The 144,179-nt window shown below is 43.7% G+C and overlaps 1 long non-coding RNA gene across 2 annotated transcripts; it reads right to left on the reverse strand.

Annotated features, from left to right (window-relative positions):
- Window positions 1-5,603: 5,603 nt before the first annotated feature.
- On the reverse strand, window positions 5,604-77,693 carry LOC135185313 (uncharacterized). 2 transcript variants are annotated; one of them, XR_010306443.1, is made up of 6 exons: window positions 77,639-77,693; window positions 36,788-36,909; window positions 32,106-32,240; window positions 27,077-27,178; window positions 20,333-20,437; window positions 5,604-5,645 (listed from the first exon to the last, which is right to left on the reverse strand). It is a non-coding gene; the product is annotated as an uncharacterized LOC135185313 (long non-coding RNA). The 2 variants fall into 2 exon arrangements; XR_010306442.1 differs by lacking the exon at window positions 5,604-5,645 and adding an exon at window positions 8,535-8,624.
- Window positions 77,694-144,179: the final 66,486 nt, after the last annotated feature.

Below are 144,179 nucleotides of genomic sequence, written 5' to 3' on the forward strand. Positions count from 1 at the left end.
ATTCACTGCACTGCATAGATCCTTGGCTTAGACCTTCAATGGTAGCTAAAGCACTCTCTCCCAGCAAATAACCTGCACATATGTGCATTCACCAACACAATCAATAGACCAATGATGGAACACTGATTTTCCTAGTTGCTGAACATCCAAATGTGTCTCTCCAAACTCTTACCTCGTCCCTAGTTTCAGTTACACTCTCATACAGATACCTCCACAGTCATTAAATAGCATTAAATCCCCTTTTCTGCAGATTGGTGTCCCCTCCAGATTTTCAGCATTTACTTGCATTGCTCTCATACTACTCTCTCAGGCCTGGGTTCAGGCAGCACTTGGATCTGTGTATGCAGCAAACAATGACTATTCCAGCCCTGAACACAACTTAGAGTAGCGGACCTGATGTGCACAATGGATCTTTGATATATTTTCCCATCTTGAATTATCCACCAGCTATCTCATTCCAATGTTCTTTGCTTGCAGCATAAAGTATGAGAATATGAATCAAAGATATTTGGGGTTTCAGAACTTCTGAGGTGGTGGAGGCAAAATATTTCAGTTCACAAGAAAGGTAAGGGAATAAACGTGACATATAAAAATTCTCTATTCACTCCATGGCTTATATTTACAAAGTGCTGTGTTGGAATCTGTAAATTTTCCAGTGTGAAATTGCCCTGAACAGTTGCTTAATGGCATCTTAATTTGCCTTTAATTTATCATCTTTAGAATTTCTAGCTGTTTCTCCATTAAAATCCACATTTATCACACGTATAATCTTCATTCCTTTCTTCCAAAATTGCCCAAAGAAACCATCAAAGGATAAGGCTGCAACCCTTAAAATTCATCTCTACTCTATCTGCAGTAAGATGGTACAGGAATACACCCTCATCTTGAAACAACAAAGGTTCTGTTTGGGATTTTACAAGCAGTAATTCTGGCTGCCTCTCCCTTCTTAGTGCTGTTTGAGACATCTGAGGACATCTAAATCTGAAGTTTGGTTCCTGTCTCAGTAGCGAATTCTAATCCAAGCTCAAGAAAAACAACATCTTAATGCTCACTCAACAGTCTTGCTTCCAAAACTGCCTCTACAGACACCTAAATAACAGAAAACAACTCTGCAGTACGTCCTCCCCAGAGTCAAAGCTTGCACATGTGCTTAAAAAAAAAAGAAAAGCTTTGCAGACTATGTGTTAAAGCCCCATCTGGTGATGCCTGACATAACAGTATGTTTCCACCTAATTACAGTACACTTTAAAAATACACTGTGCATTATTGACACAGAAACAAGTGGGCATAGGTCTGTTTACTAATAAATTATGCTGGACAGAAGAAAAGGTTTCCAAGCCCTTTGGAGAGAGTCAATGAACTTCCTCCAGGAGTAAGAGAGGAAGGAGAAATGAACACCTAAAGTAGTTTTAGGATGGGGATTGGTACATTTGTGAGAGATGCACGAGCTGCTGGTTTGGAGACTAAAGTGACCTTTACCACTACAGAACAAGCAGAGACAAGACAAAAGCATCATCAGTTTCCTTGTATGGGTGGCCTTAGTGGCACATGCCCTTTCCTAACACAACCGAGACTTCATCTAGCAATTTTTGTGGGAGCATGGCTGTGGTATTGCCACCTTTAAAAGGTGAGGCTGTCAAACGTGGAAGCAAGAATCCCAGGCTAATACCTACAGCTGAGCTACACCAGCCCAGACAGAACAATATTTTAACCACAGCAATATAGAGCTGTATTTGAACACACATCTTCCAGACAAAAGCTTCTATATCCCATTACCATGACCTGTGCCAGCCAGGCTTCCCTCACAATCTGTTCCCTTTAAATTTACAAGGAAGGAAATAACAAGAAAGAAGGACATTCTTTTATTACATTTTTTCAAATAAAATGTCTGTGCTTTCTCTGGATGGTTCCAGCCCAATTTATACAAGGTGAATTTGACCTTCAAGAGGCAGAACATCTGGGAATGACAATTAAAGCCATCTGCACCCAAGGCAAGCAGGTTGCTCGCTATCCACTCCATTCTGTCGCCTTCGGAACATAGAAGGGGGGGTGTGTGTAATCTCAAGACAGCCATCCCTTTTTTATTGACTGTCTCCTGTGCTTTTAGAGATGTGAAAATACACAGAGCCTGACTGCACTCCTTCCCAAGGAGACTCACCAAGGATGGCATGAAAACTTTAGCAATGCTTTTGAAGATGTGTGACTCGGGTTCTATGGAGGTAGTATTATCTGGACCCGGATTTTCTTTCATATTTGACCTAACCTCTCTACACCTCACCAGTTGTGACTTTAGGCTTTTGCATCTTCATTATGTAGCCGATTTGCTCGTGCATTTTTTACCAGCCACCTGAGTCCCACAGGAGCCAAAGAAAGGTCACTGATCCCTCGGCTAGCTCTTCTTAGGAAGGCTGAAAACATTGATGATGCATTGAAACACTGGTGAAAAACCAAACGACCCTTATCTGCAGAACTTCAGGGCAAACTCACTAGAATTTACAATATCCTACAATTTGGTTTTGGAGTTGTTGGTTTTTTTTTCTCTTGCAATTTAAATTAAATACTATTAAGGCCTATCATGACAATTACCACTGTCTGATTTTTTCCCTGTACTCTTCCACTTGTCCTGTACCACCTGATTTATCATTTCATATTTTGCCCATGAGCTTTTTAGGACAGGAGGACTTTGCCAGCAGAATGGGATTTCAGTGCCTGTCCTGAGATGCTAAAGCAAAGCATGCAATGGAGAAGCACTTACTGCACCATTATGTCATGCAGTTATTTGCACAGAAGGATCATATTCACTTTTGGACAGGCAGTACAGTGTTAATGACTCATTTGGATAGCCAGGCCTGGTTGGAATTTCAAAAGCAAAGGAAAAATAAAAAGCTAGAGTATGGGAAAAACCCCAACCAACCCAGAACTGAAACATCTTCTGTGCTATTTGGCATATTATTATTTGCATTTTCTCTTTGTGTAATTTTTTGGGGCCTACTTCATATCTCCCTGCATGCCACCTGTTGGCCCAAGCCATGCTCAGTGCTTCTTCAGACAACAGAAGAGTTGCACAAGGCTAGAAAATAGGAGATGGGAGGCCAGAGATTACATATGGCAAGATCATCCAGAAAACAGGGAAAGGAAGTGTATTTTTCTAGGCAGGCTGAGCCAACTGCAGCCCAAAAGGCAGTCACACCCCCTGTTTCAAAGTAGGGGTGTGACTCAGATAAACCAGCAACACAAAATTACACCAGCAGAAAGACATTCTTGAAAATATTCCACACCATGGATGACATATTCAAGTCTTTTGCCTTTGGAGACTTAACCCTGCCTTCTTTGAGAGAGAAACCAGACACTTGGAGAATTAACCAAGATTATATTGACAGGTCTAGGTTTCACAATTCCCCTTGTATTTGCCCCATAAACACCTTTCTTTCCAGTGTCAGTCATCCATTCGTTTTCTACCACAATAATTCTCTGCTAAGATCCCATCCCCATAATAGAAAGAGAAAAAAAAAATGAGTGACACCTCAAACAATATTTGATAGTCTAACAACAGTTTCTAACTTCAAAGACTATCTACATAAAAGTTGAAGACTTTTGCTACAAACCCAAACCATTGGGAAATCATTTTCAATCTGACATCAATTCCCCAGCTACTAAAATGAAGGCTTCAACTAAAAGTATAACTTTTACTAGAGGTTCTTTAACATTTTAATCTATGCTATGAGAAAGTATGTACATAGGCAGGTTATATTGTGTCAGAATTCAAGAATGGGGTGTAAGACAGAGAACCACAGAAATCAAAGAAAGGGATGGCCTCTGAGGCCAGCTGATAACACTCAGGTACACGACTCAGTTTCAATGGCTTAACAGGTTAGGAGACAGAAATACTTTACTGATTAACCCTGAATTTTCAGGAACACAAAACCACAAGAGGTACAACCAAGAACATTCCCAACCCCCAAAATTATTATTGTCCTAAAAGAAGGGACTGAATTTTTCAGAGCTGAATCATTATTACTGCAAATCACTCTTTAATGTACTGAACCACTGAATGAATCAATGGATGCAGGTCTACAAATTATGTATTCGAGACTCAGCACTGGCAAGCAAAGATCTGTAAGCTTTGACAATAGGCCATTTTCCTATCCCAGAAATGCTGGCTAAACCCCACAAACTCCTCTGAAACAGCCCTTTTTTTTAAACCCAGCTTTCATTTCTAGCTGAAGAGGAGATTGCATGTCTAAGACATCAAGTTGTGACCTTGCGGTGAATTAAATGGCGAGCATGTTAAAAGGCTTGTAAATGTATCTGGACCTTTTTTTTCTCACCATCTGTTTCATACTTGATATCTTGATAGATAGTTCAGCTTATTACCCACCACTAACGTCATCCCTCTGCTGAAGCCTTGTTATTTGAAATATGGGGTCTCTCCTTTGTATTGCTGTGACTAAGTACATTGGAACCTGTAGAGATTTGTTTTAAATGCATTAAATTGGTAACATGCAGTGTTGTTGCATACCAGTTTCTAAGTTACATAGTAAAAGTTTAAATGATTAAAGCAATTTAATGTAAGAAGCAGGCACTCTGTATGGCTGAGAACAGTCAGGTTTTCCAGTGAAATGTTTGCCTGCTAGTTAGCATTGTGCAGAGGTATGCAGATGCTTTTGCCAGGAGAAAGTGAGATAATTGATGCAGCTGAAAATGACCTTGATCTTAAAGTCATTACCTCATTCCTTGAAATATCTGAAAATACAATGACAGAAGCAAGGGCCTGAATGACTACCATGACTTTTACTTTGTCCTGAGTATCAGTGTGACATGGGTACATGCCAACAATATATCATTTTCCTGCAGCATGAGACGGTAAAAAGTTGGGGTCATGTTTTCAAATTGGCTTTTCTTTATTCTTTGTGTGTGTGTCTGTTGGTTCTGTGTCTCTGCAGACTTTGTATGACGTCCTCCTGTCTGCCTACATCTATTTTATAGATTAATGGTACCTGTAACTACTCAGCTGAAAGGTAAAATAATGGCAAGGGTGATGAAACCACATGCTCCGTGACATAGGAGGGTGACTCATGGGGTCAGGAATGAATTCCTGCCTTTGGCCACTGACAGAGCTTTGTATTGCTACCAAAGCACTATGCATGGTGAACGGCGTACACCTGGAAATGTGCAGAAGTCTAAAAGGTCCACTGGGTTTTTCTGCCTCCCAGTGAGAAGGGTAAATTTCTCCAAGGTGCCACGGGACTGCTTGTGTCAAACCACAGCAAGTCTGTGGGGTGCTTCATGCCAACTGATCCAGAGCCCATCAGAGGAAAATAAAAACTTTCCAATTACCAGCTTTTCATCTGAGGTGCCCACATCTCTTGTACCTGTTGGAGATGCACTGTTGTGAGGGGCTGGCCAGGTCAGACTCACTCCTACAGCTGCCCAGAGCGGTAGGGCCACTCTGTCTAATGGAACAAGCACATTTCTGCAAGCTCTGATATTCTCTGACTTACCAAGAAAGGCAACTTGGGCATTATTGGTGTTAGAAAGCACTGGTTTCCCATTCAAAATGAGAGATAATGGTCATGCCTATGAACCATATTAGCTAAAGGGTTTTTTACCTTGTCTCATTGAGCAGGAGCTGGGAAGACGCTGGCCTAAAGAGAGAGAAGGCATTTTAAACACTGTGAACTAGAGGTTGTGCAACAAACATAGCTGCAGCCAAACACCACCTGCCAAGTGTTAAGAGACTTGATTCATTCAGCAAAATGTCACACCAAGTGGCTTTAATGCAGCCAGCTGTCACAGGTGAAGCACTCTGCATCTAAAGATGGCAGGTTACAGGAGGAGCTTATGGCTCGGGAGGAACCTGAGAATCACATGGATGACTTCACCTTTGAGAGAAGCTTCTTCAGAAACAGTGCAAGGAGGAGAGCTAAATTCAGGCTATTTGTACAACAAACACATATGCTTATTGCCTTAAGAAGTGGCAACTGGAAAGCTCCGGTGGTTTTGGTGGAATGTCACCACCTGCAAGACTGCCTGTGTCTCTGAGAAGCAAGGTGCTATCAGCATGTCATAGTTTTGTCTTTTCATCTGTGACCCTTTCATGTTTACCCTTTCCGTGGCCTGTCAGGGCTGATGCTGAGAAGGAAAGTGTCTGTGGCAGTAGACATGTAAGATTTTCAGAGCTGTCATTCTCCACCAATAGAGAAATGCATTTCCCTAAATTTAACAGTTAAATACACATCAAGGTGCTACAAACACTCACTTGCATTACAGAAGAGAGTTAAGTGTGGGTAGGATAGCTTCATCCTGTGCATGCTATGCAGTCAAAGAGGGTTTCTCACAAACCCTGCCTCAACATATATTCATTTAATTTTATATAATCAGTGCCTCTTACAGTGGCAGCAAGACCTCACCAAAGAACCAGAGGTTCTGTTTCTCAAACTAAACACAGTCCAGATCTTCCAGCTCAAGCTGAGCTGCGAGTGCAGATCTGGATTTACTCAGAGTTCAATTTGGAATCCAATCTTATAATCAATTCTTCATTGTTTAAATCAATGATGCTGATATACTGCACTAGAGAACCTGTCCCCCTGATGGAGAATTTTTAAAGCTGTATTTTATGGCTATGTCACCAGCAGGCAGTTGTGGCTTTAAAGCATTTGTGAAATAGGATTTTCTGGTAAAATCTTGTGTGGTCCATTAAACACACAGCAGAGGAAATACTTGATTATGCTTGCACACTTTCCTCTGTTTCTGGTAGTATTCCAAATGAATGCAGTTTTGCCACATGGTTATCACTTCCTAAGATGGCTTCTGAAGTTTGTAATTCTACTGTTCAGCCTTGCAGCTGACAAGTTACCTTGGACTACATTAGCTTAGAGCCAGCCCATGAAGGTATTTTGTATTTGTCCATGATAATACTATTAAAGTAAATTTCCCAACATACTGCATAGATGTATGCTTTTGCAGCACTCCCATATGTATATTATGTTTGCTTGTGTGCTGTATACAAAGCACATGTGGAATGTGTAAGCATAACAAACAGGGTCATTAACTGAAAAATTAATCATGCTCATGCAATTTGTGTGAATTTGCACTATTGGTTTGACTAGAACTCAGCACAGCATCTACATAATTTAATACTTCTCCTCAAGTCTCCATATGGGAATCCAACAGTTCTTAGCTGGCAGCACTAAAAGCATCCGTTTTCTGAGGATGTGTATAAATAAAATGAGGATGTCCAAAGTGAATGTATAAAGTGATACATGCAGTCTTGTACTCCATGCTGCATTATGATGCACAGCTCCTTAGCATATACCATTGTGCCAAAAGTATATCCTACAGAGCATCTGTAACTGCAATAAATGCAACTTGATACTAAAAGAATCCCATTTTTGCAGAGATATGCTTTAAAAAAAAATCCCAACACAATGACAGCACTCCACAAATGAAAATACCTCCATTTGAGCAGAATGAGTCTCCTGAAGTTTCCCTCCCAAGCTGACCTAGCCATTGCCTCGTGGATTTCCCACATTCTCTATTAGCAGCATTAGTAAGTATTAGGGATACTTTGCATGTGTTTGAATTAGAGTCCAGAGTTGTGCTAGTTTGAAGCTAGCTGAAATGTTTTGGTGAGAAGAAATAGATTATAGGCTGTGAAAGGGAAACAATGGATGTCTACTTCACTCATAGGCTTGCTGAGAGATATAAGAGCAAGAATCCAAACAGACAAGGGAGTCGCTCTCTGTCTGGGCTTTGAGCTGCATTTCTCTCTAACCTAACCTGATTAATCCGCCTGTTTCCTAATCCCCCTGGCTGATCCTGCATTCTGCCTTGGGCACAAGGCAACATCTGGGATAAGGTAGAGAGGAGTGGGAGAAGGTGGGAGGGCAGCTGGGAGCCCCGCCTGGAGACCCATGTTTCTAGGAGGAGTGTTTGATTCTGTATTACCTTTTAACTTGTGTATTTCTGTATAGAACTGTATATATTGTAAATATCTGCTTGTATGTTGTGCTAAGCTGGTAAATGTAAAGCTTCATTCAAATTTCCAGAGCTGTCTGAGTCTAGTCTGGGTGATTTACAAAGTGTGTGGTGGTGGGGGGGTGAGGGGGCAAGGTAACACTCAAACCATCACAAGAGTTTTTATCTGCCTGAAGTACTGAACAACAGGAAGCAGCAGTGTCTTGAAAGTTGGGAATAAAAACAAAGAGTTGAGTCATCTAGTGCAGTTTCTCAGGATAGCAAGGAAGCTCATTTTTTGAAGAGCTTCAAATAGCTAACCCATAATTATTTCCTCATCACAAAATTCACATCTGCAGGACCATGAAGGATCAGTAGTTTAGCTGAGCTTAAGAAGAGAGAAGGAGACAGCCCAAGCCCTACCAATATAAAGGCAATATCCTTCAAAGAACACTAGCTTGTATTGCCATTTTCACAAACTCAGAGGTATTCAACATTCTGGCCTTAAATTTTCATCAATGCTTCCAAAGTCCATATTTAGTCGAGAGAACTTTAATAGAACATTTAAAGAAGCTCCTTTTCTTAACATCCATCATAGGCAGACACACAGCAGTGTTTGGATCACACAGAGGAAACAAACACAAATATAGAATCTGGAAATTATGGGTCTGAAAGAGAGAAAATAAGATTCCAGCTTTCAAAGTAAAATTCATTCTAACACAATCACAGGTGAAAATCACCATTGGAAATGAGGAAATAGTAACATCAGCATTCTCAGAATTAAAAGTAAAAACTGTTGTTCTTGATTTTTTTTTTCCTGACAGTTCTCCCCATAAAATGACAAATGCAGTGAAATGCAATCTCCTACCCACACCAAAATAATGTTTGGCTGAGCTCTGGGTTTGTTGCAAATATGTCTCTATTGAGACAGCTTGCTCATATCGTCATTGGAGTCTTGGAATCACTTTTGGCTTTACTGCACATTCACTGTGTCACCATCAGTAAATCACACCATACGTACAGCACAGATTCACATCTGTAAAATTGGGGAAGTCACTTCCAGTTTAAAAAGTTGTTGTGAAGCTCAGTTAAACCACTAATTATTTGGTTTAAAGTGTTTGGTATTTAAGAAGTTTTCAGCTAAAGATGATTTTCCAGCTGGACTCAATAACCTTAGAGTTTTTTCTCCAATTCTATGATTTGGTGATTTCTGTGATCAGCAATGGGTGTCCACTACACAGATGATTAAAGATCTCAAATGTTTTAATCTAGTCTGAGGTAATCATAGTAAATATTGCAAAGATAAAGTTCTATCAGATTCCCATGGGAATGCAAAGAAGATTTTGCATTCAGAAGAAAGGAAATACAAATCTTCATTTGCCTTGACTCCATAACAAATGTTATCAAGGTTCTACATCTTCCAGATTATACTCTGTGTGTATCATATGACCATCTAGTGAAAAATTATACTATAACCCCGAACATGCAAAGAAAGCCAAAACTTTAAAACTATTATTAGAATTGTCTGGATTTACTAACACCGATGAGTTTAAATTCTCAGGGGATAGGTTTATATCATTAACAAAGAAGGTGAGGAAGGTAAAGGAGAGGCAATTACTCAATACTTCATAATAACCTGAACTAAAATTCCCTGAAGTACCTGTGTTTGTCTGACATAGCTCATAGGTCAATGCTTAGGATATAGAGACACACACATTTTCTTCTGCTTTACTTGGAGAATTCTGTGTTTGTGCAGATGCATGGAAGGCAGCAGTCACTGCCCTCACCTGAGCACCAGTACTAGTGGTGGAGAGAGCCCTCGAGCATGAAGTCAAGGTGCAAACAGTCTCATCAGCAGTGGGAAATCCACTCAGGAGCTGTTATGCCCAACAAGCTCAGTTTCCTGATGTTGATCAGGAAAATTTGTTACAGGTGTAAAACATATAACTTACTTCAAAGAGATTTGTCTCTTTAGGTTGCCACCATGATTAACAAGTAAGGTTACACTCATTTGTAGACAGTTTAGAACAAGAATCTTACTGAGGTAATATGACATGTCTTCCCAGAGAACTCTTACTTCTCCACCATCTGTAGAGTGAGAAGCCCCCTGACAGGTACTAAAACCTGGGATCATCTTCAGAAAAAAATATAGAATAAGAAACCAGACCCAAAGCTGCTTAATTTTCCATGGTGATGCCCCTTGGGTATGTGTGGAAGAGGGCAGATTGAGGGGCAGCCCTTGTGATGACTGTGAAGTCCTTATCAAGACCAGTTGAGTCATAATCATCAAGGAGTTCAGAAAGGCTTTCTCCTTTTTGTGTCCAGACATGTACAGGTCCTGGCATCTCTGCAGGCTCACAATAGGAGACCTATCTTATTCATGCTGCAAACGATCTGGAACCTGACACTTCTCTTGGGTACTCAGTCCTAACCAGCAAGATTTGTCTCTGACACTCTCCTTTCAAGATGAGTGTCAGCAGGTGATGAACTTTGTATTCTTTCACTCCCGCTGCTTCAGAGCCTGGGTCTCTGTTTCTGTAGAATTTATGAATGGTAAATGTCAAGCCCTTTGTTTTTTTCAGACCTGTAGTTCTGGTGTCAGAAAATGAAAGAGAGATGAATAATGTTCTTCTTTCCCTCATCCTCTATTTTGCAAGTTCTTACACTGAGGAAACAGAGCTGTGTTGCTTGGTGTACAGCAAGCACTAATCACAATATGCAGAAAGGAGGATTCCAGCATATCCTTGTGACACTTTTGGCCTTGCTTGCTGAGCTGTGTGCACTGGTGCACCTGACACTTACATGTGTGCTATTCTGACTGCACACCTTACAAGGTTTGATCGTGTTAGCTAACTATTGTTAACTTTCATTGTAATTTTTGTGTTTTGGTTAATTAGTTCCACCTAACGAGGCAAAGGTCTCATAATCACACTTTGCAGACTTTTTCAATTCAGGGCATCTCTAGCAAGGGCTCTGCAGTCACTGTATGAGGATGGTGACAATGGTAGAGATGATGAAAATGTAAGTCTGCCCTCACAGTGAACTAAGAGCTCACACTGGTCTAGCACGACTGGACAAAGCTGAGATTTAGAACGCTCTTGACTAAAGCCAAGCAAGTTATTTGTCATGAATGGCTTAGCCCTTACACCTGTTGCTGAATCATTCACATCTTGTTCTGCAGATTGATTCTGATAACAACTTTGTGCAAACAAATTTCAACTGGAGTGGCTGTGAACAATTTACTTTGACTCTGTCTTTGAATATTCTTTACACAGTCCCAGTTCAAGAGCACTCAACTCCAAACACACACCTACTCCTCAGTCGCTTCAAAGTCCAGGCAAAAACCCAAACCTGATCATCACAGGCTTTCAACAGAGCGTGAGCACATCCTTAAAGGTTTGACTGATTCTGGATCACCTCATTACCGAGGTTATACAGCACAGGCTTTTCCTTCCCTACTGAATTACTCACACTATGAATGATTGCACATGAGCACCCAGCACGCCTGAGCAACATCTTACATCCCTTCGGGGACCGCAGGCTCAACCCTCCTGCAGACTGTCCAAGACCAAGGCCAGCCTAAAATACTGGTTCTCTTCTCTCCTCATACAACAACAGGTTCTTCTGATCCTGTAGCAGCCATAAAGCAAACAAAAGCATCTAATTTGCAAAGAAGCTTGTTGGAAGAACAAGAAAGGAACAGAAATGTGATCTCTTATTCTTTTGAAGCAATGCTTCTCCTGGCACATAGCTACTCTAAGCAGCTGCCACACAGTCATTTTGTAAGCAATTTCTTTTTAAACTGAGAGGCTGAAGACCTCATAACTGATCATAGCCAGCATAGCTTGTATATTTTCCTGGAGACAATCAGACACCACTGTGCCTAAACCAGGGCATCATGATGGTAGAAACAGTATCCTTTTTCCAAGCTCTCCTTAATACTCCCTCTTAATAAAGAGTGATTCCTCAGGAAGTGCTCTACCTATTACCCACATGTGAATACCAGCTTAGGTTTCATTATGACTAATGTCATTATAAAGAATTCCAAAAGAATTATTCATGATTGGCTCCTTCTTTTAAGGCCCTTGGCATGTGACATGTTTTCCACATTGCCTGCAAAATGTCTGTGGTAGGAAAATGCTCATAGGTGTCCTTGGCAGCTGGAGGCTGCAAAATGTAACTGTTTTGCTTTGTATCCAATGAGAGAAGCTTAACATTTATTTTCAAGAGAGAAAGTCTTTTACTGCCCACAACTGGTCTCCTTAAAGTCAACATAAAGCAGACTGGATGGAGGCTGAGATGTCCATCTTCATTCTTCAGGTGAGATATGTAGCCTTACTTTAAAATAGAAGCAAATGCAATCTTCATTACACCACAACTACTGCTAAAGCAAAGGTCTCATGTTCCCTAAAAAATGAGAAAAATCCCCCCAATCCAATACTCCTTAAAATCAGTTTCTTTCCCTGGGCCTCAGACTGAAATTTCTAAAGCAAGGGAAAGGATCACATCTTTCCTCATCTCTTTCTTCATAGTATGGCTGCGTTTTCTAAGTAAGGAAACCTCTGGGGGACAGATGTGCTACTGAAGTAAACGGGACCTGACTTTAGTTGGAACCTGAAGGACTCTACCACAGCATGGCCACAGGATCAGAGCTAACAAGTAATTTAGCCAGGCTGCCACTCTCTCCTTTTCTTAGCACAGTCACCACATTTCTCCACTTGTGGCTCACACACACTACTGTTAGAGGCTTTTCTCAAGCAAGTAGACTTTTTCAGCCCAACAAATAACATCAGTGACAGGACTAGAGGAAGTGGTTACAAGCTGAACCAGGTGAGATTAGAAAACATTTCTTCACTGACAGGGTTCTCAAATATAGGAATAGTCTGCCCAGAGCAGTGATGGAGTCACCATCCCTGGAGGTGTTTAAATGGCTTGTGGATCTGAAGCTCAGGGACATGGTTTAATGTAGACCCTGGAGTTCTGGGTTGAAGGCTGGACAGGATGATCTCAAAGATCTCTTCCAACCAAATATATTCTATGATCCTCTAGTGTTCTCTTCCCACAGAGATGAGCTTAAAGGAAGTATCAGAGCCCAAGGTACTTGGCAGTTGGAGACTCCCAGGTTTCTTATATGCCTAAAAGGAGACTTTAATAAAAAAAAAAAAAAAAAAAAAAAAGACAAACAAAACTAGTCACACCTGAAAAAAACTATCCTTGTATCTAACCTGAGTGAAACCACTTGCTGCTCTCCCTGTGCTTGATGAGGTCTTGTGCTCCACAGGGAACACAGGGACACAGAAGAGAGGTTGGACCAGGCCATCTGGAGGATGTTCTTCCTCCATTAGGAGGAAGTTCTTCACAGAGAGAGTGAATGGGCTGCCCAGGGAGGTAGTGGAGGCACCGTCCCTGGAGGTGTTCAAGAAAAGACTGGATGAGGCAGTTAGTGCCATGGTCTAGTTGACTGGCTAGGGCTGGGTGCTAGGTTGGACTGGATGATCTTGGAGGTCTCTTCCAACCTGGTTGATTCTATGATTCTATGATCTCAAAGGTCTGTCAGATATAATATCCTATCTTTGGAAATCACAAGTAGTGGGTATTTAGGAGAAAGTGTATAAGTGATGCAAGTATGAAATTCTCCATTTCAAGCAATTTGTGGTTTAAGGACTTCCTGAGCTGTAGCCTACATCTGCGTCATCCGATTTAATAGCCCTTTAGAGACCTTTGCTTCCATTCACTTGCTTAGATGCTTCTTGAACTTCAGATATCTCAAACATCCTGTAGCAGTAAGTTCCACAATTTAATTATGCATTGTGTGAAAAGGCAGATTTTGTTTGTTTACAGCCTGTTGCACAATCATTTCATTTGGTACCATTTAGTGTTATGAGAAATAGCTAATAACCCTTCTCAGCAGGCATTTTTCCATATCGCTGCTTATTTTAGGCTGGCAATGGACAGATGATGCTGAAAGCACTGAAACTGCAAATTGCAAACAAATGTGCAAAGGTTTGCAAGAAAGATCAGACTTAGAGGGGAAAGCAAGTTGCTTTGCATATATATGGTAAATATATAAATGAACTATTAATATTTTCATATTTCTTAAAGCTGTATAAATATGAGAAAACTATTCACTCTTTTTATTTTCTATGACAGTATCTTAGGAATGCAGAAAAAAGTCACTTCAATATTATTGTCATTGAAACAAATGTCCTTATAATATATTCATATTGTACAAGCAGTAATATGTTAATTAAAGTTAAGGCATTCTCAGCTGCGTTTCCAGCCAAACACCATACTGAAGCATTCATGCTTATTCCCTAGCTGTAAGCATCAGGGCAATGTTATCTAAATAAAAAGGCAACAGTAAAAAAAAATTTTTTAAGAGTGACCTACTGTTTGATTACTAGCTGTTGCTACTTGATGTGAAATATCTAACTTAGAAAAGCACTTTGACGTGTTTTTTGGACAAGCTTTATCAATAGCTGTAAGGAGAAATGACTAACAAAGGACTTTCTGTACAAACAGCAAATGAGATGCTTGAAAACAGAAGGGAATTTATTCTGGAGGAAAAAGAATGAGGCCCAGTGTTCTCATTCACTGGCCCTTCACCTCAAGTTGTTTTATTGTTGTTCATGTGTGTTTCAAGTCCCATGAAGAACAGTATATGCTATTACAAGGATGCCTTATTTCATCTGACTTTTGTTCTCCATAACCAAGCACCATTGTGATTATCAGATGGCAAAAGTAAACGAGTGAAAAAACCCTAGCATCCATTTTCTTAGCCTCTAGAATACCCTCCTTGCCACATAAGTAAAAGCTGGAGACATAATATTGTCAGGACACACTTAGTTCCCAAAACAGCTAACTGTGGTAACTGAATGCACAGGTATACATCATTTCATCACTTAATTGTAACCTACAAATGCAGAAATCTGTGTTTCACTTTTTGAAGAGTCTCCTTTAGACAAGGTTAGAAAAAGACTCATGTCAGAGCTGGAGCAGCAACCACTGAGGAGTGACAGCTTGTTTGTCTGGAAGTAATGAGACTGAACTCCACTCACTGCTGAAGGACTGCCAGTAGCAGGCATGAGTCTGCCCTGAGCCCAGGCGGTCTGCTATAGTTCCTTCCCACATCACCACAAAGGACCTCCAAAACTCCACCTCATATTGCAAAAGCACAGAAGAAACAATAAGTTGAGCATGCTGATTCAAAGAGGATTAACACTTACTGAAAGATTCTCATAAACTCCACCTGACACTAAGGATCTGCTTTATCACAGTGGCACAATTCCTGCACTGGCCTTCAAAGGTATTCCAGTACTGGGGGAAACCTTGCTCACATTCTCTTCCCATTGACACTGGAAGAAGCTTCCTCTAACACATGGAATATTTAGAGTAGAAAAACTCATGCAGTTTACCTTCTTTCAACTAAAGTTTGGTGGTCTGCATAGAAACAGTTGTTGGCAATTTATGAATGATACTGTAACATTGTCAGACTGCTGCTTGCTTTCATTTCTACATGAAAGAGAAATAAGCAAGACCTAACAATGAACCTTCCAAATCCAGGCTCAGAGAGAGATGTGAAACCAATTAGCAGGCTAGCACCATACCTGTAAAGTTGATGTCTACACCACGAAATGTTATAAAAACAAAGCAGAACACAAAAGAAAAATCAAATCAATAAAGAACAGTCCAAGGCAAACAATAAGCCTCTAGGCGCTCGCAGGGTGCAAATTCAATAGGAACAGTGGCACTTTTACGACTGGGATGAAACTGAGCACAACAGAAAAGCAGAAGCAAGGGAGAATGCATTTTCAAAATATGTCAGGATTTATTCTGTTCCTAAGGGAAGCAGACAGTTAATCCACCCTGTTGGCAGGTGCATGATAGGAGGTGATTCCTTGCAACAACCTCCATAAGTATTTTCATTATGTTATTGTCCAGATGGGGATAACAGTGGAGTGAGCAGGGGCAGAGGAGAGAGCTGGAGAGCCCATTTGCCTAGCCTGCAAAGCAACTGATTGTGCAGAATCAAAGGGCCACTCACACAGATTTTCTTGAGTGGGGATGACATACAGCATTGGTTCAAGTGTTTCTGTTGACACCAGCTTCTACAACACATCTTTGGGAATTATGGACACTGGTTGCGGGGAGGGAGGGAAATGATGGCAAGCTTTGTTGCATTTGAGCAATTTTGACTCGAGTAGGAAATGGCTTAAGGCTGGAAGATGCAATTCTCAAAGAATTTATAATTAGGAGTTCAAAGTGTTGCTGTTTTCTAAGTAACTACACTCTTCCCTTGCCCCAAAATCTATTTTTCTGTAAAAGAAGTTTCTAAGGAAAAGCTAAAAGCAGCGTTTTTGGATTAATTAAAGCATTTCATTTGTGTTTCAATTGATTCAAAATCACTTCCCACAAAATACTAAGAAATTTAAGAGAAATTATGATTTAGAATAAGAAATAATTTTGGGGCTTTTAATTAATATCTCAACGTTAACATTGTTTGAATTTCTCCGCCCCTGTTTTCCCCCAAACCCAATATTGACTCATTTCAAGAAGGTGCAGCAGCACTGAGACGTGCAGAACCCTGGTCAAATAAGGTTTCTTCAACATTTCTCTTAGCCAGCTCTTGTCATCCACAGCAGGATGAGTTGATCACATCTGCTAACCTCCTAAAGAGTGGCTCCTGTGAGTAATTCTGGGTTTTCCCACACAGTGAATAATCCCTACAAAATGCCACCATCCAAAGACTGTTGTTACCACCTACCAAACTTGGAGGGAGGAGAAGTATAGAATAAGGCTGTTTTGTATGCTCAAATAATGGAAAAAACCAGCTATGCTAAACAGCAAAAAAAACCCCCATCTTCTACACTGACCTTGCAGAGCAGCCTCTGTGCTGCATGTTCTCGAGTGCTGGATCCCTGGAGACTGGAAAATTCATCCTTATTTATTTATTTAAATTAAAAATCCTAGTAGTGACCTCAGAGGTATATGTTTATTATCAGCCTCAATGCACTTGTCACAGCTTTGGCTGGAAGGGAAGCCAGGGGAGGATTTAAAAATAATAACAGTCCAAGAAATTTCTCCATTTCAAATGTCATTGGTTTTTGTTTCAGTTTTTTTTTCCCCCTAATAAGAATAGAGATTGTCTTTCAGATTCCAAAGCTTTTGGATTAGTGGTTTTAGGCATGATGTCATTTTCCTGTCTATATGACCACAGCTTAGCCTTACTTCAAGTGTTTGGTAACAACAGAAAAATAACTGTGGCAACCTCTGTGCAGTTCTGTGGGATGTGAATTAGTGCCACACCATTATCAGTCACAGCTGAAGAGCAGAGAGGCAGGACCTCTATAAGGGAAGATCTATTTACTCTGATCCTTTCCAGAAAGTGAGTCTTGGCCAAAAGAACCCTTCAAGTCCTACTCAGAGGCTTACACTGTTACCCATTTCAACTACCCATATTTCATGTGCATATATAAAGCAAACATAGTTGGTCTTTTAAAACAAAACAGGTAGAAAAAAGAATTAATGGATCAGATTTATTCCACTTAAAATTACATGATGTTATTCCAGAGCCAAATTTCATCCATATGTGAATTGCAGCCCTTTGATGACTTAAAGTATGAGCAATTTCTGGTTTACTATCTCCCTTTCTCTCCCAAATGCAATTCTGCTTCCCTTTCAAAGCAAACAAGACCACTAATATGTAGTATTTGTATTAGATTTAGCACTGCTAAAGTTTTCAGTGGCCTTAATGATCTGTTTAAACTTATTCAGAACAGTTATTATTAATTTTTTAAATGAACTCTTCTTATCTCTCAATTTCACTCTTGTCTAAGCACAGGAGAAGAGGATAAAAACTCAATCAGGATGGGAAGACAAATTATAACACAACAGCAAAAAGGTGATTGGCTTACAACACCAACTCAGCAGCAGGTCAACTCTCTTCCATGCTGCATGTAGGGGGCATAGGTTTGGGTTTTCCAAAGACTTGAGTGGTTTTGTGCATCTCATTATTGATGAAATTACTGCTGCTTGTGTCAACTACTGGCTTGGTGGCAGTGGTTCTATGGACACTTGGTTTTTGTATGGAGATTTCAACAAGCCTGTCAGGCTGCCTTGTCTTTGATATCATCTACTGTCGTAAGTCCTCAATAAAAATCCAGACTTTGTCATCTTTGCTGGTCCTGAGTAGGTGGCTATCCAGCATAAAGGTCATGTTGCATGTTCAGAACTCCAGTGAAAAAGCCACTTGGGGTGGGGCCCTGGGGTACTGCAAGCTGCTAAGGTAGTCATCGTTTATCTCCCCTTAGATTCACTGAACACAGGATTTGATGGACACCAGGTGAGAAAACAGGCAGGCTAGGCCCCTAGAAACATGAAACTATCACATGTCCCCCTTCCCAGAAGCCAAAGCACACATGCACACTGCATGTATAGCAGTACACATTTGAAAAGCATCCCAAAAAGCCATCTTGCTGACCCTCTCTCAAGTCTTTATGCTATACTTTATCATACTGGAGTGATAATAGTTGACAGGAATCAGTTTGGTTTGGCTGAAAAGGAGGCATCTTAAGGAAAAAAACATGGTTTTGGAGGCCCACCCAAAAATGCAAAGGCTGGACTCTGTCTGAGAGCAGAACTTGGCCTTCCTGTCTCCACTCCCACAAAAAATGCTTGTAAATGTTATGCTCCCTGGGCTGTATTTTTTTTCCCCTGCATTAAAAGCAGAGTGAATTTAGCACTTATAAAACTGAGGGGCTGATAGCAACTGGCTCGAACCAGATGTTGGGAGGACTGGAGCATATCGCACAGACAGATCATGCACATATAGCTGCTCAAAGTATGTCACTGCATTGCTTATTCTCAGGCAGGTTACAGGACAGACTGATTTCTGAGGCACTATAGAAACATTTTGCTGAAACTTCAGGGGTTGAAAAGAAATGGAAAGTATGTGTGGGGGGTAAAGGTAGAGACGTCTGTAGATATCCACATCTGTAGATTGGGAAAGGAGAAATACAGTCCCTCTCCCCCATCCTTTGCAGCTCTGTCCTTCCCTGCTGTCCCAACCAGCAGTGCATGGCGAGCCCAGCAGGGACAGATGTAATGCTCAGCTACATCTGTAACTCAGCAAGTTGCTCAGCCTTTGGAGGAGAATGAGTCTCCCAGCGTGGAGGACAAGATGACCTCCCAGAACATTCAGCCCCACATTCTCCTGATGTGGAGCCATATGGACTACTTCAGCCACCACCATTCGCACTGCACAGAGATCCAAACATTTTTAGGAGGACTTGTACCAGAAATAAATGCCTGAAGAGCCCATATCTCTTTCAACGAGGCACAGAAGGTAAATGGTGCAATCTGCCAGTAAGTCCTATGGAAGGACGAGCTTGTGTAGCTGGCTCCTTAAGGAATTTGAGCTGTTACTTTTAATGGCTTGAAGGGAGGGGGGGGTGGTGTTTGAACAAAAACTGGATCAGTTTTATTGACTCAGAGTGAAATGTTTCTGTTTATAGCTGTGACTCTTTGAGATTTCTGTTAAAATATTTAAACAACCTTAAAGTCTCCTCCTCAGATCCCACACCCCCAGCTTTATTCAGTGCATCCCCAGTTGGCTTTACTCAAACACCAAAGCCTCCTAAAGCTCAGTTTTGGTCTTTCAGGCTCCCCCTTAACACTTTCACCTTCCTTGATGCACAAATTTCCAGGCTATTTAGCTACCAGTGTGCTGTATTGGTGCTAACAAAGCCTTTCCCAAGCCTTTATCCACCTTGCTGCCAAACAGGCTCTACTGACCATCAAACAACTACATAAAAACCAACACACCTATAACTCAGCCTCTTGTTTGAATCAATGTTTCTTTTGATTTCCATCTCACAGACTTTAAGGCCAGAAGGGCTATCACTTAAGCTTTTAAACCCTATAAGACCCATGCCTCACACTGTAGTATGCCACCAATAATGTAATGTCCACCACTGGTGGATTGCGATTGCAACAGAAGATTGAGTTCCAGCCAACACCTTAAGCACAAATCAGGGCAGGGATCCAGTGGGCAAGACCTCCTTAGAAGATTTTATCTATGCATGCTACAACTCTAATGACATCAAGCCTGCTAACTTCGTTGGAGACAATTCCTTCCCAACCAGATCCAGGAATCACTGCAGTCTGTGCCGAACCTCAGAGTTTCTGCTCTCACAATACAGCAGTAGTAGCAGCACACCAGCAGACACCCTTCCTGAGTGCCATCCCTCACTCAGGTCCATACTCAGGATACCATCACAGTCATCATCTTTCTTTTCAGGTTATAACCACATGCCACAAGTCTTTTGTTACTTTGTAAGGTTTCACCTAAATTCATTTTGACAAGCATACCACTCACCTTATTTGCTGGCTTTGTCCAAATCAAGGGGAAAATGAGGTCTAAAAACTTCAGCCACCTCTGCAGCACAAACTGGGATCACAGGTTGCAATCATTAGGCAGAGCCTGGGAAGGGAGGAGAGGGGAAGTTAACAGTAATACTGATGAAGGTGGTGGTGGGTGCAATTTTAACCCAGTGACTCAAACTCAGCAAGCAGGGAAGTTGCAATGTATTAAACTGTGAAGAGTTTACAAGAGCTGAACATCTAAAATATAGCTCTGAGAAATTACTCCTTAAAGCAGGCAAGCAAGAGCATCTCAGACAGAACCAGGAGAATATTGTTTTCACAGGGAACACTCTGTGGGTGTGTTATAAGCTCTGTTCTTTGGCCTGTCACCACATTATTTCTGCTTTTGTATTTCTCTCTTTTCTCATACTCAGGCACTGTCCTGTGATACAGCAGAAGTGCATTTACAGGTAAAATTACAAAAGTGGTCCATTATGATTTTTAAGGCAGTAAAAGGGCTGCTGTTTGTCACAGCTGTCTAGAGCCCCAAACGCCTACAACTGGCAGAGCCGTGATCTCTTTTCCTCCCCCCTTACCCAGGCAGAACCCATGTGTGTGTGCACACAGATTAAAGCTGTGTACAAACAGCTCTTTTAATGTGCCCTCTGAAAAGAAAAAAAAAAGGGGGGGGGAGGGGAGGGGGGAAATGGTGCTTCAGCAAGGCAAGAGGTCAGAGCATTCCTAAGCGCTTATTTCAGAATAGCTCTGCCTCAGCTGCTGCTTCCTGGCTTCCCACAGTGGCCACACCAGCTTTCCTATCTCACCGGGCAGGGAGAGTGTGGTGAGTCATCTCAAGGGAACTCTTTCCAGAGGTGAAGAGTCTCAGCATAGCCAGCAGGAAAGTTGCAAAGAGATGGGAGAGAAGCAGCAGACCCTCATGGCAGAGCCAACTGTTACAGGGCCAAGCCAGAAGCCCAGGAAGACTCTCTGAAATCCAGCATGTGGACATGCTATCATCTTACCTCCTCTGCAGCTTCCCCAGGGAAAGGGGAATTTAGTGACAACAGGGATAAATGATTCCCAGGCTTACTCCCAACAGTCTGACTACATGCACTCATGCTTCTCTAGGCAGAAGAAAAGCTTCCCAGCCAAAGAAGCAAGGGGCACACCTTCCTTCTGCTCCTCTCCAGAGCTTTATAAGCTGAGGTCTCTCAGGTGCACAGCTCTCAGCCTCATTGGGCTTCTGTTGAAAAAAAAGTAAGGACACCCAGCCCAAGCCCTGCTTCAATTCATGGATTCACAGAACAATTAAGTTGGAAGGGACTTCAAAGATCATCTAGTTCCAACTTCCATACCATGGGCAGGGGCACCTTCTACTAGACCAAGTCACTCAAGGTCTTATCCAACCTGGTCTTGAACACCTCCAGGGAAGAGGCATCCATAACCTCTCTGGGAAACTTGTTTCAATGTCTCACCATCCCCACTGCAGAGAATTTCTTCCTAATATCCAGTCTGGATCTACCTTGTTTAAGCTTAAAGCCATTCCTTCTCATCCTGTCACTACAAGCTCTTGCTTTCCTGTAAGCCCTGTTCTAGTACTGGAAGGCCTTTGTAAGGTCTCCTGGGAGCCTCCTTTTCTCCAGGCTGAACAGCCCCAACTCTCTCATCCTGTCCCCAGAGGGGAGCTGCTCCAGCCCTCTGATCATCTTTGCAGCTCCTCTCTGGACCTGTTCCAGCACTTTCAAATCACTCTAATGTTGGGAGCATCAGAACTGGATGTAGCACTCTGCATGAGGGTCTCATGAGGACAGAGTTGAGGGGCAGAACCACCTCCCTTGTCCTACTTGTTCCTGTACAGCCCAAGACACAAGTGGCCTTCTGGGTTGCAAGTGACCATTGCCAGCTCACGTTCAGTTTTTCATCAACTGACACCCCCAAGTCCTTCTCCTCAAGCCACTCCTTGCCCAGCCTATACTTGTGCTTGGGATTGCCCTGGACCAGGTGTAGGACTTTGCATTTTGCCTTGTTGAACTTCATGAAGTTGGCTTGGGCCCACCTTCGAGCCTGTCCAAGTCCCTCTGGATGGACTCCTTCCCTCCAGTGTGTGAACCACACCACTCAACTTGGTGCCACCCACAAACTTGCCAAAGGTGCACTCAGTGCCACTGTCCATGTCGTTGACAAAGATGTTAACCAGCACTGGTCCCAGTACCGACCCCCGAGGGATGCCACTTGTCACTGGTCTCCATTTGGGCATTGAGCTGTTGATAGCAATTGTGTCCTCCCTTTGCCAGCTGTGTTGAGGAGTGCACAAGATGTGGGACAATAGGAAGGTTTATCCCAGGCATTGGTTGTTTCCTCATCAGAAACCATCAAGCCAAGGAGCCTGGAGGCAGTCTCTATGTGAAACAAAAGTCTCATGGCTGTTTTTCACTGTGGTCATACCTCTCCCCTTCAGAAACAGTTGCAGAAGGCTGACGTTATGGTCTGATGAGGCTCCCACAATTAAGATGTCAGAATCCCTCTTCCAAAACTGACTGGAAAAGACAGATCACAGGTCACCCAGCCACTGGAGTTAGGTTCAGCTGGTGGGACACTGCTAGAGAGCAAATTACTCTCTCTAAGGCCTTTCCAACCTCAGGTACAGCCCCACTTTTGCAGATTAGGCATTCACGTTGGCCTTAAAAAGTAGACACTTGTATGAGTGGGGAACCTACAATCTACTTCCTGCAGATGCTGGGCTGAGAGGAGGTCTGGTTTTAGGCTTGAATTTCAGTGTGATGCAGTATTAAATCATCCACATCAGCCTAATTAACACCTTTTACATTGCAAGGGAAGACAAAGCAGTTTAATGCTATTAACAGAGGCTAAATGGGTTACATTAGAGCCTGGGTAGATGAAGCTAAGGTTGCCACTGCTCATGTGGGCACAATTATAAAAGTTCTCACTTGTTTTAAGCTGCTTTCATTGAGCTAACAGCACTGAACAAAATATCTCTTTGCTGTGGAAGAGGTAAGGGTTTCATCTAATGGCTGATAGCATGGAATTTGCAGTCAGGCACTGCTGGGCATGGAGAAGCTTAGCACACCACAGCTGAATGTAAAAGCAAACAATGAACAAGCTCTTCAGAGCAGGGAGGGGTACTTCTGTGCTCTCTGTTAGGCCTTCACAAGCCTCAAGATGGAAGTGGACTCTCATCTGAGGCCTTTGGGTGCTTGTATAGTATAAATATTTACTAATAACATAGAGAGAGTGAGTGCAGGAGAATAGCCATTTTCCTCAGTGGCTTAGGGTTAAGTACAGGGCAATGGCATCTTAAATCCAGATGTTCTCCTGTTGGGATTTGCCCACGAGGCATATTCTCATGAGATTTCTCTGGCGTTTTGACTTGGATAGTAGCAAGGCACGTTCAGCCCAATGATATCATGAGCAGATGACTCAAAATGCTCAAGGATTTTCTTTCTAAATTCCAGCAGTTTGTTTTCTGACTAATGCAGGGAAGAAACTTTTGTCAATTTCATCTTCTCATCCTTCTGTGTTTCTATTTTTGGTTAGCTTTAGAGGATACCGAACTCGGCCTGCTAGCAGAAGATTTATTTAAATGTATATATTATATGTAAATAAAAATACTGCATTCACACGAGTGTGTGTGTGGGAGCAGTTCCCAAGGCACTGGTAGAACGACTCATCATGATGAAGAGGTAGAGACAGTGCAGATGTTGGGGGCCAACCCTTTGAGAGGGTAAGATAAAATAATTACGGGAACCTCCTTCCCATTGCAATTGTAGCCAGATACAATATTTAATGCCATCTTATCACCTGTGCTTGAAAAGAATGGCTCAATAGTTATGGTTCTTGCACCTTTGGCCAAAACAGTAGGAGTGTCCAGATTCTTTATATAAATGTGACAGGGGAGGGTGGAAGCACATGAAGATGCAAATCATTTACCAGCTGTGAGAGCAGGAGTGAAGAGCATATTTAAAGACCAAGGAAACAGTAGACACCGGAACCAGAGCAAATAAATAGAGAAAATTCATTGGAGGTGAAACTGGGCTGACTTGGCCAATACAGTTTCACAACATCATCAATTCAAGGCTTGCACAGAGATGTTTTTTTCTCTCCATCCAATTCACTAAGGAGTTGCACACTACTTTGGTGGATTTTCTGCACAATTACAGATTATTGCCATGGTAACAGATGCATCACATGACAACTTTGTTACCTCAGAGACAAGAAACAGCTGCTTAAAGAAACAGGCATCCTCCAGGAATGGGGCTATTTATTTTCTTTTTCTTTTTTTATGTTGGTCTCATATTGTTTTAGGAGTCCTCACTGATTCTCTCATGGATGCAGCTTCCATCATTTTGATAGTTACAAATGTTTCAGTACACCACCTGAAAGTTATTTTGTCCCATGACAGATTTTTTTTCCCCTCATACTAAGAAACACAGCACATATTTGGAAAAAAAAAAAAAAAACAAACCAAAACACAATATAGAGTTCCTCTGATTTTGGCAAAAGCAACATGTCTTTTTTCCTCCCTCATCAGCATCTCTCTCTCTAGTGCTGACATTTTGTTTTTATTAAGTTAAAGAGTATTAAAACATTGCTAATAATATTATTTGACAGAAATCCCAGATGCCCTGAAGCCCAGGCTACTTTACCATTGCTTCAAAGGAGGCCAGAAGTTCTCTTTCAGGACATATTCTGAAGATAGAGCCAAGTCATTCTCAGTTTTTAGGCAATTTTACCTTAAGAAGCCTCTTTAAAAGTGAAGTAAGGTAGCCAGTTTGGATTTTTAATTCCAGCTGCCAAGTGACTCTTAATTCTTCAGTGCATAAGGTATAATAAAGAAAAATGGGGCAGGAGGTTACCCCTATTTTACAGCCTGTTCTCCCACTAAATGTCATCTCACACTCACTCTCGGGGAGACAAATGCAGCCCACTTGCAGGCTGCTCCAGACTTGGCACCAATGGCACGAACCACTCTCCCCAGCCCAACAGTCCACCCAGGCCCTGCAGCATCTTTCCTGCAACCCACCCTTCACAGGAGATCTGCAGCTGCCTCAAAGTCACCCTGCTCCCCTGCTGCTGGGAGCCAGCAGTGGTAATTAAGGACCTCCCAGCTCCCAAGCTGGTACTCAGACAGCCAGACCACTTCAGCCCACAGTGAATGTCTGATTAATTAAAGGCTTGTAATTAACCTTCATGGCTGGAATTTCCCAAAGACCTTCATGGGCTGAGGTGCACAAATCCCATTGACTTGAACAGGAGGCTGGAACCAAATCACTTTTGTCCCTCACTGGGAATCCTCCTGCACACCAGAACAGTAAAACCTCTCCCTTTCCCAGGTTTGGACATGTTTTCCCAGCCTCACAGAGCTTCCGAGGCCTCAGAGAAGGCTGGAGAATAAATTATGCACAGAGAACACTGTGAGCTGAATCCACCTATCCTACCACCATCACTGCCCATGCAATGGGTTTGCACATCTGGAGCTCAGAGACTGCACTGAGCTCTGCCTCACCCAAAGAAGCTGCTCCAGATTTACCCCAATGTAAGGAAGAGCATGAGTCTGGTCCACAGTTCTCACGCAAATAGCCCCAGTAATGAGGAATAGCAAAAAGAAATACACCAGATCTGAAAAAGGAACTCAGAGGTTTTGTCTTTCACCAGGTTTTCAGTTGCTTTCAGGAGTCAGAATTTTCCCCAAAAAAATGTTAACTGGGAAGCCACCTCTGCACAGGACATTTTTGTTAATGGGGTCACTGCCTTAATGTGGTTTCCTCCAGTTAAATGTTTCTGGTAAACGAAATTCTGTTGTACAGCTTAATTTAGATCTGTTATTTTTTAAGTTGTTTTTATTTGACCACATGGAGCTCAGTGACTTGTAACCCAGGCCTCAGCCTATTTTTAAATTCATGTGGACCTCTTTTTTTCAGACATTTGTGGTTTTTTTAGAAGCATGAGAATGGAAGGACTAAATAATGTTGCTTTATCATCGAAAGCTTTTGTTTCACATGCACACAGGATCACAAGTGAGATGAGCTTGTTTGGCTCTCAGCCCAGGCTCTGGTGAAGAGGAAGTCACAATTTACTAGTGAAGGCTCCTAATCCTGTAACTTCTGGTTCATGTTAACATTCTGTTGAAGATGTTGCACATTTACCCTATGGTTCATATCATGGTCCAAATTATCCAGAGGACAGCAGACAAAACTGGATAGTCCAGTTACTCCAGGCTGTTCACCATCCTGAGCAGCTGATGCACCCAGAACTTCAGGGTCTTATCCTGCTCCCTGTTTTCCCTGATTGCTCCCCTTCTCTGGCTTGTGAGAGCTGCCAAAGCCAGCAGCATGAGAAACCCTTAACTGAGGCAGTAGTGATGAAAGGCTGCAAGACAGAGCACAGGATCCCCTCAGCAGCTGCACTCCTGATTCTAGAGATCAAGCTGTATTAAACCAGCTTTGAAAATCTCAATGAGCTCTCACCTAGGTGCCACCTGGGGTTCTTTCTAGATCATACCACCTCCCACTTACTTGTGGAGTCCAACAAACTTTCCTGTTTCCACTGGGTGATAAAGGGGGTGTGGTGAAGGGGGAGAGGGATGCTCTTAGTCCCTTCACAAAGTAAAAGCAGAGAATCAGCCGATTGAAATACCCTGTGCTTAAACAGGGCATTAGACAGAAATAACAGACTAGACCTCCAAGCCATCAAAAATTCCCAGCTGAATAAAAGATTGATTTCAAAGATTCAAAGATACCTCAAGGCCAGCATTGCCAAAGAAGACAGGAGCTGATTGGAGCTGAAGCATTCCTCTTGTTCAGTGCATTTGAGTGAGCACTTTAAGTCTCCAAAGATTGAACTATAAAGAGAAATTAGTTTATTAATAATTCACAGGCTTCAAGAAGAAAAAAATGTCAAAAGCATATGCTCATGAACAAAGCTGATTTTATTTTCCCTGTTTAGAACTGAGCAACATGTAGAAAAGTGGAGGGTGTCAAGCTCAAAAATTTAATTCAGGGCTTTCTCTCTTCCTTCCCTTTAACCCAAGCAAGCATATATTCTGACTTCCTCAGGAGCGCTCCAAGTTCTTCAAATCCCAAATGGATTATGTGAAACATTAAAAGCACACTATCATCTTCAGCTCCTTAATAGTTTAGGACATTTTCATGGCATAGTTATTATCCAATAGCTCTTAATTGCAGCTTGTACATTTCAAGACAACACATTCACATTCTGGAATTACAGGGATTTTAGACTTCCCATCCAGGAACGTGCTTACTCACATGCTTACTGTTAAGCCCATGAGGTATCTCATTGAGTCATAGAATCATAGAATCAACCAGGTTGGAAGAGACCTCCAAGATCATCCAGTCCAACCTAGCACCCAGCCCTAGCCACTCAACTAGACCATGGCACCAAGTGCCTTAACTAGTCTTTTCTTGAACACCTCCAGGGACAGTGACTCCACCACCTCCCTGGGCAGCCCATTCCAATGCCAATCACTCTCTCTGTGAAGAACTTCCTCCTAACATCCAGCCTAGACCTGCCCCAGCACAACTTGAGACTGTGTCCCCTTGTTCTATCGCTGGTTGCCTGGGAGAAGAGGCCAACTCCCACCTGGCTACAGCCTCCCTTCAGGTAGTCTGGCCCCACTTCACCAGGTACATGAAGTATGTAATATTGATATGCTTGAAATCGTTCAGGTCATTCCCCCTCTATGATTTGCAAAATGGCACTATGATTGGCCCTTATAATTTCAGTAATTACTTGACTATAGGACACTATATGCAGGAACTGAAGACCATGCTGATTAAAATACATTAAAACACAGACCATAAGGAGGTTGCTAATTTAAGAGAAAATGTTTTCCACTGCCAAATGAAGGAATTACAGAGTAAGGTTGTCTTCACAATTTTTGTCCCCCTGTCTCCAGTCAAATATTGGTTCTTGTGAAGGTCCTTGTTTCCCTCTACTGGACAGATAAACATAGAATTTTAAAATAATAATTAAAAAAAAACACTTGCACTGACTCAGAATTGATTTTGAAGTTTTCCTTTACCATTGGAGAAAAGAAAACTGATTAAAACAAACAAACAAACCCAAACCAAAATCTTTCTTTCAACATTTTCCATGAGAAATATTTACTTCCTTCACACAGGCTTTTAAAGACCACATCATGCTGTCAGGTTTTGGCCCTTACCTACTGATTTCAAAATGGTTTTGCAGCCCCTATAAAATGAGGAGCTCTCACATCATCATTGGACCATAAGGTTCCTGCACCAGTGCAGGTTAAGTTTGTAGCAGTAAAGACCATACATAGACCACAGAAAGCCCAGCACGAAATCAGAGGATGCTTACAAAGCTCCCTAATACTGCCCTAGCTGATATGAAAGATGAAGGAATAGAAAACATCTGCCAGCTGCTCCAAGCTCCTGAGGAAGACAACTGCACATCTAAAGAAAGCACACTTTCCTTCTCTTAACTTCTCACTACTGCAGATGGGACCATTATGGAATATAATTAGCCTCAGTTTTACAGATTATTAGGCTTAGAAAGTTTGAGTCAAATAACACAAATTTGCAAATCAGGAGTGTAATTAAATTCAGGCTGTGGCTGTTGGGGAATCTTGCCTAGTTAAGCAGCAGTGGGTGATGGTGGCTCTGCAAATGTGGGATGTGATCCTGACTGCCAGCCTCCCTCCTATCTACAGGGCTGTAGAGTCTTACCTTGCAGCATGGGTTGGGGGGCAAGAAACCAAAGAATGAGCAGAAGCAGCAGCAATTTGTGGCACCTAGTCTGGGTACTTGGGACCTGATCCCTGCTGCTCATAAAAGCAATAAACTCTGAAAGTTTCAAAACCTGTAGAAGTGTTTGTCAGCAGCCCAGGCCTTGCAGGATGGCAGCCAAGGATGACTGTGTCCAGGCAGGAAGGTTCTGCATCGATGATCAACTGGCTGAATGAAGGCAGACTGCTCCCAAATGTGCTCTCTGAAGGCTAATCAAGGGCTTCTCCTTCCTCTGCTTTTCCAGAGGTATTTTAACCCCTTGTGGTAGTTTGAGGGATCCCAGGTCCCCCTTAACAAAACTATACCCTGTACTCAGCCATTGGAATGGGCTGCCCGGGGAGGTGGTGGAGGCACCGTCCCTGGAGGTCTTCAAGAAAAGCCTGGCTGAGGCACTTGGTGCCATGGTCTAGTTGACTGGTTAGGGCTGGGTGCTAGGTTGGCCTGGATGAGCTTGGAGGTCTCTTCCAACCTGGCTGGTTCTATGATTCCATAGGGACAGAGGCCCACCCCAGGGGGACAGAGCTGCTCAGCCCAGGATATCATAATGTTGTTATTCTATTCCACCTGCCCGTACCACAGCTTCAAAGATTGATCTCTCTCCCTTCTCTTCCCTGCCTTTCCTGCTTCCACTTCTCTTCAGATCAGCCCAGATTCTTACCTCAGAGCCTGCGGGGGAGATGGTGGGCAGGGGCCTGAGCTGCGCCATGCAGCCCACTGGAGCCTCGCAGGCCCCGGCTGGGGAGGGCAGGTGCGGCCTACCCTCGGGCTGGCTGAGGGCGGAAGGGATGGAGGATTCCAGAAGGCCCATTTGGGCTTAATGAGTTTTATACTTATTCTACCTGACTGCCTTTTGTGGATATGCCCCTGTAAACAGAAATGCTCTTTAGTCTTCCAATCAGTGTGCAGTATTCTCATGCTTGCTCCTGGAAAGGGCTCCCGTTCAACATCCTTGTTGGTGATCTGGTCCAGGGGGTTGAGACCAGCATCAGTGAGTTTGCAGATGACACCAAGCCAGGAGCAGCTGTGGAGCTGTTGGAGGGCAGAAGAGCCCTGCAGAGGAACCTGGACAGGCTGGATGGGTGGGCAGAGGCCAATGGGATGAGATTTAACAAAGCCAAGTGCAGGGTTCTGCACTTTGGCCACAACAATCCCAAGCAGGCTGGCAACAGAGTGGCTGAGAGCAGCCAAGCTGAGAGAGTCCTGAGGGTGCTGGTAGAGAGTAGCTGAAGATGAGCCAGCAGTGTGCCCAGGTGGGCAAGAGAGCCAATGGCATCCTGGCCTGGATCAGGAGCAGTGTGGCCAGCAGGACAAGGGAGGTTATTCTGCCCCTGTACTCAGCACTGCTCAGGCCACAGCCTGAGTGCTGTGTCCAGTTCTGGGATTCTTGGTTCAAGAGAGATGTTGAGATACTGGAATGTGTCCAGAGAAGGGCAACAAAGCTGATGAGGGGCCTGGAGCACAGCCCTGTGAGAAGAGGCTGAGGGAGCTGAGGGTGTGGAGCCTGGAGAAGAGGATGCTCAAGGGTGACTTCATTGCTGTCTACAACTACCTGAAGGGAGGCTGTAGCCAGGTGGGGTTGGGCTCTTCTCCCAGGTAGCCAGCAACAGAACAAGGGGACACAGTGTCAAATTGTGCCAGGGGAGGTCTAGGCTGGATGTTAGGAGGAAGTTGTTGGCAGAGAGAGTGATTGGCATTGGAATGAGCTGCCCAGGGAGGTGGTGGAGTCACCATCCCTGGAGATGTTGAAGAAAAGCCTGGATGAGGCACTTAGTGCCATGGTCTGGTTGATTGGATAGGGCTGGGGGCTAGATTGGACTGGATGGTTTTGGAGGTCTCTTCCAACCTGGTTGATTCTATGATTCTAAGAGTCATTTCTGTCCTCCTAGTCCCAGGTATGCTCTTCACCCCAACCTGAGACACGCCTAAACAATTAGCTACTGCTACTGGGCTTCTTTTCCATAACCTCAGAAAACTCTCAAACCATGACCCAAACCCCTCAAGGAAAACCAAGATTCTGAGTGAGAGTTACATTATTCATGTGTCAGTCCCACTTGTTTCTCAGTTTCCATTATTGAATCACAGAATTACTGCTTTTGGAAGGAATCTGATGATAAAGAAAGACACCTCCCAACAACTGATGAGAACAATAAAAGAAGCAGCCAACCATCATCATTCTAAAGAAAATCCACCAACACCAGGCCCCTGAAACAGCTGTGATTCCCACAGGATTCTGCTCTGACTCAGAACATGGACTGCAGCTGATGCTCATCCCCCAGATCATACTCACAGCCAACAAACTGTTGCTCTCTGAATATAATACTTTTAACCATGTGAGTTTTTTCCCCCAAAGATAATTTCTTATTTCACCTCTGAATGAACCAAAGACAAACCAGTTCCAGAGAAGTACTACAAGAATGTAAGAAAGCTTAGATAAACCCTTTGTGAGATTACTTTCCTTTTTTTCCCTTCTCTTTACAAGGAATGTGTGGCCCAGAGACAGAGATCATTGTTCTTTCTTCAGGTTCCTCACAAGACGAAGAGTTGATGGTGCACAAAGAGCAAAGCAAAGCAAGTTTAGTTGCTCTTGGCTGCTTTTAGCTGTTTCCTAATATTCTGCATCGCTCAAGCAAAGGATTAGGCTTTTGTTGCCGTGATAGGTGAACTGCAAGAGATGGAGGTTCAAATTCTAGAGTTACTATTTCATCCTCTCCTAGGCCAATTTCCTCTTGGCTCCAGCTGGAGTCCTTGAAGTCCAAGGAAGTTTTGCCTGACTATGGAGTGAGTAATGATTCCAGGAATCAACATTTGGAGATAATACCAAACTGAATATCTTTGCTAGATTAACTTTCCTCCTAAGGTCATCTCTGTAACACTCAAGCTCACAATGTGTTATTTTCAAAATGCTATATCTGTTTATCCTAAGGCCAATATATGAATTACTGCTCATTTTTCCACAAGGCACATTATGATCTGAGGCTATTAGGCAGTGCTTGTCCATACCTCCATCAGACAGATGTGTTCTTTGGGAGTGGTTGTCCAGGGTTTGCCGGTAATAACCCATTGCAGCAGCAAAATCAATCCCAACGAGTTTCAGAGGGACCCTTCCAAAGCTCCCTAGCATGTGACAGAGGGCTGCTAATGAGAGGGAGAGATCATATTCATTGCATGAGTGACAGGTGAAAGGGAAGATTAACGTTAGCATACACCTGCTCTTTGGTGCCCCAATTAAGACCTCCTACTGTCAGCAGTAACACAAGATGCAAATCAGCCTTCCCCCTCCTCCAGGAAGGCTACAGCAGGATTTGGAATAAAATACAGTGAGAAAAGAAAGGCAAAACCTTGAATGTCCTCCTTACTCTGTTCTTACTGGCTTTCTCCCTTTCCTCCCCACTCCTTGCCATTCTTCACCTTATTCTTCTCATCTAGAGAGGGAATGTGACCTGGTTTTGGAAGGAATGCCTGCCCTGGAGACAATCCTGGGGACACGCTGGAAATTGACAGTATTTATCCCTGCTTTAAATTCATTTGAACCAACCTTGCTCAAGCCACTGGCAACAGACAGAAGAAATGTTTGGAAATATCATTGAAGGAGATATGTAGACTGGAGAAGGAGGGGGTTGTTCATCAGCTTATCCTGCTCTGGGCCTAGAGAACTGCTTCTGAGGCAATATTTTAATGCAGCATTGGCAATCTGTGATGGACTATTGCAAATCCATGAGTAGCTTCTGTGAGTGCTTTTCCAATACGTCCATACTATTCCTTTTTGTCTCCTCCTACTGTCCAATATGAATCAAATATTGCTTATCTGATAGAATTCCAAGCTGCCAAGGTATTGCAGACTTCTGCTCAAAAGTAATTGTCCTTTCAGCTTCCTTGTATGTGTTGTGTGAGGGGAGAAGCCCAAGAAATGCAAACCCATCAAAAAAAACCCCAACCAACCAAAACCAAAACCCCAGAAATTTGATCAAAATTGCACTCTTTGTTGCGTGAAACAAACAAAAGTGGTTAGGGGAGGTTTGAAAACTTTTGTTTGTTTTGTTGTTTGGGTTTTTTTTTCTAAAATTCAATAAAATTGTGGGTAGGTCTGGTCCAGAAATCAGTCCTCCAGGACCTCTGCCTTCTTTTTTCCCCTGCCCTGCCCAATGGGCAGTGGTGACTGCGGCGCTGTGTAGCAGGCAGGCGGCCAGGGCACTTGGCCTTTCCTTCCTTCTCTCAGCTCTGCTGGCTGTTGAAAAACATGCATCAATTTGTTTTTCTCCCTTTAGGCAGAAAATAAAATTGGCAAAACTCTTGCCAGCAGGAAGCCCTGGTTTAAATTTTCCCAAGGGGGAAGGGGCAACTCAGCAAAGTCAGAATTTTCCTGCAGAAAATTTCAATTTGCGTAAAGACAAATTTTTATTAGAACAATTTCTTGACAGGAAACATCTAGAAAACCCATTCCAGAGCTTTATTGGCAGAGAAAGGAACTCCTGCATTTCACAACCTTGGACTCCTTTCCCCTTCAGCTAACTGCTGGCTTTTGACTGTGCAATTAAAAATACCTCAAATGCTTTAGGTTGTTGGCCTATTGCACTTTCTGTTTGGGGTGGCTTAGCCCAAATCATTTAAAACAATTACATATGCATAGAGTCCAAAAGCTCTACAAATGTATGTATAGGAAGAGGATACAATTCATGGGATACTCCCTAGTTCATTTATCTGGTCTTGTAATCTCTTGACAATACCCACAGACAGGAGCTAAGTGGAAAGCAATAATTCTGTGGCTCAGTTTCTCAAATTCCTATTTATACTGAAATTAGAGCTGTGAAATCCTCTTTCTTCCAGTAGTGTTGTGAGAATAAATTCTTCCGTGGCACTAAAAGACCCTCAGATGTTAATGCTGAGAGCTTGCAAGGGTACACAGAAAGATGGATGGTCTGTGTCCTTAGGCCCCAAAAATCATTAAGTTCCATTGCTCTGCAAACGTATCTGATCTGCTAGCTCCATTCTCCAAAGCTGTTTGCATCCAGTTTTCTTCTCTGCAGGCACCTTCAGTGGGGTGAAGTTGGTAAATTTAAAGTCAAAAGGGTGTTTTGGAGAAAATCTACCAGGAAGAGAAGACACTCCACAGACCTGGTCTATGGCAGAGGGCTACTTTGGACATTGGGGAAAAGTTTTTCACAGAGACAGTGGTCAGACACTGGAATGAGCTGCCCTGGGAGGTGGTGGAGTCACCTACCCTGGATGTGTTTAAGGGTCGCTTGGATGTGGTGCTTAGGGATATGGTTTAAGGTGAATCTTGTAGAGTAGGGTTACAGGTTGGACTTGGTGATCCCAAGGGGCTTTTCCAATCTGGATGTTCCTGTGAGTCTGTGCTACTGGTGAGCACCACAACTTATTCTCCCCAGCCAGCTCTCCCAAACCCTTTCTGCTGCTCTCAGCCACAGACTTGGGCAAGTACCAACAGATATCAGGCACAACTGTGCAGGTAACATCACAGCAAATATACATTATACATTTCTCCTCCTCCAGTTACTCAGCATCCTATTCTGTCCCCTTCCAGTCCTCCACAGCTGCACTGTATGTTGGCTCTTATTGAAGGACTCAAAAGTAATCAAATTTACGTCCACATTTTTCTTAGTAGGTTTGCATATATCGGATCATTGTGAGAGTACTGAATGACAAGGAGCTGGGATACAGTGTCTTCAGCCAGCCTGGCTTCTAGCCTGATCTTCTGCTTTATCTCAGCTGTCATTCCACTCTGGAGAGTTACTATCATAGAGTTAGATAGACAGAATCATAAAGTTAGACAGAGTTACTATCATAGAATCACAGAATCAACCAGGTTGGAAGAGATCTTCAAGATCATGCAGTCCAACCTATCACCCAGCCCTATCCAATCAACTAGACCATGGCACTAAGTGCCTCACTCAATCTTTTCTGAAGATGTACTGGTGGAAAGAGGGAGTGTGTGGTGCCTGCCTTGTGTGTAGTTTTTATGCAGAGACAGGGGGGAAAAAATCTGCATTTATGTATTAAGGGATGTTAATTTGCTCAGAGTAATTTTCCATAGATTTTATTGATTGACTTCAGGCTTTAAGGGTTTAACTGCCATGTCAGTTTGCCCACTTTAATTTAGCATGTGGATGACTTATAACAACAAGCTGGTTTTATCACTTGAAACCTTTTCTAATTAATGATAGACAAAAGAGGTATAGAGAAAACACTCTGGGTGAGCACATTCCTTTTCCTTCTCTTTCATACTGCAAAAGCTCTTAAAACATGTGAGCTTCAATAAGCTTCAATATTTGGAAAACTGTTAAATGCATAGGCATAGCAGCAGCAACAACTGTGCAAAGCTAATATATCTCACAGGATGGGGATTACTGCAATGAGGATTGTTCCAGACTTAGAAGAAGAAAAATAAGTATCACTATGAAATGCTTTTATCAGGGTCTTAAGCCTCATCATTTTATGCTTCTCTGATTCTGCTATTAGTGAGTACACATGCTAGGAAGGAAGTCAGATTCTCACAAAAGAAAAAAAAAAAGAAGAAGGATCAAACAGGGATACAATAATTCTGCCACTGGCTCAGCTTACAGTGATACATCGGACACCTCCCTCTTTCATTTGTCCATCTGTAAACTGTTACAACAATTCTCACCCCAGCATCCAGGAGAAATCAATCATCAAGACTGAACTGAACCAAACAGCAGTTAAGTTCTTGGATGGAAGACATAATAGAAACACAAATATTTTTACTTGAAGTGTTATACTGCCCTCCGTGTAGATTCTACTGGAGGGGATGCTAAATGCTGCACATTCTCCTTGCTTTCAGCACAGAATGTACTTTCAAACTTTTTTTTTTCCAGAGGATTAACAACAGCAATAACATTTTCTTTATCCTGAGACCCTTGTGAGGCTGCACCCAGTAACAGGCATTGCAAAACCCCAAAGTTTTCAATTCTGGGAGACAGCCCTGCTTGTCTTCTAGTGGCTGCTTTGCAAGCAGACCTTCAGGCATCTTATGGTGAACCACCTCAGAGTGATCCTCACAGTTTGCTGACCTTGTTCTGTCCCTTTATTTGCAGTTTGAAGCACTTGACATCATGGAGTCCAGCCTCTAAAGCAGTCATGATAATGCTTCACAGATGACCTTTGTGAGGCCGCACCTGGAGTACTGTGTCCAGTTCTGTGCCTTCCAGTTCAAGAGGGACATAGAACTGCTTGAGAGAGTCCAGTGCAGAGCCACAAAGATGATTAAGGGAATGGAACATCTCTCTTATGAGGAGAGCCTGAGGGAGCTGGGGCTCTTTAGCTTGGAAAAGAGGAGAGTGAGAGGTGACCTCATCAATACGTGCAGGGTGAGTGCTAGCAGAATGCAGCCAGGCTCTGCTGGGTGATGCCTGATGACAGGACAAGGGGCAGTGGGCAGAAGTCGAGACATAGGAAGTTTCATTTAAACATGAGGGGGAATTTTTTCACTGTGAGGGTGACAGAACACAGGAACAGGCTGCCCAGAGGGGTTATGCATCTCCTTCTCTGGAGATATTCAAAACCTGCCTGGACACATTCCTGTGTGATCTGGTATAGGTGATACTGCTCTAGCAGTGGGGTGGAATGGGTGATCTTTCAGGTCCCTTCCAGTCCCTGACATTCTGTGTCTCTGTGACTTTGAGATCTTTAAGAAGGAATAAACTTACATTATTTGGTTTTGGTCACACTTTGAATTCTTCCCTTGAAATCACTTGGAGTTGAGTTTTCCTCTAGATTTCCAAATGGCAGCAGAAACTCTTGGGCAACCCCATGTACCCAGCAGCTGGAGCTGTGATAAAGAAAGATGGTGAAGCACAAGATCAATTTAAAAGCAGACAACGCTACCAAGCTCACGAGAAAGCAAGCACAACCAACCACATTTGTTCATTTTGGAGGCAGCCATGAAACAGAGCGGGTACAGCCCACCTCTTGAGCGTGTGTTTCTCCAGCAATTCCACCACATCCTTCCAGTGACTGCCTGAAGAAACACAATGTGACAGCCAGCACAAGGGCTGAGCCACATCATCCATCACAACAGCAGGTGAATCTACCAAAGATTTTTAAAAAGGGCTTTACCACACACAAAAAGCTTTCTGCAAATCTAGGAATTCTTTTTCCTACTCCTTCTTTTTTTGGAACAAGCTTCTACTTGTTTTCAATAAATCATACAGAGAGAATAGTTTAATATGCAGCTAAAATTTGAGCTGCATGCTACAATAATGGTAGCACTGCCCAACTGTCCATCAATGTTGTCAAAGACCTAGAGGCTAAACAGATGGGGAAAGTGAAGTCCTGCCAGAAGTCAGCCCACCACCCAGTGTCCCTACTTCTCCTGGCTCCCACTGCAACGCCCTAGTCAGGCTCTCCCCAGACATAAACCTGAAGACCCCATACCTGGCTGTAATAAAGGATGCTTTCCTTTCATGTGCCCCCTCAACTACTCAACTTGCACAAACCCCTGTGTTGCCCAAGCTTAAAGCAGAGACAATGTACATGATAGTTTCCAATGCCTTGCCAGGAACTTTGGTTCAGAAATTGTCTTCCAAACTCCTAGGTCTGGCTGTTCTTCAGTGGTGGCCTTGGCACACTGAAAAGCCAGCACGTCATTTGCTGTGAGCTTCCCAGCTGTGCACATGGCAAAGTTGCTCGTGGAGCTCCCATTCGTCCTGATGATGCTTTCAGTTTAGCAAATGTTTATGTGACTCTTGGTTGGAAAAGGATGGAAAGAAGTCCAGGCACATCACTCTAAATAGATCTGTGGGTAACACTTTAGCTACACATTGAACTTAGATTTAGTAGCATCGTTATTGCATGTAATGTTTATTTTATTAGGTTTATTTTATTAGTGTGCCCACAGCAGAATGTAAGCCTTGTCTTTGTCAGCTCAAAAGGCACCCCACAAGAGGCTCTGAGTAGAAAAATATGGTGCACTTCATTTTTTCCTTTGGAAAAGCCAAACAGATGCCAATGAGTGGATAGTCACAATAAGTGTGTGTTTTGAATACAGTGCTAAGTTCTGAAGCTCAGCTGAGTTAGCTTGGTGGGAAGTTTGGTTTAATTCGATCCTGTCTCTGAGTGTTCATAAAATGATGCAATTCAGCTTTAACCAGATGAGTAGTATCATCAAAATACATTATTTAAATCCCACCCTCTCAACCATGTGGCCAAATTGGAAGAAGTGTCACTTAAGTATCTCCTTCCAGGCCAGGAAAAGATCAGTCACACTTTAAATTAAGTGTCTCAAGTAAGGATTTAATTTAGACTTAATAAGACAGCGATTGTACGTTAAATACCATTGGGTTATTAAAACCATATTCATTGAGGTTTTACAGCTATGTCAGGACAATATGCCATAAATGGAAAAACTGCTAACAAGGCACAGTTATTGATTCTGACAACATGTGCTAGATAGGATGCACTCATATGTTCAATAAAAACAAGATAAACGTAGAAGAAACACCCACAAACATGCTTTTCTGAGTGTCTCCATGGACCTCTCCTCCAAAGAGTCAGAGCACTCAGGAAAAAAAGAGTAAAGTTATCCTCATCACCTCCTTAAGAATGAGACTTGTTTGTCCTATTGTTGGAGAAGCTGAGGCACAGAGAGGCATTTCCTCAGGATTTGTTAAAAAGCATTTAGGAAGGCAGAGATTGGGACCTACCCTTATGCTTCTCCTCCTGTGCTTTAATCACAGGGCAAACCTGGTAAAGACAGGGCAGGTCTGAATGAAGAGGCTGCTGATCCCATCACACCAAGGACATGAATGTGCCCAGACACCAAAGAGGATATTCAGTGGGGTCTACCAGGGCAGATCTCTGCTGAAGAAAAAGTGAGAGGTCTGAGCAGACCTTTGTGCTCAGCATGAGCAAAGCATAGTAGATGCAAAATGCATTAGAATCTGTATGTGGGTAGCAGGCAATACTTCTGCCTGTGCAATGCTGGGAACAATACTGCATCTGTATATATTCATTTCCACACAACTATGCTATCTGTGTGTGAATGTGTACATATAATACACGTATATATGCAGAAGAGGACTTTAAGGAGGGACTTTCCCACCAGAGCAAAACTTGGAAAACAAGAATGTTTATACAAAAAAACATTTCCTTTGCCAAAAAGTTTCTGTATTCCTCTTACTGTTATTAGAGACATTTGTGTTTAGATCACAGCTCCCAGCCCTGCCTCTCCTTCCATCTGAGCCTACACAGATTGCATAATCCTCTGTTTGTGGCTTCATCATAAGTTGCTATAGAGATAGGGAAAACGTCTGTGATGATGATGATGTCAAATCACTCAGCCAGATAACTCCAATATCAAGACAGAGGAGGAGAGGGATGGTAAACAGAAGCAAAGCACCATCTCCAGTAGTCAGGAAAGAGGAATGGTAATATTATTTATAGACCTTTAAAGGTAAACAGATGTCAACTCCAAACAAGCACGACTTGAAAGCTTCCCCTAGTGTGAAAGTCCTCAGCTCTGCTCCCACTTTCAAAGACTTTGCTTCATCAACAGGACTTTTTCAATTGCTCTTTTATTCAATGGGATCTATAAATTTGGGAGTAGTTATGCTGCTAGTGCCTTGGGAATGCAGCAACTCCATGAATACTTTGTCTGTCTCATCTTGTGGCTATGTCTGAAGAGAGGCAAAGAGTGAAAATGTAGATCCACTACTCATAAGCAATATATATGGCTTCAGGACTTCAGCAGGGTTCAAACCTGGGTGCTCTGCTGTTCTGTCAGATAGGAGCACTCAAAATCCCTGCAGCAGGGAATTCAGAGAGATGGCAGGGAGGTAGAGGCAAGGCTGTCATGAGACCCCTTACTCCCGAGTCCACATAGATATTTCAGAGTTTTTCCTTAGAAATTTCTGTCTCTTGAAGGTGCAGTGATTGCCAAGCTTGGTTCAAAGCTCTCTCTCACTGGAAGTCCCCAAGGCTGCACAATGAGGCCATCCCAGACCACAGTTGAGAGCATCCTGCCCAAGTTGTCATGGAAAGGCAAGTCTGGTTCTTGCTCCTATAGTCTTGGTAGTCCAGGCATCAGAGAGACCAGCCCCTCACCATCGGCTGGATCCTGCAACTGGGAGAGGAGTTGCAGAGCTTGAGCCACTACCACTAAGGGAATGCAGGCTGCACGGATGGGTGCCTGCAGAGGTCAGGGGACTGGCATCCCCCTCTCTGCACCACACCATGTACAGCCAGCTCAGAGATACCACTTCAGAATGGCTTCAGGCTAGCAAGGGGTGGCTGTCTTCATGTAAGCCTTCACTAGGTCAGATCACAAATTAATTCAAGCCCTCTTCCTAGCAAGGGGTTTCAGCAGAGCAGCAGACAAACTGAGAGACCAGTGTAGGGCAGGTTGGCAGCCACCAGCACCAGCAGACACACATGGAGCTGTCACGGACTGTCTGTGTCCTGTGCCAGCCCTGCAGCCACCACCTTACCCGTTTGTGATCCCAGGCTTCTACCCTGATGCACAAACTTGGGAGACACTTTGATCTGCAAGTGCCAATGCTGGGGAAGCAGATCTGATCTCACATCTGTATTTCATCTCACATTTCTGCCTACACGCAAGTTTTCCTGCTAGCTTTTCAGCACAATCAAAACCCAGGTTTACATGACAGTTGAGGGAAGCTGATTTAAAAAAACCCAAACAATTATATTATACAGTTTCTCTGACCAGCAGAAAATAGTGGTTTAGTTTCTTTCCACCACAGACTGTTTAATTGCCAGGGTATGGTGGAATGCCTGCGTTGTAACAAAACTCCGGTGTGTATCCAGGTACCAGGGGATTTATTAACTTGCACTCAACACTGGCAATCAGCAGCCAGGGTCAGATGTGCCTGGTGATGATGACATCATCATTTTTGGCAGCTCTTTCCAACGAGCGTTGAGTGAGGTAATGTCCCCCAAATTAAAACTGACAGCAGGACTAATAATGATAGATTCTTTGAGCCTTTTCTTTGTGTTTGGAATTGGTGTTCTATTTCTTCCATCGGGGGCTGCCAAAAGATCATCATAACATTCACCCAGCATTTCAGCACACCACCACTAAGAGTGATAGGGGACACCAGTGACTGTTACTGGGTGAAGAAGTTACTTCAGGATGGTCTTGTCACATGCAGGCACTCACTGACTGTATTTTCTACTGGAAATGGGCAGGTCTCATGGCACCAGACCAGCTGCCACCTCACAAATGTGCCAACATCCGACTCTGGTAGTACAACTGGAAATAACTCACGGGGATGTGGCTGTTGGCAGCTAGATAGTGCTTTTTCCCTGCAGATCTACATTGATTTCAGGTGGAGAAAGGCTGCTTCAGACTGTGTCCTGCTCCAGACATATAAGGCATCTCCAGCTGCACACCATAATGCACCTGAAAGGTAGGATCACTAAGCCCAGAAAACCTTGCCCAGGTTTTCAGATTTCAAGTAAATTTTAAGGGGGGGGGGGGGGGGGGGCGTTAATTATTTCTGAGAGAGCAGTTTGCAGGTGATTTAGCCTGTCTGGCCCAGGAGGGTTTTGCATATTTGCAGGTTTTTTAATGGAAAGGAAGAGAAACTCAAGTTGTGGCTGCCACCCTGTGATCAAGCTCCCTCAGCCCAATATCTCAGCAGCCACAAAAACAAATGTTGTGAGCGTGAAGCGTACTCAGCAGTCAAACTGACCCAGTGCAAATGGGCCTGCTACCATCAGAGGACATCAACCTGCATCTATTTAAATGTCTGAACCTGGCCTTCTCTTTTGCACACCTGAATGTCATGGGGGAAGGTCTTCCTGGAACACCTCTGAAATCTGTTTCAGCAATAACCACCATTACGTCCCAGGCATACAACAGACTTTGGACTTTCTGTACAAAAGACACACAGCATCCAAGGTTTCACCTCCTGCACCTAGCCCTCTTTTTCTCCCCCTATCTGTTCATTTTTCTTCTTTGAATTCTGCTCAGATTCATCTCCTGTAATTTCTGGGTTGTTTTAACCTGTCTTTCTCCTTCCTCTCTCACCTGTACTCTCCACCAAGACTGACAAAACCAAACAATAAAGCCTGAATGCAAGCCTAAGCTTCAAAGTCAGTTTCCTTACTTGAGTTTGCCAAACTGTCCAGAAGGAGACCTGAAAGATTAACAAAGGTAAGTACCTGGGGTTTTCCCGTTAATTGTGTTCTGTCACAGCAGCAGATGGAGGTGGCTTGGGTATTTGTAGAGTCTATTGACAAATTAAATCCTCTGATGGCTGTTAGGCCCTAAACTGAAGAAATAGAAAAACTGGAACTGTTTGGATCTCAAATGGCTTATATTAAATAGCATTTACTACCCCTAATATCACCTAGCTCAGATAAAATCCATCTCAGTAATGCATTACTCTGCCTGAGCACAAGCTATAGACCTGAGCGCTCTTAAGCACTTAAAATGCCGTAAGAGCATTTTACTGTACTGTCTCGGTGTGTAGGTGGATGGCACAGTGCAGAGAGCAGTCCCTGAACACTCTCATGACAAAGGCAGACCCTGGTAAGCCCTACAGTCCTTGAGTTGTCCCCACCCCTTTCTCCATATCCAAGAGCAAAGGCACACTGTCTCTATATTGCTAAGTCATAATGAAGACATGGAAATCTGAAATAATTATGGAAGAAATGAGCAAAGTTTTGGTCATTGTTTAATTTCCTAAGAGAACAACTCCACCTAAGACTCATTCTGCCAACTCTGACAAAGTGGCCAAAGATAAAGACAAATATGCCTCAGAGATGGAACACAGCTGTTAAACTAACAGTGAAAGGGGGAAAAAAACCCACACAATAATATAATTAGTAGCTGTGCCCTTTCCATGTTTCTCCCTCCAATGCTATTGGTGAGAAACACACTTTGAGATTTTAATTTTTGCTATACAGATGTTGCCCTTAAAAAAAATCCACTAACAACCTTGCAGAACTCCATCTCTCTAATGATGATAAAGTGCTTTAGTTAATTAAACCTCACAGCATTTCTGAAAGTGTCAGACTAAAGAGTGCAGCAGCCTCACTGCAAAGTGCAGCACTTCCAAAAATGTGTTTGTGGCTTTTGCACAGCCACTCTCCCCCCTCCCGCCCTCGTCTTGCTATCAGTTGCAAAGGAACCTCAGGGGAAGTTTATACACAAATTGACAGAGAAATTGCATTGGAACTGCTTCTACTGAAAGGTTTGTTGGAGTTCTAAGCAAAATATCTGCCCTGTTACCACAGCTAAAATGCTTTGGCAAAAATGGTCTTGATTTTGCCTGAGATTTCAACGGAATGGTTTGTGAAGCTGAGAGAGGACTAACTTGTCTCTCTGAAGAAAAGGGAGAACATGCAGTCAGTCCAGACCCTGATCTCGAGGTCTGAGTCTTATATTGCAAAAACCTTGGAAAGATTGCTTCTCTTGTCAGCGCAAAAACATCTCAAAACTGCAAAATGTGGTCACCAGACACAACTGCAATTTTACACTCAGTTCTATCAACAGGCAAGTTTGGGTCTGCTTTCTATTTCCTCCAGGTAGTGGGGTTCATAGCACAAGCAATTACAATATTGTCTCCAGTCGGTACCTACTTGTAACAGCCACGTCTCGTGGCTGAGTACACATAGAGGCATGTGTACAGCCAAGCCCACTTCATGAAGAAGCAAGCATGAGGTTTGCTATTAAAGCTCTGCTCTACTCCCTATTGTTTTACTTTGAGTAGGAAAAGCAACAAAGGTTTCATAGAATCATAGAATCAAGTAGGTTGGAAGAGACCTCCAAGATCATCCAGTCCAACCTAGCGCCCAGCCCTAGCCAGTCAACCAGACCATGGCACCAAGTGATGAGACCTTTAACTGAGGTTACCTCACAGTGCTTTAGGCACTGCCTCGCTGCACAGTGCTGGTCCTGAGGATTCCAGAGAGGTTTGCAGTAGACAGGTCAGCCCATGGGTTTGTGCTTGGTTCATTCAGGCTCTGGCTCAGCAGATTAATTTAAGGACAGTGAGGTATGAAAGGAAAGAGGACATCACACCCACTTCCATGTTTGCTGAGAAACCAGACCCGCTCTGGCAAACTCCAGCCCCTGCATGGAATTTGACTGCTAGATTTAAAACTGCAGCAAGCAAGAGCTCATCTAGGATAAAGAGGCTGATGCAGAGCTGCTTACAAAAACACATATACTGGCAGCCAGGTTTCATACAATCTACCTGGGGACACAGCAAAGCAGCAAGACTTATCTTCACATCGGGTACCAGCTTCACTCTTATTAACATTGTGGGTCCTGCAGTGGTTTCCTTCACTCCAAAACCCACTAATTTAATGTACAGTACAGTCATTCTATGTGGGGGGAAGAGAAATTCTTTCTTCCTTCCTGTTGGAAAACTCTTTGGCAGCAACGCTTGGATTGTTTTCTTTGTAAATTATATTCATGCTGTTTTCAAGATGTTTTCCTGACTTTATTGAAATTTGACCAATTTAACGAGTAATGTAGAACTTGTTTCCATGTTAAAAAACTCTCAGAGCTGCTTGGGAATAATTATTAAAGCTTCCATGTGTGCAGCAAAGCCAGTCACTTTTGCAAAGAAGGGAAAAGAAAGAGTCCATAACAGAAGGACATTGCTCTAACAATAGGCAAGGCAGTACAGAACCCAAGGCCACCAACTTTTGGAGACCAGAGTCTCTGCTGGCTCTGTGCCAGAAATATAACCCTCACACCTGGTGTGCATGCCAAATTCCATTTCAAAAAAGTTTTAATCACAGATAAGGGACCAATACAAAGCCCTGAAAGTGATGGAGAGGCTCATATGGAGTCTAACACAGTGCAAAATAGGCTCTGAAGAGCTGATCTCATGTGCAGCATTTACTAGTGCTCCTGACTCCTTCAACTCCCCTTGAACCAGTGCTTTAGGGTATAAAGGCACTATGGTTTGCTGCAAGTCTTGCTTGATATATGACAGGTAAAGCAGACACATCATCTCTGTATGACCCACACAACCTCTGTGTCCAGTCCAGAACACTAGCAGGTATCTGCCCCAACACTTTTGGTTTTGTTAAGTAAGGATGGCTGTTAAACCTGGGGCTTGATAGGCCTGGTGCTCACAGTCACACACAGCTCCACAGCATTCATCTGTCTTCTTCTTCCTCATTTTTGCCCTCCCTTTGATACCCAAAGTGGACAATATTCACTCCATAAACTGAAGGGATTTGCTACCAGCAGACACACGCTGCTTTAGCAACAGATTTTAGATGGTCATCTTTTGAAACCACAGCTCTAACCTTGTTCCAAGCAAACCAGCAACTGCAGCAGCCTCCTGAAACACCCAACCCATTCTGCATGAGTAACAAGTGGTAGCAGCACGTTTTGTGCAGCTGCACCAGTACCATTAAAAACTCCAGCTAACTTTTTTCCATCGTGTCCTATTTTAAATTGATGGCAGTGGTGCAGCTGGCCACATATTCATGCCTCCAAACCCCTTTGAGCTTAGTTCCATCCAGAACTGGATGAGAGCAGCAATGCCAGAGAGATGTCAAGGTGGTGGGGGATGTCCATGCAGCTATTGAAGCAGAAAGCCACAGGCAGCCCTTGCTGGTTGTACAGGATGTGAGGAGAGCGCCGTGCACGTGTAGCTTACAGAACTGAAATACAGAAGCTGACATTTTTATGACTTCCATAATCTTTCCAGCAAGCAGCGTTGCAACGCGGCAGAGTCCAGCTCAGTGCCCATGAGAGGTATGTGGAGAGACAGGGGCGGCATGCTCGGGTGGCAGCTGGTGCAGCAACGCGCTCCTGACAGTCCTCTGGGGACTCTCCAACCTCTGCTGCTTCCTCCTCATGCCCCTTTGAGGACAGCTTTACAGAGGGTACTCCTCTGCAGCTGCTTCGAGGTCCTGCTTTCTCCACGTGGTTCCCTCTAACACGTACAGTCCTCATTGCAGAAACAAGGGAAATACAACGAGAGGTTTGGGCAACCAGAATAAAGGGGCAGACATCTAAATCAACGGCTAAACAAGCGCATTAGGGAATTTATGGGCGCTCCCTGCTTTTAGCTACTTCTGCACTGTTAGTTGGCTCAGCGGCTCTGAACAAAGCCCTTATAACACTTGCATTTCCTCAGCATCAATAATACATCTCATGGGGCTAGGCTGTGCCATGCTGCGGAGAATTGAGCCGCACCGGGTGTCACGCTGCTGCAAGCCAGTGCGAAGTAACAGGACTAGATGGGGCTGTTGCAGCTGTAATGCGATCCAACCTGGCAGAGCAGAAGCTCTGCTCCAAGGGAAGCACCGTGGCTTCAGCACTTCAGAAGCAAGGATGCATAAAGTGCCTTTTTTCCCCCCCCTTTCACTTAAGTCTTTCCTTTTTTCTTGACACCTAACACCAGGATTGCTGCATCTGCCTGGATGTTACTAATTCAGGATGCATTTAAGGTTATGTTCATTAAACATCTTTCAGTCAAAAGGATGAGAAGCCTCTATAACCATGAGTCATGCCAAGTGGCTCGCCCTTGCAGGATGAGCAATCAGACAATCTCCCCGGGAGGCACAAGATTACTTTTCAGTGCGTTATAAAGGTGAAGGAGGTGGAGCTAAAGGAGCAAAGAGTTGTGCCTCCTTTTCCCAACAAACAGGACTTGGGTGCTGTCAGGAGCTCAAAGATGTGGCAGATACCCACACGCTTCCAGAGGAACTTAGCTGCTTTGATGCCTTTGAAATCTGCCTGTCTTAATGCCAGCCAGATGTTGGCAATGCCTTCATCTTATCCACCATTTACAGTGCCTGTCCTTTAGAGGAGGCAACAACTCACTTTTTCCACGTATATGAAGCCCAAATAAAGCACTTAGGAACCCATTCCATCTTTGCAGCATTCAGCTCATGGGTTCACTTTAAAGCCTGAACAGAAGAGTAAAAACAGGTATAGGAGACAGCGTGAAATGAAAAAAAGATCCTTTTCAGAAGTAAACCAACAGCTGAATGTGCAGCATACAAGAGTAGGAGCATGTCAAGCACCAAAACCTAAAGTTACTCTCCTCTCAGGATTAAAGCAACACCCCAGATAGTTTATTTACTGAAATGCAGCACTGTCTCAATATTTATACATAAAATAAGGTGATTTATTTAGCCTCTTTTTCTCCAGGGACAGACGACAATGTGTGGGTTGGAGAACTTTGCCTGGTGCTTGCTTGTGCTTTTTGCTGATGAAACTGAAGTCGTCTGTGTCCAGATGTTTGTTCCCTGTGCTTGAATGGAAATGACATGTAGGGGACAAGCAAAGCTTAAACTAAGGAGTTATGGGAAAGTAAATATCCATTATGTCCATGCCTTGACATAAGAAGTCAAGGAGGGAGTAGGACAGCAGAACTCAGCCAAAACCAGCACATTCCACTGCCTACCATTCAGCATTATTCTGAATCAGTGAAATGCTGGTAAGTAACCTAGAGAATTGGTAGATTTGTCACCTAAGAAAAAAAACCACAACAAATTCTTCTGTGATTTTATGTTTCAGCACAAGTTTCCGCACACAGCTTTCTTTGTAGCTGCTCCTTGGTGGTGTCAAAGCTTGGGGACTCAAGGGTGAAGTTTATGAATGCCATAAGTAACATTGTCAGCAGTCATTCCTTTAGTGCAACGCAAGCCCTTGAGGAGCTGAGACCAGGATGACAGAAACTGACACATGCAAAACTTGCTTGGGTAGGAAAAAAACAAACAAGGCCCAAACCTAGCCCAGAAGAATATAGTTGCTTTAAATGTTTTTAGATTGAAAATGGTTTCACTTGCAAAAAGACTTTGAAAGCGTAGCTAGGAAACATCCCCTCTGCATGAGACAAGAAATCATAAAAATGAAGTCACAGGTGTCTGTGATTTTATATATATATATATATTTTAGTCAAAAAGGAAACTGGCAAGCTAGAGCTGAACGTGCCTTGGCATCTGCTCTTTGCTAAGGCTGCTGTTTGTTGAGGAACAGCCTGGCACACGATACAAGGACAGCAGTTATGCAAGAGGACTAGAAATGGTCTCAACACCTGAGGAAAGACAGCCCAGGCTCCACTCAACGGTCACCTGGTACAATTTTGCTACCTGCAAGACATTTCACAGACAGTCATCTCACAAAACCTGGCTTTTGACAGGTTCAGCAGTCTATGAAAGTTCTGGTAAACAGAAGAGTTAAACATCCGTTGCCAGGAACACCTATGGAAACGCTGAGGAAGTCAGAGCCAGAACCAAAGGCAGATTTCAGAGGAATTCTCTAAAATACCACCTACAAACGTTACAAAGTTCACCAGCACTTGCTGTCAAATCCAAGCTGCTTTTGGGCAAGGCAAGAAATCTTGCCTGTAAACCATTTGCAGCTGTAAAAAGCAATCTTGCTCGCTCCAGAAACTATTCTTCCTTCCAAAATCTAGACTTACTTACAAACATTACCATCAGAACTGAGTGAAAAGGAAATAAAGTGCCTGCAAGAAGGAGAACTTAAGTTTTGCAAAATCAGTCCCATTTGTGCAAATATTTACAACCAAGGTTAATATCATTGTACACACACTCCCACTCAAAGGTGATGAATGTACTCAACCATATAGTGCAGTGCATTTGCCTTCAGCATCTGAAACATTAGTGATAATTGGCAGGAGGAAAGTCCTGACGCTTATAAGCTTTTGGAACTGCTGATAACCTGATAAACAAAAATGTTAAGGCAACTTCAGGAGCTAATCAAAACCCTGGCAGGTTGGGGAAATGTCAATATTTACAGCAAGCAGCCTTTCAGCAGTTAATCACTTTTAACCTTCATAAACTAAGATAATATAGAGGACTCCAGGATAATGTATGAGCCCTCTATTCAATTAAGGTACTACAAAGGCAGTTACAAACAAGTAGGGCATCATGAAATGAAGTGCAGTTGGATTTATCAGGGAAGAAGCAAGCCAAACAGGAAACTGAGCCCCAGTTTCAGCATTTTAAAGGAAGAAAGGTTCTCTATAATCCTGAAGAACTCAGCATTGGGTCCAAACGTTTTGTTTCACACATAAAACATGGTACCAGTACCCATGCTAATAAAGAACAGACTTATGCCAACTCTGGTGCATGCTTTTGTTATTGCATTATAGCTCATGAGAAATAGAGAGCATAATTAAATAGAAAAAAAACCCTTGAACCTGAAATTATAAAACCATCACCACAGACCAACAACCCCACTAGATATGTATTAAGGCTTTACTTTTTCTCTTATTTTGTTTTAAAGGAAAGAAAGAGGGAATCAAGGAGGAGGAAAAGGGGGAGGGAGGGGAGAGAGAGAGAGGGAAAAAAAACTGCTTTTCCTTGTAAATCATTAAAAATGCATGAAGGTTTAAAGCACGCCAGGAACAGCCTGTGCATTCATTTAGGAGACTAGGCACGAGAAACCTCACTGCATTAAGAGCAAAAAAAGAGAGAGATTTTCTAAAAATCAGTATGGCAGGGAAGCTGAACAAGCTGTGGAGGAGACTGGTGGGGTGGAAATGCTCTAAGCAGGGAGTGGCTTCTTGTTCTCATCCCCTTTCCTGACAGAAAGCATTGGGGGCCTTGAGCGCTGTAGCATTGGTGATGCTCCAGCAGAGCGGTATAAGTTTTATCTTCCAGAGGAGCTGATCACAATAACAAACATATGGATTATTGTTCTTGCTGTTGAGTTCAGCTTCTACCATAGAGAAACCTCCTGGTATGAATGGTTAATTTATGGAGCTCTACGGATGTGAGCTTTCCCCTGCACGAAGAAGACAGTATGATATAAGAGTTAGACGACAGAGCCCGGGATCAGCAAGTGCAGGTTAAATATTTCTTTGCCACTTCCTACCTCCCGAAGATGCTTCAGCTCAGTGCTTTCCTGCCCTGGGAGAGGGAACACCTGCTCTAAAATGATGCCCTGCCACGAGAATCCTGGGGTTTATGTAGCTTACTGTTACAAAACAGCAGACATCACAGAGCATCAGGGGACGATTTCCAGCCCGTACAAAGCCGTGCTCCCGTGGGACAGGGTATCTGACCTTGATGTGTCACGCTGTGACTAGAGAGAGACGTCAGGAGAGAAGTGGCTTTTATTGTGTGGAGCTGGTTTGTTTGGGCTTTTTTAAGTTTTCTGCGTCATCCTCTTTAAATTTTTAGAGTGAATTTATTGCTCTTGAAATCCATATCCCAGGGGCCTGGGTCTGCTCAGCACAGATGAGAGCGCATGGGAAGCAGTGCTGCAGCTTTCTTCTCCAGTGTCTCAGTCCTGACTTGTAGTAAATGCTTAGAGATTGTGGTGCTGGTTGTTGGTTTTTCTTGGGAAAAAAAAAAAGTTAACTCCACCTCTCTTGGCAGCACAATGCCAGAAGATGCCAGTTCTGATGCTCTTCCTTTACACACAGCCAGCCTGAGAGCACCGTTCAGTAGCAGTGAGGCACCTAACAACTGAGAATGGCTGATCACCACCAGCACACTCAGCCCTACTTACTACTAAATGTCTGTAGAGGAAAGGCCCTGTGCAGGATGCTCAGCTCTCTGTCTCTTTGGAGATCTCCAGCAGTTCAAGGTGCTGTTCCATCCTGGTTCATGTTTGAGTTGCCTGGTCTGTTGCTACTGCCACCACTCACACGCTTAAATCAAAGGCAGCACATGAGATGGAATAGAAACACCACACTCTGCAACTTAACTAGCACAGTACTTGATGTAATTTGTCATGGGGAAACAAAATATCCCACCCACACTTACTGTAAGGCTCCTGCTGTTGGTCTATGTGGCACCTCTGGTAGCAAGCACCAGAGCCTGAGCTGCACAGGCCATAGGTATGATCCAGTTTGGGGACCATCATAGCCTGGGACTTTTCCAGGGCTGAAATGTCACAAGCCAGACAAAAGAGCCACCCCCTGGTTTTCTGTTGCTGCTGTGCCCTTCACTGCTCCTGACCAGGAGCTGCATAATACCAGCCCTATTGCATCCCTCCTAATGCTGGCATTTCCTATCATAGGCAAGAGGCAGTGAGGTTTTGCCTAATCAGCAATTTTTAAGCTTTTGATTCCCTCTCCTCCCCACCCCCTCTTTTAGTCAATATCCATTCTAAATGCTTGAAGTCAGGGTTCCTTTTTAGCTGACTGTGCTTTCTCTCCCTCACCCCTTCAGGTGGATAGCTGACAAGTGACCACTTCATGCACAAGGAAACTTTAAATGAATCCCCCAAAAAGAAAGTATTTGTGTAAGAATAAAAGATCCTTTCAGGCTTCTGCTGAGTAATGGATGTGATAATAATTGTAGGGGGAAAAAAGATCCAAACAGTTGGGTGTTGGCTTGTTGGTTTTGATTTTTTTCCTTTCTGCAGCCAGGCTCTTGATCAAAAGATGTAAAAAACCTGACAGTTGCTGGAGCAAGAGCTGCACTTTGATTCTGGGGCATGCAGGGAGGACAGTTGCCAACCTGAGAATCAAGAAACTTGCTAGTGCTCCTTTGAACTATATCAAAAGCTCATTGTATTTACCTCTTCCAATTAACAAGTGAATTTATTATGAGTGTAAAAAAAGGGCTGGTAGCCAAGACTGGGAAGAGATAGGAAAGGGAGCACTTTGCTGGTTAGAGATGCAGTAATGCATGGCAGTTCAACCACACAGCTGCCACCAGCCCCGGTCTCTGCCTGCTGCTCTCTCTGGGACCCAGAGAAGCCACTGCTAACCCAGCCGTGGGCCACTTTCCCCCAGAGACAGCCTCTTGTGCCTAACGGTCTGTCAGAGCTGACATGCAGAACAATAAAACTGCAATCAAATGCCTTCCTCCTGTGTGCAGGGCTGGGGATCAGGTTCCCCTTGTATCTCTTACCTTCCATCTACCACTTTGAAGGGGTTGTTCTTGAATTGTATCTGGGTATCTCAGAGTGGAATTTCATTCTTCTGAGACTTTTAAAAGTAGAACAACTACAGAATTAGCATGAAACAGAACGCATGGAGTAGTCTGCAGCTGACGGAGCTTTCTGTCACTGTTGTCAGCACTGTAGGTGCTGCCCAGAGAAGATGATGCTCTCCAGAAGGTAGGAATTACCCTGAGAGGCAATGGATGGCCTCTGTCTGCTTTCTACTCCTTGAAGAATGAGGGCAATCTTCCTTCTTAGCACAAGACAGGAAAAGGTGTACTAGCTGAGATCCATCAAGAATCTTTTCAACCAGTCTGGCCAAAAGCTGATGCCTTGTGAAAGGGTAAAAACCAGTATAGGAAGCACGGTGAAGTTTTTCAGTATGTTTGCTCCACGTGTGCTGTAAATATCCTCTGTGAAAGGGCAGACCAAAGCAGAGGCCATTCCTCAACTCTGAGGCACATTTGTGCAGCACTCAAGTCCCCTGGGATTTGTACTGGGTTTCTTGCAAAAGAAAATGCCCTAGAAGCAGAGTTAATGCATCCAGTAGTTAATAGGTTTTCATCTAGGACCCAGTGTATATCCTTGACCAAGTTACTCAGATTTGGAGCATACTCTAAAATGAATTCTGCAGTCTTCTGTTGCATCCTGGCAGGTACACCACCCTCGTGCTGCTCAGGGTGTTCCAAACACCAAAGGTGCTAGCATGCGTTCGTGAAGCCCACGTAAAATGTCTAGAGGAGTTGTTGCCCTGCACAGAGCAAAGACACTGTTTCCAGGATGCTATTAAAGAAAAAGCAGTGCCCTACACTTTGTCTGAGCTTTCTGAATGAGATGTCCTGGCTGCTTAGCTGAGAAGACTGTCAACATGACTGATCACCCCTCACTGCCTCAGGAAAGGGCCTTTGTTTATATTTCAGGTAGACAGTTTTACTGCATTATGTATGATCCTTGCAATTGTTACCACTATCTGCTTCTGCCCTAAATATAGTGTGAATGTTCCTTGCCCTTACCCTGGTGTCACTTCCATCCTTCATGCTCCCACTCCAGGTCTCTTACACCGGTTCCAGGAGTGACAAATCCATACAGATGCATCACTGCTCATCAGGGCTCAGCAGTGAGGCAGCAGCGTGTGCCTGGGACATGCATCTCCATTCGCAAACATGCCAGAGGTTGCTGTGTCTTGGAGCTGAACAGAAACTCTGATCCTGTGCAGTTCCTCTGAAAGCTTCCCATAAATATACAAGGCTTATGCTGACAAGCTCACACTGGATTTATACCCCTAGGACAGAGTCGTCGCTTGTTCAGTCATAGAGAATGTCCCCAAGTCCCTTGCAGATTTAGTGGTGGGTAACCTGGTAACAGGACAGAGCTTTGATTTTACTGCCTGTGGGATTTCATTGCCTTCCTGGGGATTTTGAGGAGGGAACAGAGAAAAGAGAGGAAGGAGATTACAGGAACAAGTTGAGAGACACACGCTTGCTTACTCGCTTCTGTTGAGATCCTGCTTAGAAACATCAAGGAGTGGGGCTTGAGGAGTGATTATGATCACACAGTGTCTCTCCACACCCATTCTCCCTGATGTCCTTTGCTGATGCTCCTCTAAAGCCAGCTTGCTCTGCAGGCCAGGAAAAGCTGCATCCACCAATTCCAGCTTTAAGTTCAGCTTGTGCATTTAAAGAAGGAACAGGACAAGCCCATATTGCTTTCCATGAGGAACTTAGGAAACAAACCATGATGCACCTCAGTGTGACAGGCTCAGCAAAAGGCAGCATATTCCTCTTCTCACTCTTTGCTCTGTGCTTCTGACAATACCATGGACTGCCACTCCAGTTTCAGTAACACCTCACATCCTATGTAGGTCCAACTCACAAGGCATCCTAAGAGGAAGAACTGTGAGCCACTGTAATAGAAATGCTGTTAGATCCAAAGGATGCCTCAGAGGAAAGAGAAAAGCAGAAGGGGCAGCAGGTCAGCCTTGCTGCAAAAGCAGGATCTCCATTTCCATTTCCTGCCCAGTTATGTACTCTGCAGTTTCTTACAGGGGCACTGGTCAGCTTTGAAGCAGCTTTTCAACTGGGTAGTCTTCTATTAAGTCAGTTCCTTCCCCAAGACCAGATGTGGAAACAAGATCCAACTTCTCAAGACCTGTGTGCTCATGGAATCATCCAGTTGTCTATACATTTATGGATCTGTTCAGCAATTATTTGACAGTGAAATGCAGTAAATTCTGGGGTGGAAGACAAAGAGGAGCTGTCTTCAGGAAAAAATAGCCATAGATCACTGAAAGTACAGCTTATCCACCTGAAATTACATGTTTCAGGCAGGGCAGGAGTTAAGGTTTAGATAGGGCATAGAAATTAACACCCTTGCTTTACTCACTGAATGTGGACAGAAATTCCACTATGCATGCATGGCAAACGTGCCCCTAAATAAGCAGGGCAGACATTCACTGGTAAGAACATGGCCTTACAATACCCTTGGTTCAACAGAAACTACTCTAGCACTTGAGTTTTCCTTCGGACACCTCCTAACCAGGCACTGACCTGGGCTAACTGGGATTGAGTGAATGGTCCACTGAAGTTGCAGCCTGAGTAAACTGGAAGTAGAGGAGGAAAACACTGACTGTGATGAATTCAGTGGGAAAGCAGGAAAGTGCAAATGCCGGCAAGTCATTTCCTCCCTGTAATTAAGGCTCCCTGCAGAGACACAGCAAATACAGGATGATCCAATACCTTACAGATTTCACATTTCCGATGGCATTAGTGCATCTGAGATGCCCTCAGATCATTTGCTGAAGCAGTTCAGTCTAGTCCAGATCTGGAAGGAAACTTCTTTCTTCAGGTGAGAGGATAACTGTTTCATACAGAACTTCCTAGCTGCTCTGCTGAATTGCCAATTGCTAATTGTTTTGATCAGTGGTTCTTGAGTGACATGCCTCTGCCAAGCTTGCTCAGGACCAGCCATTCCTTCCTACTTGCCAATGATGGGCTCTCACAGCTGGCTGTCTCTGGTGCTCTCTCCTCTTTTAGAGATGTCAACCTGATAGGCAACAATTTTGCTTAACTTTTTGAGCCACTCTGCTGGTGAGATTTTTCTTTTTGTTAACAGCCTAAACCCAAATAAAACAAGCTCCCAAAAAAAGCCCTTGACTGCGTGTCAGAAATAGCAAGCAGAGTTTTTTTAACAAATGACCCATAATGGCACATCAGTGCCTGTGCTCTGTACAAGATAAGGAGAATCCTGGCTGCAGCTTAGAAATGCAAGCATGCTGGTGAGGGAGTGATTTCCAGCCTACTCCAGGATACCATTAAATACAAGGTCGTACTTTCTTTAAGCTCCAGTAACAGGAAAGTGTTTCTATTTTCCCCAGTTTTCTTCAGGGTAGTTAGCTTCACTTTTCCATCACTTTTCACTCACCCAGGCAGCTTCACTGAATACACACATAGAAGCAACAGCAAATAAAAAAAGTGACTGCAAAATTGAGCAGTAGGATTTACCATCTAACAATACTTTAAACTTTTGAAAATAACTTGATCAAGTCTCAATGAGACTCCTTTGAAATAGCAAACCATCTCTTGCATGAAAATGTATTCACCAGAGTGTAGTTAATAGCCAGCTACGAGAGACCCTTTTTACTGCTGAAATTGCAGCTAATTCATCATATCTCAAGGGCTGGTTTTATTCACTGGTAACTTTCATTCCATCAATACACCGCAGCAACTCTTTGTACAAGACAGTCCTGATAAAGCAGAATAGAGCCAAGGCTTAACGAAATAAAGTGAGAACATGCACTCTGCGGGCCCAGAGCAAGACTGAAGAGCTGAATAACACACAGTACCGAGGAACTTACCCCCTCGCCCCCAACCCCCCAAAGAAGCAGCTGCAGAGCTCCCCCTGCTTTAGCTGCAGCTCATTAGCTTCCAAACCTCTGCAAACTTCTCCTGAAAAGCAGGTGAACTCTGGTGTCAAGATCACAGCTATAATTGCAGCTTTTCCCCAAGCAGGGGCTGCTCAGACTTGTCTGGCAGCAAACAGACACTGGGTGAAGCAGCTAGTGCCACAGACTCCTCCATTGCCAACACACATCCTGCATGCCACCGGGGGCAAGCGCTAGGGGCAATCCAGAAGTAACAGGGCAAGGCTATAGTGGCTTTTATTTGTCACTGCCTACCTTTTACAAACAATTTCTGCAGAGAATGCTAAGAGTGTGGAACACAGAAATATAATAAGGATAATTCTATTGGCCTGTGCCAGGGCACTTCTTACACTAAAACTGAATCATGGTTTTAAACTCTGGAAAAATATAAGTGTATACCTTTCAAAAAGCAACTCTACAGCAGGAGAAGAAAGAAAAAGGAGTTCTCTACTGTTGCATTGATTTATTGTCTCACACCACCGTGATTACAAAATTAAGAGTTTTATACCAATGTTTTAAATGGCCTGCGGTGGAGAGCAGGGAGAGGTCTGAGCTCCTGTGCTGACCTCCTTGTGCATCTCAACATATTCAGGTTTTGCCAGGCATCTTTGGCCCACTTGTGAAAATTTGCTAGCTTGACTAACTGGTTTTCACACAGATCATTTCCATGCTAACTGGCTGAAGACAAGAAATAGGTAAAGAAGGCAGAAAGGGAGACAGAGTGCTAAACTTCACAAAGACCCCAGCTCAGCAAAGCAAGTCCGAGCCTCAGCGCATGCCTGCTTGGTGAGGCTCTTCCATACCTACTGAAGCGATTAGAAATTCAAGGGAGGGGATGTATATTGAAATGCTAAGATCTTCAGCAATCCTAGCATCCACTGGGAAAAATCCATGGGATAAGACCAATAAAAAATAAACCAGGGCAAGAGAATTATTAATCTCTCTAAACCACAGCAAGGGCTCTCTTACTGGAACTGCACCCTCTGGAGGATGCATCCCAATAGATCTGCAGCGATGCTCAGCTCACATATTTATGTGTGTGTGTTTTATCACATGCTAACATGGGACTTTCTTTGATTTGTATATGGGATAAAAACCCCCAAAGTTGCCATCAAACTTACAGAAAACCTTAATGGTGATTTAATGCAGTGAATCCTGGCTTGCCACAAGACTGTGACAGGGCTGTATTTTTTTTCTGCCGGGGTTAGGTGCTCTCTGGTGAAGCAGCATTCTCTTTTGCTTTCTTTTTTTTTTTTTTTTTAAAGAAGAATATATTAATCATTTATGAAGCTGCAAAGCCTTGTCTGGACTCTGAATGCTGTTAAAGGCACAGGATAGGTGGTGTGTGGCAAGAGAGGGCAGGGAGGGAGGAGAGCTCCAGCCCAGAGCGGATGGACACGGTCAGGCTGAGAGCAACGTCACAGCCGTGCCTGGCAGGTTTCTGAAGAACACCTCAGCAGGTTGGCCTCCAGTCTGTGTTCATGAATAAATTTCACAACAAAATAAAGGCAACACCTCTGGCTGCATGGGGTAAAGCCACTCAGCTTTCAGCCCATGTGCTTAACGCCACCACCTAAGGCCGTGCTGTGAACACGCTGTCTGGGGAGACTTTCTGCTCATTTTTTTTCCCTCTGTCACATTTCATCATGCTTAATAAAATAGAATAATTGCCAGTGTGGAGATGAACCACATTCGCTGGGAACGGCACTGTAAAACCAGCAAGTGATCTGGCAAGGTGCTACCACAGAAAGCCAAAGGAACTGCCATTCCCTTGTGCCCTCTTTTGAGCAAGCCATATCCCCCCAACGCAGCCCATTTTACCTCGTCCTAGCAAAACGCCCCTGTCTGGGGAGAAAGAAACCGAAAGGCTCAGCCGCAGAGTATGCGACTGACATATAATCTAGATTGGCTTTCCCAGGCAGACCTTTGATTGAGGAGGAAGAAGAGCAGCTGGTCAAAGTAATCTGCTCAGAGCAATTTGCATAATTTTCTCCCCCGTTTCCTCTGGCATTGTGAGCATGTCTGGAGAGGAACACAAGCGGCAGATGCTGCGTCGCTCTGTCACAGGCTAGAGCAAAGTGGAGAACGTGGGTCAGAATTCATCTGTTAAATATCCCCAACAGGTTAAACAGTTCTGGAGAGCTTCAGTCACAGATCTCCTTTTGAAAAGCTTTTTCTTTTTATTCCCCCCCCCCTTTCTTTTTCCCTTCACCGAGTACAAATGATTCCATTTCTTCAGCAATTGCATGTTTCCTTTCACACTTGTGTGCTATTCAGAAAGATACTCTTTGTGTTTCTTTATGAAGCTGGCTTCCAGGACCAACTATTTCTTTCCCCTACTTGAATGAAGAACTAATTCCAAATTAAAAAGCAATGTGTGTTTAATATTAACCACAACATTTTTAATTGTGGCAAAAAGCAGTAAAAAAAACATCCTTCAGGGTTGCAGTTTCATGTTGGGTCTGGGACACTGGTGGAAGCTGCAAAATCTTGCAGCTGGCCCACCCACTTCCAAAATGGGTGCCTGCTATCAGGCATCTCAGTTGTGGTCCTGCTGAGATGAAGGAATCTCTGTAGGCAAAGGACTGCTTATCTACCCTGACTAGAGCTCAGACCCCACACTATGCTCCTCTGGCTTTTGAACCTGCTTCTTGCCATGGGCTGGGCTACAGACAGTGCCAACAGCATCACTCGCCAACAAGAGATGTGCCTGTAAATGCACCATCCATTGCTTAAACACAGTGTTCCAGTTCCAAACAAGAATTTACTTTTCAATCTTTTGGGGAATGAGTGAAGCACTATCTTAAGTCTTCAAAAAGCTACTTTCCCCCAAAATTTCTTTCCAAGTTGCTAGCAACAAATAATTCTGTCTCTTTTTAAACTGGCTGTGGCAGCCCAGTGCAGTGGATGTTACTACCTGCATTAGGTGCACAGCAGCCAATTTTCACACCCGGGAGGACATTGTCTGCAGGAAGGCACATAGAATCATACAGTCAACCAGGCTGGAAGAGACCTCCAAGATCATCCAGGCCAACCTAGCACCCAGCCCTAGCCAGTCAACTGGAGGCACTAAGTGCCTCAGCCAGGCTTTTCTTGAACACCACCAGGGATGGCGACTCCACCACCTCCCTGGGCAGCCCATTCCAATGCCAATCACTCTCTCCATGAAGAACTCCCTCCTAACATCCAGCCTACACTTCTCCTGGCACAGCTTGAGACTGTGTCCCCTTGTTCTATTGCTGGTTGCCTGGGAGAAGAGACCAACCTCCACCTGGCTACAACCTCCCTTCAGGTAGTTGAACCACCCCAGAGGCTTAAGCCTTCACTCTCTACCTTGGGCTTTCCCACCTCTGGTGTCAAATTTTGCCTTTTTAGGACGTGATGAACCTACCCTGCACTTGCCTGAGCCTCCAGCTGCTGCTGGGATCCAAACACCCACAGCAGCAGAGACACTTGCTGATTTCAAACAGTCAGGCTCATAAGAAGGCGACATTCTTTTTTCTTTGTGAGTGTTCCAGTAATCAGGTTTAAAAACCAGGTAGGATAAAACCTCACACATAATTATTGTTTCTAGTCTTCACTCCTTGGAAGGTCCCCCCACAAAAAAGCAGTCACTGACTAAGGCAGCAGGACCTCCTTAAAACAAGAGTGAAAAAGAGGGATTATGAAAAGGTAACCATGAGTTTAGCACTCTTAGAGCAGGGACAAGGGTGCCTACAATACAATACCAATACAGCTATCATCCAACATCCAAGGCCAAAGGGATGGTGAGGAATGTGGTTCACCCACTCTACAGTGCTACCAGACATCAGCTCCTTTTGCCACGGGAGCTCAGACTGTCTGAAGTGTTCCTCAAGTTGCCACTGTTGGCCTTCTGGGAAACCACTGTGCCAGCAGGGATACTGTGCTGTGCAGTCCCACTGCAGAGAGCAGCAGGCTGTTAGCCTGACATAAGGTGCTAGAACAGGGGCCAACTTCTATTTTAGGCTTCCCAGTAAGCAGTGATCACACAGTGGTGAAACTAAATGGAAGCACTCCACTACACATGGGGATTGCCAAACTCATAATTTCTCCAGCACAGGTCAGGAATGATTACATTTCTACAAAAATTAGGAAAGATTCCCTCCCCAGCTCCACCTCCCAGGCATCTGCTCAGTTGCCAGGCAGGGCTATTTCTTTTGGACACAGACTGCACTGTCCTCACCTCCAGCCCACCTCCTGGGTAACAGACAGTGATGGGGTAACTCTAAAACCCCATGAATCAGCTTCATCTGGGCAGAAACTTATCAAGTAAAGCTGTAAGTCTGTCTGAAAAAACACAGATAGAGACCTAGCTTCTGAATATTTTAAAGTTCAGGACAGTTTGTTATTGCTTGTACTCCATACATTGCAGCACAAGCTCTCAGCCTGACTGAATCAGTCATCTGTAGAGTGCTTTACTGCTACCCCTATCTGAAATCTGCTGGAGCAAGGTGGATTGTGCATCCTAAAGGCACCTGATCAATGAGTTTGTTGGGGAAAAGAGTTTGGGGCTTTCTCCCACCCTCAAAGACATGGTCATTCCCCTCTCAATTCTCTTTCCTCTGTTGATTTGGTTCAGAGCTTTGTAGTGGTTTTCTCAGGCTTTTAAAAATAAAAAAAAAACTGAGAAAAAAGTCACCAAAGAAATCCCAAGGACTTCCCACCTCTGCATCTGCCCTTATTCCACTAACTGAGCTTCATCCAGGTATGGCTAAACTCTGTCCTTGACACAGCACCTGGTTGTCCACACTCAATAACTGCTCTGTGTCTGGCATGATGCCACTGGTGCCCAGCCATGCCAATCTGTAAAGCTTCTTGACAAAAGGACACACACTAAAGACATCTCCACAGGCAGCCAGTGGCTCTCTGAGGGTTCCTTCTCAGAAAAGCAGCACAGAGCAAATCTCTCCCCCCATTTATGGGCTCTGGACAAAGTTCAGCTGGGAGATAAAAAAGCCAAGATCAAGATTTCCACCATATTTCCTCTTGGTTGCCTGGTGGTAAGAGACACAAACTTTGTAATAGTGGAATGAGAAAGATGGAGGCCTGATGTTACTGATTTGAGACAAGAGTGTCTTCTGCCTCGGGAAAAACATGGAACCTTTGGGGAAAGATGAAGAAAGGACAAAATTTTCTTTAGTTCCCCCTTTTTTTTTTTTTTTATCTTCAGTGTCCCTCCAAGTCTTACAACTTTAAGCCAAGCCTAGCAAAGCCAACTGCCAAACCACAGCTCCAGCCTTTGCTACCCGTCTTGGAAAGAGAACACTTCAGCTCAGGCCTTTGCCAGTGAAGCCAAGCCACCTGGCCCCACAGCCCCACGCAGGAGATGTGATTAATTTTTGCACAAGGAGTGATTTGTTGGCATGACAGTCATAAACAACAGACTCCATTAATTAACATGATACTGGAGTGACCGCATTGTTCCTCAGTTTTGCATCCAACAGCACCTACTCTGTCCTCGCTCATCTGGAGAGCATCCCAGAAACAAAAAAAAACCTCAAATACTTGACAAAACACTCCCTGAGTTTAAGGTAGTAAAAAAGCCTTCCTTTAACTCTGTATTAACATGCCCTGTGAAGCTTTTTCCTTCCTGAGGTAGGTAATTTCAGCGACTCGAAGAGTTAATTTATGCTGCAAAAGCCCCTTTCATTGTTCTGTTAGCACGTCTGCTAAAATCACAGTTTTCATTTAGCAATCCAACGTGTCCCGTATCCTCTCCCTCATCTCCTATTACTATTAGTGTCAGCCTTGTATTAACCCTCCATCTCTTCTCCCCCCACCCTCTTTTTTCTTCATTTTTTGTGTGTGGAAACTAACTACCTTTCAGTCACTGAAATGCTAATTTCAGAGACAGGCAGTAGGCAGCTAGAAGATAATGTTACATGTTTCCATCCTCCCACAGGGGAAAAAAGCTGGAGGAATCACAACATCTGAGATGCTTTTGCATTTTGGATAGGAAGACAAAGGGAAAACAGTTTGTGTGTATACACAGGCACAAACACATTTGGAGATCGGGTCTTACTAGAGATTAAAAAAGTAATTGATATTAGGTGCAGTTTCTCCTTACAGGGCAGGCAAGGGAGAGATCTGAGCTTTATCTTTTCAGGGAGAGGAGAAGCACAAGCGGCAACTCCCCGTTTAAAACAAATATCTTGATGGATATTTTTCTGCTCGGGAATACACACTGAGGAAGTGGCAGTACTCCGCACACGAGTGTGGAATATTTGTCATATTTTCTTGCCGTGTCACTTTTCCTGCACTGTTTCATTGAGCCCTGTTCATGAAGGAACAATTGCCTTATTGTCACTCTGAATGTCCCAGGAGCAATGCAACAAAGCCAAACAAAGAGGCAGGAGGGGGAAGAAAGAGAGAAGTAGAACAACTTTTCCAGCTTGCATCCCTAGTTCTTAAGCAGATGCTTAAGACACGGCAACTTGGTCTGCTGAAATCCTGCTCCTGCTTACTGGTTCAGTGTGTGTGGGCTCACTCCCTTGCTTCCTCTCTCCAGTTAGGCTATTTGGGTTTAGGACAGTCTCCTCACTCAGAAAAGGAAAAAACAAAAGCCCCAAGCTCATAAAATCTCTGATGTGGCTTTTGGGAGAACTCACAAATTTCCTGTCATCTTTACCTGACCAAAAACTGTTGATCCAGGGCACTGCAAAAAAAAGATAGCTTCATTTCAGTTTTGGTTTTAATCATAGAACATTAGGGGCTAGAAGGGACCTTGAAAGATCATCTAGTACAGCCCCCCTGCCAGAGCAGGATCACCTAGAGCAGCTCACGCTGGAATGCATCCAGATAGTTCTTGAATATCTGCAGAGAGGGAGACTCCACAGCCTCCCTGGGCAGCCTGTTCCAGTGCTCTCTCACCCTCATACCGAAAAAAATCTTCATCAGGTTCACAAGGCACCTCCTATGCCTCCACTTCCACCCACTGCCCCTTGTCCTGTCACTGGGCATCACTGAACAGCACTGCTATTTTGTGCCAGTTCTGACTTGGCCTGGAAGTGTTGAAATAATCCATGTGATAGCTGAGAGCCAGCAGTGACCAGGCTCTGGCAAGTAAAAAGCACCAGAAAAAGACAGGTTGCAGCTCAGGAACCTGACACACTAGAAATCAAAAGGCAGTTCCTCCAGATGGATACAAGCAGCTAGCAGCCATGGTGGGGTGTCTGTTCTACACTCTTCCTACAGAGACTGTGGGGATCTGCATTTAATCTTCAACAGGAATTAATCTACATATCTTCCACTGCAGGTGAACAAAAGAAGGAACACACCAAGTCAGGGTAGCCACCAAGGGGCTGAAGATAAGCATTCAGAGCCTATTTCTCAGTATCTACCCAATGGGCAACACATTTCCCACAATTACAAATGGACCCAGCCTGAAAAGTCAAACTCAGAAATCATTAAGATCTACCAATAGTAGTGGGGGAGAGAGTGTGATGTTGGGAGTAAAACCCCAAATTAAAACCAACAAAAGGAGAACATCCAAAGCCATTGATTACAGCGAGAGTCTGGTGGTTAGCTGAAATCTCAGGACCATGAACTGCAGCAACATTTCACAGCACACTTGAACTTGCAATACAGAGAGCTGCTGGCATGAGAGAGGGAGAAAAGAAAATACAAAGGACTCTATGCACTAGCATGGGGCCATTAGCAACTGAGTTCTGGTGGGGTTGGTTAACCAGGTTTAGAATACATAGGCTGTTACTCACCATTTCAGATTCTTTGCTCCTCTCTGGTAGTCAGCCCAGTTCCCCCAAGGCCTGATGTGTCATGAAAAGTAATCACTCCAGTGAAGCATTTCTATCAGTTTTGAACACATCATCTCTGAGTATCCACATCCTGGCTTTCACTGACAGCATTGCAAGTAATTCCATGAACATAACTTTAAAAGTTACCCTTCTCCAGCTGAGACACAGAGACCACCACACAAACACTATACTGAGAAACTTAAACTACTATCAAATGCCTCATCAGAGAGCCAGCAAAGCCCTGGACATAATTACCTTGCCTAATGCCCACCTCCATATTAGAAGTATTTCAGCCCACGATAAGGAGAAAAGGCTGAACCAAGCACCAAGATGTGATATCTACTCAACACTCATGAGATCATACCTTGAGTACTACGTCCAGTTTTGGTCATCACAGTATAGGAGGGACATTTTGGTGCTGGAGAGGGTGCAGAGAAGGGCAACAAGGCCTGGCAAACATGACCTATGAGGAGTGGCTGAGGGAACTGCAGTTGTTTAGTCTGGAGATGAGAAGGCTGAGAAGGGACCTTATTGCCCTCTACAACTACCTAAAAGGAGGTTGTAGTGAGGCTGGAGCTGGTCTCTTCTCCCAATTTACTAATGATAGGACAAGAGGAAATTGCCTCAAGGTGCATCAGAGGATGTTTAGGTTGGATGTTGAGAAGAAGTTCTTTCCAGTCAGGCACTGGAACAGGCTGCCCAGGGAGGTGGTGGAGTTGCCATCCCTGGAGGTGCTTAAAAGGAGAGTGGATGTGGTGCTTGAGGCTACGGACTGGTATTAAGGACGCTGGGATGAAGGTTGGACTGAATGATCCTGGTGGTCCTTTCCAACCCTAGCGATTCCTAGTGATTAGACGTTGTGCTGAGGGATTTGGTTTAGTCAAGGACTTGTCAGTGTGAAACTAATGATTGGGCTCGATGATCTTGAAGGTCTTTTCCAATCTAAGAACTTCTGTGATTCTGTGATCTATGCCCTCAAAACAGTGATTTGGAGACAGTTTGCTGAGTCTTCTATTTTCTTTTTGTATCAGGCTCTCAGTCAGATTCTGCACACACATTTAAGTGAATTACTATATAGCCCCTTTATTATTTCTTTCTATTTTTCCATTCCAGAGAACGTTCATTGTTACTGGGTTTGGAAGCTGAGGCTCAAGGATCACATTTGATTGCATAGGACAAACCATTTTAAGTGGTAAAGCTTAAGGATGGAAAAAATGAAAATGATGTAATTTAATCATGAACCGCAACAATGGAGCACAATCTTCCTGCATATTATTGACAGTGATCATCTCCGGCTGCCAGCGCTGCTGGCTGTGAGGATTCAAGATTTCCTCCACGCCAACACAGACCTCAGCCGTATTCCCAAGCTTTCCAAGTGCAAACAGAACACAGGCTGTTTGCATTACAGGGAGGCCTGCCCACTAGTTTTCTATGAAAGAGTTTCACAGACTTTTACAACCTGGTGTGTGCGTCCAGGCGTGCAGCATCTCTCCTGCAACACTTTGTTGCGCGATGCCCTAAGCACGTGGAACGAGATGGGGATTTGGCCACACAGAGGCCACCTTGTACACCTCGATAGGATCCTTCTATTTCCAGTGGAGGAGGGTCAGGACAAGCTGCAGCAAAGTGTTTCTGTTGGGCTGGGCATTTCTGCAGCTAACAGAAAGTCCCTTGCAATGAGGGCCAATTGCCCCTCTCACCGTCCAACTCCTCTGAGCAAATCCTGCCTTTTGCTTCCAACTTGCTCTGTTTCTTGTTCCCCGAGTTTGTGTTTTGAAGTTTCTGTATTTGAGCAAAGCCAAAATCTCAGTTGAAATCTGCCCCCATTCTGGCACTCTCTTCTGTACTCCCTGCCCATGCTAGATGGGCCCACATGTAGCATGTGTGGTTTCAAGCCCACTATCAGTCCACTATCACTTCAAGGCTGCAAGGAGGCCTGGAAGAAGCCTTGCAAGAGAGTTAAGCTGGCAGTTGTAACAAACCTATGAATTTTACCTGAACTGCTGTGTCAATATTTTGAGCTCTCTGACACTGTGGTATGGAGTTTGCTGTCCAGCAGACTGTTCCCTTGGATTAATACAGCAGAGTGACACACTAAGCTGCTCATAGCTAGCTGGTATTCAATGGTTAGGGCCTTATGAATAAGTCAGCTCCACACTTTGAAACTAATTAGGGAAAGGCTTCCAAGGTCTACCCAGGATGATAACGACAAAGCTGTTCATGATGTTATAAAGATTTTTGTATTGGAGGCAAGCTGCTATATCTCTCATTGCTTATGCAGTAAGATCAGGTTCTCGCTTTCAGATGGTCAGGGTAGTCTCAGGGAGAGGAAAGGAAGAGGATACGAAGGGATCAATTTTAATAAAATCAGTTGCAGCCCAAACCTCTGTCAGAAATTCCAAGAAAACAACCAGGAGACTTAAGTAAATCAGATTGCCTAAACTATAGATTAACTTCCTTCTTGTAAAATCTCTGTGGAGGTTTCTCACATCCTGGCCCTTCCACCCACTCCCACATTCCAGCACCCAACAAGTAAAAATGAGATCTGCTCTGAGGAGGTTGGCTAGCACAGCCGCTTGAGTGCCAGGTATGTGCAGCTGTAGGCTTGATTGCTAATCCATCTGCAAGTCTCGGCATGGGCCACTTTTGTTTGAGCCTCAAGGATGGGAAAATGGGTTGGAATAAATAATGTGAAAGCCCTTGGCCTTTTGCCTCTTTTAAAAGCTGAACTGGAAACAAAAGTTCCTTCCAGGTTCTCAAATGCTTGGTTAGTGCCACCCATTTGTTTATTATGCTGCTCTATGTTTGGACCCTGAATGGGTGAGCAAGCCCTGAAACACTCGGAGAGCAGCTTTTCTCCCAGTGCCCTCCCAGGCTGGTGGAAGCAGAATAAGCTTGCAGGAAACTTGCTTTGTAAAATCATTAAGCCAGTCTTGCATCAGAGAAGTTTTGTGAGAGTGAGTCAGTATGCAGCATTGGAGAACGTGAGGGAACAAGGTGTTTAATCTGGAGTTAAACTCTATTCTTGTAGAGAACTGGGGTGGTTTAGCCTGGAGAAGAGGAGGCTCAGGAGTGACCTCATTATGGTCTATGGCTCCCTGAAGGGAGACTGTAGCCACACGGGTTATTCTCTTCTCTCAGGCAACCAGCAACAGAACAAGGGGACACAGTCTCAAGTTGTGCCAGGGGAGGTATAAGCTGGGTATCAGGAGGAAGCTCTTCACAGAGAGAATGATTTGTCATTGGAATGGGCTGCCCAGGGAGATGGAGTCTTGTCCCTGGAGGTGCTCAAGAAAAGACTGGATGGGGCACTTAGTGCCATGGTCTAGTTGATTGGATAGGGCTGGATGCTAGGTAGGACTGGATGACCTTGGAGGTCTCTTCCAACCTAGCTGATTCTATAATTCTATGACTGGATGCACCAAGAGCAAATAAGCAGAGCAGATTCAACATAACAGACAAAAGAAACACAAGATTGAGTAAAAAGCCTTCCTTGTTTCTCACTGTTTTGTTTTCTTGCTTCTTGTTCTGGCTCTGCCTCATCATCTTCTCTCAGTGGGCTATGGGTGTTACCAAGCAACATGGTAATACATGGCCCAAATCCTAAACCATGGATTTTTGTAAACATCAGTTAAAAAATTATCTAACATCCTGCCTGAACATTGTCTTAAACCTCTGGGTACAAGTAGGGAACGCCAGCCCCACGCAACTTAACAAGCAAACAATAAGAAGGTTCCTTTCTGAGTTAAGTCACCCTTTCTTGCCAGATGAACATCTCTAAATCAGACCTTTGCAAAACTTCTTTGTTGGCACTGACACATAGTTAGAGATCCACCTGAGCTACTAGATCCCGAGTTTTGAGACTGCTTGAGCTGGATTGGAACCATGAATGAGCATTTCGCTTCCTAGAGTGACTCTCTAACTGATGGGATATCAATAAACAACCACTTCTCACACATTGAGACTTGGATTCAAAAACAGTCTCCCACCTCTGCAGCAGTGTTTCCCCTGCTGAGACTGCCCCTAACCCTATTGCTAAACCATGTGTATGAGCCTCATGCTATGTCTGAATAAGAGGCCCTCAAACACCAGTGTATCCTCCTTAAGAGTTGCTCCCAGCAGCCACCCCACAGCCCAGATCCCCATTCCTGAGATATGTTCCCTCACGGGTTTCCCAACTCAAAGATGGGATGGCTCTTGTAGAGAAGAAACCTGGGGGATCTGATCCAGGCTGTCTTGAGTTTATTTCCCACTGTCCCTTCACTGCCTAATTGCACATGGCAGCCAGGAATGCTTCCCAGTGAAAGCAGGACAGCAGGGGCCACAGTCCTGCCACCCTGCACCTTGTCCCTGGCTCCCGGGGAGAAAAGAGCTATTCCCAGCTGCCAAAAGGGCACCTTTACTCCAGAGAGCCAGCTTCAGTGCCTTTCCTGCCTCGCAGAAAAAGACACCTCCAGGAAGCAATGGATTCATCACAAGGTGCTTAGTGGGACGAGCAATCGCCTCTCAGATGCCAGGATTTGCAATTTGTGCTGCTTCGGGGCTGTGGGAGGGCACTGGGCTCACTCTCCCTTTCCATTTGACTCAGCCTTCTCATAGCAGGGATTATCCTCGTCTATCAAAGGCAAAGCTGCGGAGCAGACGTCCGCCTATTCTTCCTGGGCACTGAGCCTGACAGCCGGCTTTTCAGCCCCTCTCCCATTACCAGCTGCCCTACAATGAGGGAGCTAAACTCCACACAAGGCCCACATGGAGCTCCAGAAGGAGCTGGGGTGTTGAAGGGAGAGGGGAAAGCTGGGCTGAGCAGAGCAAGGGACAGAAACAACTCATGCAGATGAGGGAGAGTTAATCCTATTTAGCACATGTATATTATCAATGAGTGTGTGTGGTGGGGAAAGGCAAGGGGGAGAACCCCCCACTGCAAGCAGGCGGAGACAGACAAAAAGGTCATTCATGTGTGGCTCACAGAATTAAGAAGGTACCACAATCTGCTGCTGGTTTGGCTCCAAATGCTTCTTCGTATTCAAATCAAAGCCCCTTCCCCCAACCCAACCTGCAAAGCTCCCTTGCTTCCCATCCCAGCCTCGCTGTTCAAGTTTTACTTTCCATCTAGTGGCACAAGAGTGCTGAGGGACAGCAGCATTTCAGGATCAACTCAGCACCACGTCCCAGGCATTGAAACTTCAACTTACATTAAGAGCCAGGCTTAAAAAGTGTGGTCCAGTCTGCATCCCAAGCCTTCCCTAGGAATGGCTCAGGACCCACATGCCTAAAGCTCCAGGCCTACTGCAGAGAAGAGATTTTTAAATGCTGAGCCCTTCATAAATTTTGCCTACAGAGTCTATAACTGCAATTTCAGCCTGAGAGCTCAGGAACAGTTTGGTGGTATGGTTTGACCCTAGAACATCTGTGGCTTTGCAACAGGTCTTTAAATTTGCAAAGCTCCTCTTCACCCAAATTATAACCCAAGTGCACCACACCAAGTGACTTTCTATATCCTTTCACCTTGGCGGTACAGCATAACTCTACCTTCCCCTGGAAGAGTCTCTGCTGCCTTGAGAGCCAATTAGAAGCAATACAGAACTCAGGGCTATTTTAAATAACAGTGTGAGGATGAAAGACCAGGGCTGGAGTAAGTAATTTGAAATGCATAAGAAATCTCAGGCTTGAATCTATAGGCTGTCCCTTTAGTGGAAAAGTAAAATGTATTTTGGACAAACCACTTGGCTGCTTATGAACTGCAAACACAAACACTGCTCTCTAATTTGCATTCAGTGCCAGAGGAGACCTGCACTCCCTCTAATGAGCAATGCCAGCCACCCTTTTCTAGGGAGAACTCCCCAGCCACCCAAAAGGAACCAGTAATTCCTCTGAGGACCCTACAATGGCTAACTCCAGGCTTTGGATGGCTGCTTGTGCTGTGTTGCATGGCTCTCACTTCACCCGCCAGTAATCTCCTTGCCTTCTCCACAGGAATCAGGGATAGAGGAGCAATCTCCTCCCCTACTGTACATGCTCATAGGTTTTAATCCAATTAAACTGTTCTCTCCCCTTGACGGATTCTCTTTTTTCTTCATTTGCTTTCAATAAAGAAGCATCATTTGCTTGGGAGCATTCCAGGCTTGCGACAATAGGCCCTTTGCTTACATGTGTCGCTTACAAGTGGAAAACTGCAAACGAAGCTTGAGGTTTATTTTAGAAGGAGGGTGGAAATGGCCTTGTTATTTCTTCTTTTTTTTTTTAATGCTTTTAAAGCCTTATTAAGCAAATTAAATTTCGAGAGACATCTCACTCTTATGCTGGGAAGTCCCCTTCCTTGTCCCTTTCTTGCACCAAATTGGTATGTCAGCACAGGCGTGCCCATTGCCTGGCTGCCGCAGACCCATCAAGCATCGATTCTGACACTTAACAGAATTAGAAATGCCAGCCATCCAAACCTTGATGGCTTCTCACAGGGAACGAGCACTAACCTCCATTAGGAGGCTTCCTTTTATCACACAGATCCTCTTATAATTCAATTTGCAATGAAATTCTCCCCCGTCTCCCCAAACCCTGGCCAGCTGCTAGCCCCATTCCTGTACCGCCAACACATATTCCTCAGACAAATGGACCTATATGCAATCGCTTCTGCCACTGAAAAAAACCCTCAGCACTTACACCAGCTTCCCTCAGCTGGAAGGAGGCCACAGTCAATAGGTGAATCTAGCCTGTGCCTTGTACCCCTGAGTTAATCAAAGTTGAAAAGAGGTCCTCTGTAAATATCTTGTGCCAACCTAATAAATTTCATGTCACAATGGAGCACCCCTAAGTTCCTTGTAAAAACGTGCCTGAAACATGAAGATAGCAATGAGAAACTCCAATGAGTGTTGGTCTGCAAATCCTCCAGTCCTCAAGCAAATAACTATCTGTGCAGAAACAAAGTAAGGAAAATACAACTCCAAGATAAGTGGAACCGCTCTTAATGCGAGGCAGTGCACTACCTGGGTTGGATCCAAAACTTAGTCAAGTTCTTTATTTAACTACAGGGGGTGGTTGGATTAGGTCCCACTTGGCTGTCGTGCCAGGGGCAGGAACGTGCGTTTCTGTATCTTTCACCTCCTTTTAAATGCTCACAGACCCTTATGGTATTTTACAAATCATTCAAGGACTCGATGGGTTAGCAGGAAATTTCCTTTGTGCTGCTGTGCCAGAGACTAGGAGCAGAGCTGGTAGGCAGTTCTTCCCCATTTTGCTGTATGCAAGATCCCCATGCAGCTACAGCAGGCGAATGTATGCACAGGATTAAAAATTATCCATGATTACAATTTAGAGTGTTATAAACCACTCAGCACCTGGAGCCCTAGCGAGGCGATATTTAAAGATTAATAAAATAAGCATTTGAAAATCCACTTCCCCTTTGGTTATTTGCCAGGATCACAGTCCAGAATATAGCATTTTCCGTGCAAGAACTGGTAAGCTGATTAACAGCTAAAGAAGAGCTCTTTTCTGCACTTCCTTCAGCATGTACAGTACATACTGTGGCATCAGCATGAATAGGGGGAAGCCCATCCTCAACCTGTATCTTAATAAGCAGAAAGTCAGCCCAGAGATTGCATTTGAATAAATAGGTATTGAAGGAGTGACTGCTGCTCAGCTATTTGGCCAGCTGATTCTCTTGCAGGTTGAGATCAGTTAAGCTGAAATCTAAAGAGTTATTATTTGTCTGAGGATGAGTTTCATTAAATACAGGTATTCACTTTGAATATGTTCTTAAGCTTTGATTCCCAAGACTGAGCATATGCATTTAAGTCCTACCATACCAGTAGTCTGTTTTGGTCTGGTTCAAAACTCATTAAAATTAGTGTCTGCCTTTTCAATAGCCTCAGTGAACTATAGGTTGCATCTCAGTTCAGAAGATCTCTTCATTAAGTTTGACATCAAGGCCTCCTGAAGCAGAGCAAGCAATTCCAATTGACACTAGCCATCTCCAAACTATGCTTTTTTATCTCTGCCTTTATCTGGAAAGCATCAGAAGGAAATTAAATCAAAACTAGGGCACCTGAGCAAAGTAAGTGGCATTTAAATGGTAAAGGACTCCAACCTCTTAATCTGTTCAAGTTTGGATAACCTTTATAGAAATTAAGCACATTTCTCCCTTTTTTTTTCTTCAGGAGTCTACACTGCCATTTCCCCTGGAATGGGATTTGGCATTCAGTGAGATTTACCTGTATAACTTCTCCAAGTACAGGCAATTGTTGCAAATGATGCTACCCATTAACAGTAAATGCTTTCACTCTTCCCAGCTCTATAAATCCCTAAATATTGCAGAGAGCCACTCTTTAGTTCCTCCCATGAGAGATTAGAGATGGGACTTTTGTGGACATAACTAGTAAAAGGAAAGAAGGTTTTTTTTCTCTCTTCTCTTTTGAGTAACTGTTTATTGAATGGATAGGTGGGAAGGAAGGGGCACTCTGGTCTCAATAGTTAAATTCTTTACCATATAGTTTCCCCTTACACTCTATATTAGTTCCCTTGAAAGCAACTCGTTGAGGAAAATTTTGAACAGTTTACACTCTCTGTCATTGTTTTTCACATGATGCTTCCAAATAGTAAGACAATAAATATAAAGCTCAGGAGTTCCCTGCCTTCCAGACTTAGTTTTGAAGTGTTATTTGTATCAATGTCACGAAAGGAACATGTACACGAGGCATGAATAGCAGGGGCTGCAGTGGCTGGAGCAGGGCATATTGCTCCACCAGGAGGAATTTATCCAAATGCCACTCAGTGAAACCCCCAGAGAAAGGGGAAATGCTCCCCTCCTACACGCTGCTTCTCTCTGCACTCACAGGCCAGACCCTGCTCTCACTTTCCCTCCTGCCAACTCTCATCGCCTCCATTGGTTTTCTAGGAGGGATTAGAGATTAATGCCCACGTAGCAGAGCAGGTTTGAGAATAGCTTTATTTCAGTGGAAAGGCCTTGCTGTTACTCTAAAATATGTCCTACTCTTTTTGTCTGACATTGCGATTAATCAAGTCTCCCACCCACTCAGAGCCTGTCTTCAAAATTTCTCCATTTCTCACTTTCTTTTACAGATGAGGCTTCAGAGTCTGCCAGAATTTAAGGAGGGAAATAACGTGGATTCAGAAGTCAAAATCAGATATTCTTACAACACACCTCCTGCTTGCTCCCCATCCCAAGGCAGACCATCAGCCAGTCCCTCTCTCGGCATTGCATCAGCTCCTGCATCCCTAGGCTACAGGGTGTATTGTACAGTGCTGGGTCCAAGCCCTGCCAGAGAGGAAGACAATCTATTTAACATGGCAGGTTTGAGGAATCTCAGGGCTCCAACTAGCATAATTAACTTAGAGACTCTAACAAAGGGCGCTTTGCAACTTGATGCTTCCCAGCAAATCAGTCTCACAGGGTGTCTCCAGCCCTGAAACCTGAGGCTTCAAAGAAACCCAGAAGGACTCAGGTGGTTTTGGGGAGGGAGCCAGAACACAGGGAGAGGGGGAGTAGAAATCTCAAAGTTTTGTTCACCATGGATGTACTTTTCCATGAGCAGAAGTAATTTAGCCCTTTGTTTTTAACATTAGTGTATTTGGCTAAGAGTTTTGGACTCAGTCTGTCTCACACTATCCAATAGTCAGCTTCACTATCCAAGAGCCTAAGTCAAAACCTGGGTGCAGAGTTAATTACTCCCAGCTGCAGTGCTGTATTTGGACCCCGGGTCTGGGTCAGATTCATCACTGAACAGTTCTCTACAAGCACGAAGTCACTGCTAGCCACATGAGCAGGCTCATATATGCACAAAGCTGATCACAGAGAGAAACAGGGAGAAGTTTTGGCTGGTTTGTGCATGTGTTAGGAAAGAGAATCACTAAAGAACAATGTAAATGTTATACCTTCTAACTGCAGGCTTTGAAATAATAGGCCTGGTTATTTGTTTCTTTGGCAAAACATATCTGTTTCTCCTTTGTCAGTAGGTGCAAGTTGATTTCTGGAGCCAAAAACACCTCTTTTTGGCTAAATATCTGTTTCTTTTTTCCTTTAGTAGCACACCCTGGAGGAACATAACTGAACTGACATAAATTATTTGCAGAGGAACTGGGAGTTTAATGAATAGAAGACTCATGGAATTCACTTGATGTTGGCACATTAACACAGATTTTCCTCTGCACTGAAAGCAGGTTCTGTAGTTTTCCCACATAAAGTAAGAAGGAGAAGAGAAAAAGGAAAAAGAGAGAGAAAAGAAAACTTTTAAGATTCAGACCTTAGGGTTATACAAGCAGTTAGAGCATTTGGTTCAGTCCCTGTGAAATGACATTTGAATGAACCAAGACCAGACACAACAGGACAGCGTCAAGGTAGGCAGCAGAAATCTTCACATGCCTTATTTGGTGTAGGCTTAGCAAATGCTCATACAGAAATAATGCCATGAGAGCTTTCATTTGAAATAAAAACACAGTAGTGCCAATAAGCTGCCCCTCCTCATCATCTTTAAGATTACAAACTCAAATCCATAACTGACAGTTTGGAGTAAGTGAAGAATATAACAGACAGCAGGAGAGTAGAATCTGTGCCCTTAGTAACAGCACACATTTCTGCATTCCCCCAGGTTATTTAAATACAGGACACTGGTGACCAGAAGTCTTTGTAAGAAGAGAGCCTGGATGCATAAATAATTGTGTGCTGGCTTCTGTTGATCCTGTTCCAGCATTATAGGAAATACACTTATTTATCAGGTTTGATTAAGCTTACATGATCCAAGTTCTGCCAGAGTCAGAAGTGCATTGTACACATCTTTGATAAGAGAGAAGGATGAGTTATGTAAACACCTAGCAACATGTGAGGGAGAGTTACTCTAATTGTTTATGTGCCTTTGTGGGAAGATTATAATCATGTTGTTTCATTAAACAAAACACTTGTACAAGTTCTATAAGACAAATTGCTGTTTGCTCTATTCACTTGCAAAGGTCATCCTGTTACCACTGATTAGCACCAGACAGCCACTCATACTTTGGCAAAAGGAGAGTTCATTCATAACAGGAATGCAGTCTTTCTCAGAATAGGTTTCCCAGTGACTGACTTGGCAAAGACACAGAGTAGAAAACACTTCTGCCCAATATCAAACATTCACCTTCTGACAGCTCCAGAGGACATCTCTCCTTCACCGTGGTGCCAAGCACCATTGGCTCAAGCCTTTTACTGCATTAGAGCCACAAGTAAACATCCAGAGGTGAAAGAGAGATAAATCCTTTACAGATAAAGCTAACCAATGTAGTAGCCAACCTCTTCGTTAACTTATCCCCAATAGGACTGTTAAAGTTTGAACATACAGCAGCAGAAGCTGCTGAAGTTTAGCTCTGTCACAGTGTTGGAGAAAATCCTTCCCTTTTCCTCTGCCACACCCCCATCTCACTTTGTTATAGGCAGCCCAAGGAGCAACCATGGCCTCTCTTGACACATATACACACCACTCTCTAGAGCTTAGTAACCATCTTGCTTTGTCTCTGTGATAGGCACGCAGGAAACAAATGAGGAGAAGATGTCTGAAGAGTCCATTACATGGTTAGGTTGAACGTGTTGACAATAAACCAATTCTTTTTGACATGGCTGTCACAGTAATGAAAGTACATTTCTGGATAACTCTTCTTAATGTAAGAGGAGCCATGGAAGGCCCCTGCTTTTCTGACATGTGTCCAGCATATCAGACAGCAGCAGAAGAAAAGGTTGTTTTGTTGATAGGCTAATCAGAGCTACAGTTTAACGATGATGGGTGGGCTTGCCCATCATGATTTTTGGGAGCTCTAGGTCAAGCACTCCTGAAGATGGTAGAATTAGTGCCTTATCTCTGAAAAGAAAATGAACACCCAACAAGACCCATATTGAAAGGTTTCTCTTTCCTCTAGAGATGAAAAGAGGCAGTCAAAAGAAAAACATGCCTAAACTTGAATGTCACACCACATTTCTCCACCGTTTCTGAGGTTCTGGCATTTGAAGGGATCTTTCAAGGCTCTTTTCTTTGATACATGAAAGAAATTTCTAGTACAGTCAAGAAATGTATATCAGGGTCAAAGTGGCAAGAGAAGAGAAACAGACAAATAATTAGCAAGTACCAGGGGAAGGCTGTGGCCACTTCACATGGCAGGCAGTGCAAGCCATGTCCTAATCTACTTGCTGGCAGTCTGCGAAAGATTAGGTAGGCATAGGAAGATCTTCTTTTCCTACTTCTCAGTATACATGGGTCTATCACTCTTCACTTAGCATTCTGCTCTGGGGTCCTATTTGCTCTATGCATTATGATAAAGCTCAGGACTGTCCCAGATGGTGGCATCCAGACCAGCTTTAAGATCACCATCCTGGTTCTGCCAAGGGCAAGAGCAGCACTGGCTCCGGGACTCTGATACACCTGTCTTGGGCTGGTTGTAGGGATGCAAAGAGCAGTGTGTATCCCTTGGCAATGTCATGCCCTAGCTTGCCTCCATTTAAAGCCACTGTTAACTCTGGTATCTGCTCTAGCACACAAGCTTTAGCCTATCTTGTTTCTTAGGTGAGGTATTCACTGAATGTTTGGAGAGACCTCAAATCTGTGGAGAAAAGGCATTATTACCTTGAATCACTTTGAAGACAGGCATAATAGTATTGTTAGGATCAATAACAAAACCCTTGCTAGTAATTAAAAACAAAATAAAAATTCTGCTCCAGAGTATTGTTTCAGCTATGGAGAGAATTAACTTCTCATTACCTTGAGAATAAAGAAAGAAGCAAACAACAACTGCTTCCATTGCTTAGCTAAGCAATGAAGTCATGCAAAACATATTTTGACTGGAGATAGGTAAAAGCCAAAATCTTGAAGATTAACACTTCTGACTTTGGGGATAATTTCAAGCTTGGATCACAAGGTCTGAATTAGCCACTGGTGCTTTGGTTTTGCATCTGGCCTAAATGGGAAAAGGACCAACAGCTCATTAGAGGAGCTTGTTTTGTGATGCTCTTGCAAGTTGAGATAATAGAACAAAATGTTTGCTGCTGTGCAGCCAAAATCTACAGAATCAAAGTTTGCAACATTTCAGCCTTAAACTCCAAGCCTAGTCCAAAACTTGACACCCAAATAGCATCAATCTGTCTTTACCAAAGATCATTAAATCCTTCTGGAAATTCAGTTTCCTGTTCAAAAGGCTACATTTTGAAGCTTTTGACTCTAACACTTATGTTTCTAAGCTAACTTGATAGCACCAAAACTGATACAAACAAATAGAATGAGAAAAACTGTTTAAAAATACAATGACTTTTCCTCCCAAAACTTTTCACTTCAAAATATTTGATGCCACTTTTTAAAGCTTTTTCTTCTTTTTTTCTTGTACATTAGGCTTTGCTACTGTATACAATGGAAATCATTGGTACTTCCCCAATTATTCCACTCCTCTTTTACTCTCTTATTTTCTAGTTTTCTTTCTACTGATTTCCAGTTTGAACACAGTGAGACAATTGTAAAGCAAGCAAACAAACAAAAAAAACCCCAAGCCAAAACACAAATCCCACAACTTTAAGTTTCAGGGAGAAGGAAAACTGAGACAGATATATAGGGATCCATTCTGGAGAGATTAGGATGTTGCTGCTTTCTCTGGCTTCTTCACTTAAGTGGGGCATAGAGGGATAGAAAGGAGACAATTATGTGAAGTGCCAGTATGTAAGCTATTAATGTTTTGAAACTGCTGGCTTTAACCCAGAATACTCACTAGATGGATACTCACTTTGTTGTATGTTGCTAGATTAAAAAAATACACCTTTGTACAATTGAAACAAATCAGCATTTTCACCACAGAATCAACCAGGTTGTAAGATAATTCCAAGCTCATCCAGCCCAACCTAGCATACAGCCCTAAGGATTATTTAGTTCAATACAACTCTGACTCAGTAAGTAAGCAAATAGCAGCCCAGAAACACTTGGCTAAGGAGTTAAATATTCTGCTAGCAGTAACAAGCCTCTAAAGCCATTCAGCAAGGAACTTGTCTTACCTCTCAAAGCAGCCCATCCTGAAGGGTAGAATGGCAGAAAGTGAAGTGTGCTTTGAGAGAGGTGTAAAATGTGTCACCTGCAACTCATTTGCATCATTAGCAATAAGAGGCAGCTGTGCTTCTTTTTGCCCTCGTAGCTATGCTAGCTGCAGACCTGCCCCTTTGTGTCTCCTTTCTGACTGCTGACCCAATGAAGAATCCACATTTCCTTTTCTGCCTACTTCTTTTTCATAGATATATTTTTAAAATAAATAAGTAACTATCTTCAGGTGCAGGGAGAATATTCCTGTTGCTGGCTGCCCAGCAGAAGAGACCAACCCCACCTGGCTACAGCCTCCTTTCAGGTAGTTGTAGACAACAATGAGGTCACCCCTGAGCCTCCTCTTCTCCAGGCTGCACACCCCCAGCTCCCCCAGCCTCTCCTCACAGGGCTGTGCTCCAGGCCCCTCACCAGCTTTGTTGCCCTTCTCTGGACATGTTCCAGTACCTCAAAATCTCTCTTGAATTGAAGACCCAGAACTGGACACAGGACTCAAAGCGTGGTCTGACCAGTGCTGAGTACAGAATATCCTCCCCTGTCCTACTGGCCACACTGTTCCTGATCCAGGCCACGATGACTTTGGCTTTCCTGGCCACTGAAGATGAGCCACTGCTGGCTTATCTTCAGCTACTATCTACCAGCACTCCCAGGTCCCTTACTGCCTGGCCAAAATCATTTGGGGCTTGATCTCCTTACTCAAACATCCAATAGACACAAGTCCATCTTTCCACTCAGCTAAAACAGCATCCAATTCTGTTAACCTGTTTCCCCACTGACAGCTCACCAAGCCACACACCAGCAGGCACTTTCACACACTTCTACAGCAGCAACTGCCTTTTGCCCTGGTCCTACAGTAACCAGTTCCTGAACGTGGCTACTCCCTGCTCAGCTTTAAGGCTGGGGATTATTAGTTCAATACAACTCTGACTCAGTAAGTAAGCAAATAGCAGCCCAGAAACACTTGGCTAAGGAGTTAAATATTCTGCTAGCAGTAACAAGCCTCTAAAGCCATTCAGCAAGGAACTTGTCTTACCTCTCAAAGCAGCCCATCCTGAAGGGTAGAATGGCAGAAAGTGAAGTGTGCTTTGAGAGAGGTATAAAATGGGTCACCTGCAACCCATTTGCATCATTAGCAATAAGAGGCAGCTGTGCTTCTTTTTGCCCTCGTGGCTATGCTAGCTGCAGACCTGCCCCTTTGTGCCTCCTTTCTGACTGCTGACCCAATGAAGAATCCACATTTCCTCTTCTGCCTATTTTTTTTCATAGATATATATTTTAAATAAATAAGTTACTATCTTCAGGTGCAGGGAGAATATTCCTGGTTTCTGACTTTGAGACTGCAACAGGTGCTGCCTGCCTTTCTGCCTGCCATCAGGAGCACAGTTTCAAAAGCCCTGTGGTGCATTCTCCAGCAGATACATGCTGAGCTAAACAGCCCCAGCTGCTAAGCATGCCCAGCAACAGGGCCACCAGGACTATCTGCAGAGGCAGCCCTTCCACAGAGGTGAGATTAAACACAGAGTTAGTAACAAACTGAGGCCTAGGACCATAGGTGACATCTCTAAAAGCTCTGGCTTTGGTCTCACTGGAATCTAGCCTCACACCATGGAAGCAGGGGAGTATTAGCTTATTCAAACAGACTTTCAGTCAGGATACCACTCAGATTCAGCTGGAAGAAAAAGCCAAATTAGAAACTTACTTTTACTCTTCTGTTCCTTCCCATTTCAACCTCGGCCTGAAGCCACAGGGACAGGTTCTAGTCCAAGTGCTCCAAACCCAGGTACGGTATGGATGGTTTCCAATCCCACACTGAAACCCACTCCTGGTTTCTTCCCCTCTTCCCAGGGAGATGGAATTTCTCTGTGGATCCACTTCTCTGTCTGAGCTTGTAGATCATAGAACCAACGAGGCTGGAAGAGATCTTCAAGATCTTCCAGTCCAACCTAGCACCCAGCCCTGTCCAATCAACCAGACCATGGCACTAAGTGCCTCAGCCAGGCTTTTTTTGAACACCTCCACTACCTCCCTGGGCAGCCCATTCCAATGCCAATCACTCTCTCTGGCAACAACTTCCTCCTAACATCCAGCCTAGACCTTCCCGAGCACAACTTGAGACTGTGTCCAATTGTTCTGTTGCTGGTTGCCTGGCAGAAGAGACCAACCCCACCTGCCTGCAACCTCCTTTCAGGTAGTTGCAGACAGCAATGAGATCTGCCCTGAGCCTCCTCTTCTCCAGATGACAGTACTGATGCTTGAGATGGAGAACTGGGGCCACAAACTGACTTTCAAAATCAATGCTGAACAGATGAGCAAAATGAAATCATAGCTACCTGACCTCCTTATACAATAAAAGGCTTTGGAAAAACAAAACAAAACCAATTAATTGCTTTGTTTATGGAGGCAACTTAACAACAGGGAGCACACAGCACTGATTGCTCAGGTCTGTTAATAAACAAGGTGAATTACAATAGCTGCATCACCTGGGCTGTTGACCTTTGTTGAGAAGATTCATTTCCACTGGCCCTTCTCCCAGAGAAAGGATCACTGTTCCTTTGTGTCAAAGTAGTAACACATTGCAATTAAGAATCACCAAATTTTCCAAGCCTGGGCTAAATAGAATGGCTACTGTCTGCTACCTCCATGTTTTGTGATGGCACCTTTGGAGACAGTGCTTGTAAGATGCTAAAAGGCAAGTAACTGTAAACTCAACCATATTGGCAAATTAACTGTTTTGTGTAAAATAGTAGAAAGTAGTACTTCAAAATGCATGCAAAACAAAGGGAGACTTTCTAGAAGCTTTTAGGTAGTTGGCTGTTTCTAGTTTCATTCAATAATTTAAATCATGTTTTTAGAGAGATATTTAAAGCTTATGATGTGTAGCACATAGAATAATTAGACATTACAAGTAGTAGTGCATGTTACAGCCCATAACCTCTCGACGGGCAGAGGTTAGCCTCAGGGAAACTTGTGCATCCAGACACTCACACCCTGGAACATCTGGCTGTCAGTGTCACCACTGCTCCTGTCCCTGTTTTGTAAACCAAAGCCATCAGTTCCTTCCTTCTGCCACCTCTTCACAGATGCTGACATCTCACTTCCAGTCACCTTTGCAAGGCCTTTTCCCTACTGAAATGGTACTCTCAGAACGGCCACTTTGGAGATAGATGAAGACAACACTTGTAGGGATACTTGACATGGCAGCACTCTGGGAATGTGCTCTAGACACACCAACAGAGAAAGCATCTGTGGGATGTAAAGGCTGCAGACAATCCAAAGTGAGCATCTGTGGGATGTAGAGGCTGCAGACAACCCAAAGTGGGAGCTGGACATACAATCTATGTGAAGAGACCCTGCACAAGCTTTACACCTCATGTAAACCATATATTAGCCTTCAGATTTAAAAAGAGGGTTGAGGCTGAACAAAGGCTCTTTGACATCAGCAGAAGTGCTAGAGAAAGGAGAGTTGCCAATCAGTCCCAGGCACTGCTGCCAAAGGGCAGCTTGCAGGGACCAACAACATCATTAGGAGGCTCCAACCAATCCAGATGAGGACAGGAGCTGTTTGGTTTCTTTCTCTGCTCCCTCTCAAAAACTGGTGCATAATACACACATTTCATTTCTTCTTGTGGCCAAAAGAGGCTGCCCATGATTATAAATCGTCTTAGTGATTCCTTTAGAAACTTTCCCTCATTTATGCTCATGACCTCATAACCTCCTGATACCTTTACTTACATCAAGACTCCTTCCACAGCGCTGCTGTTTATTGTCATTCTCCTGAGACCAAAGGCCAAAGAGAAAGGAGCTACAGGCACTTACATCTGAGATACGAAAAACATGGTTTGGGGGAAAAAATATATAAAGAAAGGAGATGTTGGATGCTGGGAGAGCAGGATCACCCAGCACTCGGGTTCTACAGAGGCCCTTTTATTTGCTGAACATTTATGTGTATGTGAATACTCAGGCCTTGACACAGCAAAGAGCTGGTTTTGATACTAGCAGCAAAAATATTTGCTGTAAATGTCATGACACGCCTTGTCCATAAGATGATTTTTTCCAGATGGTTATATTTTTTTTCTTCTTCAAATTACTGAATGGAAAAATATGTCTTAAGACAAGTACACATAAAAATAATTCTTTTTCCTATTATTGCCTTTTTTTCCCCCCCCTTTCTGCGTTTGTATACACGCTGCTGCCTGCCATGGGATGATATGCTGGGAGAGCACACACATCCTGACATCTGATTAATCATGCAAAGTAGTGGATGTGTAATTCTTAACTGACAGGCTAGCTGACCAGGAACCATTTTATTACACAGAATGCAGAGGTGCACAATATTTGTGCCTTCCTCAAGATGGTTTCTAACATCAAAACACTCCACCAAGTGAGCAGTAGGCAGATATTCAAGCTGTAAACCCATACCTCTTTTGTTAGCTGGGACATGAACCTGCTTCCGGGTCCAAAATGATCTCAGCTGGCAGTCCCACCCAACACAGCATTTGGATGATTGTCTTGATCTTGCTCTTAATTTATTAAATCTGGTGTCCATGAGGTTGTACCAGATGTGGGGCACCTCTCCTGTAAAACAACATCCAACTTCTCAGTATGTTTGCTTCCCACGGAAAAGTGGAGTCAGTTGAGCTCTACCTACACCATCTGGTGCCTGGAAAGTGGCTTCTCCAAAACATAATTGTGGTGTGGCTGAGAAAGACAGGTTCCTGCATAAAGGTGGCACGAGCTTTCCACTCGCTAAGTCTTTCTCTTATTCACATTCCTGAGAAGCACAGTGACCTGCCAGGCTGATAAGGTGAAAGAACATCAGGACTGAGTATGGTGAAGAGTTGCATGCAGCAGGTAAAAGGCAGAAAGGCAGTAACCTAGCTGTGGGCTGCTCAGAAAGAAGATAAAAGCCAGATCTAAACCAGGAGGTTCTCCGTCCTGTTCACCACCCATCTTAGAATCATAGAATCAACCAGGTCAGAAGAGACCTCCAAGGTCATCCAGCCCAACCTAGCACCCAGCCCTATCCAGTCAACTAGACCATGGCACTAAGTGCCTCATCCAGTCTTTTCTTGAACACCTCCAGGGACAGCGACTCCACCACCTCCCTGGGCAGCCCATTCCAATGGCAAATCACTCTCTCTGGGAAGAACTTCCTCCTAACATCCAGCCTAGACCTCCCCTGGCACAACTTGAGACTGAGCTCAATAGCTTTTTGTTTAGAAGCCTCCACCATCAGATAGAAGATAAACTTACTCATTGCTTTCCTGCCCAGCACAGTACCTAGCAGGGCCCCACAAGCAGACCAACTGCTGCAGGTACAGCCTGTTCCCGTGTGTGAATCCCATGTGTCACACTGAATGACACTTTGCCCCAGCCAGGAGCAGGGATGTTGTTTGAAGAGATCAGTTAGCACGAAATGGGGTTTGATTTTCTAGTTTATGGTCCGAATTTTAATCTTATGCTTCAGCTTTCACAAGGTCCTGAGCAACTTGGGCAAGAGTCCTGGCTGGGGTGAGAGTGAGGAGCACTTGGCATTTTGCAGGACACAGCCCTTAATGCAAACCAGTTAGTGAAGTATGAGCCTAGCAGTTCCTCTTCTGTAAAAAAAAAAAAAAAAAAGAAAAGAAATTTGGAAAGGGGATAGAAGGGCAAAGTTCAGAGTGGTTTCAGATTCCCACAATAACAACGAAGCCCAGCTCGTTCCCAAACACTTGCACATTTCCTTAGAAACAGGTGACAGACATCTGCAAGGCTGAGTTCAGCGCTGGAACGGCCCTTCCTTGGTTGTGGGTGTTCTGCTCTTACAAGAGTGAGAGAGATTCAGCTTAAACATTTCCAGACAAGGCTGCAATTTCTTTAAGTGTAATAGGGGTCATTCTTCATTGCAATAACATAATAATTGTTCTGTGTGAAAGCAGAAGGACTGCGAGGAAGCAGTAGATAGTAAGACTTACACCCACTCAATACATGGTTAAACACTTTTCTCATGTCTCCGCATCCTGGGTATCACACCCACACCAGTAATCCCAGTGCTGGCTACAGAACAACACAGAATCCCTCCCTTCTGTTATTCCATATTCACTAGGGGGGTGGCTCTCAAGGATTCAGATGCTTTTCCTCATCCTGAACAAAGTATGGGTCTCATCAGCTACATTAGGAAAGAAAAGTGTGAAGAATAAAAGTGAAAATGACCATCCAGCAGCAATGTAAACATCCTGCTTTGCTGAGGCTCAGAGCAGATAACCAATCACTGCTTCTTCCCAGTTTCTTTTGGAGACCCTGAATCACCTCACATAGTACCTCATCTGGTGTTGTAACAGCAGCCTGGTTTCCTCCAGGCTAGGGAAAGGAAGAACAGGAAGAAGAGAGGGGTAGAGCCCACCCTGCACAAACCACTCATCACCATCCACCAAAGGGCAAAAATACAAGACTGGGAAAGCAACAACTGTCCTCAAGTGAACAGAAGCTTCTCCTAGCCGTGGAGAAAATAAGATTTACCCACTGGTTATGTCATCTTGTTGTTTCTGTCGTTTCACAGTGTAAAACATGGCAAATAGTATCTCTTTTGCAATGTGCAAGGCAAGATACTATATGTAGGAAGGGAATGTTAATGCAGAGAAGAGCTGCAGCACCTTTGGAGTACTCCCTGACCACCCTGAACTCTAGATCTGAAATCTGGTCTTTAAATCTTGACCAGCACCAAGGAAAATAAAATTAATTTCAAATCAAGTGGCAGAAAAGCTGACAGTTACAATATCTGCCTTCCAGTGAACAAGCTCTTCTGTCTATGAATCTGATCAACAGTTTCTAGTGCTTTGTATGGGAAATGTTTCAGTTGGAAAGCACAGTCACTTAGAAAAATAAAAATACCATAGATGGTTTTAAGCTCTACATCTGTGGAAATCTCATTAGGTAGTTTTAGATGTGCTGGCATCTGGAAAAAATCATCCCTCTAAACAGAAAAATATGTCATAAATGTCATAATGGGGTGTTGGAGAAGCACATGAAATTAGTTTGGTTCTTCAACTCGGCATCTCTGGCCAGGATCATTAAAAAGAAAACACTTGTAAAAAGCATTAGATGGTTTTTGTCAGGGTTTGGCTGTATGGACCAGCATGGAGTCTAAAGAGCACTGAATACCTGATTGAAACACGTAAAACTCTGGAGGGCTACAATAGGTTGGAGGTAACTCAAACATTCATAGAAGGTGAATACAAGTACAGTGAACCCCGCAGTGTGGATAGGCTCCTTCAGCAACACACAGGTGCTTTGCTCTGACTAATGAACTATTTAAAGTCTCTAAAGGACATCAACACAGAATCACAGAATGGTAGGGATTGGAAGGGACCTCTAAAGATCACCTAGTCCAACGTTCCTGCTACAGCAAGTTCACCTACAGTAAATCACAGAGGAACAGGTCTGAGGGTGGGATGGGTGTGGGAGAGGTTGAATGCCTCCAGAGACAGAGACTCCAGAGTCTCTCTGGGCAGACTGTTCCAGTGAAGAACTTTTTCCTTATGTTTATGTGGAACCACCTGTGTTCCAGCCTGTGTCCATTGCCTCTTGCCCTGTCACTGGACACCACTGTGAAGAGCCTGGCTCCACCCCCCTGACACACACCCTTTAGATATTTATAAGCATTAATGAGATCCTCCCTCAGTCCCCTCTTCTCCAGGCTAAACAGACCCTGCTGGATGGTCATTTTCATTGGATGTTTGAATCAGGCATCACTGATGAGCTCAGGCCAGCATCACCTCCAGAGGAGTCTACTCATGAGCTACCAGTCAGCTGCTGAAGGACCTCAGTCTCCCTTGAGGGGGACACAGGCAGGAAACACTTGTGAACTTCATAGGTTGGTACTGTCTTCAGTCCCTCAAGAATGCCCACATTTCTCTGCTGGGCACCACTGTTTCCCTGCACTGAGCAGACAGCTGCTGCCAGAAGGCAAGTGAGCAGCACAATGGGCTTAGGGTGTCCCCTGAGCACAGGGACAGCACAGGAAGGCTGCAGATATCAGCACATACCACACTTATCTCCAGCTTCTGGGCTAGTTGCTTATATTCCACACTCCTTTTAGGCTCTGTCCAAGTCAAACATCATTGCTCTAAATTTGGAGTGGGAATAAGCACTAGGCCTCCTTCTGCCGGGTCCACAGCACCATCTCTGCAGGTACTTTTCAGTGCCTCTAAAGGTCCCTCACCTGAGCTGACTCAGATACGCCGAACAAATGCCCTTGGAACATCCTGAGCCCATTCTCAAACAACTTTCAGTACTCTTAGGTATGTGGAGCTGCAGGTAATTTTTTTCAGAGCTGACCACAGCAACCAAACGCTGTTTTCTCTACTTCTGGGATGCACAAGCTGCAGTGATCAGCTAGCACTGATTGCTGCTTTGTTCCTGCAGAACAGCTCATCAAAATTAACGTGTTAGATAGCAGCCCTCCAGGCCTTTACAAGGTGCACATCAAGAGTGCACAAAGGCCTCCTTCTGCCAGGTGCACAGCACCATCTCTGCAGAAGCTGGGGATACAGGTTCCGTGGGTAATATGCAAAGTGCAGGCCACCATCACAAGTGGTCATTAAAAATCCTGTGGCAGTCTCTGCAATAGAATGTTCGATCCATTGTCCCAAATCTAATCATTACACTCTGCCCTCTGCCCATTTAGCATCCTTCTAGTGTTTCAATGGAGGATAGGATTGCAGTGCATTTCCTGACCTGAATAGCTTAACGGATCATAATTGTCTCATGGTTACTTCATGCTCCTGCACTCTGTTTGTTGTCCATCTGTTTTCTTTATCCTTCCCTGTGAACTGTAAGGTCTTTGGGCCCAATGACTGCTGCTGAGTTCAGTGTTAATACAGCACCAAGCACGGTGGGGGAGAGGTCTGGATTTTTAGGTTCAGCAGTAGAAAAACCCATAATTAATAAATGGCTGCTTGTCTGTTCTAAGCAGAAAAGCAGCACAGCAATCTGTCAGGGTATAGAGGAGGAGGGTGTGACCTCTCTCATCAGGCCTATGTCCCTTGGGATTCTCCTGATCATCCTCATTTTCTTTGGAAAAGTTATGGTGCCGATCAGGTTTTTTGTGCATTCAGTTTCACTGCAGCCCAGGAACAGATGGTGGCACAAAAGAGGAGTGACTTAAAATCACTCTGTCCTGCTCTCCCCCTCCACCTGCTCCTAATCACAATCCACCCATACATTTAAATAGCAAACAAGAGGGAGGAAAGAGCTTATGTGCAACAGAAATTCCAAACAATGTTTGCATTAGAGGGAAAAAAACCCAACAAAAAACCAACTTAGACATGCCTTTCAGCCTCTAGCAGCAGTCCCCATGGAAAATAATGTTAAAATAAACAAAAAGCTACAACTTCTTTCTGACTAATTATTTTATTCAATGGTTGGTGCCTCTAAAGGCACCCTCCCCTCCCACACTCCTGCTACCCACCCAGAACTGTCCCCCTGCTTTAATGGTGTCTCTTCACTCACTGACATGTGCACATGGATTCTCCTTCTTAATGATCTTTAAGCATTACTAAGAACAAAAGAAATCCTAATCATGATATAAGCCTATTAAAGGATGACAATGATAAATCATTAATAATGATGCAGCAGGAGCAGAAATGTGCTGTTAGCACTTCCAGTTCTGCATGTAGAAAGAAGCAGACTAATATGCTTTTAGTAAACGAGCATGATGAAGTATCCTCCCCTTTATTAGCCACCAAAGATGATGTCAAACAATACTTATCAGGAAGTTATCTCAATCTGCATACCTACAAAACATGAAGCTGAAGTCTTATAAGAGTTGGTCAAGTTCCTCTCTGACTTCCCAGTGTTTCTGTTGTTTAATAAAGCCTGAAAACAGCTTTATTTCCAGAGACTGGCACAGGATTTGTGCATCTCTTCACCTCAGCCTGGGTCCACCTTGTACATTCTGCTGTGCACTCCTGGGCTGGTCTAGAAACTGACTGGAAGGTCCTTATGTCACTCCTGGGAGAAAAGAAAAAAATGGTGCCTGTGAGGCTGTCTCTAAAATAGCAGAAGGATTATTCATCAGGTACCAAAACCAGCTGCAGCCACAGAGCCTACATCTACACTGTGAGAGGTGGCTACAACCACCACATGCACCACATATTCGCTTTAGCTCTGCACTGGCCAGGCACATGTCAGGATGAGCAGCAATTCTCTACAACTCTATGGAAAAATATTGTTCATGGCAGATCAGCTGGAGTTACCTGCAGGTACAGAGACTAACAGCTACTGCAGATGGCTAGTCCTGGCTCTCATGAATTTGCAAGCTGCAGCAAAAAGTTGCAGGTACAGAACTGAGCCCTGTCTTGCTTAAGCAAGACTTTGAAGCAACTTATCCTTGCAAAGTTACACTAGTATTGACTGTGCCCACCATCCTCCATCTGCCACCCACCATCTGCTGGGACTTGCAGGTTAGAAACAATCTCTGTATGTGTCATACTGGAAAGTGCTTTCATGCCACAATGACAAGGGCTCCCTCTGTCAATAATGCTTAACAAGGATTGGGGAAAGGGCATTGTCCATCTTTTAGAGTTCACCTATAGTCAGGCTTTGACTCAGGGAGGTAAAGCAGAGGCCATCCTACTTGTTACTCAGATTCAAGCCAGCATCAAAAATGGGAATTGCTGTTTACTGGAAGCTGCTTTTGTTTCTGGAGAACTGCCCAGCAGAAGCTTAGCTCTTCCCAATGAGCCAAGAGAACATGAACTGAGATCAGCTCTACTCTGATCCCACCTGGAGAGCCCAATAACCACCATCGCTCCAAGGAAGTTAATTTAATGTCCAGCTTTTAAACTTCCCCACTCTTGCCATCCATGTACAACAATGTTTCTCCTCTCTGTGCTGCTAGTGCTCCAGATCTCTTTGGAGAGGCTTCACAGAGGGTTGTTTGGATACCTGAAACAAGAAGCTGCCACACCATTGCGTTTGTGCAACTCAGTGGAAAACTGCCTTCATCAGCGACACTTTGATTCCTGAGCAGGGATGTAAGGAGCTGTAAATCAGCACAGTCCCACTGCTCCCAGACTTACAGGATTTGTGTCAGTACAGGAATTTGCCACTTCGTTACAGAGCTCCTTTAGCAACGACCTACCCTGAATGAGGCCCTGTGGCCATCTAGGAGAGGCAGCAATTTTCTCTTCACCGTGGCAAACAGCAAACTCACAGATATTATTTTAACCAGCAGTAAGTGCATAGGAAGGCTCTGTGCAGATAAGTGTGTATTAACAAGGAGCACACTCATATCAGGCTGCTAAGTATTTTTGGGTGGCCAGCCAAGCATAGCTGCCTTTCAAACTGCCTCAGAAGGAGAAATATTAATAAACTCCCTGCAGCATGCAGATTTGATTGAATTTCTCATGGATCATAGCTCGCCTGCAGCAGGGTGGCATACCTGTCAAGCTAAGACATTGTTCCATAATTGTTCCTGATGCATTGTGTGCTAATTACCATTGCTGAAAATAATCTCCAAAGATTATGGCAGGCATCATAAATAACAAGCCAGTGGTTCGACACTGCATTATGACAAGGCCTCAATCGCTCTTATCTTTTACTGGAGTGGAGCCTATGCATTAGCTTTACTAATGAATCTTTTTCATTTGTACAAGTGATGTTTCCATTTGACAATGACATGAACATAAAGTGGAGGTTAATTTACTCTATTCCAAGAGGTTCATTATTTAACCTGACGTTGAGGACAAAACAATGTAGCCTAATAGACGGCAAATAGAAATTAGTTGTGATGAATTTTGCCATTTAACACTCTGGCGCACGGAGGTTGCACGCTTAGCGAGAGGATGAGTTTGCTTCACCAGCAAAACCACTTTATTCTCATGGTTCTGGAGGGGGGGAAAAGAGGAAAAAAAGAAGGGAAAAGATTCCCAGAATCCCCTGTACCTTGTAAAACACGATGGATTTACACAGACATAAAAACTGCTGGTAACTAATGGCCCAACGTTGTCATTGTGTCAATTTTTATCAGATTAGTTGGCATTAACACTGTATCACCGATTGCCTTACAAGCCAAGCTGCTGTGAATTGAATTGGATTCAGGTAGCTATTAGAATTGCCAATTTAAACACTAGGGGCTTATCTCAGCTTTAAGCCATTGACAAAAAAGGTTTGGTCACTTCCCCAATGTTTTCTGACATGTGTGCTCTGGGCAAGCGTTGCAGCATCCGGTCGCTGGCTGCGCTCATCCCTCTAGGCCTTCGCAATGTATCTATTCAACATTAATTTAACATCATCCAATGTGGTTTGAATCAAGAAAATATTTCCCTTGTTTATTGCACACACTCATTGTGCTGTTTCAAGGAGGTTTATTAATAGTTTGCAATAAATTTGCTAAACAATTTGCAATAAATTATGCAGTCATATTTATAGCAGTGACACATTTTAGAGGACAAAAGTTGACCTTTCCCATGCCTCAAAAAGAGAAGGGACAGGGTGTATCCATTACAACCCAGCCTTTCGTAGGCTCATATCCTGGTTCCTTCAGCTCACAGAGAAGAGAAAATATATCTGCTCCAAAGTTGGTTTAATTTGTTTACAAACAATGAGACATTCTCTGGGATCCTGTGAATGCTGCTGGGCTGGGTTCCAATGTGCCACAGGAATCGAAACCTGTAGGGTCTACTCAGAGGGGTTTGTAGGGCAAGGAGCCCTTCTGGATTTGGGGGTTTGTTTGGTTGATTTTGGGAGAGTTTTTCTGTTCAGGGATTTTTTTTTTTTCATTCATAGCTTGACAAAAACCAACATCTTGAGAGGAAACACTCCAGTTCCAACAGTACTACATTTTCCAACAACAACACAAACATTCCTTTAATTACTTCCAAATCACATCTGATATGTAGTCAGTCAGAGATGTGGCGATGTGTCTGAAGGCTTGCTCCAATTCTACCCTGACCTCATCTCACCACCCCAGCTCCCAGCTGCTAGCTGGCTCACAATTGCAGCCACCTACACCCTTGCACTAATGGACCACCAAAAAACCAAAAAGGCCAGTTACAGTGATGGACAAATGCAAGCAAAAACTGCAGCCTCTTGCTGCTCCTGAGCACGGAGGTGGCACACAGCAAACCTTCACTGTGTCTGTGAGGTTTATACCCATCTGTCCTGAGGCCATCCTCCACATCTGTGGTCAGTTCACATGAAGTGAAAAGGGAAAAAAAAAATCCTCCAGATTTTTCTAGACATCAGGGCTGCTCCTGCCAGCCCTGTGTGGACAGGGAGCATCATGGGCTCCTCAGTGACCACATGCAGTCAGGAAACAGCTTTCAGATTTCCAAGAGGCAGCTTCTCCTGTCACAGCAGGAGAATTTTCTTGTGGGTGACTCAGAGCACACGGGCTGCCTCCTTGCCACCTACCACCCTGAAAACAGAGAGCAGCCCATAAAAGGTGCTGGTGAGGTAATGGTCTCACTTCTCAGAGTGAGAGAGCACAGTGGTGAGAAGGAGCAAGCATCGTTCTAGGAACGAACCGGGCAGCAGTTTGTCGATGCCTCTTTTTTACTGCATATTATTACAGCATTACATTCATAGTCAAGGGTCAGCTGCCATTTCCTGGGGTTTATAACTTGCCTGTTTTAATTAACATCAGGCTCAAACTTAGTAGGGAGGTAGGGTCAGCCCAGATGTTAATGTTATTCCAAAAGCGCCTTACATCGCCGGTGTTATTTAAAATATATTAAACAGAGACTGTGTAGGGATGTGCTGCTTCCAGGGCTGCATTGAGACAAATAATAAAGACAGGGCTTCATTCTGGAAGAAAGCAATTTGGCACAGACCTTCTGTCTCTAGAAGCAGCACACCACCAAGAGAGAGGAAGATTCTGTTCTCTGCTGTCCATGGGGGCTCCTCTAAGACTGGATCAGCCATGCAGGGAGAACAAGCATCTCGGTTACCCTGTCCAGTTTGGTTTGGGGTCTCAGCAGGGCTGATATTAGCTTAGATGCAGTGATAAACTCAGACGCATGATTTCACTCACCAGGAGAAATTGTTTCTCAGTGTTATTCCACCCTAGGAGCCCTGCCCAACAGAAGTAGAGCCTTCATCTGGGTTTTCCACTGTCCCATACCTTCCACGTAATTTACTGTTGAGAGAATTTACTGTCGAGAGTTAGCTAAGCAGACAGGCAATAACACTTTAAAGAGCTGCCTTAAATATGAACTCTCCAATTTCCAGGATGTTTGTGCTGGAATTGGAAGTGCCCCAGTAACACTAGTGCAGTTACTGCTACAGCAACACACTTGCTACCACTTCTGCAGTATTTGCTTACAGAGACATTGTTCTCAGGTTTGCAAACTGGAGGTGATCTGAATCTTACACACAAAGTTACTGTGCTTGTGGCATTGACATCATGGACACAGGCACTGGGACTTGGCATCACTCTTTTAGAACTCTCTCTTAGAGCTCACATTTCAATTGGCTGCAGTCTAAAGATGCTGTCTTCAATATTCTGGTAGTAGATGACTGTATGCAGTGTTGAAGTCCTTTCTGGTGAGTTAAAGACTGGCAGGGACTCTCTCTTCCCTAACTCTGAATGCCAGAGCTGTTGTGCACATAGACTGTGTCTTGTTGATTTAACCCAGTTTTCTGGGGTTTCCAAGTCTATGTTGCTTTCTATAGCTTCACCTTAAGCAGCAGGCTGACTTAACAATGTCTGTTTCTCCGTGCACTGGCCTGCAAACACAAAAGATCTTGTAGCTTTGGGAGCAATTTCAGCCTACTTACTAAAAAAAAAGTCACCCCCCAAGTCATCACACCTGTTTAATCAGCCTCCACAATGCCTCATTTGCACATCTGCTCAATATCTGGCCTTGAGACAGGTCCTGGTGCTCTCCTTGTTACAGCCAGGGGGCTCAAGTATCAAGTGGATTAGGGACTCACCTGAGGTGATACTGGGAATCTGTGGCAAAGGTGGGAACTGAACCCAAGACTTACAAGTTCTTGGGCTTTGAACAATTTGCCATCCTTCCCTAAGATACAGCCTCTTTCTGAGGACTAATACAGACCTTCTGCTTTTGGCCATAAAGGGGGCTTGGAGAAAGCTGTACATAAAAATAGCTCTAACTTGCATGCTGGTTGTCACAACAAACAAGAAAGAGAATCAGATCTTTAGGCTGTGGGGACTATTCCCAAAGGACATCAAAATTATAACTAAGAGAAACAAATCTATTTCCAGTCAGCTTGAAATTATTCAACAAAGGGTCATCTCTGTTAGAAAAAAGTTAGAAATCTGTACATCAAAGATGACTCAAAAGCTCTCATTAGTTGCCAGTTACATTATGCTTTGAGCTAAGGACTGGTCTGTCCTGTCCCCAGCCTCCTTCCTTTTCTGCATAAATTAATAGAGAAGTGTCATATCATCACTCTTGTTACATTTGAATGCCCAGGACTAAATGTTTAGGGACGTAGCTGGTATAACAGCTTTCCCCTTCATGGTAAAGCTACCAAAACTGCCCCAGGCAAAAAGTGACATTTCTCCAATGCTAACAGAGAAAAATGCTAACAAGCTAATTTTGCCTGGTTTGCTTTAATTTTGATTAGGGACTTGCTGGCTACAGGTAAATATCTCAGTCTGATGGAGTTGAAAGCCTGCTGTTTGCTTTGTCTTCACTCATTAGTGAACAGCAGGAGCAAATATAGTGGGTAAGTTGATTACAGCTCTTGGCTCCTTTCACAGGCCAGCGGTGAATTCCTTGGGACCACGTTCCACCTAGGTGTTATATCCCCTGGTGATCCACACAACAGTCACACACCCTGAGATCATGGCTAGAGCATCCTACTGGCTTGGGCTGAGGGGTGATGGGGGTGCATTTTGTTTGGTTGGTTGGGGTTTTTCTCCATGTGGAGATCAGATAACTTCCCCAACTCCTTCCTGGGTGCTTATTTTATTGCGTTTACCTTCAGGAACAACAACATTTGACCATGTGTTGAGAAGCTGCATGTTGCCTTGTAAACTCAGGAATTATTTTCAGGTGTATTTATCAAATTCTCTTTTTATTTCTTGGGGAAACAAAAGTCCCTTCTGCTCCTGCTAATATTGGTGGGACTAAGCCAATGATGTTATAAGGAATGAAACATCTGTACCATAGCACATCAGGCAGATGAAGACAGACACATTTAACAGAGGAGGAAGCAGGCATCACTCTGATCCTGTTCCCAGTCCCTGCCACCTGCAGACATTACTGAATGCATCAATGCCAGCAAGACTGGGGTTGTTTTTCCCTTTGGCTCCAGGTTATTTTCTAAAAAGCCTCAGCTCCCTTCCAGAGGGAAAATGCAGAAGGGCAAATAGAGTTTTCTGCAAGCCAAAAGCAAAGAAGATGGCAACAAGAAGCATCAGTAGCATGGGGGTCATGTAACCATCTAAATAGGATCTACAGCATGGTTGTTCATGGAGGTGAAAAAACTTGCAAGTAGAAAAAGAAGAAAACCAAACATATGGAGACATCTGCTGCAAAGGGTCACTGGAAAAACAGCTTTGTGTTAATGTGGGAGGCACATCAGCCCCCAGGGCTGCACACCATGAGGTGTGCAATAAGCAGGAGGTGGCACGGGAGAAGATCGAGGGTCGGGCCAAGTCCTGCAAGAGCCTCTGGCTCTCTCCAGGGCCCACTTTCTCAGGCCTAGTGACCAATACTCAATGCCTTCCTTATTTCCACTCTCAGCATCAGAGATGCATCCCAACATAGCACAAACCTGCACCCTTGAGAGGAAAGAACTGTGAGTTTTGTGAGGCCGAGCAAGCTCCAACTTTTTTTGTTTAATGTCAGGGATTATTTTTTAGCAGGCAAAAGTCATAAGCAGTTCCCAAGATCCGGGGATGCAGATTCAATAAAGCAGACAAAAGATTTGAGGTTATGCTCTTCAGAAGGGAGCCTCTTTTGTTTGTTTGTTTTTACTCAAAGGGCATTTTTAATTTGTTCCTCGGGTGGCTGTTTCCAAATATATTTGTCTTTGCCATCTTCCTCCTTTCCTGCCTCGCTCTGGTTCTGATTTTCAAAGCCATTAGTAAATACATCACCAGTGGGCTCTCTTCTTGGGGATTTATGTTTATAGTTAAAAATCATTTTTATCCCAGAAAAGAGGATGGAGGGGGGGAAAAATGGGAGAGACAAGGGGGAAAATGATAATAAAAAGAACAAGCAAAAAAAGCGAGAAATCACACGGATGTCTGGATGAGCCCAAACAGACTTCTTCAATTTATGGGGAGAGTTCTGATGCCATATGCTGGCTTTGAGCCACAGTGTTGCAAAACATATTGTTCTCAAGTTATTAATTGAAATCTAAAGAAGGTTGAAAATTAAGAAGCCATATTAGACTGCCTATTAAAACTATATTCCATCGTGACACAAAAACTGCATAGGAATGAAGTGGCTGATGTTTGCCAGAAGCAATGGCTGCACACAAAAACTGCAGGGAAGTCCTGCAATTGTTTGCTGAAATTCAACTCCAAATTTCCAGAGCTCTGTGTGGACAGGCTGCATGCATTTGGGTTTGGCTTCTAGCAGATCAGTTTGCATCAGCACTTCCCAAACACACACTAAATGGATGCAAACCTGCTTAGCTCAAGAAAGTTTAAAGGGTTAAACAATTCAGGTAAGGCAGCTGAGGTGCTGGGGCTGGAGGCTGACTCAGGGAGGCTCCAGTCATGTCATCATCTCGAGGCTGCTTCTTTGCCTCCTTGCAGATATACCAGCTGGATCACTGGTGTGACTGCCTCCTGGGGACGCCATTTAAGAAGCCTTTACTAAGTTAGTTCATTTAGGCAGAAGCAGGTCTAAGGTTCCTCCACACAACCTGAATACCGCTAAGGAAAGCAGCCAGATCTGGAAGGAGGGAAGTAGAAGATGGTAGCATCCTCAGCCAGCAAAACTGCATCCAAAAGAGCCTGCATGATAATAGCTTTCTACCCCAGGGCAGGAAGGGCTGGTCTTTGCCCAACCTCTAGATTTTCATTAATCTAAGTGAATACTGGAAAACTATAAACTTTCCATCCAGAATTTCTCAATTTATTGCATCAGGAGGGAATAAACATCATACAGTTTCTACATTAGATCTACCCAGTGCTGTGCAGGATTTATTTTATTTAGACCACACATTGTGTGGTGTATTTATAAAGCAGAGACCTCTGAAATACAGTTCTACTTTGGGGAGGTCTCAGCTGAGCCATATACCGAACAATCACACACTTTAGCAAGCTGGTGAATGTCAGGGAAGCCTAGAAGTCACAGAAGAAGCTGGTCAATACAATGGGGAGAACTGGCAGGAAAGCTGAGTGTGGGGCAGAGTGGGCAGCAGCCTGGAACCACCATTAAACTCTAAGCCCTCCTGCAAATTGCAGGAGAGCCTTCTCCCGGCATCCTCCCTGCTCGCCATGAGTCACTGCTGAGGCTCCACATTGAGTTATCGCTGTTTAGAGTGGCATTTCCTTTCAGACTGCACACAGCAAAGGAGCCATATTAGTAAATTTATTGAGTATTTCATTAGATCAATATAGAGTATGATTTAGGAGCCTCTGCCTAGGCTCTTTAAATCTATTTAATCAAACCAATTAATAAGAAAAAAAGACCTAGAAAGTTGAAACATATCCTGTAAGGTGCATCGTAAATATACTCCCTTACTTATGCTTTTGATCTCAGCCAGGTAATTAACGACTTTGGCTAAGTTCAAGTCATTCCCTCATGCCTGCTCATGGTCATAAAGCCCTAGGGCTATGCACAGATCATAGATTTATTATGGGTGGGTTTTTTTTACCAGTTGCAAAAGCTCCTCTAGCTCCGTTTCCACTTCTTCACTCCTTTAATTGCACCTATGTATATCTCTGTGGCTCTCCATGTTACATGCAACAGCAGTGGCTGTCATGCTCTGTGCAGTAACACAATGGAAAACAGGGCCCTTTTGTCTTCTAGCTTGTAGGATACCATAAATACAACTGAAACTTGGATAACCCAACTGTTTTGCCAGAGCTGTAACCTGACCATTGCACATACCAGAGAAATATTGCTCAGTAGGGGGTCAGCTTCACTTCAGGAAAGATGAGATGCACCCAGCAGGACACTGACCTTCTACCTTCCTCATCCAAAAGCAAATAGGTGGGAATACATTATTCTGTGGATTCAAGAGGCTCCTAAGTCTCCAGCTAAAAACTCTCAGCCCTTTAGCAAGTGTGGAGGAAGTCAGAGAGAGACAGAAAAATTGTCCATCATGGGGGAAGTGTAGTATGCCGGAGAGAGAGAGAGGGAGAGTGTGAACACATTTCTTCTCAGAGTCTTTAAAGTCAAGATAGCAGCTTTATCTTGCTTTACAATCAAGGAAATCCGGGCTCTGGGGGAGAGAGGCAAGGGACAGATGAATGGGTTTCCTCTAAGCACATGTAATATATATCAGTATCCAAAGAACATTGGTCATAACTCTTGGACAGCGCCCCAGAACAAAATAAATAATGAGTGCTGGGCTTACCAGCTGCTTGGAGCAGGAGAGCTGAGCCTGAACATGCTGACAAGGAGCTTCTCCCTCCCTTCTGCTCGCAGTAACCATCTAGTTTTATGTGAACAGCTATAGGAGGAGGTAAAAACCAAACCAACCCACCAACTCCAAGCCAAACAACCAACACAGAAGCAACTGACTCACTTTTTAAACACACCTCCCTAGAAGAATGTTGCATCTTTCCAAGTGAGTGTCAGGTTAATTGTCCATAGTTATGTGAACATCAAGGGAACTCTACTGAGGTATTCCAGGTGGCTGACAGGCCTATATAAAATGCCAAACACCCTTCTTCTACTGGAGATCAGATTTGTTTGGTAAAATAGTTTAAGCTAAACATGGAGCACTGTGGGAAGCCTAAGAGGCTGCATTTCTCTGTATGCTTTGTGCCACCACTCCTAATTCCCAAATAAAATCAGGATGTCATGGAGCTACTAGAAGGCTCCCATAAAGATCTTCTGATCTACAGACAAGCCAGAAAGAATGGAGACCTTCCCTGTGATAGATGGGACAGGGCTCTGACTGGTCTACAAGTTGTACTCAAGTTTCTCAATACCCAGCTCAGCCTTGTCACAGCTTGCACCCTTCAGAAATATTGTGCCACCATCTGTGGGCCAGGATTACAGTAAATCTCCCAGTTTTGTCACAAGAACCCTGGAGATGAACATTACTTTTCTGTATGGCACACCAGCAGTCACAAGAGCTGCAGTGGCTTCCCTGTTGCAAGAAAGGACAACTATTGTTGTGCCAGGAGTAAAACTGGTACTTAGCAGCAAGAGGGAGATGTCTACCAGTTGTCCAGCTCTACCAAAACTTCAGGATGAGTCAATCAGACCTTTGGATGCATAAGTGGGAGTCCACAAATTAATCAAAGCCTTAAGAGAAACCCTAAAAAAGGTCACAGAACATAACCTTGCTTTAGCTTTCAGATGGGCTTCCCACTGCATGAGCAGCTATGTGACAATGGAAGGAGCAGAGGGGATCATCCTTTCTTGAGAGCATCTGCAAGCACAAAAACCTGACTGCAAATCCTTTGAAGGCAGTAAGAATCCTTCCATTGGCTTCCTCTGACCTTGGATCCAGCCAAGGGCCCACAGCTGAATGACTCACTGGTGAGGTTTGTTGTCCACAGCAGAGACAGCAAGAAGATGCTGCTCTCACAGAAGGCTGAGGGCCATGCTGAGGAGAGTCTTTTGCATTTTTTAAGAAGCAACAGGCCAGGCAGATTCTATTTACTCTAATATCTGCTCAGCATTCATGGGATCAGAACAAAAGCCTGATCAATTCTGTTTTGTGTTTAGAAACCAGAGGCATTCTAAACATGCAGGCCTCCAGAATGAAGCTCTTCCTCACTAAGTCACTCTCCCTTCCCAGGGTCCATGGTGACCACATTCACTTTTACTGAGTCACCACCATTCTGGTCCCAATCTCACCCAAATAATGTTCAGTTACTGGGAGGTGGGAAGGGAGCAGGGGAGGGTAAAGGGACTTCTGAAAGCAGGAAAACAAATCCATAGCTAGTAAATTATATATAGCTCTTATCCCACAATTAGTTTGTAATTCTGAAGGACTGCAGACAGTCAGACTCCTGTGTAATAATCCCCAAGATCAGATTCACATTGAATTGAAGGACTTTGAAGAAAGATACGCAACAAAAATTAGGCCAGGATCTATACCAGTTTACACTAGTCAAAGGTCTGCCCCTAGAAGGCTTTTTAGTAACAAAGTGAGGCCCTTCCTCCAGTTAGTTTTTTTTATTTTCAGAAGTTCTTTTCTCCTTTCAATATTTTCTGTCTCTCAAACACAGATTTTTTTCTTTGTCACTCCTTCAGTGCTGGTTGTAACAGTATTACTTCTATTTTACACCACTGCAAGACACTGCCAGACATCACTGAGAGTGAAAATGTACATATTCCCAGTCTGGTTAATTAGACACTGAAAATAATGTGTGTTTTATATATCATATTATATATATAAAGCATTGCAAAATGGGTGATACTTGAATCTATCCATTCATCATAAATATTGATTACTTGCGTAGTAAGTGATAAATCAAAATGCAGTAATCACTAAATCAAAGATTTATATGAGTAAAGAGCAGCAAAGCAATTAATCAGCTCCCTGTACAGCCAATGATTAATTAGGTTCCAGTCTGAAAGCATAGAGGCTGGTTTACAATTAAGACTATTACAGATAGGCTTTATATACTATTTTTTTCCCTAAACATCCTGTTCTTGAACAGGAGATAAGTTGACCCCAAACAAACAATGATCTGAGAAGGATCAGATGATACAGTTGTGTGTTTAGATTCAAGGCTCTCAGGTCTTAGAAGCACAGATCACAGTAGATGGAAGCAGCAGCATGTTACCAAAATCTCACAGTCAGTCCCTCCACTTTGCCTGGGCTTGCTCTGTTGCACAGCTCAGAACATATATTTATTCCAGTGCATGGGATTTGGGAGCTGAAGCCATCAGAGAGACCCCCTCGGGGCAGCATGGGTGCCAGTGGCTGTCTCTAACCAGTGTCTGTTAAAGAACTACCAGGAGCCGGCACGGACCTAACTTACTTCAGCCACTTCAGATATGGCAGAGTTTGCAAGTGCTACCAGCCCTTGTGGCAAGCAGACAGAAGGGTTCTGACCACCTTCCTGCCATGTACCAGCACTGCACAGGCAGAGGGTAAAGCTGGAAGCAACACAAAGTCTTCCTGTTGCAGAGGAAATTGTGTCTGCTGAGCCCCAGGAGTACCAACCGCAGCATCCCAGCCACAGGTCCCACCCAGTCCTACCTGGTGACAGGGACTAGGACAGCATCCAGGGCAAACCAGAGGCTGCTCTACACATCTGTTACACAACATCACAGTGAGCAGATACTAACATGGTTATCAACATTCCTCAGTCTAGAACACAGGGGAAGCTTTTGGGGCGTCACACATCTGTGCTTTGCTGTGACCACTGCAGGACTGAGCGTGGAGTCAGCAGCACTTCTCCAGTCTCTTGAACTGGAAGTACTGGGGCTGACATGGGATCAGCTGTGTAGCTCAGCAGAGCTGGCACAAGACAAATATTTTTTCCCCACATTCTCCTAACAGCAAGAGCTCCTCCTTATGCCAGCCAGCTGTTTGGCAAGAGCTGCTTCCTGCTCTTATTCATTGTAATGCCTCAGCCAGGACGACAGTTCTTGTGCCCAGGAGACAGCAGCATTAGCACCACGTGATGGCTATTTCATCCTGCTGCTTGTTCCAGAGAGCTGAAGAACAGGCCTGAGAGCAGCTGATGACTGAAGAAAAGCAACAGGACATGCTACTCTAACCCAGGGTGCACCCTTTGCTCAGAAGGATGAACCCCCAGTTCATGCAAATTGTTTTGTTTGATTGGCATTTTTTGGTTTGGGTTTGTTGGGTTTTTTTGCTTGCTGCAACATGAATTCAGTGGCTGCTGGCAGCAACCATCACACATCTGCATGACAGATATTTCAAGCTGTATCTGTGCCAGTGCTCACACACACGTGAACAAGAGTCTCACCTGAAGGGAAAGCTATCAAGGAAGGAAACATGCCTCATACCACAGAAATAAGTTCTTTTCTAGGTCACTGTGTTTTCATCCTAGTGGTTTTTAGGGTGCTAACTTTCCTTCACATCCCTGGGAGAGGAGATGATAAGGGTGCAGATACACAGATGTCTCCAAGGCCCTGTGTACTTTGGCTGAGAGGAGCTAGCTGAAGCTGTCTTCACCTTGGCACTGCAAATTACTCTGGATGAGCCTTTTTGTATGATGTGCATATTGAAAAGGCAGAGGTCATGAGTCTGCAGTCCCACCTGTGCACCCTTCTGAGGTTGTCCACACGTCCAGCTAAGCCAGGTGAGAGCTCTGTGTCTGTGTGCAGAGGTAGTGACACATTCCTAGGTTAGCTTACTCATCCAGAAAATACAGCTAAGGGTTACCCAGACAGCTGCAGACAAAAATTATCCAATATTTTTTAGGAAAAGGTCCAATCATTTTGTTTGACATTTTGAAAATGGAACATTACAGCTCCATATTTCACCAGGAAGGCTTTGAGACCAGATTTGCTCAAACTCAGGCTTTTTATATATAGATGTATACATTATTTCCCCAAACAGAACAAAACAACATGTTTTACATAATTCAAAGTGATAGTTTTCAGAAGAGATGACAGTGGTGAGAGCTATTTCAGAAGAAAACTTGCTTTGTGCTCTCTTAAAATGGTGAACAAGCTGAAAAATTAATTATTCACACATCTCTAAAGCACAGACTGCAGAGTACAGTTGGTCCCAGGCAGAGGTACGTTAGAAATCTCTCCTAGTCAGCAATCAATTCTTGATCCTGCTTCACCTCTGAGTATAATAACTGGACAAGTTGTGAGAGCATCATGAGGCTAATGGGAGGTGCAAGGCACAGAGGTAGCAGTGAAGCATCCTTTCTGCATAGCATTGCCTGCAAATGCTCTTTTTGACCTCGTTTTGCCTTGACGCCTGCATTACTCACTCTGAATTTGGCTGCCTACCTTGCTCCCAAGCCTCTTGTCTCTCCTTATTTGTGTTAAGTATAGGACACATGGACAAAGTAACCAGAGCAATGCCAAAGCTGTAACCCAATCCTCTGTGCTCTGAAAGCAGCAGAGAGTCGGGTTTTTGGTGGGAAGAAAGAGAAAAGGAAAGGGGGAGCTGGGATAAGGAATTGGCTAATTAGCCTCATCTACATTTCAGCTACATGGTTCATGGGTACTAAATCATTCCTGACATATTTAGGTTGCCATTTATTACCAAAATTATTCAACGTGAATTTTGCCATTTAGGACGTGTTAAGAAAAATACTTATGCCTTCAGAGTGACTCCAGCTCTGATCCTTTCTGACATAATGGCACCAGTGGGCCATGGTTTAAGTGCATATGTGCCTGCTTGCAGTAGCAACCTGGGCACACAGCTGAATGCATAGCTGTAACGGATAGGACTGCAGGGCTGGGTTCAGAGCTAGAGAGTGGGATGTTCAGAAGGGAGTTTTTCACTGAGAGATTCTCCACCATGTTTTGAATTGTTTTGAGTCCCCAGACAAACAAACAAAAAAACAATCAAACAAAAGCCACCAAAAAACCTCCATTAAATCAAACCCTTAACATGCTCCTGAGAGTGGGACTTACAGGGCCACTCAGCAGACAAGACCTCCTGAAAAGCAGGTGAATTGAAGTGGAGTCCACTTACCCGAAGCCTGCCACAACCCTAGACCACTTGGTCCAAATTCACCAAGCTCTGCTTCCAGCCCTGTTAAAGTCTCTCATCCTAACAAGTGGAGCCACTAGCCTGGATTAACACACAACCTCCACCCCAAGCCTTAACGCTTGTGTCGCAAGTGCAGGGAGACTTCACTGCTTTATGTGAGCTAAGCTTTGAAACATCACAGAATGTCAGAGATTGGAAGGGACCTCCAGAGTCCATTAAGTCCAACCCCACTGCCAAAGCAAGATCCTCTAGGGTAGTTCACACTGGAGTGCATCCAAGTGGGTTTTTAAAGTCTCCAGAGAAGGAGACTCCACAACTCCCCTGGGCAGTCTGTTCCAGGGCTCCATCACTCTCACTGTAAAGAAGTTTCTCCTGATAAGGTGAAACCTTCTTTGTTCAAATTTGTATCCATTGTTCCTTGTCTTATTACTGCACACCACTGAAAAGAGATTGGCCCCACCCACTTGACACCCACCCCTCAAATGTTTCACAGAATCACAGAATTAACCAGGTTGGAAAAGACCTCCGAGATTATTGAGTCCAACTGATCACCTAATCCTTCTAATTAGCTAAACCACAGCACTAAGTGCCTCATCCAACCTCCTTTTAAACACCTCCAGGGATGGTGACTCCATCACCTCCCCAGGCAGCCCACTCCAATGCCAATCACTCTTTCTGTGAAGAACTTCTTCCTAACATCCAGCCTAAACCTGCCCTGGCACAGCTTGAGACTGTGTCCTCTTGCTTTGTCATTGGGTGCCTGGCAGAAGAGACCAACCCTCACCTGGCTACAGTCTTCTCAAGACTAAACAGCCCCAGGTCTCTCAGTCTGTCTTCATAGGTGAGATGCTCAAGTCCCCTAATTCTCCAGGCTCTCCATTGCACTCTCTCTAGCAAACCCCTGGCCCTGCACAGCTATGCACTGTATTTAGGTTGTACCTCTACTCAGAGGTACTGCCACCAGTCTGGCAGTCATGCCTCTGATCACCAGCACCACCAGTTTTTCTCCTTCCTGCTGCACTCTTGGTGTTCTTTTCATGGAGAAATGAGATTTATCACACTGTCTGTAACTCTGTGTGTTTACATCTGTAGGTCCCCATTTAATAACAACAGATGCAGCAGCTAATTCCAAAGAAAATTTGACAGAGCAAATGAGGTCTCAGAGATGTGAAGTTCACACAGGTTTTATGAAGACAGGTTTCTGGATAGAGGAAACTGCTCTTACTAATGTCTCCCACAGAGAAAATGCTAATAAACTCACCCTTTATTAGACATTAGAGAGTCAATGTAGAAAAGAAATGCTGGAATCCCAGCTCATCAGCCCTGCTGCTCATGGAAAAATGAAAATGCATAATCTGGATTTAGTTTGCTCTGGGACACCACAGCCAAAGATAACTTAAAAAAAAAAAAAAAATTAAGTCTCTAAGTTCTCTCATACATTAGTAAACAAAGCCCACCCTACATTTGAGGTGAAGTTCCCCACACTACTGACAGGCTGGAGATGAGTTTTAATGATATATTTTTAGCTGGCCAATTCCTCTGCCACTGAAAACCAGCATGAGTCCACAGGAGTGAATAAAACCAAGCTGATTTTCACCACTTTACTCCTTATTATTGTTGGGAATATATTTGTTCCTGCATCACTGAGTTCAAAGAGGAAAACAAAAATAGCCTTTTTCATACAAAGAGTCAAAATGGGAGGGGTTAGTTGGCAAGGTTTTTCCAGTGAATGGGTCTTGATTTTGCAACTAGCTTCCAACTGAGTCCAAGGCAGTCTGAATTTGACTTTCAGACTATCTGCTGAGCTATTTTCCCAGGCATTTGAAAACAGATGAGATGTAACAGCAGCCTTTTCCCTTAGCTGGGGCCAGTTTCCTATCAGAGGTGCAAATTCAGATTTATCTACTACAAGAAGCTTAATAAAAAACACCCTTTCCCCCCTCCCCCAAGTCATTGGTTATCATAAACAAATCCCTCAGCAGAAGCTAAAAAGAAGATACTTCGAGGTTAAAAGCAGCCTTTAAAAGAAAATGATGTTGTACATCATCCCAAAATTTAATATGACTTTATGCACAATAGTAATGTGCCTGGTAATGCAAAGATTTTTCTAAAGTAGCTTAATAACAATCCAATATTCTCTTCCTTAAAAAATGAAAATGTATGTCAAAAAGGGATCTAATGTAGCTGCATCTTGTATCCATTGATGGAGAGAGCTGATTTACATAGATAGCATTTAACATACTATCATCATTATCCTATCAGTCTTCTGTCTAATCTGGAAGCCTTGAGACAGAGTTCTCAATGTTCTCTGGGTGGAAAAAAAAATGCCAACCAAAATTATGGTGAAGGGGGAGAAAAAAAAAATCAGTGAGGGGCAGATGAATATCAAATCAGATGAGATAAAAATGGGATTTTTATGCTTTTTTTTTTTTTTTAGCCAACATAGTATGAGCTTGAAATGCTGAAAAGTGGATAAAACAAATAATGTTTAAGGCTGTAGCATGCAGTACCACAACCGTGAGGAATAAAAGAGAGAATTATGTTAATGGGTTGGTCTGAGTGTGCTTGTGGAGACTGCTCACAGATTGCTTGTGATGGCTTGAAGCATATAGATAGATAGTGTGGATCTCTGAAATCCAGATAGTGTATAATATTAATTTCCTTCCTCTCTTACCTCCTTTTGCATGAATGTAATGCTTGTGGAAGGTGTAAGCAACTGAAGGAGGTCTTTCACAGAGTGGGGTGAGATGATAGAATCATAGAATCGTAGAATCAACCAGGTTGGAAGAGACCTCCAAGATCATCCAGTCCAACCTAGCACTCAGCCATATCCAATCAACCTACCCATGGCACTAAGTGCCTCATCCTGTCTTTTTTTGAACACTTCCAGGGACAGCAACTCCACCACCTCCCTGGGCAGCCCTTTCCAATGCCAATCACTCTCTCTGCCAACAACTTCCTCCTAACATCCAGCCTAGACCTCCCCCAGCACAGCTTGAGACTGTGTCTCCTTGTTCTGTTGCTGGCTGCCTGGCAGAAGAGACCAACCCCACCTGGCTACAGCCTCCCTTCAGGTAGTTGTAGACAGCAATGAGGTCTGCCCTGAGCCTCCTCTTCTCCAGGCTGCACACCCCCAGCTCCCTCAGCCTCTCCTCACAGGGCTGTGCTCCAGGCCCCTCACCAGCTTTGTTGCCCTTCTCAGGACACGTTCCAGTATTTCAACATCTCTCTTGAATTGAGGAGCCCAGAACTGGACACAGGACTCAAGGTGTGGCCTGACCAGTGTTGAGTACAGGGGCAGAATAACCTCTCTTGTCCTACTGGCCACGCTGTTCCTGATCCAGGCCAGCATGCCATTGGCTTTCCTGGGCACCTGAGCACACTGCTGGCTCATGTTCAGCTACTATCTACCAGCACCCCTAGGTCCCTTTCTGCCTGTCTGCTCTCCAGCCACTGCCCCCATGTTAAATCCTACACAGTGTGAGACTGTTCCCACTGAAGTCAGTGAGATTTTGTGTTGGTTTGATTTTTGGTTGTTTTGTTGGGGTTTTTGTGTTTTTTTCTTTCTTTCTTTTTGGACCTATTTTCACTGAGGCTTTGTGTTTGTTGTTGTTTCTTTTTGACCAAATTTTCATCAAATTGCTCATGTTCAACACAAGTGTGTGTGTGTTATGGCACGCCTCCTGCCCCTTGCTTTCTCTCATTTATACAGTCTTTCTTTAAAGTCAGCACATCCACCAGTGCTTACTCCATTCCCAGCCCTGGTGTCTCCACCCCACATATTGACAAGCTGCCCCAAAGCCCCACAAACTGTCTCATCAGCAGGCAGGGCCATGTCTGCAGGTCTCACTGCTGCAACTGACATCAACACTTCCCACTGCCACCACAGGACTGAGGTTTCCAGGGTTAAAGAGGAGTAAGAGCACTTCTGTTTGTCCGAAAACCTTTTCTTCTGAAAACAAGGCAACTAAGCAGGTTGCAGCTCAGAAAGGCATATGAGGAGATTGGGGCAGGGCTCAGGTCACCAGGTTAGGGCATCAAAAACAGTAGAAGAGAGCTGGCAGCTAAGGAAACTGTGCGAGCTCCCACATGATGTGACATTATGGCCCTGTGGCTGCCTTTGCTTCCCTCTGCACCTTTAAACTCTTATTAAGTGGGCTTAACTGCAGTCACAGGAGCAAGGCCAGCACTCAGCTTTGATGCTGGGCCATATCCAGGAACACCCCCTCCAGATTGTGCTCTCTTCCTTATGGCTCTTTGCAATCCTGTTATGGGGTGGCACAGTACATCTCTCCTCCACCTAGGATGCAGGGCAAGAGAGTATTTAACTCAGAGCTGCAGGGTCTGCAGCATCTCATTAGTGTACCACATATGTGATGATCCTGCTCTGGGTCCATGCTGGAGTTGTGGCTGGGCAGACCCTTCTCCACTCCTCCCCGCACTGAACTGGACGAGGCACATGACTGCAACTGACCCCACAGCATCAGAGAACGTGGGTTTTCCTTGGAGCCTTATAGGACTCACTACAGTCTAACCACTGGGTCAATCTCACCTCTCCTGCCAGTCCTTTGGCTCATGCCTACTCCTTTGCCTGTTTGACAGATTGCTTCCCACAGTCCAAAGCAAACAACATGCACAGTGTAAGGATGTGGTCACCCTCTTTGTCTGAGGCAGGGATTCCAGCAGCAGAAGAGCCCAGGCACTGATCCAAATCTGTTTCTAGGAGTTTGGCAGATTTTGGCATCATTTGGATCAGGCCCTTCAGGAGAAGGAGAGAGGAAAAATAATACCTCTAGTGGGAAGCAAGCATTTACCCTTGGCTGCATCCCATTCACCTCACAGGTCTCTCCCAGATGACAATCTAGTCCCCCTCACAGGAAAGTGACACACAAAATCCCAGCTGATGGCTGCTACTCACAGTGAGCACAGGGAATTGTAGGGCACTAAATGAAACTGAGCATCCCTCTGGTGCTGTCTGTATCACACACGTCCCCATGTCATGTGCCTGCTCAATCCTCCATTCAATGTTGCATCTGCCCCGACATAGAAGCAAGTATGACGCAATATAAAGCCTGGTCTGGTTGCTGCACCTAATTATGAGGAAGAATGAAGCAAATTTTACCCTTACATGGACATGGAGTGCCAAAGCCATGCTGCTACTGGCAGAGTTCCCCTGTGGTTGCAACTATAGGGCACCCAGCAGGGATTTAATCCTGTTGTAAGTAGCATTATCTTGAGCTCAGATATTTGTTCTGGGCTTCACAGGGTTAGCAGTAGGGATCAGCCCTGCCTCCAAAACCTAGTGGCTTTCAAAGGAGAACGTGATCATTTTATTAAAGGGATTAGGTGCCATTGTTTGTTTGCAACGACAAAGCACCGGACTCAGTGACTCAGGAGGTGCCTTCCAGTCTTTTGCTGCTGTGTTGCTAATTGAAAGAAAAGCTGCTGGTTCCCTTGTCCCCAACATTTATCATACACAAATCCCTTGGAGATCTTGCAGAAGGTTTCCGTGGGAGCCAAAGGATCCTGGGATGTGAAAACTCTCTCTGAATTTCTAACTTGTATTTACTTGTCTCGATTTCCTATTTTATTCAGAAGTGGAGAAAAAAATGGGACCACAAAAGAGTTGCAACATTATTTTTCATAAATACACCTCACTTTGCCTTCTTGAGTTTGCTCTTCTCAAGCATGTGCAGTCTGAGCAAGAGAGCCCATAGCAGTGCAGCAGACAGGGACACCATGTCAGAGAACCAGGCTGGCAAGAGCTACTCTCCCCACATCTAATCCACACCCAGTATTTGAAAATATGTCTTAGAAAATAAGTTGCACAAAATGAGTTGCCTGGAGCAGGTGAGAAAGAAAATGAGATGCAGAAACTATAGCAAACCTTTTCCAACCAACCACATGGTTAAATGGGCCCACTGAAACTCAAAAGAAGGGAGTTCTATTGAGGAGAAATGGATATATGGATCTTACCAGATCTTGGATGAGTAGGTACTGCTTTGGTTTGACTTTGCCTTATTTACCTCCACTGTGATCTGTGAGACTGAGAGAGAAAAAGCTGATGGGCACCATGACCACTCATGCCAGTCAAGCTCATGTGAGGAGGCTCAGGGGTGATCTCATTGCTGTCTACAACTACCTGAAGGACAGCTGTAGCCAGGTGGGGTTGGTCTCTTCACCCAGGCAACCAGCAACAGAACAATTGGACACAGTCTCAAGCTGTGCCTGGGGAGGTCTAGGCTGGATGTTAGGAGGAAGTTGTTGCCAGAGAGAGTGATTGGCATTGGAATGGGCTGCCTAGGGAGATGGTGACATTGCCATCCCTGGAGGTGTTAAAAAAAAATCCTGGATGAGGCACTTAGTGCCATGGATAGGTTGGTTGGATAGGGCTGGGGTGATAGGTTGGACTAGATGAGCTTGGAGGTTTTTCTTGCCTCTGAAATGGGACAACTGGATGATATTGGAGGTCTCTTCCAACCTGGTTGATTCTATGATTCTGATTTTGAAGCAAGATTGAGGTCCAGCTCAGGGAAGCAAAGGTCAGATCATTTCACTCTAAAAAAACAGGAGAGAAAGGGAAAGACTTCTCTTTAAAGGAGTTCATTTGGAAGAGATCAAAACCACGTCTTTTTCTTAAATGCACTAACTGATAATGCCCTAATCCTGGAGACAGACATCTAAGCAGATGCAAAGGACCGGTTGAAGACAAGCATTAGTGTTTGCAAGATAAAGCCTTTATTGATACTTAGAGCTCCATCAGTTTAACTAAATGTATTTTTAAAACTCATTTAGTGAAAACATGCAAAACCCTTGGGCAGACACTCTAAAATTGTTTTAATGGTTTTAAATTGAATTGCCTTCATGATTCCTTACTAAATTAAACTGTGCAACTTTAAATTGTTCTGCAAGTAGCCATGCAGTACCATGCACAAAATTAACTCAACTAAGTTTTAAATCCAATTTCAGTCAAACTGTCTTAGATGTAAGTGTGGAAAAAGCTTTAACTACAGGAAGATCGTTAAACATAGGAGGGTGACATGGCACCTGGCTAAACACACTAAACACACCAGACCCTGTCCACTGAGGTTCAGGGATAGAATCACTTCCAAAGACTGATATATTTTCTTACTTAATGGTTCTGCACAATTTGTAAGCACTCAGCTCACTACTGATAAACAGTTTTCCAGAGTAAATCTCTGCAGCTCTCACATTCATTGGAGTCTGCAGGGTTCAGCACTCCAGGAGACTTAACAAGAACTTTTTTTTTTTAATTCTTTTTTTTTTCCTAGGTTGCTCCATGACTTTCTGAGAGGGAAAGCAAAGAGGTGACATTAAAATGGCAGCACCCAGAGACAGCAATGACAGCTCCACAGACTATGATACCGAAAGACTGACAAGTATTTCTAAAGGCTGCTTTGACAACTCATACTGGAGTTTTCCTTTAAGTTACAATCATTTTTCTGAAGCAGTAAAATTGGTGCCTGAAGGATCTGAAAATGAAGAAATAAAGTTGTGTAAAGTTGGCAGTATCTTGCAGTGCTCATCGAGCATCAGTTATATATATAATGCCCTGTCTTACACCTGCCAAAGCTGCCTCAAGACCCTATTGTTGTGCCATGGTACAGTAGCTTATTAATAAAGCTACTGCTCTGCTTCTGGCAACTCCAAGGCAGCAAACAGGAAGCAAGTGCAGGATGATGGCCCGAGTTGCCACACTGGTACCTGTCCTGCTCCCTCCTGTCTCCTTTCAGTCACTCTCAGGCCTCCATAGGAACCTCCCAAGAGCTGATAATAGGACCATCTGCTACCTTTTCTGCTCAAGACACTCCTGGTTACTAAAAGGGATTACTGGATTAGTGTCACTGTCATTAGCACCTTGAGGATTGCTCCTTGCACCATGCTCATTCTGTTGGACACCACAGGGAAAAGAAGCCAGTCCCTTCCTCAGACCCCAACACTGACAACAAGAGACACAGGTGGGACATAAGGACTGTTTCTGCCTAGGATGCCACTCTCTCACCATTGGTGTGTTAATTATAACTAATAAATTATACTTAATTTTAACAGATGAGGTGTTTAATCCCTGTGAGAGCTAGATTTACCAAAGGTGTGGAAGATGTGGAGGCTGCAGTGTTACCTTGCCTATGCAGCAGGAGACCAGTGCTGTGACTGCCTGGTCACTTACTGTCCCATCCATGCCCCGACCACAACACCATTACCTGCTGCATTCTCCATTCAGGGTTCAGCCTGAAGATTCAACTTAACCCTTGAAATTTGTTTTCACCTGCCTAGAGGAATGATTGCTTGCCTGAATAATTCAGCTGCTGTCAGCTTTATCAGCTGGACATCAGATTATTATTGTTCTGTTTAGAGCACAGTAAATCATTCTACACAAAAGTGGGAATCGTCTGTGAACTGCAAAACCTGGCAACTGGACAAACATCAGGATACCAGGGAACTTCTTTAACCTTGCCTGACTGTAGGGCCTGATGCATTTTACTTACACACTGGCATCACCCTGCTTGATGCCCTCCAGCAAAAGACCACCACCCTTTAATTTTTGGCTCTTCCCTGGATTGGGAAATTCCTTCTTTTGCAGGCCAATCAACAGAAGCTCACTGAGATTTATGACTTTGATGAGTGAAATTTTCAGCCTTGAATCTACAGACTGTCTCTTTAAATACATTATAGAGATTATCAGCAATGTATCAAGGTGTCTTTGCAGGATGGTATAAACTTCTACTGCACTACTTATTGCCATAAACCATACTTCCAGGTTTTTATTTATATGCGCATTAGCTCAATATGATTGGATCTGTAGCCAGCCCTGGGGACTGGAGTAATTTATATATATCAATAAAGGTCTCCAGCCAGCCACTGGGTGCTCTAAGGGGAACAGTAGTTCCATTTAAAACATTAGGAACTGGAGAAATTGAAAATAACTCTCTATTTAGAGGCCAAGAAGTAAGACAGCAGGCAACAGAGGTCCCAGCACAGCAAGGCTATACTAAGGAGATTGTTAAAATGTCATTTCACTTACATATAAGCCACAGGAAAAAAACATTAACCCTTTCTCTCCTGAACCCACTGCAAATAACACTTGAAAAGAAAACATATTCTTCAAATCTAGAGTGTTTTAAATAATCCCAGAGGATATGACCATAAAATTTTGAGTGACACATTCAAAGACTTCAGGGGAGTTTACTTGCAAAATTAGTTTTTCAAAAGACATAAAATCTCATTACCTTTGCATTTGTTAATGCTAGAGCTGAAATGTAAAAGCAGCAAAAAAATCCCTCAGTGGCTGGATTTTACTAGGCACAAAAAGCCTACAGGAAGAAGTGTCATCTTGTCTACCTCAAGTAACCAAACCCACTACTATTAAATTTTAACATTAAAGTATCTTTGACTGCTCTTTAACAAGCAAGGAAAGAATTGCATAAGCATCTAAGTGGAGATATGCTAAGGTTTACCTGCCTTCACTGCTCCTAAGTTTCCCATGGCTTATGGACACACCTGGCTGCTAGTCTCACTTTCAACAGTGTTTATGTAGTAAAAATGTCATCTTACAATGAACTTTACTGACCTGTACTCAAACCCAGCTCGATCAACTTCCAATTTTTTTTCCCCAAATTCTCTTTAATTTTCTGCAAAAGATAAGTAGCAAGTCAGAAGGAGGGTAGGGCAAAAATCTTCTGGACAGGAAAAAAAGCCCTATGAAGCTAAACAATCAGGCTGTAGTCTGAACTATGGAGCCACACTATTCACATGTCAGGACAAAAAGGCACATGGGATTGTTAGACAGCAGCATCTGCCTTCCCCTGTCACACTGTTCTGCATTTTCTGCACTTTGAACTAGCAAAGCAGCAAGAAAATGCAAGTTCCTGCACACCATCCCAGGCTCTCTTCTTTCTCTCTTTCGCAGGAGTGAACTGCCAATGCTTCATTTTGCTTTCTCCAAAATGAGGATTGAGGGTCTGAAACTCCAGCATGTATGGCCTGCTTTCTACAAAGTGAGCCAGTTGGGTTTTCTTTCTGTTTGCTTAATCTAGGAAGAAAAAAACCAAACCCAAACCATCAATCTGGTGCTGAACGGGGGAGTAATCCCTTCTAAGCATGGCTGATGCGACCACTCGCACAGTGAGCAAGCCTTCCCCTTTCCCATCACACCCCCACAGCCCAAGAGAGGAAAAGAAGTTCCTTAATGCATAACAATGCCATTGTGAGCAGGAGAATTCCTGCCTGGAAGGAAGCATTCCCAGCAGACTCCCTGCGTGTGGCTTGCAGCGTTTTGAACGCTCCTGCTGTCCTTGTGCTGCAGCCAAACTAAACCCATTTCTATTCAAAAGTGAGACACTGCCCTGTTGTTCCAGGTTTGATTTTGTTTTCTAAAGGTTTGTTTCTTATACAGGGTATTAATTTTACAGTGGGTTGTGGTTCACAAGGTTTTCCTTTCCCAAGGATGTTGCTTTCTGCTCTGGGGAGATAGTGTGGGCTGGTGGGTAAAGCCATTGGGTAAAGGTTATGGAGACCTGAAGCATGGTTTGAAGCCAGGTCATGCCTTGCAGCCTCTCTCTTCATCTCTTTAGCCAAACCACCCACCCTCCTGGTTGCATCCATGTTTTCATTGCTCCCACTGAAGGAGTGGTTGCTAATTAATGTCATGAAAGCACTCTAATCCCTTCAGCTGGTAAACCTGAGTTGATACTTAGGTCTTGTGTTAGACCTTGCGCCCTGGAGAAGTCATTCTAGGATATATAAGTGGGAGGAAAGCATGACATATTGTAGGGGAAGGATGACAGGAAGAGATCTTCATGTGACAGGTCAAAGGTGAAGGAGAAGGCCACAGAGAAGTATCACAGCAAGGTAGCTGAGGAGTGTGCAATAGTTGCACCATCTACTTAGAGTGACAAAGGAAACTGGGATAATGCTTGGCAGGGATGCACTACTGCACTGGTCTCAGTGCTCACTGCCTTTTGTGGATCGCACACTGGAAAAAGGACTCTCCCTGTTCAGCAGGGACCATGCCCAGATCCTGATTAAACAAGCAGGCCATAGGCAAGGTCCAAACTGGGTGTGCTGAAAATGTTTCTGTGCATTCTGCATGGCATCAGCTAGGTTCTTCCTAGCTGTAAACAATTATGGAGGGGGTTTCTGAGTAAGTTCATTAGTGCCTCCACATTCTCACGTTGCTCGGAACTGCGGGCACACCACGCTGCAATGGCTGTGTTATTCTAACATTATTAAATGTGCACTCTTCTTTTATTAGGCTTTTTAATAACATTTAAGTTGCACTCTTGGGAATTTTTGCAGAAAGGGAATGTTGGCCAGCCTAATTTGTACATGAAAATACCCCATAGGCCAAGGAAACAAGATTCAGATGAATTTCACGCACAGTATGACTATGAATACAAGTGCTGAAGGAGCTTTGGGGTGTAAAACCATTCAACTAGGAATGTTTGATTCCCACGTGTTGTGGTCTCTCAGATCTATCTTGTTTGTGCACATTACTGCTTACATTTCATGTGTATTTTTGCTTCTTTAGTGAATGCACTCAAGTCTTCTTGTTCCATACCTAAGAGCTGCTTTGTTGCACCCCAAAATGGGGCAGTGGTGGACTTAATTGCCCTTACAGGAAATTGCTCTGTATGCCAATCCTAAATCACATAATTCCCAGGCTGCCTGAAACACAAAGCCCTTAGGGATGTCCTGGGTGAGTTGTCCAAGGGCACTTCCAGCCGGGAAATTCGTGGGTGTACAGTGATGCTAGAAGAGAAGGCAGATGCTTGTGTCTGCCACCATGAGGGTAGGCTCTTAGGGAAATCACCAGCTTAGGCATGAATGGAATCAAAGCTCTGCAGAGGAGCAGGCTGTCAATGCCAGCTAATGTCTCTGAACACAATTCAGCCTACTTTGGTCTAGTTGGCACTGCTGTTAAGACACTTTTATCTATAATCAGATGTTTGTCATCTTCCTTGCTACTTCATTATCCCTTTTTAAAACACATTTGCAATAAATTTAAGAATAATAAACAAACAAAGTCACTTTAAAAGGGACAAAACTGTGCATAACCCTCTTCCTTTTCCTGGGAAAATCCTAACTTTGATTAAAATGTTTTAACTCATCTCTCTCTCAGATAGCTAGCACATGAAATCTTGGCTGCAGGAATGCACAGGAACAGCACTGCATTTCCTTGCTTACAGCTGCCTTCACTGCTGCAGGGTTACTGTTTTCCCATAATACTACACAGTTTGAAAAGCTGATCTCTTAAAAGTGCTAGAACTGAAAAAGCACAGAATCAGACTCAGAATTGAGGTGTCTGCAGACATGTTCCTGTGACAAGGCAAGGAAGAGTTAGGCTTTTGGTTTTGCCAAAAGCTCCCTGACTTGCCTTAGGTAAGCCACTGAATATGTCTGCGCTAATTATTGTCTCCTTTTGCTCTGTTTCTTTAGAACCAGAGAACAAACCTCTTTCCCCCCATCAATATGCAGCTATTTTCAAACCAAGTGCTTGTGTCTTAATCAGTAAAATTGTTCACATAACTGGTTACTGATGGAGAAACTGTACACTCTTTGATGTTGGGGGAGTGCTTTTCTCTGCATCCAGTCACCAGCACGCAGGAACTCAAATCTGGCTTCAGAGCTTGTAGAACTCATTGTTAATGGCAAAAGCACAAAGAAAAGATGGGAGAGCCTGGGTCACAGAGGTTCAGCAGTACAGTCCATTTCCAGGGCTGCAGTATCGTGGGAACCCTGACTCAGCAGCGGGAAGAGAGCTGCATGGTCAGATCTCTTCAAAGCTTGCAGGTTACTCTATTGTTTCCTTCACATAAAGTTTGTGGGAACATTTTGTTCAGTTTCATGGCACAAGTTCTGGTTTTTCACTTCTTACATTTCATTTTGGGCATGAAATGATGAACAGACTCAGAACCTCAAAGTGAAACTCATTTGAAACCACCACATTTCTTTGGTCTTTGTTATAAATCCAGGAAAATCCACAAAATGCTTGCACTTTCTATGAAAAACCATCAGCAGGCTTAAGAAAAGATCTTATTCAAAGCCTCCCCTGATTTCAGTGGGGAATTCCTCATGTGTGCCAGAATAAGCAAGAAAATTCACAATAATGGTACCCAGGAACTACACAGTGCAGGAACCTGGCCTGGCTTTCTTGTTGGTAACAACAGGAGAAGTGAAAGCAAATTAATCAGATTAAAATAGTTCTAAAATGGGCTCACAGGTTTCACAGTGGATATTTTGCACAGTTTCAGCCACTTTCTCTCAAGCTATTTGTCTGCATCTCTGCAAACCATACTGAGTGCAGGAATTCAAGATAGATGTTGAGATACTGGAACGTGTCCAGAGAAGGGCAACGAAGCTGGTGAGGGGCCTGGAGCACAGCCCTGTGAGGAGAGGCTGAGGGAGCTGGGGGGTGTGCAGCCTGCAGAAGAGGAGGCTCAGGGCAGAGCTCATTGCTGTCTACAACTACCTGAAGGGAGGCTGTAGCCAGGTAGGGTTGGTCTCTTCTCCTAGGCAGCCAGCAACAGAACAAGGGGACACAATTTCAAGCTGTGCTGGGGAGGTCTAGGCTGGATGTTAGGAGGAATTTGTTGGCATAGAGAGTGATTGGCATTGGAATGGGCTGCCCAGGGAGGTGGTGGAGTTGCTGTCCCTGGAGGTGTTGAAGAAAAGACTGGATGAGGCACTTAGCGACATGGTCTGGTTGATTGGACAGGGCTGGGTGCTAGGTTGGACTGGATGATCTTGGAGGTCTCTTCCAACCTGGTTGATTCTATTCTATGCTATTCTATTCTATTCTATTCTATTCTATTCTATTCTATTCTATTCTATGTCCACTGGGATATGGAGGTCCAAATGGGACACCCAAATATCTGACTTGACTTGTGCATGTTCTTTTAGTCTTTCACTTTCTAGACCCACTTGCCGGTGCTGGAAACACGTGGGCCACCGATCTGAGATGTGGATTTGTTATGCCATATGGCTTAAAGGCAATACAAAAGATGTGACCCTCCCACACACCTCTGGGATGCACAGAGAGAGGTAGGAGAGTGGTTCTCCTGAAGAGCAGTGGTGGAGCTGATTTTCTCACCAGTTGGGAAGTGGTCACTATGCCTGACAACAGTGCTGATCTACGAAACACATGTGAAGACAGTGGAGTGCACATGTGGCCTGGTTTGCACATTGCCTTGTCATTTTCTCCTTTCTGGATGACAAATGCAAGGAAGACAGAAGACTTTTGAGAGAGTGGAAAATTCTGTTGGTGTTTTGCAATTCTGCTTTAGCTTGTGGCGAGGCTGGCACAGCATGGAGTGGGGAGGGTGTTTGTATCAAACGTGGCATACTCCTAAATAACCCTGATCTCAGACACTGACGCTAGCAGCATTACTCCTAATCTTTCTAAATATAGTGACTTATTGAAAAGGTCTTACTTCAAAACTGCTGCTGCTGCAAAATCGCTGTTGCTGAGTAATATGACCCATGATATTTTATATTTACTAGAGCAGATCTATCTCATCCCTGCTCCATTTGATACTGCAACAAGAGATACGTGTAATGAGTTAGTCACTGTGACTCACAAAACCTCAGTCCCTATGAAGCAGCTGTGTTTCATGCTTTCTGTCTTTCATATAAAGGGAAAAAAATAGCAGTTCTAAGTGATTCAAGAGCAAAAGGAGGAGATGGTAATAATCAGTTCCATCTAATGATTGATCAGTTTGTAAGGAATGCTGATCAACTCCAGATGTTGCATTCCAGCCTCAAAATGTGATCATCAATTCAGAACTCCCATCTGGTTTGTCTGACACCAACAACACAAGAAGTTTTCCAACAACTTAAAAAAAACCCCTGTGGTTACTGGGAAAATATCTTCACTCAGATCAGTGCATTTGCCAGTAGGATGTGGTAGAGTTCCCTTTTGTGAGCCTAGCTCCTTTTGCTGTCCTGAGTGACTGGCCTATTGATGGTATCTGACAGAAACCCACCCACTTTTGGACATATTCTTTTCTACCATTACTAACTTTCAAGGCCAGATATTTCTGGATGCTGCTTTCTCTAGCTGTGCTGGAAGAGAGCTGTGGGTGATGTTCTACTGTTAATATTTTCAAACTCCCCCCAGATCAGACGATTATTTGATTCAGGCGTTCTGCCCATTAGCCAGATTTCACAGGAAGCAAGAGCTGCCAGCAGCTCATCAGTGTTTTGCATTTGCAAACTTGCTTTTTTAACTTCCCTATTTCTCCTCACCTACCCCACCTGTCTCATAAAGCAATTTTGCCTTTGGATAATAAGGTTACATTTTCAATCCTCACCACTCCCGCTTACTTTAGCAGGACTTAAGCATGTGTCACCAACACACCAGTCTAGCTCTGATCCAAGTGTCTGTACAGAAGTTGTCATACCCTTGCTGCAGTGAGTTCCCCAGGTAGAGCATTTGCCAGCAGATTTGCTGTATTCCTGGAGCACATGCAGTCAACATTGAGGTGAAATTCACCTGAAGATGAAGAGGCAGAAGGTGGCCAAGTGTCCCTCGCAAAGAAACAAGGAACAGAGAAGGCAGGCAGCCAGCGGAAGCCTTGTGCACCTGCAGTGGTTATGTCCTCACTTGGTTCACCTGAACCCCTGTAAATCAGCTATTTTAGTTACTTTGTAACTATTTAAGACAGTTTGTGCTACCACACTACAGGGCAGACACCATCAGGTTCAGCCACACGCTCCCAGACAGCGAGCACTCACACACAGTCACACTCATATCAGGGATGGAGAAACAGAAGGCAAGAGTAAGATGCAGACTTTACAGGGGTCTTAACTGCTGCCATTGCAGAAGGGGGATCCTTGTAGTGCAGATCCAGTCCAGTATTGAGGTACAGCACTGGGAGAGTCCTGGAGTGTTCCCCAGGAGCATCCTGGGGCCAGGCAGAGCATGGCTGCAGAGTGGCCATGTCGGCAGCACTCACAGCCACCCTGCATCAACGGCACAAAGAAACCTTCAGTACATGGCCTGGGGTAAGCAGCTCAGCTACTGCACAACCAAGGTAATTATCTAGGGGGACTTCAGCTGCCCACTGGAAAAACAGAAGCCAGGCTTGGAAACCAGTTGCATCATGAATGATAATGGTGCTGACAGTTTTAAAAGCACTCAGGGGGCTTTTAAAATACAGCTACTCTGCCTGAGAGAACCTTTCCTAGGGCAGGAGCTGCAGCCGTGCAGGCAGGAAGAGCCAGACTGCTGTGGGGAAACAAAAGAGCTGCTGCCATTTTGGGCCCTCTGCACTTCCAGATTTACCTCTCCCTGGGAAAATTCTGCCTTACAAGGCTGCCCAAGGGAGCAGGCATGCTTTCCAGCCAAGGGAAGCCCATTAAACACACTGCTCCTCACTGAGTTATGGCCACCTAGTAGGGACTTCCCTCACTTGTCAAGAACATCTCATCTGTACTCAGGGCATCTGTACAACACAGCAGCAGTAATGGCTTGGAGACTGCCTGCACTCACCTGCATTGGATGGGTGGTTAAGGTGCCCCTACACACTTAAACACATCTCTTTGCTAATTTTCCTGCAGTACATTAATTTTTACTGATTGCTAATGGCTTCCTGGCTGTCTCTAAGGCAACTGGTCCAGTTGTTATTAATTTCCAGGGTAGAAGAACAATAGGCATCCATTTATCAGTGAGGTACAAAACAACAGCCATTTTTTGTTGTTCTTGCAAACTGGTTTTTAACTATACAAGTCCCACACTGATCGTGCTTTGAGTCGCTGAGTCCTAATAGAGGAAACATGGGGCAAGAATAAGTGAAATTGAAGCAGTGCTCAAGAGAAATTCCAGTCTCCTTCAGTGAATGAATATGAAGTGAATGCAATTTTTCAGCTGTCACTGACCTATTTCAGACTCTCTCCTTGCCAAAAGAAAAGTCCCTAGGAAACTTCATTTGCCATAACATGATTTTCTGGAAGGATCAGTGAAAAAAAAAAATAAGAAGAGAAATTTTAAATGTAGGGTTCATGAGCTGCTTTATACTCAATGCAGGAACAGGGGCAAGTAGAATAAATGGTTTTATGCCACTGCTGTAACTGTTTCTGTTCAGCCTGCAGGGCACAGAGAAGGAAAAGTGACCCATGCAAAAGTTCGCATGGCCTTGAATCTTTTCTGACATGCACTGTCTGATAGGGAATTCTATGACACATAGGCTTAGCTGGCTTTAAATACATTTCCTTCTGTATGTTATAATGGAAATCTGCTGGGTTTTGCATGCCTTTGAGTTGATATATTTTGGGGGACAATGTCTCCACTGGAATGATTCTTTTGTGGCACTGGATTTACTCGCAAAGACAACTCAGTCTGGTGCATTAAAGCAATGGTTAGGAGAACATAATCATGTGATAGCTTAAATTACCCCATAATGCCATTTCTTGCCTTGGAATTGAGATCTAAAGGAACAATTTGCAATGGAAGCAGATGGCTTACATGACTTTTGGTGTCCCAAAATTCACTGGCAGTGTAGGTTTATTTAAGACTATTTAAACTATGCATAATTTGCCTGTTTATTTTAGTAACTTTTTCTTGTCTTTTGTCAACTGACAAATGCAGATAAGTGCACAGTGTGCAATATCATACAGAGAAGTGATATTTTAGCATAGCCAGTCTTTGTCAGGCTACAGCACTTAACAGCCTCTGAGCAGTGCCTCAGTTTCATATTTACACATAAATTTGCAAACTTGCAGAGGCTTCATTTTTGTAGGGTGGGTACAGGAAATGCTGCCTGAGTAACTGTAAAACATTGATAGTAGCAGTATGGACTTGATTTCTTTTCAGATGTTTTTAAAGCATGGGTTGGGTTTTTCTTTTCTTCTTTTTGAAGTTGTGACATTAGAGAAAGCAAATGCAAGTTTACAGGCAATGGGAGGGGGTGGTTGACAGCACTGATGCCCACTTGCAACCTCAGTTCTGCCTGAAGTACCTGTAAGGCTCACATTTGTGCCACGTTTCAAACTTAAGGCAGACATTTGGAAAACTTTCCATGTTGTTTTATACTCTTCAATTTTAAAACAAGAGGCAGTCACATTTCCTATAAGCTCAACATTCCAATTTTTTCATTTATGAGAAAATTTGTATTTCTAAACATCTTTTTTTTTTTCTTTCTTTTCCAACCACTCATTGCCTTTTCCCTCTGAGCTACCTGTGCTCTGTAATTCTGTGTTATTTACTGCAAAATAGAGTTTCTTTGTAAAATGCTTTGAAGAGGAAGAATTAAATATGTTATATGGGAAACTACTGCCATTAACATTGATTTACTAAAGCTTTTTGAGAATACTGAGGTTGAATTTACATATTTAACTGCAATCTCAGCCTTATTCACCAAGTAATTCAATGTACATAACTTTGAACTGGGAGTTAATGACTTGAGTATGCTCTGTACCAAGAAGACATCTAGGTGAGAGTTACAGATATTAAAAAGTTCTAAATTATGGGGTATTTAAGGTTACTTTTGAACAAAGTTATAATGCCACAGTGAATATATTAGCAATTTCTATCTGAAATCAATGGAACTATTTGCATGACGCCAGTGCAAGGTTCAGCCAGACCCTTCTAGAGAGCTGAGAGCAGTGAAATAATCAGTGGATCCCACTAGATAAAAAGTGCTAATAGATAAGAAGTCCTGATACTCAGTAGGAATCAGCTGGTGGTGGCTAAACCCAACAGTACAAGAATTTAACCTGGAGCAATAGATTTTTCTGTGTTTATCCACAAATGTAGATACTCAGAAGTCACTGAAAGCCTATTGCAGATTGTTTGGTTGTATCACTCTATCTGTGTGCTATGGCAGCTGAATAAGTAGTCAGCTGTGCAGGAAAGGGAAATGACACTGTACAGATTATTAAACTGACACAACAAAGCACAATTTAGAAGTTTCAATATTTGCTACAAATTATCCACAAGCTGTTCATAAATGTAAGCCACTTCACCATATAATTTGAACAATCTCTTCTGTTCTATAACAAATATACTTTAATAAGCTAGCGTGGACGCTGCAGATAATCCAGAATGATGGCAGAACATCCAGCAGGGTTCCTCGAGTAATTATACTTTTAATATCTGGGGAGTGGAAGGATTAAAGCTGCCATACCCATCCCTACTAATGTTGTATGCCAAATATCTGCAAATTTTATCAGTGTAAGAAGAGCTAACCAGCAATATGGGCAGTTCTGGGTGTCCAAGGTGGTTTCCAGGGTTTCTGACAAATGAGCTCTTCCCTGTCCCACAAATTACTTCTTTTCCTGTTTCCAGCGGTGGAGGCATCCCCTTACCTCCCACCAAATTCATCATCATCTGAAGAAGCAGCCGCCTGCAACTTCCAAAGCTCTCTAGAGAGTCAATCTCTCTCCCATGCTTAAAAATAAACTTCTCAGCCTGAATCCCCATGGGAAATACTTTGTTAGGAAAGACAGGGAGTGAAAGGAGTTAAATCACTCACACTATTAGCTCAAGTGGCTACTGCAGCTGGTCCAGTAAATGCCAACCTAGCCATAGCTCAGTCATTTTCTCTCTCACACAGAGTGTGTAGTGAAACGAGAGTGTCTGCAGATTTATTAGCTTGTATATAACACTAAATTGATGAAAACATCCTCTAGGCAACTTCATCTACTTTTCACTTGCCATGTTCCCATGACAGTGACAACTTGTTGTGTTACAGCTGACCTGTCAGCCTCAGCTACTCCCTGTTCATTGGGGGCTGTCTGTCACTGGATGTATATGAAACAGGAGGTGAGCAGAATACAACGGGCAGTTACACACACAGCCTGCTTAAAAACCGGCCAAGCTGACAGTAAGTAGATTATTGTTGAACCTTCATATAGATTCATCCAAGTCTGTTATAACAGATGAATGGTATGGCTGTAAACATTTTCACCTAGCAAACATTTTCGCCTAGCAATAAATAATCCAGTTCTTAAGCCAGCAGTCCAAAATTAGCAGCTCTGAGTGTCTTCTGCTTTTGCAAATCAGTGGTGAAAGAGGCATTCATTAGACCCTCTTCTCCAGGTAGAAAGATGACCAGCACAAATAACACATCAGGCAAGGAGTGCATGCTCCATTGTTATTGCAGATGTGTCAATCCCTGGAAACAAAAGAATCGGCACTCGTCTAGGAACAAGCTCAGGGTTAGTTAGCAATTCAGAATGACTTCCAAAAGCAATCCCTTAGTCTCCAATGATATCTGTCTGACAACTACTTAATCTCGGCAAGAGCTGCGTTAAACCAGCCTGTCATCATTGCTACCTCTCAGGTGTAGCTTGAAAAGGGAGAGAGAAAGAGAGAGAGATCTACGAGTTTCAATCATTTAGAAGAAATTATAACTTTTTAGAAGCCTGTATGCAGATAGCATTTACCATATTGAATGGAAGATGACAGTTACTATATAGACAGAGCCGTACAATGCAAAATGCCAGCTTCCAGGTGATTCTATCCCATCTCCGAGGCTGTCGGGAGCTATCAAATTAATGTTGAAATAATTGTCACTTGTGAATACCTGCCACTGTAACCAAGTCGGGTAGTAAAAAAAAAAAAAAAGAAGAATCCCAATTGATCAGCCTCACAAAATGTTCTGAATACTTAAAGGAGAAAGTTTCACTGAGGTGTGACACTGTTACATATTCATTTTAGCAGAAGGAATATATTCTTTTTCAGAACAAAAGCAAAAATTATTTCAGTTTCCTTGTTGAAGTGGTGTTAATATCATCACTGCTTTCTTTACATTTGGCTACTTTTGTGATAAAAGAAGGAAATCAAAATTAGCTAATGCTTGAACCTCTTGCTACTAGAGTCAGTCACAATAAATCTCGATGCCCTTCTCTCTCTCTGTCTCATTTCTACAGAAATTCCCACTCTGTTGAAGTTCCCTTTTATCTCTGCACACCCTTACAGGGGTTTTATTGGGGTTAATAGTTTTTCTAGGTCCTACTGCAGCAAACTGTTAAGTGTTCTTGGTGTCTAACTCAATGAAGAGCAGAGATAGATCCACTGTGTCACTCCAGTCCCACTCTTGTTAGCATTTTATAATAACTGACAGCATGGGAAACTCTTCTCTATTCACAGAACATATGCAGCACTAGCAACAGCATCATACATTTTCTCTATATTGGCTTAGCAAGGTACCTACAGCAAAGAAAAAAGAAACACACACTCGGCATGGTACCAGAGCACTCCCTGCTCTCGCTGAAACCACGCTTGGTACTTGGCAGGTTTGCATCTTTGACATCTCTTCTAAATCTCTTTGAGGTACCAGGTTTCAGTATTCACAAAGCACATCTTATTACCCAGCACATGGCAAATGATTGCATCCTCCTTTTTCAAAGGTGTCTCTCAACCCTTCACTCCTTGCCTTCATTATTCTGCAGAGGGCTAAATGAAGGGTACCCTCAATCAGCTGCATTTGAAAGCTGGAGCCAGAATACAGCATTCTTAGGAGGCAGTTTGTGCAGGCAGGACACTGTCCCTGCAAAGTGCTCTGTGACCTGTGCTGGCCATGACACGAATGCCAGGAACAGTTTAAGGTCTCAATACAAAGCTATCAACACTTTGGTCATCCAGTCCCTGACTAGTCAAAAACAAAGTAACAAGGTGTTTGGTCTGATTTTCATTGAGGACAACCAAGTTTGCTTTCCTCATGGAAAGCAAACATGGTCCTGTGCTCATTGTTCCCCAGTCCACTGGTGTTTTCATTTCTACATTTGACCTCAAGGCTGGCTGGGCATGAGACCCACCAGCTGAGGGAGTTTTCATGGGCCATGAATCAAATGAGAGAATGCCACCATGCAGTGCCCACATACCAGATCACAAATTGAGTCTATTGAATCATACCAATGATCTTGGAACCTCACAGTCCTCTGTCTCTTTTTCCTTCCTCCAAATCAGACATCTAAACCAAATTCTCTCTTAAGGGCTCCTGTGCTTCAACTGATATGAAGTGTACTGACATTAAGTTTCAACCACTGAATATTTACAGTAAATTAACTATCTCTTCTCTGTTTTATGATACCATGTTAACAAGCAACTACAGCTATTTTAAAATGGGTTTAATTTATTTATTTCCTGATATGTTTAAACAATTCTTATAACATGGGCTACATTCTGATTTCTGTAGCACAGAGCAAACTGGAGCCATTTGGTAATTATACCAGTGTAAACGAAATAACAGTTTGATGTTTGTATATATATGAGCATGGACAGAGAAAACAGCATCTGCCAGCAGGGATTTATGTAGGGAATTTATATGAAGTGTATCTGCATGCACACCCCCTATGCATTTCCATAGTTAATAAGTGTAGTATTTATTTGCATGTTTCTGTGTAGCTAATAGCCTGAAAGCGATGTACAAAAATAAAGGGCACGCTTCACATTTTTCAATGTGAAGCCATATATCTTGGAACTTTGAAGTGCCCTTTACCAAGGGATGAGCCCATGCCTAGGAACTTTTTTCCTTGGATGCCATACCACACAGAAGCAGCAGCTTTTCCCAGGCCTTTTCTGAATTATTCCAGCAGATTAAAATACCCATGTATATATTTATGCCGACAAGAAGGAGGGAAAGTGCAACTTCTAGTCAATGCCTAAATTTCCTGCCTCCGAAGCCCAGCTGGAGAGCAGGAGTTATAACAGAAAACAGCAGCACAATTAGCTGGAGTTCTGTAGCTGTCTGCAGCAGACTGCTTGCTCCTGTCTCTCTATAGGTGGCCTCCCAGTTCATCAGTTCATAAATAAGTAATTTGAAATGTGTTCCTGGGGGAAATTTTCCTCCTTCTCTCCTGAACAGACTGTACTCATCAGTTTTCCTGTTCTCCAGGTACCTGGCGTTCTCATTTATAATGGCCAGAGGAACTATGCTGTTCTAATTCTTGCTTCATTACATTTCCTAATGCTTGTTTTCAGCAGCTTCACAACTCCACATTTCTTTATATATTGATAAAAAAAACTCTTTGCATATATTATTTATTGGCACTTTCATGTTAGCTTTACTGCTGATTTAAATGGAATATTTTTACATACAAAGTAAGACTGTGAAGTTGGCTTCAGGTCTGAGGTTTAGATATTTTGATTTAAATTATGTGAAGGAAAGGGGGAAAAAAAAACAAAACACAATCAGCAAGAGAAATCATTGTCACTGGCCATTTCCCTTCCCTCCTCATCACACAATATCCAGCCAGAAAGCTAGCACATACCAGTGCTTCACTAGCAAGGAACAATTTGTATACTGGAGAGGCCAGATCAAAAGCTTATGGAGCCAGCTCATAAAGGTCCTTAGGTAGTCAAGGATGCAGCAGAATGTGCAAAACCAACTTGGCAAATGCTTAATCCTAAATGAACAGCAGAGGAAATCAGGCACCTAATTCTCCCAACTCTTTTGCAAATGCCTGTAAGTGTGCAGTGGAATTGGTAAGCATCTCTGCCCTCCATGAAAACTAGGTCCATCGGCACATAAGAAAAGAAGCATGACTTACCCACTGGCTGAAGGGATAATGATGTTAATTCAAGTGCTAGTGTAAAACAATGCAATCTGAACACAGAAAATGTGGTAGCAAACAGCCAGGTTAAATATTTTGGAAGGTCTTTTTGAATAAACTAATTATGTAGCAATAATGAGCCTCATCACCAGTCCAAGCCAACAGGCAACAGCTCACAGCAGTCACATCGCACCTTGTGCAAGGATGTGCCAACACCTGCTGTGACCACACATGGCCTCCCTGAAGCCCACAACACTCAGGAGAGTTCAAGAAAGAGCCACTCACAACACTGCAAATGCTAAATGAGGTGTATGGACGTCAACACTCTTTGGGTCCTTTCCAACCCCTAACCTCCTGTGATCCTGTGAACACTGCCACAGAAACCAAAATACCTCCTGGAGATACACTGCTGAAGGTTTCCCAGCTCCAAGTTGTCTTCAGAGAGGTGAAGACCAAGACTTCAAGACTTGGCTGCCCACAAGAGGCAGAGATTTGACTTTCTGACCTAGAGACACTCTTCTTTTCCATGTTCCCATGAGGCAAGTTCTCCTCTGACCTTTAACAACCACCAACAAATGCCTCAGCATGTCTCAGTTAAGAGCATGTGAGTTTATCTGGTCTGATTTTCATTCCTCTGTAGAACAAAAGGAAAATGTTGCAAATTTGAAAACCACCACTGGAATTGCTGCTCCCCTGGAAGTCCAGATTAGGTACTGACAGACCCTGAAGCAGAATTAGGGATGCAAGCCAAGAGTGCCTCGCTGAATTGCCAGGAATTACCATGATTTTATATTGCTCTTCTTGGCCTTAATCAAAGACACACATTGACTGCAATAGATGATCAATCAGGCTTTGCTTTTCCCCATATTACACTAATCAATGGCTCTAATATATTACATGGAACAGTTCAACAAATGACAGATTTGGAAGCATCTATCTTTTCCCTTAAGAAATTACCCTGAAAACACCTAATGAAGAGCACTTAATATTGCTTCTAGCTAGAGCCAAATGTTGCTCTTAATTAAATCAGTGGAAATTCAGAATTGTGCCATTGAGTTCAATAATTAGCTTGTGAATGCCAGTGATAATTTTTATTTTCCTGTATTTCAGGAGCAGCTGGAAACTTTCACTGAAAAGATTTATTTTAGATCAGAGACACTTAGCTTACCAGTTTCTTTTAGGTCTTTGAAATGTCTCTCTACATCAGATATATTAGTGGTTTGGTGGTTCCTTACTGGTCAGTATCTTTTTAAAGCAATATGAAACATATTTTAACTTGGGTTGCTCTGTAAACGGAATGGAGTGACCCTGACCAGCAAATCAGTATTTTTCTTTGATGAAAGACATCAGCCCTTTTTTCTTCTTCTTCCCCCCGCCCCTTCCCCCACCCCCCTGTTAGACAAAAGTCATATCACAATTACTGTAAGGTTATCAAGCGCAAACTGTCAAGAACCATAGAACCATGAACCAAGTTCTTTCTCTTCGGCCACAACAACTCCAAGCAGAGCTAGAAGTTGGGGACAGAGTGGCTGGAGAGCAGCCAGGCAGAAAGAGACCTGGGTGTACTGGTAGATAGTAGCTGAACATGAGCCAGCAGTGTGCCCAGGTGCCCAGGAGACCCAATGGCATCCTGGTCTGGATCAGGAACAGTGTGGCCAGCAGGGCAAGGGAGGTTATTCTGCCTCTGTACTCAACACTGGTCAGGCCGCACCTTGAGTCCTGTGTCCAGTTCTGGGATCCTCAGTTCAAGAGAGATGTTGAAATACTGGAACGTGTCCTGAGAAGGGCAACAAAGCTGGTGAGGGGCTTGGAGCACAGTCCTGTGAGGAGAGGTTGAGGGAGCTGCGGGTGTGCAGCCTGGAGAAAAGGAGGCTCAGGGCAGACCTCATTGCTGTCTGCAACTACCTGAAGGGAGGCTGTAGCCAGGGGTTGGTCTCTTCTGCCAGGCAGCCAGCAACAGAACAAGGGGACACAGTCTCAAGTTGTGCTGGGGAAGGTCTAGGCTGGATGTTAGGAGGAAGTTGTTGGCAGAGAGAGTGATTGACATTGGAATGGGCTGCCCAGGGAGGTGATGAAGTCGACATCCCTGGAGGTGTTCAAGAAAAGACTGGATGAGGCACTTAGTGCCATGGTCTAGCTGATTGGCTAGGGCTGGGTGCTAGGTTGGACTGGATGATCCTGGAGGTCTCTTCCAACCTGGCTGATGCTATGATTCTATGAAATTGAATGAGTTTTGTTAAATAATTAAAAATATTTAGAATCCTCTTCTGAACTTATGTTTCAAGGCTGCATAAGGATTAACCACAGGTCTTTCTCCTGCCAGTATATTTTCTACGTTGTGACAAAAGCAGGTATTTACATGATGCCTGAAGCTGGAGCTTTAAGAGACATTCATGGTTGTAGATTATATAAAATCAAAACAATACCAAAAAAATCACAAAAAGATTTGATGCAAATTGTTATTTTCTAAGAGTTATAAAAATTATTCAGTCAGAGGTGAATGGAGAATACTTTGTAAACCTTCTGATGAAAACATCATAATTAATATAACCTTCTTTTCACCTGGGATTTTTTTTTTTTTTTGGGTGAAAAGGGAATTCTGTCACCCAATTGATACTGAAATTCTGTGCAGGCCTTAATTATTTGCTGGTTATCTACAAATCTTAGCAGTTACAAGAGGGGCTGGATTTTTTTTGTATGAGCTCCCTTCCCATTTTAGCTCTCACAATGAAGTTTACACTACTGGATTCTGCCTACACTTTAAAACAAAGTATTCTTAATAGGTACAGAAAAAAAAAAAAGAAAGTTGCTGTTTCTTTCAAAGACTGAACTAGCAAAGAAAACAAACTTAGAGAAAAGGCTGGAAAGAAATGTTTTTAGTAGACTACTTGCAAAATGAAATCAAAACATATTTCAGACTCTTTCCTTGAAAGGGATGGGTTGGGAGAAGGAGGGGGAGCGGAAGGCAGACAGGCTCCAGCAAAGCACAGATGCTTTATTCCACGAACACAGGACTCTGGGAGTGCAGGTCTCTGCTGCACTTCTCACTTGGGCAACTTATTTTCAAGTTTCAGCAGTTACCAGATAACAGCAGCTCAGCTCGTACCTGTGAAGGTATTGGAAGAGAAGGGCAGAGGGGCAGAGGGGCAGAGGGAGTGGTGAAAAACTGACACTCGACACATCTTATGGGTAAGTGGTGGCAGAGGGCAGAAGGAACCGGCTATAACACCCCTTCTCACGCACTCTGTGCTCTGTGACTCCCTGTGTGTCGTTTGCTTCCCTCTCACCATAATATTCCAGGCAGGGAAGACACCAAGCAGGTTATTTTGCTCCAGGAGCGCCTTATCTAAAGTCCTCCTCAAAAGAGGAAATGAGCCTATTTGCATTTTCCTACTGAGGCACGGAGGGATGTTTCTCGTTACATTATACTGTATGCTCAGGTTTGCCCCAGGCCTGCTTGCAGGCTAGAAAAGCTCTGAGAACACCTGTATCCTTCCCATTTAAATGCACACTTCAGACAAATCTTTTTGGAGGCTTTCAAAGGAGATAGGCTAACATTTTTCCATGCTTACATGTATTTTTTTTTCTCGATGCAATGGCTGAAAACAAAATTAACCACTTGATTCCCACATATGCCCCCCTCCTTGGATCACACTTTTATCTGTAAAAAGCTTCCCTCTAGGTTAGGCTTTGTCTGAGCATCTTTCTCCATGGGAAATAAAAAAACACTCACAATGCAAACCTTTGGAAATGCATCATTAACCCAAGCTTCTTCATATACTTGAATGAAAGATTCAGGGGGATGTTTCTGTTGGGAAAGACTTGGGACATTCCTTATTAGAAAATTCAAAATCCATTAGGGCATGTTTTTCCTATGGATTTCTCTGTTGAAAACATCCTGAACATTTATTACAGCAAGGAGAGCTACCACTTCAAGAACATTTCAAAGCAGCTTCCTTTTAGGTGGGGCTGTTCCCTGCTCCAAAGGTTGGAGAGTTCATTGAGACTGGATCCAAATTTTACTGAAGTCAAGGCAAGGATCCATACATGAATCTGCATATATTCATCCCAGGCTGGGTGAGGAGAAGCTTTTCTGTCTACAACTAATTGCATTCACAAAAAAAATCTGCCTGGATGAGAGTAAGCCTGGCAGAAACACTTCAAAGGACCTGAGCTTAAAGATCAGTAACTGCATTAATAAGTGGTGCCTGTGGAAAAAGCTGGGTGCTGCCCTAACGTTGCCCTGTTCCAACTGATGGAGTGTCTCCCCTGCACTAGGGAGGCTGGCCCTGACCCCTGCCTGCTCCATGACTCAGTTTCCCTATCTTGTAACACTACAAAGCTAACCCTCTACCAAAGGCATACCTCAAGCAGCCAAAGCAACCCCCTATCAAATTGCTCCTCAAGCAGCATCACTCAACTACTTTACACTACAGTGAATATTATTATTTATACTTGGGCTTAATTACACACTGCATGTCCACGATTGTGCATCTGCACATGTGGTTACCTTGGTGACAGCTTTATTCTGATATGAAGTCACCATAAGAAAACACCATAGGGGATTGGCAGGAATAAGGCCAAGAGACAAATTAGTTCCCATCAGTATCAGCTAGTGAGAGCCCAATGCCAAGTTACATAACAGGGGTGAAAAGTCAATGTTCTTTCCCCATGTTTTTTTGGTAGAACATCAATGTGCCTAAGTCTTTCCTCTCCCATTGTGTTTCAAAGCAGTTTCATTAAGGATAGAGTGAGGATTTTTCTAATGCATTCAGTAATTTCCCACTCTGTCTCCTAAATGATGATTTCATGTGTAACTGGCAGGAGATGAATTTTCGACAGATTGAATCTCTCTCTCTCCTCTGCGTGTGCATGCACACACATTCTTCTTAGTCCCCAGACAGAAACTGTAATTCTCCTATATAAAAATGGAGGAAAAACATTTTTTTCCCCTCCTTTTCAAATGTATAACATAGTTGTGAAGGCTAATTATAAAATAATGTTTATACCTTGGAGACCGAGACAGGAGGTTACGAAAAATGCTTTAAAAGTCCCAGTGCTGCAATAGAAGAATTTCATTAACTGAAACAAAGCAGAGACGGTGAAAGTTTGAAAAACAAAGTATGCAAAACATTAAAAAAACAAAGCCAAATCTATTTACTGGTCTGGTACATATCAAACTTTTCAAGGTTCACAGTGATTCCTGTGCATTCCTAAGTGAAAAATGCAATTAAAAGGTTCATTCTTGTTCCTAAAATCTTGGCTTTGAAATGCATAGTGGGTTTTTCCCTTCAAGCCTGGAGAAACTGCAGTGCTGACCGGTTCCCAAAGACATTTAGATGATGATATCCCACCCAGCACCATGCAGGATAAAGCTCTGTGCAACCTGGGCTGTGCAGAGAGTTTCTGCGGCAGTAACTCCTCCGAGAGCTAACCCCTTAAACACAGGTTTGGGGTTCACATGTTGCGGGGCTTGTCCTGTCCCCTGCATATAACAAGTTTGCCCTGCTTGATTGTCCAACGGACCCAGCAAGGAGGAGAAGAACCCTGACAGATGTAGTCTTTATCACAGAGTAAAATAGGCTCCCAGCAGTGTCCCGCCAACACGAATGTCACATTTTATGAATTGCCGTATTGCATGCTGCAGTGAGCACTGCCTGCCTGAAGCCCAGTAACAACCTCTCCCCCTTTGCAGCCTCAGCTCACTGCCTGCAACCTCCCCAAGCAGCAAATAAGAGCAGAACCAGCAGCATCTGCTGCTTGGCAAACCTGTCACCCTTAAGGTTCAGAAATGATGTGAATATAGTGCAAACAAAGCAGAGGAGGTTAAACTGTCACAGTTTAGCTAGCCAGGACACTGAACACTGGGTTAAGGCAGAGCTGAGCACAGGAACCAGGGACTCTAGTGGCATAAACAGAAAAGGAGGCTATACCTCTCTCCTGAGCCCACACTCACAGCAGCACCTGGGGTGAGCAGGGAGCCCAAGATAGACAGGGCACCACTTTGGTCCTCAAAAGGATATACTCTTAGTGTCACCTCCACCAGGCAGAAAGAGATGAAATGCCATTCCAGTAACAGAAAATGTAGAGTGGCTGGAGGCAATCAGTGGTGCTGACTCAGCTCTGACCAAGTCTATCACGTAGGTAACATCCATATGCAACATCAAGCCTCTGGGGAGGGCAACGTTAGTGGGGGAGATTGGTGCTAACCCACCCTTTTAGAGACTTCTTCAGTGGGAAAACTTGTCAGGAAAGTTAGTGCCTAACTCTGTCAAGCTAAAGCTGACTCCTCACATCCAAAGCTTGAGCACTTGCTCTTACTGAGGCATCCAGGCTTATGGTGTGGTCAGTATTAAGAGATGTTCCAGATGGGAAGTGTTCTCCATGCAGGCAACGGCCTCTAGAAATGCCTGGTACATGCCTAGTAGGCTAGATGGAGATCTCTAAAACACACACCTGCAAAAACCCTTGGAATTTGGTTTTTTACCTTCTTTTCAGGATTTGACATTAATTGACATTTCTGGAAATGAGCTCTTCCACATGAGCACCAGCACTTATGGAGGTCAGCAGGACAGATGCCAGGCTACCAAACAAGGTAAGATACTGCCCACTGGGACACAAGGGCAGGTCTTCCCTTCCCTCCCATACAACTGCACACTCCGTTCACTCCCTGCATCCCCTTGGAAGAATCTTTCAGAGCAAAGTCATAGCTGGGGTTCTGGGGCACCTGGCACTACTATTTATTTCAAGGACTCTGCCTCCTTCAGGTAAACTTTGAGCTTTTTATGAGACAACTGTTGCTTCCTTAATTATTACCCTTCCTGACTCAAACATAGGAAGCCAAATGATTTGGATCACTAGACTCAAATAGCCAGCTTTTTGTTGTGGAAAAGTTGTCCTTAATGCTTCACCCTGTCACAATCTTCCTGCTTGCCCACGAACGTTTCAGTTCCCCATCTGTAAAATAGGCAGAATAGCATTTTCTTAACTCCCAGGAGAGCTATGAAGGTGAAAAGCACTGAAGACCGCATGGCATTCAGATCATTGCAGCTGGAGCATCACAGACAGTTCCAGCATGGCACTATAAATGCAGTGACATATGTGTATACACACACATGCCTTCAAAAGTGTTCCAGAGCATAAATCTGGTGTGAAACCTCATCCTCACCTTTAAGGTCTCTGACTACCTATTTCACCGAAAAATTAGTGCAAGTCAGATTCCAAGCCAAGCCAGTTTAAAAGTATTTAACTTCCTGCATATCAGGGAATTCATTTTATTTTGGCTTACAAAGGACAGTCTTTGTGACAAATATATCAAACTGCTTCTGCCTGCTAATCACAAGGGGCAGGACGACCCACTAAAGGAGTAGGATGTACATCCATGTGACAAGCGCAGCCGTTTAATGAAACACAACTAGCAAAGCTTCAAAACCTCTGCCATGAAAGCAGAATAAAAGAGACTTCAATGGGACAAAATCACATTCTTAATTCTAAATCTAGTCCCACTAATGCTGAAAGTTTTGCACAATGAAAGCAGGTTGCATGGCTTCAAAGGCACACTGGGTTTTATCCTAATTTTTTTTTCCTGATAACTGAATAGGGTTTCACAGAGCATGACAAATGTTTATTTGACATTTCCCTTTTAACAAGGAAATTCAGAATTTCCTAGGGAAAGATTTTGTTTTCCTGAATTCCAATCGAATCCCAACTCACAAAGCTGAAGATGAGTTCTTTGCAAAAACCTAACCCCAAATTTCCAGAAAGCAGAAGTTCACACAAAATTTTTAACACTTTGTACTTTTAGCATCTGAAGAAAAGCTCCAGGAAAAATAAAGCATATTGGAAAAATACTGTTAGAATCATAGAATCATAGAAACGACCAGGCTGGAAGAGACCTCCAAGATCATCCAGGCCAACCTAGCTCCAGTCAACTAGATCATGGCACTAAGTGCCTCATCCAGGCTTTTCTTCAACACCTCCAGGGATGGCAACTCCACCACCTCCCTGGGTAGCCCATTCCAATGCCAATCACTCTCTCTGGCAAGAACTTCCTCCTGGCATGCAGCCTATATTTCCCCTGGCACAACTTGAGACTGTGTCCACTTGCTCTGTTGCTGCTTGCCTGTTAGTAGCAGAACTTTCACATTCTTACTATTTAATTCTTCAGGATCCTTATACTTTTGCCTGGTAGTGTTGAACAACTGTTTGAGTCTATTTGTATTTTCTTGAGGCCATTTGACCTTTCCCAAGCCTAGAGAGTTTTACTCTCTATTTCTGAAGAGAATATATCCCAGAGATGGCAGAGACTCATGATCAGACATTTTATTTAAAATCAAAATAAATAAAGTGTTCAAATTCAGCATATTGTTGTGGGGTCTGTGTCACTCGGATATACAGAATTCCATTCCTGAGCAAACTTGCTTTTCCTCCTTTGAAAGCAGCCTGGGAGATTTATTCCAGATCTCATTGCAGTTTTACAGTCCAGGCAATTTTGTGAAAAATTTAGGAGCTATTCCTAATTATTTGCTTAGAATTTCACAAGAGGACAGTCAGTCCCTCACTTGCCCTTTTTGGGATGGATTTGTTTATTTGCCTTGTGTTTTCTTTCTCTGCTAGAAAATGGAATAGCAAAGAGACTTAAGAGACTTGTCCTTTGGAGAACATGGCTCTGGACTTACAGCTCCTCAGAGGGCTTGTGTTTGAGTCCTACAAAGCTTGTTGTAGGCTCTCAGGCTACTGGAAATGTTATTTACAGAGATAAGTAACATGAGCAACAGAATCCACCGAGTTAGAGCTACTGCTCCTTCCCCTCTCTTCACCTGAAAAAAAAAAATTGAGGAGAAATAACAGCAAGGGGAATAAAAATTAGGAAGAAATAGAAGGCTGTGCAAGAAAAATCTCTTTCTGCTCCAGTTTGACAACGTCATTCATTTGGGCTGGAACTGAAGCTCAGTACCTACTGATTCAAGAGAAGAGGACAGCTCCTCTTGTGAGGAAAATGAGAAGTTTTCCTTGGAGATGCCTACAGTTTCTTCTGCACAGAGCTGAGCATGGTTTCTAGCACTCTGAGATAGAGAGGCCCCTGTTATAGCAACCTGCTCTGTAACTAACTTGCAGTCCCCTTGCTAATTAAAAGCTTTTGTTTCCCATCCACCTACTGAGCTGCTCCCAGGATGACATGAGTGTGAGAGACAATTTGATTTCATTGTGGAGGAAGCACACTTTCTGGGTTGGGCTTTGTTTGCTTGGAGAAAAGTCACCAGAGGAAGAGAGGATGAATGACTGACAGCTGTCAGTGACAGGTTTGGTGCGCATTAGTACTCCTTGCCTGCTCTCCACTCCCAAGCACACCTGCGCAGCTAGGACTGGGAATCTGAGGAGGTTTCTTTGCCCTGAAACCCCAGTCTTGGGTTGTGTGTCATATCCAATTCAGATTACAGCACAGCTAGGGCTTCAAGACTGCCCATGCCTGATTATTTGCTGATATTCCCTATTTACTTTAAACCAACACACTGATTGTATCAGCCATAAAGCTTTCTGGAGGCTGGTTTATTCCCCCTTTCAAATGGACTGTTCTCCTCTCTGTCACAGAGTTAATTTTATAGTCTTTGTTCATTTTCCTAATCTGCAAATTACATCCTCCTGTACTCTGATTGCTTACTATTGGAAAAACAGACCTTCTGTATTTCCTCTGCCTCCAGTTTGAATATTCTTTGTATTATCTTGATGACCTTAATCTCTTTTTTTCCCCTCCACTGGCCTTTCAAGGAAGCAGCAAACACACCAGCAACACTAAGTGTGTCAGCCAGAAAAAACAATCTCAGCTCCTGCTCTATGCTTACTCCATCAAACTCCCTTCTACTTTTTTCTTTCCTTCTATCCAACACCTCTCCTCCCCCCCCCCCCCCCCCTTTTTTTTTTTCCTTCCTTCCTCCTCTAACAGCAAAGACTGTGGGGAAGAAATTGAACTGTGGCAGGGAGGATCTAGCATTTTATAGAAATCCTTCATTTCCTCTTGGGAAGGAAAAGGGGTTTAATATATTGAGAAACAAATTATTAATATGCCAGAAGCTGACCATTGAACAGCACAGCACAAACAGGTCATTTTCTATTTAAAGACACATTCATTTTGTAAGAAGTGTGTTGATGCACACACTTACGTTTCTACTTACAATGGCCACAACCCAGCAGCAGCATATGCAACACTAGGAGCAAGACATATCTCATGGGAATTCATAGCTGGACACTTCTGAAGTTCTGCTTGAACCTCAAAAACAAAAGTCACAAGCCGGTTTCATATTGCTCCATGTCCTCATGCTACTTCTGTTCACTGGATGAGCATCACTAAAACAGATCCTGAGCTCAGGGTAACTGTGTAACCACACTGGCAAGAGAAGGAAGCCCAAAGGACAGAAAACTAACAGATGGGACGTTGTATACTGACACAAGACAAAACAGGTACATGTGACAGAATGAGAGATCTGCCAGGGCACTTGAGCACATCCTTAAAAACATGACTGCATGTGAGCTGACTGACTACAAACTTGTTTATCTTGATTTTCTTTTGCAAATCCCTTTGAAATTTCTTATGAATACCATGGGATTCAACAGACCATGCTTTGAACATCACAGCACTGCATCCATCCTCTGCATCAGACATGGCTACTCTTGATAGGCTACGAAGTACAGAAAACGAGCTGCACACATTACTGTCAAAATGGTGGACCTTGGTCTGAGTCCACTCTGCATGGAGCATCCCTGAGCATCTCCTGCAAAGCTTCAAATATTTCAATAAGCATTGTCTTTTGACGGAAACACTCGCATCTCTCTTGGGGCTCAGGCATCACTCTGCAATGCCTCTCCACAGTTACTGTCAGAGGGACTTCCCTGGAAGAGGTTCCTCGGGGAACACAGGGCAGAACAGCACCCAGCAGTCTGTCAAGAAGCTCCTGAAAGTGTGTTTTTCTTCCTTGAGAATGCAAGGACCAGAAACTGTAAACACAGGCAGAGATTAATCTCTGTCTTCCTCCCTCAGATTGCGCTGCCGCTTTGCCTGTCTCCCTCCAGCTGTATTTGCCTCTGCTTGCAACCACCTCTACTCTTCCCTCAGGGTGCCTCCAGCTCTCCCTTGCCCAGCCTCCCTGGCCCTTCCCTAGCTCCTAGCTCAGCCTCACCTCCCTTGGGCTCATTTCTCTCACTGTTTCCTTCTCTAATCCTCCTCTAACCTCTGTTCTGTCTCCCATACTGCTTCCATCCTTTCCTCTCACTCCCATTTGGTTTCTTTTCATTTCAAATCCTTCTCAGTTGTCCTGTCTCCACCTCCCTTCGGACTCTGCTTGTCTCTTTCCTGCCTTGCCTCCTCGTCGCGGGTGTAATACAGCGAGAGCTACCCTTCAAAGCCTAACTTGCGATGCAGTCAGCAGGACTGCTCATGTGGCCCTCACTTGCAAGCAGCAGCTCCAGCCGGATAAATAAGACACCAACTAATTCTAGCAGCCAACTTTTAGCTTAAAAACCTTGCATTATTTCACATTAAAGACCAGCAGCCTCTGTCTGACTGCAAACTTCCCAGTGCCAGGAACTTATTTATAGCAGGCCCTATGGAAGGAAGGGTTTGGGGCTTTTTTCCCCCTAGTAAACACAGCGATCCGGGGATGGTTTCATTTCAAATGCATGTGCAAATTCTCCAGGGCGCAGCTCGGGGCCAGAGCAGGACTGGGTCTTTATTTGTAAGCTGTTAGTCTTGGCAAGTCTGCAAAATGTTTTCCCCAAAATGTATTTTACACTCATAATTACCGCATGGTGGGTTTATATCAAATCCCTCTAACTTCAGATGTGTGACACAAGCTATTAAAGTCTACGGAGGGTGCTGGAGTGCTGGTTGTGGGAGGGTAGGGAGCAGAGAAGGGGTGTTGGGGGACGGTAGGGATCAGAGGAGGGGCGTTGGGTGAAGGAGGTTGTTGTGGGGAACACACGGCTCAGGAAGAGGGGTTAGAGGGTGTTTGTGAGGAGAGTAGCTCTCAGGAAGGGATGCTGAGAGGTGTCTGTGGGGGCGCCGGGCCCAGGAGGGGTGTCTGGGGATGGCTGTGGGGAGCGCAGGGCCGAGGCTGCCTTCTCCTGTCTCCGGGCGGCCGCGGCGCTAGGCCGTTCCTGGGCTGCCAGCGCCATCTAGCCGGGCACTGCCTCCTCAGGCCCCGGAGAGCCCCCACGCCGCTCTCGCACCCGCAAGGCCGCTTTTTCACTCTCCCCGCCCGCACTCATGGCCAGCAGAACTCCCCGGCCGGGGGCTCTCCGTGCTGAAGCCGCAGTTAACGCGCCTGAGCCGGCTACGTCTCCACGGCACTGCCGCCGCCTGCCCCGAGGCACGTCCAGTGGCCCCGACAGCGCCTTTGCCAGCGGCCGCTCAGCTCCGGCGTCCCTGGCCCTGGCGGAGACGCTTCACTGCAGGGACAGGTTTCATGTTTGTTTTCCTTTTGTCGTGTTGCCTTCCCGAGCGGTTACGGGAGCATGGGAGCCACCAGACGGCTCAGAGCTGTGGGGCCATCTGGTTCAGTAGCTGCTAGTGACAAACGCCCGGTGCACGCCTCGGAAGAGGGAAGGGCAAGAAATGTCAGGAAAGAAATCACTCTCATCTTTGCGCAACTTTTTGCTTGGCTGCCATGGTCCAGCAGACGAACTCGTGGCTTTTACAAGAAGGAGGTGGTGAAATGAGTTGCACTTCATTACAAGCGACAGCAGAGCCATCCCGCAGCGAGGACAGTGAGGTGGTTACTCACCGAGCCGTTGGGCGTCCAGTGTGAATTCAACTGCGTATTTCATTGTCCTTGTGCAGAGCAATATTGAAGAGGAGGAAGAGGTGGAGGAAGGAAGAATTTTGGAATTTTGCAAAAAGAATGATCAGACCTCCCCAGGCCTTGGAGAAGAGTCACAAAAGCTCTGTTAGATATCCCAAATACTGAATTGCTGTTTTGTAAGGAATCCCCTCAGAAAATAGCAGCTACATTTGAAAGATAAAACAACCATGCAGCAAGTGTGCAGGTAGTGCCATGCCTTTCACACTCTGGCTCTTTGCCACTCCTGCCAATGTGGGAGGTAGTGCTGGTGCATTTTTTGTCTCATGCCTACAAGTCCTTAACGTAGTAGCAGAGCAAGTTGACTGGACTTCTTTCCTCTGCTCCAGGGAGCATTAGGAGTGTTACTTCCAAGCTGACTATTAGCCACCAAAGACATCTGAATCTAAGAGGCTTTCTTGTGCCATTCCTAAATGAAGAAGTCTGGGGTAAAGCTGATGTGGCTAGCACCTGTTTCCAATGGTGCTAACACAACACTGAGATGAGGGTGATGGGCTATCCACCTTGTGACTGACTGACTCTGCTATAAGATAACCCAACCAGTACACTCCACATCTTTAAGAGCCAAACAGGACATTTCATCACTGTCACATAAGAAAGACACCCCATCTCTTATACCCCTTGTGCCCCTCTGTCCAAAGAGGCACCCCATCTCAGACTTCACTGAATACAGCAGAAGCTCAGACTGGGCTTTGTGTGTAGGCAGACAACAGCACTCGTTGAAAAGGCCTTTCCAAAGTCCACCCTGACCCTTTGAAGCTAAAGCTTTTGTAGCCCACTGACAATTCATGTTTTCCCTCTTCCTCTTTCTTTCTTGAAGAGCTTCATTGTCCCTGGGACAAAGTCCTCTGCTGAAAGAGTGGCGCTGAAGCTCTCACCATCAGCTTCGGGAATAAAACACGCTAGTTGTTTCTTTCCTGACTGAGATGCCTGCTGACCTCTTCTCTCACTGTAACATAAAACTTTCACACTTCAACTTCTCTGGGTTTCTTAAAGTAACACTTGGAAACACAAACCACTCAACACCTCAGGGAGCCAGGGCACTTGGCTGAGGCATTGCACTGCTGTTGTTAAGTCAGAGCCAGATGACTGGGCAGTGGAGACCTGAGACAAATGCAGATAACGGTTCCTCACTAGGCAATACAACCCACAGATCCATTGCACTGTCTGCTTCTTCCAGATACTTTCTTGGTCTTGCAGTTGGTCTTTTCACCTCCTCTGAGCTTCTGATTCTTGTCCAATATTTTGCCTGTCCCTCTCCCCAGTCTTTTTCTCAAGAGAACAAAAACCACTCCAGTAACAGCAGTTGTAGAGCTGCATCTGACATTTACTGAGCAGAGAAAGCAGAACTGGAAATGATCTTGGAAACAGAGTGCAGAAATTACCATCTACATTTAATTCCAGGGGAAGCAGGAGTGAAAATATCAATTTCTCTGGATTTCTCTTTCTCAGCATTTTATGGGATACCTCACATGCTGTGTTCCTAGTGTTAAAAGGTATGATAAAAGCATATGCTCAGTGGGAAGAGATTCCTTTGCACTTCATACAGTGAGTGCTTGCTCACAAGGGGCAGCTGGGGCTGCTGGCTCTCCTGGGTTGGTGCAGTGGCTTGTGGATCACAAAACACAATGCAAGGTAGTGGTGGCTGGGTAAGGGAGCTGCTATTGACATGTGAAATCACAGTGTGCATGCCAGGAGCTGAATATTGATTCCCTCAAGCAAGTATTGCATCACCAAAAACATTTTTGCTTTTCTTGTTGTTCCATAGGGCTTGAAGTGTAGCTCGAATCCCAGAATGTCCTTATCAGCATTTCCTACTGCAGTGAAAGTGCACGTTTGTTCTGAAAAGGAGATCTGGAAATGGTACTACTGGATTCTACACTGCCTGTATCCTAATGCCTTCCTGGAGAATTGTCTTAGCATGCACACAAAGGATTGCCTTTTAGGTTGGAAATTAAACCTGAGTTCTGAAAGTGACTAGGTTCTTTCCATTGCCACAAGGAAAAAAGACGCAGCAAGTGGAGCTTTGCTAATTGTTCTGTCAATTGCTACTAATTAATTCACTTGTGTTTATTTATCACCGTGCTATCAAAACTGTGCACAGAGCTGTGCAATATACAGCTTTTGCTGTGGGAACCTTGCAGCTTTATTTTGGTTCGCTCAGGAAGCACTCTATCTGCTGCACCTGCAAGGGAGGCAAAGGAGGTCAGGGACTAAGCCAGAATCCACTGAACTGGCATGAAGGACTGTTGGATCTCCCTCTGGCAGGCTTTTAAGGTCTGATTTTTTATAAAGATGGGGAACGTTTGCTGTGGTCCCTTCATGTTAAACAGGTAGACACCGGATTTATAGGCAACCTCCCTTAGCCAAAGGAGCTTCTTTCTTTTGCTCTAATTATGCAAGTACTGCTAGGTGAAGTCAGGTGAGCATTATACAAACGCAGTTAATATAATAATGACACATGTGACTGTGTGTAATGTGGCAGGCAATTGTACAGTAAACAGGAGCATTAGTGGTCACTGCACATGATAACTCACTGTGACACCTTTTCCACTGCACAGAAAGAAAGAAAACAGAGTAATATACTTCCCTGTGGCTCCCTATGTTTTACACAAAGCTTGTCATTAAAGAAGAGTAATTTTCTATTCTGTTCTCGACAGACTGTGCTTTTGCATAAAATACTCTCTTGCTCTCTGCCCCTTAATCCCTTGAGCTAAGCTCCCAAAAGACATTAGGCCCCTTTAGAACTGGCTGGATAGGAACAACGTGCTCCAATTCACCAAAAATTCAGGTATATCAACTCTGACAGTTCCACACATTGAACTCCTGGTCTGAAATGCCCCCTGCTTTTCAGATTCCCATCGACTAAACACTTCATTGAGAAATTTGAGTTGTTTGCCTATTAGGATACAATCAGAATCAGTCAAGTAAGTTATCAATATAGATTTCTTTCCACTATAGCACATGTATTTGTGCATAAATTAATCAGATGTAAAATGTGTGAAGACTGACAAATAAACATTTTATTCTGTATAACTATACCACTAACAATATAATTCATCATCTCAAAGTGAAGAACTATTTCATAAAAGATACCTAGTCTTTTCTGGTTTTTACAGTGCCTGAAATGCTTTGCACAAAATGCTCAATAAAAATAAATAACTAAATCACCTTTTCTCCCTGAAATGAAATTTGTCATTAAAATTAAATTGTTAACTTAATTAACATCATCCATTTTCCTTGGCATTCCCTGCATGTCTTTCTGCTGATACTGTTATCAAAGATCAGAATGACATAAAATGATATAAATGTGCAATATTTTATATAATATGCATTTATCTTTTTATGTAGTAAAATGAATATTAAATTCTTTGAAATTTTGTTTTCCAAGTCCCACATCTTTCTCCTGGAAAGTCCTATTAAAAAAAAGTAAGAAACAGAATCTTGAAAAAGAATTCTGGAAAAGGACTGGGGACTTTGTAGTATGTTGCAGAAGAATGGTCCTTGAAGAGGTGGACTGTAAAATATCTGTGCATCCCATAGTGGAAAACAGACAACATACATCTCTTTATACTGCTTTCTTAAAATGGTTTCTTTAGTTTTGACCAGCACTCTGCAATCCAGTGTCTGGGAGAGGCATGAGTTGTTAGAACCTTTCAGATCCTCTGTCATTTCATCTGCTATTACATTTTATAATGCCAAAACTTAGCTAGACTGTGGCTGCCAAGAAAACACAAACATATTCATGCAGTGTATGTGTTTATTTTAGTGTGCATTACAGGTGTGTACATAGAGTAACACTCTGTGGGAAATGGGCTCCTATAATATCTAACTATAGAATCTACTATAGATAAAGTAATGCTTACTCATAGATAATTGCATATAGGGATGATAGAGGCAAAATCCTTCATCTCCCTGCAGTTTTGTCAGCAAAGGCTTTGCAAATGAAAGTTCTATATAGCAACCCTGGCTGAAGCACAGCACACATCTGAGCTGCACAATTCTTACTTCACTGGTGGCTCTTGCAAAGAAGATATGAATGTCTCATTCTTTCATAAGAGGGCTGCATGGAATTGAGGATTGTATGGTTCTGGGGAGTCTTACTGTATAATATCAGAAATTGCTAGACATTTGAAGACAGAAATGTCTTTCTCCTTTGAGTATTGCATCCTAAGTGCCAGCCAGAAATGATTTATACATGCTCATCCTTATTATGGACTACACATAATAAGGGCATGATAGAAATCATATCTGCATAGATTCAGGCAGCTGCAAGAGATCTGCTGCCAGTTTTGTTTGACAAGACACTCCATCAAGTGAAAAAGTTCAAAATATTTCAGGAGGAACCTTCTGCATTTTTAAGACCCAATATTTGTATCCACGTAACAGAAATCCTAAATGAGAGTAACATAGTCTGTATTCACCCTAAGTTGCATTTTGCAAAGGGAAAAATATTTTGAGCTTGCCTGCCAGTGTTTTAAAATAAGCATTTTTTTTTTCAATTCATCATTTCAATATGATCCAATACATTCCTGTTTCTTCTTTTTTTCCTTGGCAGAATGTGAAACAGGATAATAATGTGCTGGGAAAAGGATCTCAGAACACATCTTATATATTATTTTGTTAATTGGGCTAAGGGCATTCTGTTACACTGCTTAAAATCTCTGCAGCTATCTTCAAATCCTACCTGATCTTTGAAATGCAGGTTATTTTCCAAAAGATGCAGATGCATAAAGAAAAACAGGGCACATGAGAGAAGTTTGTACAGAGAGAAGTTAGAGTGATGGGAATTGACATTCCTTAGAGCACATCAAATTTTCCATGGAATGTTCCACTGCTCCCATCAAGGCCCAGTTTGCCCAAACTTAAGCAATCCCATTACAGTCAGCAAGACTACTCACACGAGTAAAGCTTCACAGTTCTCACTTCTGATGAACAGGGAAGGAGGGCAGTTCTTGTCCTGAAAAAGATAAAAGCAGCTCAGCGTGAGGGACTGGGTTTTGCTGTCTGTCCTAGAGTTAAACCTCCTCCCCCACCCTCCTTGCATCTTGAAAAGCCACAGACATGCAAGTCACAAAGGTGCTCCTAGAAAAGCTCTTTCTCTAAGACATTGTTGTGCAGCACAAACTCAGTCATGGGTAGGCCAAGAGGCTGTGCCATAGCAAAGCACCGAGAAGTAAAACATTCACTCTTCCAGCACATCCTGCCCTGACAGCTTGATAAAATGCTTCAGAGCAAAATGTTCAAACAGAGGGAGAAAAAAAAAATTAAAAATGTAATAATAAAGTTAAATGTAACTGTTTTAAAGTATAATTCTTTGGAGAGCTCAGTTTTATGTTGGGCCGGCATTTGAAGCAGCACTAGTCATTATTAACGGGAAGCA

Source organism: Pogoniulus pusillus, chromosome 22 (genome assembly GCF_015220805.1).
Source record: "Pogoniulus pusillus isolate bPogPus1 chromosome 22, bPogPus1.pri, whole genome shotgun sequence".
Lineage (NCBI taxonomy): Eukaryota > Metazoa > Chordata > Aves > Piciformes > Lybiidae > Pogoniulus > Pogoniulus pusillus.